General features: G+C 40.8%; 2 protein-coding genes across 6 annotated transcripts; one reads left to right on the forward strand and one right to left on the reverse strand.

Annotated features, from left to right (window-relative positions):
- The first annotated feature begins 6,901 nt into the window (after positions 1 to 6,901).
- Tnpo3 (transportin 3) lies at positions 6,902 to 98,894 on the forward strand. Of its 2 annotated transcripts, XM_004856368.3 has the most exons (24): positions 6,915 to 7,375; positions 18,661 to 18,821; positions 31,878 to 32,078; positions 33,588 to 33,661; positions 35,803 to 35,959; positions 49,687 to 49,830; positions 52,986 to 53,161; positions 53,908 to 54,046; positions 55,886 to 56,032; positions 61,477 to 61,584; positions 62,638 to 62,729; positions 64,885 to 65,024; positions 67,276 to 67,467; positions 69,174 to 69,265; positions 70,951 to 71,027; positions 72,555 to 72,615; positions 73,556 to 73,696; positions 75,815 to 75,931; positions 76,825 to 76,919; positions 78,882 to 79,038; positions 80,281 to 80,448; positions 84,299 to 84,411; positions 95,935 to 96,026; positions 97,760 to 98,894. In XM_004856368.3, exons 3-23 carry the CDS (start codon positions 31,956 to 31,958, stop codon positions 95,993 to 95,995), a joined length of 2,574 nt encoding a protein of 857 aa, XP_004856425.1. In that variant the 5' UTR covers positions 6,915 to 7,375; positions 18,661 to 18,821; positions 31,878 to 31,955; the 3' UTR covers positions 95,996 to 96,026; positions 97,760 to 98,894. The 2 variants fall into 2 exon arrangements, with proteins under 2 accessions (XP_004856424.1, XP_004856425.1); XM_004856367.3 differs by lacking the exon at positions 18,661 to 18,821 and having other exon boundaries at positions 6,902 to 7,375.
- A 6,702-nt stretch (positions 98,895 to 105,596) lies between these two features.
- On the reverse strand, positions 105,597 to 113,663 carry Irf5 (interferon regulatory factor 5). 4 transcript variants are annotated; one of them, XM_021237537.2, is made up of 9 exons: positions 113,520 to 113,663; positions 109,942 to 110,147; positions 108,629 to 108,818; positions 108,269 to 108,336; positions 107,858 to 107,891; positions 107,441 to 107,695; positions 106,814 to 107,206; positions 106,609 to 106,727; positions 105,597 to 106,405 (listed from the first exon to the last, which is right to left on the reverse strand). In XM_021237537.2, the coding sequence occupies exons 2-9, from the start codon at positions 110,134 to 110,136 to the stop codon at positions 106,160 to 106,162; spliced, it is 1,500 nt and encodes a 499-aa protein (XP_021093196.1). In that variant the 5' UTR covers positions 110,137 to 110,147; positions 113,520 to 113,663; the 3' UTR covers positions 105,597 to 106,159. The 4 variants fall into 4 exon arrangements, with proteins under 4 accessions (XP_021093196.1, XP_004856426.1, XP_087060683.1 ...); XM_004856369.3 differs by having other exon boundaries at positions 111,464 to 113,553; XM_087204557.1 differs by lacking the exon at positions 113,520 to 113,663 and adding an exon at positions 111,464 to 111,652 and having other exon boundaries at positions 107,441 to 107,647.
- Positions 113,664 to 123,954: the final 10,291 nt, after the last annotated feature.

Raw genomic sequence — 123,954 nt, forward strand, 5'->3', positions numbered from 1 at the left:
GTGCTTCCTGTCACCTCTAGTCATGTATACTTTCTCAACGGGAGACCTAATCCGTTTAGGAAGCCCTGTGACAGGACCTGAGGGGACTGGCAGGAGGAGCCTGCCACCTTTGGGTCAGCTCACTGCTAGTGAGTGAAAGAAATACTCATCCTCCTTTTCATTCAGAAAATTCACCTTCTATTTTAAAGAAGCATATTCATTTGCTTAGAAGAGCAAGGAGCTGGAGTCTTTTTTGTTGGGATGGAGCAGAGCCCATTCAGCTTTGCCTCAGAGCCATTTTTTTCTAGGGTGACTGTTGTGCCTAAGGACAAAAGTTACAAGATTTTGATATTTCAAATATGTCATATATTTCTAGTATTTTATTTCATATTTGTTTTTCTAACAATATTTGGTTTCTTTGGTGCATTTACTGGATGGTGCTTAAAGATAAATTGTCCTGGTTCTCTTCCCCAGCCTCACTTATTCTGCTGATACCTTCAGCAGCCTTTGTCTGCAGATGCCTGGCTGGGGACATCACCCACCTGGCTCATCTCAATCACTCCTTTGTCTTCAGCAACCAACTAGACATGATGGCTCTCAAATCTCTACTTTCATCCCCAGGGGCTTCAGTCCCACACATGCTACCATCTGCTGGCTTCAGCTGTCTAGTGTGTGCCTTAATACTCCTTGTGGCAAGATGAAACTCATCATCTTCACCTCCCACCCCGCCCCACTACCATAAAAACCATTTCCTCTTCCTGGTTCTGTGTCTCAGAAGCCTGGGTTTTCTTCCTTCCCCCCATACCCTGCAACCCAAACAACTCCCCTATCAAACTTTTTCCTCCTTAACTCATCTTAAATCTCTCTCTCCATCCTTACTGTGAACACCTTCCATTAGGCCATCTTCACTTTTCCCCCAGACTATTACAACAATAATTTCCTAATTTTGTTCTTTTTTTAAAAAAAAAATTAAATTCTTTTATTGGTACATTGTAGGTATACAACACAATTACATTTCTCATTGGGAATTGTACCTTTACATAATCCATCTTGGTTCTTATTTTTCCCCATTCCTAGCCCTCCCTTCACCCCGCCCCCCAATTTTGTTCTTAACACCTTCCCTGCCTGAGACAGTGTGTTGGAGTTAGAATTATTTCTTTAAGGAGAAATCTCTAAGAGATAAGTCACTGAAAACATTGGCTTTGTGCTTAATGAATATTAGGCAATGGCTTGAGAACACAAAGATGTGTGAGACACTGGTTGGTCTCATTTCTTGCTCCCATCTAGTGATCGGCCATCTAGTTCAGACTTCTTTATGACTCTGGATCTACCTATCTTTCTTTCTTTTCTTCCTTCATTTTCTTTTTTCTTTGTTTATTTGTTTTGTTTTGATTTTTGAGATAGGGTCTCACTATATAGTTTAGGCTGGCCTTGAACTCACTATATAGCTCAGGCTGGCCTCAAACTTGGGCCAATCTTCCTGTCTCAGCCTCTCGAGTGCTAGATTACAGGCATGTGTCACCACACCCGGCTCTCTTTCTTCTTTCTCTCTTTCTTTTTCTCTTTCTTTCTCTCTCTCCCCCCTTCCCCCATTCCCCCCCTCCCTCTCTCCCTCCTTTCCTTCTTTTCTGTTTTTGAGACAATCTTGCTATGTAGTTCTCGCTATGTAGTTCTCCCTGCAGTGCGGGAAAGTTTGAGCTCAGGCTGGCCTCCAACTTGCAGTGATCTTCTTACTTCAGCCTCCCAAGTCCTGGGGTTACAGACATGTGCCACCATGTCCGGCTGGAACATTGAGAAATTTTTTTTTTTAAGACTCCAGCAGGCAACAGCTGTCTGCCACTTTAGCTAAGGAAAGAATTAGTGAGCCTTTCTTTCATAGAATTCCATTTCCTGGCTGTGAATTTGACCTGTGTGCAAATTTTCCAGAAGGACTGCACATAATGATGCTATAAACCAATTTGGATGTTTGACAGGTGGCCCTAGAGAAATGGTAGACCTGAGGGTATGGCCAAAAGGTTATCTGGCCACCTGTTTATAGCAGCTCACCACTCTGGCCAAGCCCTGAAGGTAGCTGGGACTTGTCTACAGCGCAGAGGCCTACGGGGATACCTATAGCTGTGTGTGGAAGACCAAAGGTGAATGTCATTTTTTTGGTACTGGGGATCAAACTGAGGATCTTGTGCTTTCCAGGCAGGCATGGCACCACTGAGCTACATCCCTGACCCTTAGGTGAGTGTCATTTATGCTATGGGGTAGGGCTTGCTACATGCCCAAGTAACCTACATAGTCCAGTCTTTTTTGTTTGAGGTACTGGGAATTCAACCCAAGACTTCCACACTGAGTTACAGCCCCAGGCCTTAAAAAAATTTTTTTTGAGACAAATTTTCATTAAATCACTAAGTTACCCATACAGGGCTCAAACTTGCAGGAATCCTCCTGCCTCAGCCTTTGAGATGGCTGGGATTACAGGGATGTGTCAACATAGCTGGCTTTTTGTTCATTGTTTGTTTCCCCTGGGGACATGGTTTAGTTTAGTGGTTGAGTACTTGCCTAGCATACACAAGGCCCTGGGTTCAATACAGTACTAAAAACAACAACAACAACAACAAAGCAATTTTTTGATTGCTGGGTAGAACATACATTCTTCTCCTGCTCACAGGGTTTCATGTTTGTTGCCTCCGCCTGAAATACTTGATCTTTGTTTATTGCTTCTTTTTCATCCATCAGTCCAGTCTCAGTTTAGAAGTAATTTCTCCTGTGGTTTCTCCACTCTAGGTTAGGTATCTCTTCCATTTTTTCCACAATTGTTAGTCAAATATATTTTTTTCAGTATTGGAGAGTGAACTCAGAACCTCATAAATGCTAGACAAGCACTCTTCCACTGAGCTACACCCCGGCCCTCCACGTGGTTTAAATAATTTTTGGGGGGGAGGGTACCGGGAATCAAACTTGGGTCCTTGTGCTTGCACAGCAGGCAGCGAAACCACTGGGCTAAATCCTGGGTCCCAGTTGAAATAATTTTTAATCAGAGAAGTGTGTGTGTGTGTGTGTGTGTGTGTGTGTGTGTGTGTGTGTGTGTAATGCTGGGAATTAGTTTAGGGCCTCAAGCACCTGCTGTACTAATAAGGTATACCCTTGACTCTCCTATTTTTCTACAAGAGAGTCTCATTAAGTTGTCCAGGCTGGCCTCAAACTCCTTGCCTCAAGCAATTCTCCCACCTCAGCCCTCCACATAGCTAGGACTACACAGGCCTGGCTCACTGTAGTCTTGATTTCACGTCCTTAATGACTAATGATTTTAACTAACATTTATGTGCATTTACATGTCTTTTTTAGAGAAATCCCTATTCAAATATTTTGCCCATTTAAAAAATTGTGTCATTTGTCTTTTTATTGTTGAAATGCAAGAGGTTGCTTTTTTTCTTTTTTTGAGACTGGGTCTCACTATGTAGTCCTGGCTGGCCTCCAATTTGAGGTAATCTTCCTGCCTCAGCCTCTTGATTTCTGGGGTACAGCCTTTACCACTATATCAGTTGCAAGAGTTCTTTATATATTATGGATACTAATCCCTTATCAGATTAAGATTGCAAATATTTTCTCATTTCCCTTTGTGTGTTTGTGCATGTGTGTGTGTGTGGTAGTGGGGATACAATCCAAGGCCTTTGCACTGAGTTATATGCCCAGTCCTATTTATTTATACATTTATTTGTTTGTTTTGAGACAGGGTCTTGGTAAGTTGCCCAGGCTGGGCTTGAATTTATGATACTTCTGTTTCAGCTTCTGGAATAGTTGGGTTACTTTTTTGGGGGGCACCGGGGATTGAACTCGGGTCCTTGCACTCTACGGGACAGGTGGCAGAACCGCTAAGCTAAATCCCCAGCCCGACATTTGGATTCCTTATTTTTTTGGAATAGTTGGTATTACAGGTATGTGCCATCATTTTTATTTTTTATATTTATTTTGTGAGATAGGATCTCACTTCAGCCTGACCTTGAATTCACCATGCAGCTCAGGCTGGCCTTCAACTCACAGCAGTCTTCTTGCCTCAGCCTCCCAAACACTGGGATTACAGGTATGCACTACCACACCCAGATTTCACTTTCTTTCTTTCTTTTTTTGGTACCAGGGATTGAACTCGGCAACTTATGCTTGTGAAGCAGGTGGCGGAACCACTGAGCTAAATCCCCGGCCCTCTTTTTTTTGTTGTTGTTTTGTTTTGTTTTGTTGGTACTGGGATTGAACTCAGGACCTTGCTTGTGAGACAGGAGTGGTGCCGCTGAGCTAAATCCCTGGCCCACTTTCTTGATAGTATCCTGTTATCTTATTTTTTTTTAATTTTTATTTATTTATTTATTTTTTGGTACTGGGGATCGAACTCGGGACCTTGTGCTTGCAAGGCAAGCACTGGATCCACTGAGCTAAATCCCCGGCCCTCCTGTTATGGTTTTCATCTAGGTGTTCCCCTAAAGCCTCATGTACTCATCCATGGGGCTTTGGGGAGGTGAGTGGGTCATGGGTGTGTGATACTGGATTAGTCCACTGATGGGTTTATAGCTGGGTGTGATGTTGGGAGGTGAAGGCAGGTGGGAAGGCAATGATCACTGTGGGAGTGGCCTGGAAGAGTATATACACCCCTCCTGCCTTCTTGATCCTTTCTGCTTCCTGCTGCCATGTCATAAATTGCTTCTCTCCCTCCATGCCACCTTGTTTTGGAGGCAGTCTAATAGGGACTGAAACCTGCACAAACTGCGACTCAAAATAAATCTCTCTTCCTTTAAATTGTGGGCGTTGGGTATTGTATCTCAGCAACAAGCAGAGTAACTAAAACATGTCTTTTGACACACAAAAATTTTTCATTTTGGAGAAATTATTTTTTGTTTTGTGGGTTGTATTTTTGGTGTCATAACTAAGAAAACATTGTTTAACACCAGGTCATGAATATATACTCATTTTCTTCTAGGAGTTTTATAATTTTAACCCTTATATTTGGGTTCTATAATCTTTTGATAGGAGTAGAAATTCCAACACCATTCCTTTGCGGATAGTTATAGAACTTTTTCATTATATCGAATTGCTTGTTTTTCTTTGCAACTAGACTGCAAGCTCCACAAAGGCAGAGAAAGGTGGTCTTTTTTTTTTATAGCAAAAACATTTATTGGTACATTTTAGGCATACATAATGATAAAATTCATAATAGGGAATTTGCACCTGTGATACATCCCACCTCTTTTTTCCATTTCCTCACTCCCTGCAAGTCCTTTCCCCTCCTTATGTACAAAAGCTTTGTTTCCATTTTTCCCTTCTATTTTCTCTTTTTTTCTTGCCCCTCCCTTCCTTTCTCCCTTCTTTCTTGTTCCCCTTCCCATTTGAACATTTACTTCCCATTTCCTAATGTCTATTATACATTTTAGTCCTTATTTCCCTTTTTGGTTTCTCACATGAGAGAAGCAATGCAGTATTTAAATATGTATGTCTGATTTATTTAACTTAAGAATATGATCTCAAGGTGCATCCATTTAGCTATAAATGTCTGAAGCTTAACCTTCTTTATGGCTGAGTAGTAAAGGTGGTCATAATAATTTCTTTATGAAAGAATGAACTAGGTAGCTTAAATATCACTTTTTTTCTTTGCTGAAAATTATACCAAATCTACAGTAAGTTTTATTTTAATCATGGTGTTGCCATTTAAAATTCCTGACAATAACAATTCATAAGCAAACTACCACACTGGATAATAGAAATTGTACTAACTGACAGGCATTGGAACAAAACTGATCTGGAGTCAAACTATAACTTTAAAAATTGTGTAACCCTGGGCAAATTACATGCCCCCATTCTTTTGTTCTACACGTTCTTTTTTTTTGGTACCGGGGATTGAACTCAGGACCTTGCACTTTCGAGGCAGGCGCGGTGCCACTGAGCTAAATCCTCCACCCTGTTCTACACATTCTTATTCTCTAAAATGAGAGATTTGCTACGGCGATTGATATCTTGTAACTACAATATTTTATGCGTGATGCAATGCTGGAAAACCCCTTAACATGGTGCTATCTTTAGTGGCAAATTTGTTCAATAACATGTACTCTAAGATTCCTATTTTGTGAATTGAGAATACTGTTTGCTTTTTCAATATACAGGTTTGAACCCAGGACTTCGGACCGAGCTACTTCCGCAGCCTTGTTAAATTTTGAAACAGGGTGGCACTAAATCACCAAATTGCCAGTCTGGGTTGGAATTTGTGATCCTCCGGTTTCAGGCTCTCAGTGCTGGGGTTATAGGTATGCGCCACCTTGCCCACCTTAAGACTAGTTTTTGATTCGGAAAGGGCATACACAGAAATATAATCCAATATGAGAATGATCCGAGATATATGCATATATTCTGGAGCTCAAAGCATCATAACGGAAAGCCTTCTTTTGGGTATAAGGATTTAGAAAAAGGAATCTGAACAGAGATTCAAGTCGTTCTGGATTGATTCAATGAGACACATATTTCAGATTTGTAAATAGTTAGTTGTTAACACGTCTGTCTCTTCCCAAAAAGTGAGAGTAGGAACCACGTCTTAAGTGATCTTCGGATCTCCAGTAAAGTGTACATTACAGATGGTTGAATTGACGGTGCCTTAACCATCCACTGGAGCCAGAAGAGATTCTCCAGAGAGGGATGGAGAAGGCAGAAGGGGAGAAAAGACCTCGGACCTATTGTCAAGAAAAGAAGAGCTGCTCAGGTGCGTGACACAAGCTGGTTCTAAACTCAAGGTGGACGCAAAAACCTACAAAACTAGGTCGTCCCTCTTCCGCTCCTAGCCCGGCAGGGTCACTTCCGGGAAGGGGCGGGAAGATAAGAGGAGGCGTGGCTGGAAGGAGGCCGTTTGTAGTGCACCAGGCGGAAGTGTGCCAAAGGGATTACAGCTACCGCTTCCGGTCCGTTAAAACGCGGCTTAGGTACGCGGCGTGGTCTGTGTCATGTGGCGATAGGCTTCTGAGCTCAAGTCAGAAAGTGAGGAAGTCACAACCAGCGTCCAGGCTCAAAAGGCTGGATTCTAGTGGAAAGATTAGTAAAAAAGAGCCAGGAACCTGAATACGACCTATCCGCTGTTTCCGAGGGGGCAAATTCCACGGGGAACCCCTCTGCCCTGGTAACGGCCAAAAAGGAGGAGATGGCGCCAGCCAGGGAGCGGCTGTGGCCAAGACAGTGAAGAAGCGCGAAGGCGGAGCAACCAAGAAGCCTGAGGAGAAGAATCAGAGTCGTCGCTGTCACCACTGCCGCCACCACCATGGAAGGAGCAAAGCCGACATTGCAGCTCGTGTACCAGGCAGTGCAGGCGCTTTATCACGACCCAGACCCCAGCGGAAAGGAGCGCGCCTCGTTTTGGCTTGGGGAGCTGCAGCGTTCGGTGAGGGGTCCCAAAAGGCCATTCTTGGCCGCGGGGCCAGGGCGGAGTGGGACCCTAGCCTCAAGGGGAGCGCCTGAGCCGGGCAATTGGCCTCGCGAGGTCCTCCTGGGGAGGAGCTGCTGCGGTGGGGTGGGGCTGCGAAGCTACCTCACAGCCGCTTTTTGGAAGCTAGTTTCAGCTGATCGGTCGCGAACTGGCCCTTTCCCCACCCCGTAGAATCTGATTTGTAGGTCCTGTACTTCTCTCCTGTGAGCTTCGATACCTCTTTTAAGTTCCACCCTCGCTGTTCCTTCTTAGGCCGTGCTTTTCTGTTTTGTCTTCCTTCAGCCAAATCCAACCCTAGTGTCTCCCCACCTTCACTTAAGGATGTCTTATGCGTCTCTTCTTCGTGTCCAGGTATTAGATCTGGCAGTTCCTTCCCAGTTGTACCCTTACTCACACCTCGCTGTTCTTGACGGTTTTTACTCCTCTTTGGACCTTTATTCTCGAAACTTCTCAGGTTTCTTTTCTTTTCTTTTTTCTTTTTTTTGGTACCGGGGATCGAACTCTGGTCCTTGCGCTTGTGAGGCAGGCTCAGGTTTCTAGATTCATAGACGTGTGAATTGCCCCCTTGCTTTGTAGTACAACATAACAAAAAAAAAAATCTACTTGGGTTTCAGCAAATCACGGGAGTTGCTCATTTTTGCTTCATTTTATTTCCCCGAGTTTTTATTTGGGTATCATAGTTGCCTTGATTATTCCATATAACTGAACGTTCGGTGAAATGCTTATCTATTACATCGTATTTTTTCATTCTTTGATTCATATGTTGTATGCTTTCTGCCCTAATTTTTTACACTCACCTTTTCTGTGCTTTATTTCTGCGTGTATGATAGGTGATCTTGCTGACGTGGGTCCTAAATGTAGGGTTTACTTTATGAATTGTGAAGTATTTTGGAAACTGGAGAGGCTGATACAGATTGACAGAACACTCACCTTTACCTTTACTTTTTTTTTTTTTTTTTTTTAGCGATGCTGGAGCTCAAGTCTGGGGTCTCAGGAAAGGCTGACCAAATGGTCCACTACTGAGCCCTTGCATTTTCCGTCATTTTTGTGTTTTATACTCACAGTATATTTTTCTGTTTGCCCCCTTCCCTTTTATCTGTTTAACTCATAACTGATATTTAAAGGTGCTCTGCCCTATTAAATGAGCTGTAGGTGCATAATAACTATTTTAAAATTTGCAACTTTAGCTTTGAATATTACACTTAAAAAATTGGGGCCCAATTCTTTGTTTACCTTGTGGGAAGGCAAAGGAATGACTTTACTGAAGGCTGCCTAAGGAAGTCATTCACATATGGTTTCATTCAGTGTTTGGCTTCTGTGATCTTGGAGTCAACATTCCCTGATCTTCATGTTGGATGGGAGGGTGGGGTAGAGTCTTGCTATGCGTTCCAGGCTGGCCTTGAACTCACATTGCCATCCTCCTGCCTCAGCCTCCCAAGTGCTGGAATTACTGGAGTGCATCACCATGCCCAGCTTCATGTTGTTTTCTAAAATATAAATAGGAGAACTGTCGCACATGGTTGTAATCCCAGCACTGAGAGGCTGAGGCAAGAGGATTTTGAACTTGAGTCCCAACTGGGCAACTCAGGAACTTAGCAAGACCTCGTCTCAAGACAAAAAAAATAAAAGGAAGGCTGGGGATGTAGCTCAGTGTGGAGGGCCTGGGTCCAATCTCCAGTACTGAAAACAAAAAGTGCGAGCATGCGCGCTGTGTGTGCGTTTGTGTGTGTGTGTGTGTGTGTGTGTGTGTGTGTGTGTGTGTGTAATGCTAAACAGTATAGTATTAAAAAGTGAGCTCTTCCCTACTAAATCTGCTTATTAGATTTTTAAATCAGTAGTACCAGCTACTGGGCTGGGTGTTGGTATTTGGGAATAAACTAGACAAATATATGTTTGGTTTTTTTTTTTTGTTGGTACTACGGATCGAACTCGGGTCCTTCCGCTTTCGAGGCAGGTGGTGAAGACAAATATATGTTATAGGTAATTGTGACGATTACATGTGTTAATATCTACAAAAAGCTTAGAAAATTCTTCAACATAGAGCTTGAAGTATGTTAGCAGTTGTTAGTCACTTTTACCTCTTTACTATTTTTATTATTTTATCTCTTTATTATTCTGTTATAACCTACATCATCATCATCACTATTAATAGGGCTTCAACAAGAACAAATGACACATTGGAAGGATAATTCAAGAAGAGTCTGTTTTATAAAGGTACTATTTATAAAGTTGTTGGTATAATGGTACCACAAGAAGTAGTATAGTAACTTGTAGCCAAACTATTAATATTCGTAGGCTGGAGAGGAATATTAGAAGGAGTGGTTACCTGGCTGCTTCTAGAGGAATGGGGTCTTTTGGGTGAAGGGACTCAGCTAGCTTTGAGGTACCTTGGAGGAAGGATTCTGGAAGAATGGATTTTTTGGCCTTATTTTCATAATTTCTGGATTCCTTATTGGTCAGACCCAACCAGAAGCCAAGGGACACACAGTTTGTTGATAACTTTTATATAGCCTAGCCTGCTGAAGCAGAAAAGATGGTGGAGAGGAGTAGAAAAGTGAACCTGGAAAATATCCAGGACAGTCACACATTATATTTGGACAACTTCATCTAAGTCGATAATTCAGCTAACACTTTGGCCTCTTGACACCGCCCAGCGTCTCATGTGTACCAGGCTGACCTTGACTCACTGTGTAGTTCAGGCTGGCCTTGAACTCTTTTTTTTTTTTTTTTTTGGTACTGAGGATGGAACTCAGGACCTCAGGACCGTGTACTTATGAAGCAGGTGGGGCACCACTGAGCTGAATCCCTTGGCCTTGAACTCTTGACCATCCTCCTGCCTCATCCTCTCACCTCATCCTCCCAAGTAGTGGTATTACAGGCATGCATCACCACACCTACCTGGCCTCAATTTTTTTACCTCTTCATTTTCTTTTTTGGTACCAGGGATCGAACTCAGGACCTTGTGCTTTTGAGGCAGGCAACAGAACCAGAGCTAAATGCCCAGCACCATCACCTCTTTTACTGCCTTTCTGTTGGTCTTTTTTGTTGGACCACTTTTACTTTGAGCAGAGTACTCAAGTCTTCTGCTTTGGTTTATAAAACAGGCTGCAACCAGGTGAGCAGAAGAGGCCAGAGAATGGATCTCACCACGAAGTGTGTAGGCTTTAGTAAAATCTTGTTTTCAGGTGATAATACATCTGCTTTTTTGTTTTTTTGAGACAAGGTCTCACATTGTAGTTCAGGTTGGCCTTAAACTCTAGCTGATCCTCCTGCCTCAGCTTCCCAAGTGCTGGGATTACAGGCATGTACCACTATGCCTGGTGCCATCTGCATTAGTTCTTGAATTTCATATTGAACTCAGTGGACTATCTCTTCTCTTTTGTTTGTTTTGTTTGTCACTTAATTAAGTATACCACCAAGCCTTCCCCCCTGATTTGGTAAAACACCAGCATGGATAAGTCCAGCTGCCTCTCTTCCTGTCAGATCTAGGTGCTCTGTGTCTCATCTGCTGAATTCCCTGGGACTTTGATCTTTTGGTTTCTATGTGTGTGGAGATGATGGTGATAGTGAGGTAATGTGGATTGAACCCAGGCTTTTGTATGTATTTTGAGATAAGGTCTTTCTATGTTGCCTGGGCCCGGTTTGAACTTAAAATCTGCCAGGCTTAGCTTTGCAGGGGGTTAGGATTATAGGTATGCACCACTTCACTTGATTTTTTTTTTTTGGTACCAGGGATGAACTTGGGTCCTTGCGCTTGCATAGCAGGTGGCAAAACCACTGAGCTAAATCCTCGGCAACTCACTTGATTTTTTTTTTGGTACTAGGGATCAAATTTAGGACCTTGCACTTTCGAGGCAGGCGTGGTGCCACTGAGCTAAATCCCTGGGCCTCACTTGATTTTTTTCTGTGTGTGTTTTTGTTTTTAGGAACCAGGGTCTCACTGTCTGGCCCAGACTGCCCTCCAACTCAATTCTCTGCCTCAATTTTATTTTTTGAGATAAGGTCTTACAAAGTTCTGAGTAGCTGGGATTATAGGCATGTGCCGCTGCTCCTGGGTAAGCATAGTGTTTTAATGCTTCCTTTGAAATTGGTAAGGAACAGAATTTATCTGGTTTACTACAAAACTACTTTTTTAAGAATACACATTTTGGGACTAGGGGTGTGTGTAGCTCAGAGGTAGAATGTGCTTGGCATGTGCCAGGCCCTGGGTTTGATTCTCAGTACACACATGCACACCCCCCCACCCCCCCCACACAAACACATGCTGAAAACTATTGTCTTTATTTTCTTTTATCCTCTGCCATAGTAATCTTAGAGTCATTTAGTGTAATTTTTTTTGGTACCGGGATCGAACTCAGGACCTTGCAAGGCAGGCGGCGGCATATTTAGTATAATCTTGTTTTGTTTTGTTTTGTTTTGTTTTGGTACCGGGGATCGAACTCGGGACCTTGCGCTTTCGAGGCAGGTGCCGGAACCACTGAGCTAAATCCCTGGCCCTAGTGTAATCTTAATGATCTGGTGACAATAGACTTGGCCTGGAGATGTGGTTTGTATATGGTTTAGCTCAAGCTATGACTTAGTATCTTTTCTAATTCTCTAATATTTCTGTAAAGCAGCTGTTTTCTGAAGAATTTGTATTCATTACTCTACACTTTTTTTCACCAAATTTCTTGGAAACCTATAATTGTGGTTGTGTTCTGTGTTTCATGTTCTAAAAGAAAGTATTTTGAGGCAGATCCTAAAGGATCTTTATCAGTAGTTTGTCTGTTCTGAAAACTTAGTAGTTTCCTTTTTCCGCTTCCAGGAACCAAAATCTATAGACAATATAGAAAGCTATGGGAGGGCTGGCATGCCTGTAATCCTGAGGCAGGAGGATCATGAATTTGAGACTGCCTGGCTGACATAGTGAGACCTTGTCTTAAAAAAAAAAAAGCTATGGGGAGGAAAGATTGTTTTTTCATAGGGCTAGTGGCTAGTGATTATGCTGCTGCTCAGTAGTTCAAAATTTGTGCCTTTAGAGATAATCTGTGGATTAGAGAAGGTCTTATAGTCCAGTCTAAAAAAGGAAAAGGTGTGATGAACAAAAGGAATAAATCAGATGAAATGAAATCATGCTTTGATGGACTCATTTGGCATTGTCACTTGTGGCTTTTTGTATGTCCATGGAAATTTTCTTCCTCCTCTTCCACCACCACCACTACTACTACTTTTTCTTCTTCCCCTTCCTCTGCAGTGCTTAGGATTGAACCTAGAGTCTCCATACACTATACCACTGAGGTACACCCTTGGCCCCAAATTGTTGATATTAGCTTTGATCATTTGGTTATGGTGATGGCTTTCAAGTTTCTCCACTGCAAATTTATTTCCCCTTTGTACCTACTAAGTATCTTATAGGGAGATTCTTCTTTTTCCCTCCACCCCTCCCTTCCCCTCTCCTCCATTCCCTCCCTTCCCCTCCCTCTTTCTATTTTTGCTTTGAGGCAGGGTCTCTTTGCCCAAGTGGGCCTCAAAACTCACAGGGGCATAGCACTGAGTTGGTCCTCTTAAACATCATATCAAAAAGGTCGTGGGTTGAAGATACCAGCTTCTAACTTCTTTCCCAGTTCTTTCCCTTTTGGAATTTGTTGATTCTTTAGTTCTAATACCTAGGCTTTTGGTTTTTCTCTGGCAATTGTAGTTACTGATGTTTTTTTTTCTTTTGAAATAGGGTTTTACTATGTAGGCTGGCCTTGAACTCACTAGGTAGCCCAGGCTGGCCTTGAACTCATGGCAATCTTCCTAGTCAGTCTTCCAAGTGCTGGGATTATAGGCCTGTGCCACCATGCCTGCCTAAAACATAACTTACTTTTGAACAGAAAATTTTCTAGAAAATAAGAATTATTTCTGTACAACTTCACTGTTGTTGTTTAAAACACCTCTGTAGCCCAGGCTGGCCTCGGATTTGAGATCTTCCTGCCTCAGCCTCCCAAGTATTGGGATTACAGGCATGTGCCACCACACCCAGCTTCTGTACAACTTCTATTGACCAGATAGCTCATTGGTTATAGGAATACTATAATGTCTTACATAGGTAGAAACTGGGTTTATATAAATAAATAATAAAAACAAAAGGCCTTTTACCCAGAGTTTACTAACCTAGTTGTGTCATTCAGTATGGTAGCTAAGTGTGGCTATTTAAATATCATTAGTTAAATGAAATAAAAATTAAAGTTAATGTCAGACCCTTATCCATATTATCTATAGTCCAGGTATTGGACAGTGGAAATATTTTTGGTCTTTAGAGTGTGAAACCTGTGAATTCATGATGGTATTTCTGTTGGCATGGCAGACTTTTTAACTGGTGGCATTCCTCCTTATTTGGATTGCTTTATTTCTTAACAGATATTGGGCCAGTTGATGGTTTGTTTTAGAATATAAAATTATCAGGGCATTGCTGCATTTCCTAATTATAACGCAGTTTTTTCCAAAGCCTTCCAAATATTTCTTCAACTTTGTTTTGGTGTATTTTTGAGACAGCGTCTTGCTATGTAGTTCAGGCTGGTCTTGAACTCACTACGTAGCCTAAGCTGGCCTTGAGCTTGAAGTGATCTTCCTGTCTCAGCTTTCCTAGTGCTGGGATTACAGGCATGTGCCACCATGCGGGGCTCAACTTTCTTTAATTGCATTTATGATTGCTTTGATGTATGGGGGAAAGTTTGTTTGTTTATTTATTTATTTATTTTGGAAATCTCCTTTTTTTTTTTTGTACCGGGGATCGAACTCAGGACCTTGCGCTTGCCAGACATGTGCCTGAACCACTGAGCTAAATCTCCGGTATTTATTTATTTTGAGACAGGATCTCTATGTAGTCCATGCTGGCCTCAAACTTGTGGTCTTCCTGCTTCAGCCTCTCAAGTATACTATTAAGTACACTACTCTAGATCCTCTTGTAAGAGGAATCATGTGGTATTTGTCCATTTGTGACAGGCTTTCCTCACCATAATATTCTCAGGTTTCAACCATGTTGTAGTATGTGTTAGAAACGGGATCTTGCTATGTACCAGGCTGGCTTCCAACTTGTGGCAGTCCTCCTCCCTCATCCTGACAAATGCTGGGATTACAGATATGCCCCACCACACCCCATTAGAATTTCCTTCCTTTTCAAAGCTGACTAATACTCTATTGTATATACAGATCATATTTGGTTTATCCATTTAGCCATTGATGAATGCTCACTTCTTTCTACCTTTATTGTGAATAATGCTACTGTGAGTAGGTATACAAATATCTGTGGAGCCCTTGTTTTCTTTCTTTTTTCCAGTAACAGGAATCAAACTCAGGACCATGTGCTTGCCAGGCAAGTGTGGTGCTGCTGAGCTACATCCTTGGGCCCCCCTTGTTTTGAGACAGGTTCTCCGTCATACAGTTCAGACTGGCCTTGAAGACGCTATGTAGCCCAGGCTGGCCTGGAACTCAATGGCAGTCCTCCTGCCTCAGCCTCTAAGTACTGGAATTACAGGCATGCTCCATCATGCCTAGAACAATTGCATTTCTTTAAGAAGTTCAGATTTACTCTGGCTACCTGTCTGTATTTCCATAGTTTGTATATGGTATTAAAATATTACTAGAGTGTGGTTTTTTTTTTCTTTCCTGTGGTACTGGGGATTGGACCTACGGCCTTTGCACTTAGCAACATCTCCAGCTCATTTGTACTTTTGATTTTTGAGACAGGGTCTCCCTAAGTGACTAAGTTGTGCAGGCCGGGCCTGCACTCACCATCCTCCTGGCTCCCAGAGCACTGTTAACTGGTGTGCACCTCCACACCCTGCACAGAGTGTGCCATCATGGTACATGTGCAGCCCTGGAAAGAAGCCTTGTTTCCCTTCCTTGAAAATTCATACTCTAAAATGTAGTGTTTGGCATGCAGAATCTCTTTAAAGTACTGACTTAATTTTTCTCCTTTGGTAGAGTTTCCAAAATGAAAATATTAGGAAACAGGTATTTTCCCCCTTTCTTGTAAGTTTTCTTTTAACAAACTTTTCATTATAGTTTAACATGTATTTTTGTTGTGTTTTTTTTGGTACCGGGGATTGAACTCGGGACCTTGTGCTTTCAAAGCAGGTGGCGGAACCACTGAGCTAAATTCCTGGCCCTACATTATAGTTTTTACTTACTTTTTCCTGAACCTATTACACAGCTGTTTTCAGTTTTTCTCTGTAGTCGTTGTTTCCTTGTATTTTCTGTTTCAGCCTTAATGTAATATTTAAACGGTTATCCCTGAAGCCAGAGAATATATTTAGAACTGTACTTGAAAATAAATATACATTATATAAATATTCAGTTTTGGGGTTTTTTTTGGAGACCCTGTCTCCAAAAAAACCCCCAAAACACTTTACTATATTTTACAATATTTTCATCTCACATCTCACATTTTTATAAGTTTGAAAATTTAAGATATGATTAGGTAGGGAGAAATAGAGACCAGAAATGGAGGAAATAAATTTTCTGTATTTTTGACTTTCAGGAAGCCATTCACCTAGTGACCCATTGGCTTCAAATGGAATGGTTTCCAGCTTGGCATTTTCTTCTTTTCTTTCTTTTTTTGGGGGGTGGGGTTTGAGACAAGGTCTCCATGTGTACTCCAGGTTGGCCTTGAACTCACTGTGTAGACTAAGCTGGACCCAAACTCATGGTGATCCTCCTGCGTCAGCCTCCCAAGTGCTGGGATTACAGGTATGCACCACCATGTACAGCCAGTTTAGCATCTCCTTCCTTCCTCTTCCCTTTTTCTTCCCTCCTTCTCCCTGTCTTCCTTTTCCTGTGCTAGGGCTCCTACCCAAGCCCTCATGTACTCTATGTAAGTGTTGTACCAATGAGCTACATTCCCAACCTCAGTTTGGGATTTTCTACTTTGCAAGGCTGCCTTGTGTAATTAATAAAATTGACAGTGAAGTGATTATCAAGCAATGCATGCTTTGAGTCACTTCACCTGAAGCTAATTTTATGAATTTTTTTTTTTTTTGAGATGGGGATCTTGCTGTGGTGCGCAGGCCAGCCTCAAATGTGATCCTCCTGCTTCAGCCTTCCAAGTGGCCACAGTTATAGGCCTGTGCTACCATGCCTAGCTGAAGTTGATTTTTCCAATATCAGGAATCAAGCTCAGGACCTTGCACTTGCCATACAGGTGTGGCGCTGCTGAGCTACATCCTTGTCCCTAGCTGAAGTTGATTTTATGGATCCAAATTTATTTACCTTTTTTAAGGATTATTCTTGAAGTTAATACAGTATTCACCTAAACAGGTGATTGTAGACTTTTAACTGGATAGGGATTCTTTATACTTGTCATGAAAAATTTGGGCACAATATTTCAATACCATTTTTTGTGTGACTAACATACAAAGTTGAGCCAAATTCATTTGACAAGTGGTCATTGTGATACATAATTGAAAACACCAGTCCCAGAAGCACTGGGATTTCATCAGAATGTGGGGAGGCCAGTGTATAGTGCTGTCATTTGGTCTTAGTGATTCCTTTTTTTTTTTTTGGTCTTAGTGATTCTTTCTTTTGAGGTCGAAATAGTACATTGTGCATAAACTCCTAGCCTTTGACAGATATGTAGTGTTTGAGAGTGTTTATTTCTTTTGGAATCTGAATGGCTATGATTTAAATAATTGTTTTTAGCTAAAGATCTCTTCCCTCTCATAAAATAAGTAAATTTTTTCCTGTTGATTTTTCCGCTATTAGGGAAGTGGCTGTGAAAATGTAAGCTGAATTTACCACTATCAATGGGAAATTAACGTCTAGATAAGTTATTTGCATACAAGGGATTTTTATGGGTCTCAGAGCTCGCTGAGGGTTTTATGATTATTTTTCTTTTACAGCTGCTTTTGGAGGTATAAATCTTTTACCTATCTGCTGTGATGAAGATATTAGCCAAATTTCAGTTCACCATGGTTTCTGTATTTCAGGATATCTTGTAAAATGAGTTAATTTGAAAAGTATTTTTAGATAGTGATAGTTATCTTTTGCCCCTCTGCTTATAGGTATTTTTGTTAAATAATATCCCTTCAAACCATTTTCTCTTTCACTGTGCAAGAAACCATCAGAAAGTAATTCATGACAAATCTAGCAGTTTGTCTCAAATTTATACAATTCTTATAAAGCATGACATATAGAAACTTAATATAGTTGATCTGGGCTGGGGATATAGCTCAGTGCTCAAGGCTGCCCTAGGTTTGAACTCTAGTACTGGAGAAAAAGAAAAGAAAAGGCTAATTTTCTAAATTAGACTCTCTTCCTTTTTTTCTTTCTTTCACAGGAACACCAAAGTGGGTCATTATTTTGACAGAGCCTATCCTGCAGCACAGTGGGGTCAGTACAGGAGGGAGTCCTCCTTATATGGCAGCAGCGGGCTTATTTCAGTGAGGGGCAGGGCTGAAAGCTTGCTGTGAATGGTGGGTGTGCAAATAAGGGGCCACATCCCAACTTTCTTTATCTGTTTCATGAAAATGACCTTTTTCTTTGGAAAAGTCAGATTTTTCTGGCTCTGTACCATACTGTTGCCAGGAATGTATCTAAAAGGTTTTGTTTTGATGTACAGTTTTCTTTTCTTCTGTGCTCTGATGTAGTTCTCTCCTTTTCATAAGCTCCCCTCAATATGCTGTGAATCTGTGAGGAAATCTTCCTTTAATAAATATGTCACTGACTGATTGACTTGCTTTAAAAAGTGCAGCAACCTGACACTTATGTTACTTTTCAGGTCTCACTGAATAATCTGTATTTCCAGAACCTCATTTTCTGTTTGTCAGAGCTCTTGCTATGAAGTCTTTTAAGTAATTCTGCTTAATTTAAATTTTTCTGTGTAGGATTAACTAACTGGTAGCCCTAATCTGCTTCTAATTCTTGGCAGCTAATGACTCTTTTAGGTCCTGTCTGGGTGTGTGCTTGAATTGTTGAGGCCTGTTCAGTGATTTGGGCTGATTTGGCGGTTTTAGAAATGTTGGTGGAGCAGTGAGTTTTGGAGCAACAGTTCACCATTAAAGAAGAAAAGGGGCAAGTACTTTTCAGATCTGCTGTGAAGTACAATGAAGGACTTAGAGCATGTTAGTGAAAGGATTGCTGGGCCATAGTTTGCTCCATATTCATCACATAGTCATGGAAATATCTTTAGAAAAGACCGATATAAAGGCCTGTTCTGCTACTGCTTGTGAAATGGAAGATTGGAATTAGATGCTTAAATGGAAAATGTTCTCTTGTTGCAGTCTCTTTGAAATATGCTGCTAGTGGGAGCTGCAGCTTCCTCCTGCTGACTCTGAGCCCCAGGCTTCGGTTGAGATGGTCCTTTCAGAAATGTGGAGCTTAGTCCAAGCCTGGATTTCAGTGGGTAGCACCTGGCATCTGTGGCTAGAAAGTCCTAAGAAGTGTAAGTGCTTTATTCTCTCCTTGTAAAGAATCTCTTTTCCTCCCTTTTTATCTCTTCTCTTCCTTTCTGTAGCATAGCAGAGTAGAGGAAAGAACCTTGAGCAATGTACTGTTATATCAAGGGTTGCAAGGTTTGGTTGCATTTTCTTTGACTCAGTGACCAAAACAAGATTATTTGTTTCTTTTTGGATGTCAACAACTCTTAAACCCTCCTAGAATTCAAAATAAAAAATAAAATGATAAATTATGACCTCTTGACATTTAGTATTTCAGAATCATCATGAGTAATTTATTTTACTGACAGTTTACTTAGTAGCTTTTGATACGAATTTGCCTGGTTTCTGTAGAGGTCACTCTTATAGTTAGTTCTTATTCCAAAGGACAAATAGTTGATGGGAGAGTCACGTTTAACCAGTGGATGAGGCAGCTTTAGGATTAAAAAGGGTGCTTGAAACTAGAAAATAGTTTTTTCCTCTTTTATCTCTACTTGGTACTTTTTCATAGGAATAATATGGGAGTTTTTCTAAGACCAACTCCCTGCAGAATTGTCCTAAGAAATACTGTACATACAGCTGACCTCTATATTTTAGTTTAGTTAAACACCCCCCAACTGGAAAATAAGATAATCAACATTAGAAGATGCAGATTTTATATTTTATATATTTTATATTTATAGTTGCGTGGGTCTAAACACTATTCTCCTTTTTTCCTATTTCAGAAATATTAGAAATACATAGCTTATTCCAGATGAGACTTCCCTCCCCCCCAATTTTCCATCACTGAAATTTTTAAGTCTTCTAGTTTTAGCTAGGAAAAACATTGAGCTTCTCATCACTAAAACAAAACAAAATCAAAGTTCCGTCTTGGGAAGGCCAGTGCAGTTCTGTAATGGAGAACGCAAAAATTCTCATCTTTGCAGAGCTTTTGTGTTCTTTATGTGTAAAGACTTGACTTGGTTATTCTTTGTAACCTTTTTCTTTCTAAACATTATGTACATCTTGTTTTGTTTTGTTTTTTTTTTTTGGTACTGGGGATTGAACTTGGGTCCTTGTGCTTGCACAGCAGGCAGTTTTCTAAACATTTTGGATTCTGTTTGATAGGTATTATGTTCTCTGTTTGATAGTATAGTAACTTATATACCTAGTAAAAGGATGGACTTCATGTTTGGGAGAACAAAGAAGTGTTACAGGTGTAAAAGATGATGGTACCTTATTTTGCTTCATATTTAACAATTTAGTATGTACTTTATAAAGTGCCTGTTTTGGCCAAAGGATTTATCTATGCACTTTGGGAGATCCAGAGATAATTACGGTATTTTTTGTTTTGTTGTTGTTTAATTTTTGAAGAGACCTTACAGTGTCTTGGAAAATAAGTTACTGCAGTACAGAGTATTCCAGTTGAGCTGTGAGAGTCAAGGGTACCATAGTAGTAAGGTTAAAAGGATTCATGTATTCCTAGTAGAGATGTTCATTTATTCCTGCATAACCATAAGTTAATTATATTAGATTATGTAGTTATAGAACAATTAAAACTAAAATTTTGATTTGTACTGTAAAATCAGAATAATTGTGATTCTGTGTTTGCTAACTGTTTAAAAAATTGCATGTGGTATTAGAGATTGAACACTGAGCATGTTAGGCAGGTGGTCTACCACTGAGCTATATTCCCAAAGCCACCCCCCCCCCATGTTAGCATTTTAAGTTAGACCAGAGAATTCTGAGGCTTCTATAGTTTGTAGACATCAACATGAGAACTGGTAGACCATACAGAAGTTGTGACCCAAGTCTCAATGTTCTGCTTATAGAAAAAAATATTTTTTAACTTCTTCATCAAAAGATAATTTATATATACTGTGACAAAGTGCACAGCCTTAAGTGTGTAGCTCAGTTTTCTTTACTTATGTATACATTTGACTTACCACTAATAATCTCCAGGCAGAGAACATCACATTACTCTTAACAGGTTTCTATATGCCTCTTCCTAGTAAATTATTCCATACCTCCCTGACAACCTCCCCTAACATATCAACATAGATAGATTACGTTTGCCTATTTTAAAAAAAAAGTTTTATTAAAAATTTACACAACTACAGTTAACCTATTTTTTGTTTTTTGAGACGGGGTCTCATTATGTATTCTAGGTTGGCCTTGAACTCATGGAGATCTTCCTGCCTCAACCTTCCAAGTGCTGGGATTCAGGCATATGCCACCATGCCTGGCTTCTCTATTTTTAAATTGGATTATTTTATTGAATGCCTTTATGTTAGAAAAGCAATCTCATTGGGTATAGAATTCTTTGACTTTTTATTTTCCTCCTCAGTGCTGGGGATTGAACCTAGAGCCTTGTGCTTTACCACTGAGATATATCCCAGCCCCTGGCATCCTGATTTCTGGCAGGAAGTGTGCTGTTTAATGTGTCCTTTTTCTGTTTGCCTTTATTTTCTCCTTATTTTTGGCTTTTAGGAGTTTGAACATGATGTATTTAGTCCGATATTTTGATTTAGTATGGTATTTTGTCAGTTTGGTGGTGAGCAGGAACAGTTTCTGTTACTCTAAATTTTTTTTTTTAAGACAAGGTTTGGCTAAGGTCAGACAAGGTCAGACTGGCCTTGAACTCACTATGTAGTCCAAGCCAGACTTGAATTTGTGGTGATCCTCCTGCCTCAGCCTCCCAGGTGTTGTGATTACAGACATGTGCCAGCATGCCTGGCTTTTGGTCTAAATCTTTATTTTTGGTCTAAGTCTTTATTTCTAAATCTATTTTCTTGGTTGTTCTTTTTTTAGTTCCTTAAAGTGTAAAGTTAGGTTGTTAATTTGAGGTATTTCTTTCTTTTTAATATGTGTGTACAGCTATAAATTTCTTTGTTAGCACTTTTGATGCATCCTATAGGTTTTATTAGATTGTATTTTCTTTGCGTCAAAATATTTATTGATTTTCTTTCTTTGACTTGTTGGTTGTTGAAAAATTATTATTTCATTTCTACATATTTATGAATTTTCTATTTTTTCTTCTGTTGTTGATTTCTAGTTTTCATTTAATTGTAATTTAAAAAGATGGTTGGTGTGATTTCAGTCTTTTTAAATTTATTGAGACTTATTTTGTGACCTAACATAGCGTGTCCTGGAGAAGTTTCAGTGTTTTTGAGGACTGGTTATGTAGATGGTCTTTGACTTATTATGGTTTGTTTGATCTCTAATTTGTTGACCTTGCTTTGGTGTGAAAGTATGCCATGCAAACTTTTATTTTTCACTTTCAGTGGAATATTCAGTCAATTATCTGAGATACTGAGCTCTTTGTTATAAATTGGCTTTGTGGAGCTTGGTCTGATGATAACTCTGGGGGGCCGAGGCAGGAGGATTGGAAGTTTGTTTTGCACAGACTGGGCAACTTAGTGATTTAGTAAGACCTTGTCTCAAAATAGAAAATAAAAAGGTCTGGGTGGACTGGGGATTTAGCTCAGTGGTTCTGCCACCTGCCTGCCTTGCAAGCACAAGGACCCAAGTTCGATCCCCTGTACAAAAAAAAAAAAGGTCTAGGGGATGTAGCACAGTGTGAAGGCCCTGGGTTCAATCCCCTGCATGAAATAAATAAGCTTTGTGTTAGGTGATTCTGCCCAACTGCAGCCTAATGTAAGTATTCTGAGCATGATTATGGTAGACAAGGCTAAGATAGGATATATGTGTCTTAGGTGTACTAAATGTGTTTTCAGGGCTAGGGATTTAGCCCAATGGTGCTGACGCCTGCCTCACAAGCACAAGGTTCTGAGTTCTATCCCTGGTACAAAAAAAAAATCCTTGAGGCCTACATGTATTTTCATCTTGTGATATGTTCAACTTAACAGTGGGTTTATCTGGATGTAGCTCCATTGTAAGTCAAAAAGCATCTGTATTTCTGGTTTGCCTCAGTGCATCCAAACTGAAAGTCTGGAGTATTTGAAGAGTTGTTGGCCATCTGAATTCCTTTTTTTTTTTTTTTTTTGTATTAAATTCTTTTATTGGTACATTGTAGGTATACAACACAATTACATTTCTCATTGGGAATTGTACCTTTATATAATGCATCTTGGTTCTTATTTTCTCCCCATTCCTAGCCCTCCCTTCATGCCCTCCACCCTTCCCTATTTACAAAGACTTTATTTCCATTTTTTCCATTTCTCATCATTTTTTCCTTTCCCTTCTTTCCTTTCCCCTGTGCCTCCCACTACCCCTACCCCTTTGGACCTTTTATTACTATTTTACATTATCGATTAGAATTCCATTTTTTTTCTTTCTCTCCCTCTTCCTCTCCCTCTCCCTTTTCAACTCCCTTTCTCTCATTTCTTTCTTATTGTTCCCTCCCTCCCTTCTTTTTTGGATGGCACCTCACATATGTTGCCTTATCTTGCTTGCTAGGGCTGGCTTGAATTTTTGACTCTCCAGCCTCAGCATTCTGAGCAGCTGTGATTATAGGTGTGTGCTACTGCATTTAGCTGAATTCGTTTTCAACTTAAGATTCCAGTTTTCTGAAAACAGTCCCTAGTCTGTTGAGATGTCCCAAAGTTCTTCAGCTTCTCAGCCTCTTGTTTTGTATTTTCAAATTGGCAGATACCTTGGGAGGAAGAGTGGAGTCCATTATGGGGCTGAACTAGTTTTTCTGGTCCCTTCTCTGTTGGGAATGTGTTTGATCTATTTTGGTGTCTTGAAAAGGCTCTTTTTTGGTACTTAATCTTCTTGGCCACTTTTGGCTGGAGAACTGGTGTAATACCAGATAGTCTGTTGTAGCAAATTGAAACACTATGAAAGAGATAACTTCAAATTGTTTAAGGAGCATACAGGGGACAGAGCTAACTGCTGTGTGTTGTTAACAGCTTCATTACCTTTTCTAAAAAATCTTACCAAAAAGACCTTCCAACAAAATTTGCCTTATTTTCAAATTTTTATTTTGCTGGCTGTTTGGAATTTATTTTCTATATGGTGTAAGACATAGTTATGGGGTGTCAGAAAAATTGATGTGTCTTGGATAGGAAAGAGTGGGACTCATGACTTTTTTTTTTTTTAAGTATTGGAAATTGAACTCAGGGATACTCTATATACTACTGAGCTACATCCCTGGCCCTTTTGAATTTTTATTTATTTATTTATTTTTGAGATAGGGTCTTGGCAAGTTGCTCAGGCTGACCCTGAACTTGAGATCCTTCAGCTTCAGTCTCCCCAGTGCTGGGATTGCAGGAGTGTGGCCACCATGCCTGGATTGGACTTCTCTTTTGGTACTGGGGATCGAACTCAGGACCTTGTTGGGACTTCTCTTTTGGTGCCTACTGCTTTGATATAAAAGAAGTCAGTTGCTCTTCTGTTTGCTGCACCCTGTCTAGTCTACTTGTTGGGGAAGGAACAGGGAAGGGTACTCTGTTGGCTTGTGCCTCCAGAAGCCTGGAACTGATGGTGGCTGCTCAGGTCAGGATGGGATGTGGCATTGGCTTTGCTGGACTTGGTGCTAGGCTGCTTTCTCCTGGCTTCTCAAGCCAAGCTATGGGTAGAGGCCTAGAGGGATTACCAGTGCCCCGGGAACTTGAGTACCAGGGCCACAAACGAGCAAGTGGGCTACCCAAAAGGAAGCTTGCCCCACCTGTGCCCCAGGTTGGTGAGTGATGGCTTCCCCACAGCACTTACTTGGGAGCTACTGTTGGAAGCAGAACCTGGGTAGAAGCAGTAATGGTTGGAGGTGATGGCTGCTGTGCTCTCCTGGCCAGTAGAAACCTCTGTAGACTCCTGAAAGTCTATGATATAGTCTTTGGGGGTAGGCCACGCAGCCTACTACCAAAAGATGTGCAAGTTGCATTTTTTTATTAAAATTGTGTATCATGGAGATCTTTCCATATTAAAAAATTATTTTTCTTTTAAAGCATTTCAAAAGGTCATTTTTTGTTTGTTTGTTTGTTTTTTGTTTTTGGTACCGGGAATCGAACACGGTTCCTTGTGCTTGCAAAGCAGGCAGCGGAACCACTGAGCTAAATCCCCGGCCTGAAAAGGTCATTTTTTAAAAATTCAAGCTAGGTATGACGGTACACATCTGTAATCCCAGCGCAGGAGGTTCACCATGAGTTCAAGGCCGCCCTGAACTACATAGTGAGACTCTTGTCTCAAAATAAAAAAAATTTTTTAAAGGCTTTCTCAGTAGTAGAAAGAGACCTTGCCTGGCATGCCTGATTCCCTGGGTTTGATCCCCAGCACCACAGAAAAAATAAAAATAATAAAATAAATTTCCTTTGCATCTGTAATCCCCCATGTTTACTGACTTGCATTCCTGACCTACAAATTTACTGGTTTGCTCAAGATAGTTTTTGTTTTGTTTTGTTATTTGGTTCTGCCTTTATATTTGAAATCTCTACTTTTAAGGAAAGAGTTGTTTTTTAAAGTAAAAAATGTAGATAACTAAGAAAGATACAGTTGATATTTTTGGCCAGTTTCTGCCATAAAATTCAACATAGCACTGCATAGTGAACTTTTTTTCCAGTACTGGAGATTATACCTAGGGCTTCTCACATCTTAGGCAAGTATTCTACCACTGAACTATATCCCCAGTCCTTTAAAAAATTTTTATTTTGAGACAGTCTTGCTAAATTGCCCAGGCTGGGGATGAACTCATGATCCTTCTGCCTTGCACTGCTGAGTAGCTAGAACTACAGACATGCACCACCCTGCCTGGCATTTAATATGCTTTTTGAATGTCTTTCATGGAAATTATCTGTTGAGGAATCTGGGCCATTTAATCTCCACAGTTACCCAATCTAGATTTTTCTGATTGCATAGTAATGATGTAGTTCTACGCTGTTTATAGTTTGCCTTTTGTATCTATGAGTTTAATAATTTAACCAACTGTAGATCAAAAATATTTGGAAAAAATATGCTCTCTGTGCTGAACATGTACAGACTTTCTTTTCTTATCATTATTCCCTAAGTAATACAGCATAGCAACTACTTACAAGCATTTGGAGGGCCGGGGATTTAGCTCAGTGGTTCCGGCGCCTGCCTCACAAGCACAAGGTCATGAGTTTGATCCCCGGTACCAAAAAACAAAACAAAACAAAACAGTACAAGCATTTGGACTGTATTAAGCATTATAAATAGTCTAGTGATGATTTAAAGTATGTGAGAGGATGTGTGTAGTTTATATGCAAATATTATCCTATTTTATATAAGGGACTTGAGTGTCTGCAGATTTTGGTATTCCAAGGTGATTTTGGATCCAGTCCCCCAAGGACACTGACGGACCTCTATTTCTTGCAAATTGGCAGCTGGATCCAAAGGCTTGATGAGATACAGAATTGATCTCTTTGTCGTTTTGATATTGCTTTCTTTCATTAGGTACATAATATCTGACTATCTGTCTGGTTGTTCTGATTACCTAGTATAGTACTATACTATGAAACAAATTACCTCAAAACTTAGTGACTTAAAACAAAAACCAGGCCTGGGATTTAGCTCAGTGGTTCCGCCACCTGCCTCGCAAGTGCAAGGTCCCAAGTTCGATCGCCGGTACCAAAAAAAACCAACCAAAAACCATTTTATTGTGTCTCATAACTTTGTAGGTCAAGAATTCAAGCAGGGTTCAGTGGATTATGATTATGCTCTCTGAGGCATCCATTTGGTAGTTGGGCTGGCCTGGAGATTCTAAGACAGCTTCATACAAGTTCTTGACATTCTGTGGTAGCAGTAGCTAGAAGGGTGACTCAGCTGTGCCTCTCTTGATTTCCCTGTAGTCTCAGGCCTTTCCACATCTCTCTAGTCTTGACTAGTCTAGTCTTGAGTTTTCACTTGGTAGTTGGCTCTCCTCCAAGTTCAGTAATGCTGAGAATACCAAGGCAGAAATTCCAAAGATTCTATGGATCTAACCTTGGACATCCCAGGAGATCACTTCTGTCTTCTCTGTCAATTATACAAGTTACCTAAGGCCAACCTAGATTAAAGGGGAGGTGAAATAGATTTTATCCTTCAGTGTAGAAATAGCATTGAATTTGCAATTTTCTTTATTCCATTTTTTTTGTTTTGTTTTTGGTGATAAGATCAATTATTGGTCAATGCTTCAATCCATTGTTTGTGGGTTACAGAATAATGGTACTATGTCATTTCACTTTTACCTATTTGCTAGCATACATTTTTATTATAAAGAGACCCTTTTCCTCATCGACTATTGAATTACCTAGTGGTACAATTTACATAGGAAAGCCAAAATAAATGTTTGGTTCTTCCCTTGTAAGATACTGAGTTTATGTCTACTCATAGTGGTCACCATGTCTCCATGTAATAATTTAAATTCCTTGCTGAAGACTTATTTGTCTTGTCTTTCACAAATAAGCCTCAGTAAATTGGTTTCTCAGTACTTTAAAATGACTCTAGTAGTCTTACATTTTCCATGCTGTCTAGTATGACAAGATGGATCCTAGGCTCGTCTTTGTATTATGTTGCCTTCTTTAGACCTTGACTCTGCTGTTTCTTTTTTTTTGGTACACAGATCGAACTCAGACCACAAGATAGATGCTAGGAATGCAAATTCTTATTGGGTAGGAGAGTGTAGGACTTTTAGTAGGTAATAGAACTAGGAAGTTATATGTTATATACATATGTATGTGTACATCATGTATAGATTATATATATCATTGTGTACATGTGCATGTATTTGTGTGTACGTATATATTGTGTGGATAAGTAGGCATATAAATAATAGGTATACAGAGAATATTTAAAGATAAAGTACCTCATGAATTTATATATGCCTGCTCACCTGCCCTCTCTCTCCCCTCCCTGTTGGAAGTGAACCCAGGGCCTCATGCATGGTAAGAACATACTGTACCATTAAACCACAACCCTGGCCCCATACAGATATTTTTAGTTCAAATTTAGCACTATAAGGTTTTCATCTGTAGCCTTTCTATATTTTGTCTAAGTTTTTCTTTCATTGTAAGACCCAGAATCTCAAAGATACAGAAGTTGGTAGAGTTAGAGTATCCCATAACTATTAAGTTGCTTTATCCCATATTAGTATGCAGTAGCCACAGACTAATAGTACTACTGTTACCAACACCAATATACATTCTGAAAACTGTTAAGTTTATCTTTCTATATACTCTTGTCTTTCTCCCTCATTCTTTAATAGTTGTGTTGTAAACTCTGAGAACGTGCAAGCATTAATACTTATTTCTTCAGTTTAAGTTGTCCTTGTAAACTACATGTTTAATGTTCACCACCAGTCTTTATGTTGGTGTCTCATCTCTAGTCATTTTGCTTGTCTGAAACTTTTTTTTTTTTTTTGGTACCGGGGATCAAACTCGGGTCCTTGCACTTGCGAGGCAGGCGGCAGAACCACGGAGCTAAATCCCTGGCCCTTGTCTGAAACCTTTTATTTTGTTTTGTTCTAAGATTTTTTTAGGAAGGGATCTTGGGAGTGATAATCTGGATCCTTTTTTGGCTTTTTTGAGACAGATTCTCACTGTGTAGTCCAGACTGTCCTTCAACTCATGATCCTCCTCCCTCAGCCCTCTTGAATGCTGGTATTACAGGGTGTGCTACCATGCCGGCCTTGAATTCTTACATGTAAAAATTTGTGGCTTTTTCAACTGAAAATTAGTTTGACTGGATAAAATTCTTATCACATATTTTTTCTTAGTATCTTCATTATGTTATTTCATTTTCTTCTGCCATGAAATGTTACAGTCATTTGTTCTCTTTAGATATATCAGATTATTTTATTATTCTTTTTAAAAATTATTTTCTTGAAGTGTAATAATTTTACTGAATTGCATCTTAATATTGGTTATTTGAGTTAAATATTCTGAGTACATGATACAGTTTTTCAATGAATAGTTTTGTCTTTTTACCCCCCAAATTTCAGAAATATTTTCTTGAATTATGGTTTTTGCTAATTTTCTTTTTTAAATTTTATTTAGGGATTCTTTTTATTTATATATTAGATTTAGATCTTCTTTGCCTATCTTCAAGATTTGTCACTGTCTTGATCTGTTTTCTGTTACTATAATGGAGATACCTGAGGCTGAATACTTTACAAGGAAAAAGAGACTATTTACTTTACACCCCTGATGGTTAAAGGGCACAATGCTAGCTAGCACTCATTCGGGCTGGGCCCTGGTAAAGACCTCATGGGGGATTGTATGTGAGAGGGAGAGAGCACATGGTGAGATAGGCAGCCAGAGACAGGTGCAGGGCTTGTAACAACCTCTCATTAGGCTCCCCATTTCCTGAAAGTCTGACCAGCCTTTTTACTCCCACCTTGTGGTGGGATTGAACCCACGGCCTCAGTCATGCTAGGCACAGACACAACCATTGAGCTACACCATTTTCCATAGCCATTCAAGCTTCCAACACATGAACCCTTGGGGGATAGACTACATCCAAACCGTAGTGGTCACTTACACTTGAATCTTACAGTCTTTTTAAACATTTTTATTTGTTAAAAGCAGCTTTTCAAGTGAAATAAATAGGACGCACATGTGTAAATACCGAATAGTTTCTCTGGTGTGAGAAACTGAAAGTGTAAATAAGGATGAAAATGATTAAAACGAATAATTGGTAATTTGAAATAGGAAAAGGTCCAAAGGGGTAGGGGTGGCGGGAGGGGAAGGGGAAAGGGAAGAAGGGAAAGGGAAAATTATGAGAAAGAAAAAAAAAATGGAAACAAAGTCTTATGTAAATAGGGAAGGGTGGAGGGGGTGAAGGTCGCATAGGTAATGGGGGAAAAAATAAGAACTAAGATACATCATGTTCAGGTACAAACACCCAATGATAAATGTAAATGTATTGTATACCTAAAATGTACCAATTAATATATATATTAAAAAGCAGCTTTTCACTTTTTCTTAAGATATTATTAGATATGTTTAGCCACATATCATTTTCTCAGTGTCTTCTAGCTCATTTTAAAGTAGTAGGCTATGAGGCAGGAGGATTGCCATGAGTTCAAGGCCAGCCTGAACTACACAGCAAGACCTTGTCTCAAAACACCAACAGCAAACAAACAAAAAATAGTAGGTTTTTCAATTTATTTTTCTGATCTACTTGTTTATTTTTCATGAACTTAGCTTTTCTGAACTTTCATTCTGTGTTTTGCTCTTTAAAAATTTTTTTGAGACAGAGTTTTGCTAGGTAGTTCAGGCTGGCCTTGAATTATGTAGGCCAGGCAATCCTCCTGCCTCACCCTCCTGAGTGCTGGGATTACAGGCATGCACTTTCTGAACTTTTAGAAGTCTTGGTTTATAGTAGTATTTCCAACTTCATAGGTCTTTTGTGGTTATTTCAGGTAATAGTTACAAATACAGTGGTTTGATTTCTAAGATTTCCTAGCTTTGTTACCTTCTCCTTTTCTTCTTTCATCTCTATTATACTTGTATAATTTTGATACTGCTCAGAATTATACTTGTATAATTTTGTTTCTGTTCATTCATGGCAGTGTCCTCAGTTTGGGGTATTTCCCTGACTCTTTAGTTTCAAGGTTTTTTAGAGGCTAAATTTTTCAATCCCCTTCACACCTTACAGTACATAGGATCTGGTGCTGAATTTGGTGAAACCTCACATTTTCACCTGCAGTCCTCACATTGGATCCTTGTACTTTCCATTGAATCACCTATTGGCTTTTCGGTCCAAAGCCACAACAGTCTGGTTGCTTCTCACCCACTTACATTTTGGGGTTCTTGGAAATATCCATGAAGATAAATGGATATGACTTAGTTTTGTTATAAATGTCCATTAGTGTTTTGGCTTTGCTAATTGCTCTGTGTGTTTCTGAGGGTATTTGTAGAAATTCTAAAGCTTCATAGATCTTTTTGCTATTAAAAAGATCATTTTGAACAAAATAAAGATATTTTGATGGCATATTAAATCATAGATATGCTTGGGTTACTGGTTAATAATAGCCAAAAATTTTGTGGCTCAAAAAAAAATATCCAAGGGAGGACATTGGTGTTATTAGTTATACATCAATTCATTTGTTGAGTATTTTTGAGACACAATCCTAGAGGTAAGAAGTACCAAAAAAATTAATAAGATATACCATCTCTTGAAGGAAGTGAATGCTTCATGTTTATTTTCCACCAATTTATTACTTGAAAGCTAAGTTTCATGTTAGGAAACCTGTAATTGTAAAATTCAGGGGTTTTGTTTTCAGTTAGCTTTAGGAATTTGTGCAAGCTACCATTTATTGTTTCTGTATCTTTACATTTACCTCTCTTTGGAAAGATCTTGAAGAATAAATATTACTTGCAAAATGCTCTATCTTTATAAGAAATTGACTAGGAAAAGTGGTATGATCTTCATAGTCAGCTCTATTCCTGAATTGAGATTGAAAAAAATTTTAGTCTATTTTAGGATTCTCCTGTGAAGAGACAGTTTGGTGTAGAATTGGATTCAAATTTATTAGTCATTTATTAGTTAACTTATTGTGAACCTCATGATTTTTCCCAAAGTTATTTTCAAAATAGGACTCCCTTTTATAATTGTGAGTAGCTGTTAGAGACCAAATTCTTTGTTTTTGTTATCTTTAGTCTACAGATACATATTTTGTGAAAAGGACTGTAATAGTATGTATAGCATTTTACCAAATACAAACACATCAGAAAATAATTGAACTATGAGAATTATTCATTTAGGCTAAGATTTTTCTGCTATTAGGTGCTAAAAATTGAAATGTAGGCCTACCAAGACCAATATGAAATATATTTACCATTTATAGGTATATTAAAACAACTTCCAGACTCTGTTCTCAGAGTAAACCAAATTTAGGTGGGAGAAAAAGGAAACATCCAATCTATAGATAGGATTATATCTCTTGATTCAATTGATAGCTCTCATGACTTCTAAATCTGGATCAGATTTTAGGCAGTACTTTTGTTGAATAATGCCTACAATATTGTAATTTGAAATGTTGGCTGAATTAGGTAATTTAGCTGATCAGGTTTTCTTTTGTTATGATTTAATTTGTATAAATTTATATATGTATTGAAGTTATGTGGCATTAAAATTATTTAGAAAAATAATCTTTTTAAAGATATCTTTGTCTGATTTTCTTTTAGGTTCATGCATGGGAAATTTCTGACCAATTGTTACAGATCCGGCAGGATGTGGAATCATGCTATTTTGCTGCACAAACCATGAAGATGAAGATTCAGACCTCATTTTATGAGCTCCCTACAGACTCTCATGCCTCTTTAAGGGACTCATTGCTAACCCATATACAGAACTTGAAAGATTTGTCACCTGTCATTGTAACACAGGTAAATCCTGTGCTTCTCGTTATAGAAGTTTATAAAAAGTCATTTGGATTTATCGTTTGTTTTGATTAGTGTTGTTAGGCCACGTGAATACTATTAACTTTATTATAGAGGATTTGCTGCAAGTGGATAAAAAGTGACAGTTTCATCATTTACATTAATCTTAGAGTTCATTAGGTTTTAAACTAACTTAAATGCTAGAAGTTGGGAAGTTAATTGTGCATGTGCCCCCTGCTGTTAAAACTGGAGATGACAAAAAAAAAATTCTGTACTATGCTGGGTCAGAGGTTTTTGCTTTGTTTTGTTTTTCTCCTGGTACTGGGGATCAAACTCAGGACCTTGGGCTTGCCAGGCAGGCGCAACGCCACTGAGCTACATCCTTAGCCCTCAGAGTTGCCTTTTAAAGAAATTCTTTCTGAGCGGATAAAATCTTTCCTGGACTAATAATTTAAATTTTTTCTGATTGGCTAATAAAAGTTACATGAGTAAAACTGAACCAGTACATCTGGCTTTGCCTATTTAGATGAAATATAGAAATATATTAGGAAAACTGGCTGGGTGTGATGGTGCACTCCTATAGTCCCAACACTTGGGAGGATGAGGCAGGAGAATCACCATGAGTTCTAGGCCAGCTTGGACTACACTGAGTTCAAGGCCAGCCTGAGCTACATAGCGAGACCCTGTCTCAAAAAAAAAAAAGAAAGAAAGAAAAGAAAGAAAACTGGGAGCTTCGGTGAATACATACTCCCATGTGTTGTCTGCCTGGCATAGAAGTGTCCTTCAAGTGTCCTTGAAGAAGTGTCCTTTTGTATAAGGCTTCAAGATGAGAAATGGAGAAAGGAAATGGCAGTACATCACTTGAGGACTGAGACAAAAGGTCTGATTTTGTCATTAGCTTTGGCCTTTTGGCAAAATAATATTTTTATGTCCATATACTCCTATAGTATTGCCAGATAAAAGTAAGTATGGGTATATTCTTTTTTGTTTTGTTTTTCTCTCAGTACTGGGAATTGAAACTTATTTTGAGACAGGGTCTGGCTAAGTTGCCCAGGCTGGCCTCAATCTCCTGCTCCTGTTGCCTCAGCCTCTGGAGTAGCAGGTGTGCAGGGATATACTACCACAGCTGGGTATACTGATACATTCTAAGGAAGATCTGTAATATGATTTTTCTGACCTCTTTTGTTGTTATTTTTAATTTTCTTTTTAAAAGTTAATATTTAAATCCCAGAAATTTGTAACTTTTTTTTTTGTACTGGGGATCGAACTCTGATCCTTGCGCTTTCGAGACAGGTGGCATAACCACTGAGCTAAATCCCCGGCCCTATAACTATTCTTAAGGCATTTACATGAGATGTATGTATACAGGATATAGTTCTGAGGATAGAGGGAAGGTGATGTCAATCTTGATATACTGTTTTGGAGAAATTTAGTTTCTTTGCTTTCTAGTTAACATCGATGGCAGCCCTATTCTGTTCATCCTTCCTATTTATTTGTTTAATTTCTCTTATTCAGCTGGCTTTAGCAATAGCAGACCTTGCCCTACAAATGCCTTCCTGGAAGGGATGTGTACAGACATTGGTGGAAAAGTAAGTAATTTGTATTGACAGTATACTAACATTTAGAATTAAAAATAAGCTACATTTGTTAACAGTAGCTAGGCATTGACTGTTTCCCCAAACTGTTATCAGTGAATTATATATTAACCTTTGATGAGTTAAAGAAAATTTAAATGCTATAGAAACATATCATGTGAGATATAAAAGACGCTGAATTCACCGTCCCCTAACTTGAGTTAACTGCTGCAAAATCTTTTCACTGCCTTGTAGATTATTCCCACTAACTGATATATCAGTAAATTTAGTAAAAATATTATATAGTATTTAAGATTTAAGATGCTATTATCATAGTATTTAAGATATGTTCTTACTAGTTGAGGTTTGTTTTGTGCCTGTCAGAGGGGCCATCTTCCTTTTAGATACATGAAACCTACTACTTTGAGTAAAACATTTATTTCCTCATGGGTCCAGTCCAAAAAAAACCTTTTCCCCTTAAAATAATAAAATATTTGTATAAGGACTTTCATGGTATTCTCTATTTGTCAGTAAAAAAGGATATCTGTCTGTCTGTCTATCTTTATCTATCTCAAATTTAGGACCTCCCACCTTGCTAGGCAAGCATTCTGCCCCTGAGCTATATCCCCAGTTTCAAATAACCTTGCTATTTGTTTGTATTTAGTTGGGAAATTAGTTTGTTTGTTTTTTTTGTACCAGGGATCGAACTCGGGACCTTTCGCTTGCGAGGCAGGCGGCAGAACCACTGAGCTAAATCCTTGGCCCCTGGAAATTAGTTTTGAACAAAATGGATATCCTTTTTTTTTTAACTGCAAAATAGAGTATACCATGAAAAAGCCCTTACATGGATAGTTTGTTATTTTAAAGGAAAAAGATTGTTTTGTTTTGTTTTTGCATTACTGAGAATTAGGACTAGGACCTTTGTATTCTCCATCCTGTTTTATTTTTAATTTTGAGTCAGGGTCTTGGTAAGTCACTAGGTTGCCCAGGCTGGGTTCAGATTTGCAGTCTTCCTGGCTCAGCATCCCAGAGTGCTGGTATTATAGGAATGGGTCACCATGTCCAGTGTAAGAAAATTTTATAAAGAAAATTAACATATGTTCCTTGAAAAAATTCAAACAGTATAGTAACTCAAAATATAAACACCATCTGCTTTCCTAACTTCTATATTTTATAATAACTGTTGTTAGTGATGGGCTGTATAGCTCCCTAGAATTTAAGCATTTTAAATAAATGAGTACATATATACCTTAACATGCATATACCTATGTATTTGTCAGCCATACTGAATATATTTCATATGCTTTTTTCACTTAATACATCATAGTTATCTATTCATTATGACATGTAGATATCATTTCTTTTTTTTTTGGTACCGGGGATCGAACTCGGATCCTTGCACTTGCAAGGCAGGTGCTGGAACCACTGAGCTAAATTCCTGGCCCGATATCATTTCATTGTTTGTTTTGTTTTGGTGTTTTGCAGTTCGGGGATCAAACTTAGGACCTTGCCCTTGCGGGGCAGGCGCAGTGCCACTGAGCTAAATCCCCAGCCCTATCATTTCATTATTAATGGCTATGTGTGTATCATTACATGAATGTCTGAAACCTTTTTTTATTCTACTTAGAGAGGACATGTTTTCTTGTTTTTCCTTTTTAAAATATATTGCAGTATATATTTTTACATACTTTATATTTGCCTACATATATATAATTTTTAAAAATATACATAATTTTTTTGTTTGTTGGTTTGGTTTGGTTTTTTGAGACAAGGTCTCACTATATAGTTTAGACTAGCCTTGTACTCACTGTGTAGCCCAGGCTGGCCTCAAACTTGTGACAATGCTCCTGCCTCAGCCTCTCCATTCCTGGGTCACAGATGTGTGCCACCACACCTGGCAGTAGATAAATTTTTTATGAAAGGTAAATTGCCAAAAGTGGAAATATTGGTCAAAAATTATACAACTGGAAACTTTGGTTGGTGGATCTTTCTACCTTTCTAAAAGATTATATTTCTATATAAGATATTATATCTTTGCTCTTTCCCTTAACCGTAGTGGAAATGTTCCTTTTGTTGTTGTGGGCTGTCCTGATAACTGCTCTTTTTTGATTGACTCTCAGTAACTCATGATATATCTTCCCCTTTTTGTTTTCCAGATATAGCAATGATGTAACTTCTCTGCCTTTTTTGCTGGAGATTCTTACAGTGTTGCCTGAAGAAGTACATAGTCGTTCCTTAAGAATTGGAGCTAATCGGCGCACAGAAATTATAGAAGATTTGGCCTTTTACTCTAGTACAGTAGTGTCTCTATTGGTGAATAAGTTTTTTGTTGTTTTTGAGTTTTGTTTTGGTTTTTTTGCCTAGGGGCAGAATAATCGTGGTTATTTTGTAATTCAGTTACATTATTGTGAAAAAGCTTTCTTTGTAAAATTTGGCAGTGATGGTACTTTGGTGTTTATGTAAAACTTTACAGTTACAAAAATGCTTTTAGAAACTACTTAAGCTTCTACATAATACTCTGAGGGTAATGATGTCCATTCTGTGAATGAAAAATGAGCTTTAGAGTTACACAACTTTAATTCAGAGTTTGAACTCAGGCTTTCAGATTACATACCCCATTCTCTACTATTTTATGCTATGGCTGTAAGCTGTTAGCTCATGATGAAGGATCATGCTAAGAAGTATGTATAAACTTACGTTAGTGAGGAAGCGATTCTTTCATAGAGACAAATTGAAAATTTGATAGGAAGGTGATAGAAGACCTTAATTGACCTTTGAGTCATATCAGTTATGCATTAGCTAATACTACATTTTTTAGAAATAGAATTAAAATAATTAGGTCTTTTTAGATCAGCTAGAATTTCTTTTTTGACTGTTTTGTTTTGAGTCTTGCTATGTACATTAGTTCTGGCTGGCCTTGAATTCACTATGTAGCCCAGGCTTGCCTTGAACTCTGATCCTCCTGCTTCAGCTTCCCAAGTGCTGGGATTACAGGCATGTACCACCACACCAAGCTAGTTGGAATTTTTAATAATATAAACTAGAGGTGGGTAAACTTATGGTCCATGAGCTGGCTGGTTTTTTTCAAATTAAGTTTTATTGGAACACAGTTGGACCTGTTTTGTTACATATTATATATGTCCATTATTTTGGACTATATCAATAGAATTGAGTAGTTTTCACAGAAACCACATGGCCTGCAAAGCCTAAGATATTTACTGTTTGGTCCTTTACTGAGAATGGATACTGGTTCCTAAACCAAATGGTCTTAAGTTGATTAGCCCCTATCTTAGGTCTTTATGGTCTAGCCTAATTTTCTCAATAATGTGGTTATAGGAGGTTATTTTTCAGGGATTTGTTTCAGTGCTTTTGTTGATATCATAAAGCTTTTTGTTTGAAAAAATGATTGCATTAAAAATTGTGTCCAGGGCCAGGGATTTAGCTCAGTGGTTCCGCCACCTGCCCTGTAAGCACAAGGACCGGAGTTTGATCCCTGGTACCAAAAAAGAAAAAAATTGTGTCCAGCTTGATATTAGAAATTCATTGGAAAATATTAAATATGTTTAGTTTTCCAATTAGTCATTTATTTTAAAGAAATAGTGTTATAGAGAATTAGAAAAGATAGATAGTTGGACTCACATTATTTGGAATCAGATCCTTTATTTTTATTTGTTTTGTGGTGTTGGGGATTAGACCTGCAGCCTCACCCATGCTGGACTAGTGTTTTATTATTGTATTATATCCCTAGCCTCCTTCCCCCAACCTTTTTTCTGGAGGTGAATCTCACTGTTGTCTGGGCTGGCTTCAAACTTCTGGGCTCAAGCAATGCTCCTGCTTCGATCTTCCGAGGCTTGTCACTGTGCTGACTGCAGTTAACCCTTTAATAGTTATTCTCTATGAACATAGTATTTTTTTTTTGATACCGGGGATTGAACTTGGGACCTTGCACTTGCGAGCCAGGCAGCAGAACCACTGAGCTAAACCCCTTGCCCCCATAGTATCTCTTTATGAACATGTATACCAATATTTTAAAAATCCAAATGAGATTATATTCTACCTAACCTTATGCATCCCACCTTTTTATTTATCTAGTTTCATCTTTACGTTTAGTAAGTTTTCGTATCCAGTGATATCTTTCAGGTCATGTTCACATTTCTCCAGTTGGTTCTAAAATGTCCTTTACATAGGTTTTGCAAATGAATGTCCATTGTAGAACCATGCTTTATTTCAGGTTCTTAATCATAATCTTCCTCGTTTTTTCAAAATGACATGATATTAAAAAGAATGAACCAGCTTTTTTATAATATACAGTATCTTACTTTCTGGATTTTCTGATTGTTCTTTCTTTGTTTCAGTTAGCTTATTTTTTCTAGCCTCTGTGTTTTCTCTTAACTGGAAGTTAATCTGAAGCACCCCTTCTCAATAGGGGTTCCTCAAGAGAAGTAGTGCCCTAAGTCACCTGTTATCTGTAATGAATTCTCTAGTCTTCTTTAATAATGATACTAACTGTATACCATCTTTAGGATAATTGAGAAAATAGTTACTCAGGTTCTTTCCTCTAGGATTTAATTCTTTCCCAGCATCCTCGTTGAGAAAAACTGAGAGGCCTGATGGGTTAGTTAAAAAAAGTTAAGCAGGGCCGGGGATTTAGCTCAGTGGTTCCGCCGCCTGCCTTGCAAGCACAAGGACCCAAGTTCGATCCCTGGTGCCAAAAAAAAAAAAAAAGTTAAGCAGTTTTGGCTAGAACACAATCATCGATAATTATGCAGCAAATTATTAGACGATCCCAGTAGTGATACTAGGGTTAGCCAGTGAATCAGGACAGTGACAGTTTGCTTCTTCTCTATGAAGTTTGCTTTTTCCCTCTTATAATATAATGTATATGATGATAGCTTGTTATTTTATGTTTTTGTTTTCTGGTACTGGGGATTGAACTCGGGACCTTGCACTTGCGAGGCAGGCAGTGGAACCACTGAGCTAAATCCTTGGTCCATAGCTTGTTATTTTATGAATGTCCAATTTTTTTATCAAACTTTTGTCTGATTTTTTTTTTTTTTTTGAGACAGGGTCTCACTATTAGTTCAGGCTGGCCTAAAAGGGCAATACTCCTGTTTCAGCTTCCCAGGTACTGGGATTACAGGTGTGTGCCACTCACCTGTCTGCCTGATTGTTGTTAAATTCCAGTTGATAATCTTTACCATAACCAATAATTTCATTATGGTTTGCTAAGTGATGTTTTACTAATTCTGTCATTTCTTCTACGTGTGCATTAGTTGACATTCTTCTATTAGAAAGATAGGCTAAATCTTTTTTTTTTTTCTCTTTGGGACTGGGGATCAAACTCCGGACCTTGCACTTGTGAGGTGGGCAGCTGCACCATTGAGCTAAATCCCCGGCCTGGCTAAATCTTTAAAAAAAAAATTTTTTTTTTATTCTTCAGTTCTTTTATTGGTACATTTTAGGTATACAATACGTTTACATTTATCATTGGGTGTTTGTACCTGTACATGATGTATCTTGATTCTTATTTTTTCCCCATTACCTGTGTGCCCTTCACCCCCTCCACCCTTCCCTATTTACATAGACATCATTTCCATTTTTTTTTCTTTTCTCGTAATTTTTCCTTTCTCTTCTTTCCTTTCCCCTTCCCCTCCCTTCACCCCTGCCTCTTTGGACCTTTTCCTATTTCAAATTATCAATTATTCATTTTAATCGTTTTCATCCTTATTTACACTTTCAGTTTCTCACACTAGAGGAACTATTCGGTATTTACACATGTGTGTCCTATTTATTTCACTTAAGAGTATGACCAGGCTAAATCTTAATCTAAGAGAATTTCCTACTTACAAAATAAGGATTTACTTTGAAGTGGCTTTTTTAAAAAATCATTCTTTTTTGAAAAATTACGGGCTTAACAGATTTTTATTGATTTCAGTAGGCATGCTTTAATATAAAGAATTGCTAACAGGAGATTTACAGTAATGAGGGATTGCCTGGTAAATAAAGAGAACTCTAAAGAAAATAGAAATAAAATAAATACAAGGAACAACCATTGGCCCTAGGGCTGAGATAAAGCTTCCAGAGAAGGAGGAGTCCTGACTCTCTTGGAGAAGGCATATGACTCATTAGGCTGCAGAGAAGTTGTTAGCAGAATCTCCTGGCTATGCCAAAATGTTATCAGGTAGTTCCTTCCGAAAGTGTCTTGACAATTAAATGTTACTAGGTTCTGGGTTGTTCAACTTTTATTTGAAAAAGTAAAAGTAGGGCCGGGGATTTGGCTCAGTGGTGCCTCTGCCTGCCTGGAAAGCACAAGGTCCTGAGTTTGATCCCCAGTACCAAAAAGCAAAAGTAAAAGTGAAGAATGAAGGAGAAACTGGCTCTGCAAAGTTAGCTTGGGCTGAGTAAAAGGAGTAAAGGCATTAAAAGGACACCCTGAAGAAAGCAGGACGGACTACCTTGAGGAAAGCACTAGCAAGCTCTTCTTAGCCTCTGTGTTCTTTTATACTGTCCAAATCTTGAGGAAACCCATGAGAACTTCTGCATCGGAGTTCTGAGAGGTGGTGCTAGGATTCCATGCTTCAGGCTAATATTAAAGACCATGTTCAAGGCTTTGGGAAGGCTTTGTGGGTGTGTTCAGGATTTTGGAATTAACAGGTCATGCATAGTTCTCCAGCCAGTTTTGCCACACCCTAATCTATTTCAAAGTCACTGGTTCTCCACGTTGCTATAAGTCTATCTCTTGAATTTTCTGGAAAGCTGCTTTCCATGAAAGCTGTTCAGGATTCTTTCTCTGGCCCCCACCCTGTGCCATGGACATGTACATTCTAGGCAAGCACTGTTCACTAATCCAGGCCCCCATCTTAGTTCAGACAGTTCTGATGTCTCACCAGAAGCACTCTGCTACAGAACTGTGTAGCTGTGGGTACCAGGGAAGGTGCTGGGCATTGTGCACTGGAAAAATTGAGAACTATAAGAGTCTGGTATTGGGCTGGGGATTTAGCTCAATGGTTCCGCCACCTGCCTCGCAAACACAAGGTCCCGAGTTTGATCCCCGGTACCAAAAAAAAAAAAAAGAGTCTGGTGTTGGAAAAGTTTTTCATTCTTCAGGAGCCAGAGACACTTTACTATAAAACCATTGGTAAGACTGGAGGAAGTTGCTGGCCAGAGCACTGAAAGAGCTAGGCCCCAGAGAAGCTAGGAGTCTGGTGCTAAAGAAATTTTCACATTTTGCAAAAGGCTGTGGAGTGGGCACATTAAAGCCAGTAGTAAACTTTTCCTTCTGTGGTGTTTCTCCAATGTCCTCAACTGGCAAAACTTTTGTACTAACACAGGAAAAAAATCCAGATGTGTTTTCGTAGAGCAGTCTAATAGGGTGAACTTGGAGTTGGGAGGCAATAAGTTTGTAACTGGCCAGAGTCCTAATGCATTTAAATTCTGTACAGTGGCTTAACTAGCAGGAAAGGTACAGACCTACTACATTACTCATTTACATAAATAATCCACAGGTTATAATTAGTTACAGTTAAAGATACATCACCATTAATCCCCTTCAGAATACTCTCTGCTTCAAACACAGTTATCCCATCATTATTGGTTTTTTGTTTTTTTTTTTTCTTTTCATTACCGGGGATCAAACTCAGGACCTTGCATTTGCCAGGCAGGCATGGTGTCGTGGAGCTACATCCCCGCCCCATGTTTTTTGTTTTTTGTTTTTTGAGATAGGTTCTGGCTTTGTTGTACAGGCTGGCCTTGAACTCATTATGTAAGCATAGACTAGGTTGGCCTTGATTGTGTGGCCATCTCCCTGCCTCAGCCTCCCAAATGCTGGAATTCCAGGTGTGCGACACCACACCCAGTTTCATGGTCATTTTGACTTTGGGGAAGACCCAGAAATTTTACAGTGCCAGATACAACTAATGTTTTTGGGAGCTGGCCGGCACACAGCAGTGACATTGACCATATTTCTGATTATACCCCATAAAGATACTTTGGAAAGAGAACTCCCAGAATTGCTTCAGAAAGTAGCAAGAATGAAGGAATAAGTATGTTCAAAGTGAGAGGAAGTATTTTCAGGAAATTAATGGCAGTGTATCTTTGTAATAATATTTTTAAAATTAAGCATACACCCTATATTTTGATCCTCACTTATATCCTGAGTGGGTCTCCAGTGCTGTTGCTTTCTACCCTCCTGTATGAGTATACTGTGCCCATCCACCTTAAACCAGGCATGAGTGGTTTTCTTTTTCAGGTATCTGGTCATAGGCATGGATCAAGAGGCAAGAATCAATGTGCAAAGAGCTGGTTTCTTAGGAATCTGAGCCACTTGCTCATGCAACTTTTACCTTCCAGACCTTTCTGATCCCGATCTCATACTATTTCCATTTGATGACAGATTATTGCTCCTCATCTTTGGATGGTAACCTTCAGGTAACAGTTCATAGTAAGAGGCTTAGGCTTTACTGCTACCTGGTGTCTCATGGTTAGATGTTTAGTCTTTACCAAAGCCCATTAGTAAGCCAGAGGCTGCTTCTCAGAAGAATTGTTATCTACAGAATAGGGCATAGATTTGCTTCAAAATCCTAGATGTTTGTACTGAGTTATCCATTGGTACTACCCAGAAGCTCCATACACATTAAATCCAGAATTTTCTGGAATTACACTAATATCAAGGAGTTTGGCTCCTCCTAGTGTTATATTTCATCCTTGTTCTAACACTGTCACACCCACACGTTACCCCAGGTTTCTTTAGTTACACATTAGCAAAGTTTTGCAGTTCTCTTTGTAAGTTGTTTCTTTCTATAGGTACTTGCAACATGCTGAGATTTAACCCTAATTGTGAGTCTAGTGGCAACAGGGAATATTTGTGACGGTCATGAAAAGAATGGGTATCCTCTTTCAAGGCACTGTCTCAGGTAGAGCCTTATCAGAGGGCTTTTAAGGTGAGGAAGGTAGAGACGAGGGCAGGTGATTTCTGCTGGCAGGGAGACCCAGAATGATTTGGGAGTTTTGATCAATTATATTTGAATCTGGCCACATGTCTCCATTTCAAGTATCAGAATCACATTCTTTACCACTTTCCTAACTTAGATATGAGAAATTAGGTGAGACCAAATTCAACCGTTGCTTGTAATTCAGCAGGCTATACAACTAAGTTTGATATATGAATTTCAGCAATATTAGCCTTGTAGCTGCAAAAAATTATAACTACTTTTAGGACTGTCATAGAAGCTGTCTGATTCTGTGTACTGAGTTGAGCTAAAAGTTAATGGCTCTAAGCTTGTTATTTTCATTCTTAAACATGGTATTGAACTTTTTCTGGCTCAAAAGATCTTCCTGCCTTAGGATCCTGGGTTCCCAGAATGCATCACAGTGCTTGACATTGAACTTTTATTATTCTTCTTGGTCTAATAGAGGAACTGATCCTGGCCTCTACTATTTTTCTCTCTCCATTCTGTATTTTGTTAATCTAGGATCTCAGTTCTTATTTATTCCTGCCATATTTTTATTTGTGAGCTCTGGACTCTGTGTGGCATTTATTTTATAGCTTTGAGGCTGTACTTTAAAAACAGAATTTTAATAATATACTACTCAAAATGGAACTGAGGATACCTTTTCTTTGGAAGCTTTATGGTGTGTATTTTTTATTTAATTAGCAGAATTTCTTTTTTTAAAAGAAACTTGTTTTAGATGTAGAGTTTTTTTTATTGAGTCAATAGTCAGAATGTACAAGCAGGTCCTTTCATTTGTAAATAGCATGTCTTATTAAAACTGAAATGTCATTCGAGAAGCATAAAGGCCAAACAATTCTGTTATGAGTTTATATCAAGGGATTAAGAAGATTCAGAAGGAAGAGATTGTCAGTGCTAAAAAGAAAACTCTCAGTGACTCTAATTCATGGTAAGGGAACTGAGTTACTCTGTATTCTTTTGCTACCGTCAGCTTTGAACCTTCCTTATTAAAATAAGAGCCTTGGGCTAGGGATTTAGCTCAGGGTGCTGCCGCATGCCTCGAAAGTGGAAGGTCCAGAGTTTGATCCCCGGCCTACTATAAAATAAAATTTAAAAAAATAGCCTACTATTGGCATTCTTCTCAGGTACATTCATTAGTTTACTGAAATAGTGTCATAGCTCTTTCTAAAAATGCTTTTATAGATTCCAGGAAACCACTGACATCTGAATATTTTGTCTCTGAGTACCATGGGGAAAAAAAGGCTTCAGAAAGTTTTATGGTAAATAACAACTGACTAGAACTACTTAATCTGAGGGGTAACCAAGAGTTATTGAACTATATTTGTGACCTTTTCTCTCTTTTGTGGTCCTGGGGATTGAACCTAGGGTGTTTCCACATACAAGGCAAGTACTTTACTACTGAGATATATCCTAGCCACCTACTTAGCTAGCTAGCTTGCTTTCTCCCTCTCTCTCTCTCTGCATATTATACAGAGTAGTGGATTTTATTTTGGCATATTTGTACATGCATGTGATATACGTTGGTCATTCCCTCTCCCTTCATTCCTTTTCCTTCTCCCCTAATCCCCATTCTCCTCCTCTTTTTTTTTTGGTAGGCGGCAGAACCATTGAGCTAAATCCCCGGCCCCCCCATCCTCCTCTTTAATAGGTCTGCCTTCTACTTTTTTGTTGTTTTGGTTTTTTGAGACAGGGGTCTTACTATGTAGTTCAGGCTGACCTCAAGTTCACTGTGTAATCCAGGGTGGCCTTGAACTTGCAGCGATCATTCTGCCTCAGCCTCCTCAGTGCTGGGATTACAGGTATGCATCACCATTCCTGGCTCCCATCTACTTTCATCTCAAACCCCTCCCCCCTAACAAACACCTTTTCCTAGTTTTTTCATATAGGAGAAAATGTGTGACATTTGACTTTCAGGATCTGGCTATTTTATATAATAGGATGGTCTCTAGTTTGATCCGTTTTCCTGCAAATGACATAATTCTGTTCTTTATGACTGGATATTCCATTGTGTATGTACAACACATTTTCTTTATCCGTTCATCTATTGATGGACACCTAGGCTGTTTCCATAGCTACTGTGAATTGTGCTACAATAAACATGGGTGTGCAATTATCTCTGTAGTATGCTGACTTTAATTCTTTGGAGACTACACCAGGGAGTGGTATAGCTGGAGCAAATGGTAGTTCTACTTTTAGTTTTTTGAAGAACTTTCATACTGACTCCCATACTAACTCCTGTACTGGCTGTACTACTTTATATTCCTAGTAACAGTGTAGAAGATTCCTTTTTCCCCACATCCTCACCAGCATTTATTGGGGTGTTTGTTTTAGACAGGGTGTCACTTTGTGGTTAAGGCTGGCCTTAAACTTATTAGGTGCCCAGGATGGCCTCCAACTGGCAGCAATCCTTCTGCCTCCGCTTCCCAAGTGCTGGGATTACAGGCATGGGCCATCATACCTGGCCAAGTTTTTTGGTACTGGGGATCGAACTCTGGTCCTTGTGCTTGCTCAGCAGGTGGCAAAACCACTGAGCTAAATCTCCGGCCCTGGTTAAGTTTTTTGTATACTTGATGATAGCCATTCTGACTGGAGTGAGATGGAATCTCAGTGTAGTTTTTCTTTTGTATTGTTGTTTTTGGGGTTTTTTTTTTTAGCAAAACATTTATTGGGTACATTTTAGATGTACACAATGTAACACTCATCATAGAGAATTTGCACATGTACATAATATATCCTGCCTCTTCTTTTTTTCCCTTTCCCCCTCTGAACCCCCCTCCACTCCTTATATGCATTTTTGGATTTTTTGAGACAAGGTCTCACTGTGTAGTCCAGGCTGGCCTTGAACCTACAGTAATCCTTTTGCTTCAACCTCCTGAGTGCTGGGATTTTAGGTGTGCGCCACCGTGGCCAGCTTGAATCTCAGTATAGTTTTGACCTGCATTTCTTTGATGGCAAAAGATTTTTTCATATACTTATTGGGTATTTGTAGTTCTTTTGAAAAATATGTCCAGTTTGTCTGTTTAGTTATTGGACTATTTTGTTGGTTGTTTGGGGGGGTGATTTGTGTGTGTGTGTGTGATTGTGTTTTAGTATTTTCTGAGTTCTTTGTTCTAGATATTAATCACCTGTGGGAAGAGTAGCTAGAAAGATTTTCTGTGGGGTGTCTCTTGACTACTGATCTGTTGATTCTTTGCTGCACAGAAGCTTTTTAATTTAATGTAATCCCATTTGTTGATTCTCCTGTGGTATTAGAGACCTATCCAGGAAGTCTTTGTCTGTGCTTGTGGCTGTAATTGTTTCCCATGTGTATTTTTCTAGGAGTTTCCAAAGTTTTAGATCTTATACCTAGGTTTTTGATCTATTTTGAATTGATTTTTATATAGTTTAAGAGATAAGGATCTAGTTTCTAGTTTTTTTCTTTTCTTCTTTCTTTTTTTTTTTTTTTTGTAACAAGGTCTCACTATATAGTTCAGGCCAGCCTTGGACTCACTATGTAGCCTAGGCTGGCCTTGAACTCGAGGAGATCCTCCTGCCTCAGCCTCCTGAGGGCTAGGATTACAGGCTTGCTACCACACCTGGCAAATTCAGTCTTATACATGTAGATATCTCCCTCCTGTACGTAGTTTCTTCAGGGTTTTTGGCATGATGGGTATTGAATTTTGTTAAAGGACTTTTCTGCATCTCTTGAGATGACCATGTGATTTTTATCCTGATTCTATTTATGTGGTGTATTACACTTGTTAATTTACATATTTTTTTTGTTTTTTGAGATTTTTTGGTACTGGGGATCGAACCCGGGACCTTGTGCTTGCCAGGCAGGCGTGGCGCCACTGAGCTACATCCCTGGATGATTTACATATGTTGAGGCATCCTTGTGTTCCTGGGATGAAATGAACTTGATCATGATGTATGATCTTTTTAATGTATTGTTGAATTCTGTTTGCAAAAATCTAATTGAGTTTAGTATCTATACTCATCTAGGATATTGGTCCATAGTTTTCTTTTTTTTATTGAGTCATTGTCCAGTTTTGGTATCAGATTGTTACTGGCTTCATGGAATAAATATGAAAGTGTTCATTCCCATCCTATTTCATGGGATAGTTTGAGGAACATTGGTGTTAGTTTTTCTTTAAAGGCCTGGTAAAATTCTGTGGTAAATCCATCTGCCCCTGGACATTTCTTTGTCAGTCTCATTGTTCGTTATTGATCCATTTAGGTTTTTTATATCCTCTTAGTGCAGTTTTAGTCATGTGTGTCAGATATTTATCCATTTTTTCTAGATTTTCTAATTTATTAGAATATATGTTTTCAAAATAGTTCCTATTAATCCTCTGGATTTCTATGGTATCTGTTACAATATTGCCTTTTTGTCTCTAATTTTTTAATATAGGTCTTATTCTTTTGGTCAGTTTGGCTAAGGTTTTATCCATCTTTTTTATCTTTTCAAAGAACTACTCTTGTTTCATTGATCTTTTGTATCGTTCTTGTAGACTTCATTAATTTCAGCTCTGATCTTTATTATTTCTTGGCTTCTATTGGTTGGTTCTTTTTCTAAGATCATGGGATACATCATTATTTTAGGCCTCTCAGCCTTTTTTAATATAGGCACTTATAGCTATAAACCTCCCTCTTAGAACTGCCTTCACTGTATCTCACAGATTCTGCTGTTGTATTTCCATTATCATTTGATTATAGGAATTTTAAATTCCCTCCCTGGTTTCTTCAGTAACAGTCACCAGAAGTGTGTTTGTTTAATTTCTATGGTTTCACTTGTTGATTTCTAGTTTTATTCTATTGTAATCTTGTAGGATGCATAAAATTATTATATATATACTTTTTTGTGTTTTTAAAGATAGCTTTGTCACCTAAGATATGATTTGTTTTGGAGAAAGTTCTGTGAGCTGCTGGAAAGAATGTGCTGTTTTTGGGTGCAATACTCCATAGATGTCTGTTAAGTCCATTTGATCAATAGTGTATTTAATTTGATCCTTCTTTGTTGATTGGGGGGGTGGTCTGGATGACCTGTTCATTTCTGAAAGTAAGTCATCCACTTTAATTATTGGGATCTACCAGTTTCTTTATGTTGGATAAAGTTTGAGTGCGCCAATGTTTGGCACATATCTCTTGTTGTTGTTTTTCAGACAGGGTCTCATGCAGTTCAGGCTGACCTTGTGATCCTCCTAAGCCTGAGTGCTGGGATTATAGGCACATGTCACCATGCCCAGTTTGTATTTGCTTTTAAAGCAGGATCTTACTGAGTTGCCTAGGCTGTCTTGAATGCAATTGAGATTGTAGGCATGCACCACTGCTGCCAGCTTTTAGGTTTTTTTTTTAGTATAGGAAGTCCTGATACTAGTAATGTATTTGTTCTGTATATACAAGCAGATGTGAAATTTCAGAGGTAGCTGTAGTATTGTAGCTAAGATCATAGACTTTGTTTTTTGGGTTTTTTTTTTTTTTTTTTTTTGGTAATGGGGATCAAACTTGGGTCCTTGCACTTAGGAGGCAGGCAGCGGAACCAGTGAGCTAAATCCCAAGATCATAGACTTTGAAGCCTTACTTCTAATTTTGAGTCCTGGCTGTGCTCTTTATTAGCTCTGCCATATTGGGCGAGTTACTTACCCTCTCTGTCTCAGTTTCCTCGGTATCTGTTCCATTTTGTGGGGATTAAGTTTAATTAATACATGTAAAGCTTTTAAAACAGTGTCTGACACATACTTGAGGGCTCAGTAAATGTTAGTTATAATGAATGGTCAGCATATTTGTTATTTATGTGTTCCTTTCCCCTTCTAAAATGTAATGGCCAGGAAGAGAAAAAAAGTAAAAGAACCAAGTATGTTCATATTACTTATACTTACTTTCTTTTTCCATTTTTTCTGACTTCTTAGAAGAAAAGCTTAGTTTGCCAGGTGTGATGGCCCACACCTGTAATCCCAGCACTCTAGGAGGCTGAAACAGGAAGATCAGAAGTTTGAGCCCAGACTGGACAATTTAGTGGCTTAGCAAGACCTTGTCTCAAAAAGGCAAGCGGGAGTGAGGGTGGGGGGGTCCCTGGGTATGTAGTTTAATGCAAAGGCCCTGGATTGAACCTTCAGTACCATACATACATAATAAAAAGAAACAAGAAGAAAAAGAGGGGTTGATTTAAAAAAAAAAATTGGTAGTTTTCCAGACCTTAGTATCTTCAATATTGTGTCCTGTGAGAATGATGCAGTCACATATTAACCCCTCACTTCATCTTTGTAAGCAGCCTGAAAATCCTTGGAGGACAGTAATGAAACAGTCACCTTGAATCTAGAGGAAGTTTTCAATCTGGAGGATTTTCCTGTATTGCTTATATTAGCAATATAAACATGAATACCAAAAATGTATTTTTTTTAACCAAAAATGTATTCTTTATACTGTGCTTGATATAAACTTATTTGAATCATTTCTTTTCTCTTTTATTTCAATCCAGTTAAATATAATTCAAACTAATTAAGAATCATGTGTCATTCTTGCCTGATAATGCAAACATAGGGCTACCTAGAATTACAAGCACCAGCCTTTAGATCTGGTTTGATGGTATTCCACCCTTTCCCTGCTACCCCTTGTCTTAGTTACCTGTCTGATTGCTGAGACAAAATACCTTGACACTCAAAGTTAAAGGAGGAAAGGTTGATTTGGCTCACAGTTTGTAGAGTATTCAGATACTGAAGCTTTTTATGTGGGAGAATACAGTGATGTTTATTTTTACTCTATGAAAACCAGGTACATAGGTGAATAAATTTTACTTTTAAAACAATTGTATTGATAATGGAAAAGTGGGAACTAACTAGCCTAGTAAGTTATTTGTGAAAGAGAGTTTCTGAAACGTGTTTATTACCTCTCTGTCTCACTTTCCCTGTTGAGAAAGAAGAGATAGTAGTATTGTACCTACCTATAGAATTTTATTGGGGAATAAATGGATTAATGATGTTTAGAATGATGTCATGTACAAAGCACTGTCAATTTTAGCTGTGATTATTGTTGTCCTCATTATTATACTTGTAAGGTGATTGACATTGTTTTAATTTTTTTCTTTCTATTCAGATGACCTGTGTAGAAAAGGCGGGAACAGATGAGAAAATGCTTATGAAGGTCTTTCGCTGTTTGGGAAGTTGGTTTAACTTAGGTGTTTTGGATAGTAACTTCATGGCTAATAATAAGTTGCTAGCACTCCTTTTTGAGGTTTTGGTAAGTAATGGTTTTGCTTATCAAAGTATTCCTGCTGTAACCACTTTTAGTAATTAGCCTTCTGGGTTGTGTGTTTTCATATTTCTGGATAGAGCCTGGAAAGTGAATTGTAAGAAGAAGCAAGGTCTTTTCCTTGCTATTAAGTACCAAATGGTATTAGTTTTGTTTTGTTTTGTTTGTTTGTTTATTTTGAGACAGGGTCTCACTATGTAGTTCAGGCTAGTCTTGAACTCACTGTGTAGCCCAGGGTGGCCTTGAACTCATGATGATCCTTCTGCCTCAGCATCCAAAGTCCTGGGATTTCAGGTGTGTGCCACCACACCCAGCTTGAAATAGTATTAGTTTTAATTCTCAGAATGTAAGGGAGAATAGAATAAGAGCTGTGTTCTATTCAGATAAATAATTTCCATATTAAAATTCAAGTAACAGTAAAACCATTGATCTCTTTTTCCTTTTATAAAAGTCGTAATAGTGGTCATTGTGTCTTTGACATTACCATGACATAATTACCTGTACCTCAGAAATTTAGAAAATAAAAGATAGAATTTTAAAAATCATCAGTGCATCTAGAGACAATTATAGATCAGAAAATTATCTTTGTAGTTTGGAATAGTTTAGTTAAATATCAGAATACCTGTGTGTGGTGGCTCACCCCTGTAATCCCAGCAGCACTGGAGAGGCTGAGGCAGGAGGATAGCTGTGAGCTTGTGGCCAGCCTAGACTACATAGTGAGTTCAAGTCCAGCCTGAATTACACGAGACTCTGTCTCAAAAAATAAGCAAACATACACACATACATCAGTATATGTGTAAATGGATTTTGGGTTTTTGAGATTAGTAGAGTGGTAATACCTTGTTATATACTTGAACATTTCTTCTCTATACTTTGATAGTAGAGCCTAGTTTTGCATTCCTGTCTTAATAGGTAGGAGTCAATGAATACTGAGAATAAAACTGTATTTTAGAATGAGAAACATTGTATTATCTCAAGCATTGATATTAAGATGTAAATTACTTCCTCTCTTTTTCTTTTTTTTTCTTTTTCTTTTTTGGTACCGGGGATCAAATTTGGGACCTTGCACTTGCAAGGCAGGTGCCTAAACCACTGAGCTAAATCCCCAGCCCTCTTTTTCTTTTTTTTTCAGTACCGGGGATCGAACTTAGGACCTTGCTCTTGTGAGCCAGGTGCCGGAGCCACTGAGCTAAATCCCTGGCCCAACTTCCTCTCTTTTTCTTAAAGGGTTTCATTCAGTGAAAATGTATTAATATGGAAGTTTTGTATATACTGGATATATGTTGATATACTACTTTTTAGAAGATAGTAGCATGATACTGAGTTGATAATATTGTGAGTTAAAGAAAAGGAAAGCAGGGCCGGGGATTTAGCTCATTGGTTCCGGCGCCTGCCTCAAAAGCACAAGGTCCCGAGTTCGATCCCCGGTACCAAAAGCAAAAAACAAAAACAAAACAAGAAAAGGAAAGCACATTCTTCAAGGATGCATTTGGCATTTCATTGTTTTTTTCTTGTTTTTTGAGACAAGGTTCTCAGTTTTGCCCAGACTAGTCTCAAACTCTTGAGCTCAAGAAGATCTTCCTGTCTTAACCGCCCAAGTATTGGCTTGCTTGTGGCTCTTGTTAGTTTACTTTTGCTGTCATTCTTGCATCAGAAGCAATTCAGCAGCTTCAAGAACTCAGAAAACTTAGTATGCTTATGATTGTTTTGCTAGGCATTACCTTTGTCCCTATACCCTACCTACCTCAGTAATGGCAATTTTTATTCTTATCTCACCAGATTGTATAAAGAGTAGTCATTATGAGTAGAGTCAAATCCTGCTTTATGGGCTGGGAATTTAGCTCAGTGGTTTCGCCGCCTGCTGCGCAAGCGCAAGGACCCGAGTTCAATCCCTGGTACCAAAAAAAAATCCTGCTTTAGTTTCCATAAATCCTATTTACACATGAATGGAGGAAACCCTAGAATACACTTCACATTTAACATTAGTGACTTCTGGGAATTGGAAGTTGAATAAGGAAGATGCTAAGTAGTGTGCCAGTATTATCCTATCTACTCTGCTGATCCCATGTCAAGACCCCACTACCACTTATAATAAGAGTGTTTCCAGAGTCAAAATAAAATATTTGTTTTTTACATCCTTTGGTTGAAAATCATGCCATATTTTAGTTTGTTTTATGTTTTAGTCACAACTTTCTTGTATAACTTATTTTCTCTATATTATTTTTTAAAACTTCAAATAATTTGCTCTATAAAAAGAATAAATTTGAACATTTACCTTTTTTTAACCTAATTTTAAAAATACAGTAATATAAATTATATATTTGAGCCACCACTCAGCCTTAAAAATAATTTAATGTGCCAGGTGTGATGGCACATGCCTTAATCCCAGTACTCAGGAGTCTGAGGCAGGAGGATTGGTCCAAGTTGGAGGCCAGCCTGTGCTCTGTAATGAGTTCAAAGCCAGCTTGAACTACATAGAGAGACCCTGTCTCAAACCAAGAAAAAAAATTTTTTTTTTTCAATTTTTGAGTAATGGTTTGGCTAGATACAGAGTTCTAGATTCAGTATTATTTTCCTTCAAAGTTTTTATTTTAAATTTTTTTCCCTTCAATATTTTTTAAGGCCTTGCTGTCGTTCACAAGTCTATGTCATTGTTAATGAGAACTGTTTGATTTTTGCTTCTAAATTACCCCCTCCTCTCTTCCTCAGAAACTTTAAGAACTTCTGTTTAACTTTAATATTCTGACATTTCACAGTGATGTCTTTAGGTGTGGGCCTTTGGTAGCTGTTGAGCCCTTTCATTTTAGGCAGTACTTGCATATCAGAAAGAAGATGGAAAATATTTCCACAGACAAAAACAGGGCGGAGAACAAACAGGCACTCTGTTTGAAGGGGCTGGTATGAAGAAAAACATTGGAGATTAGAAATCACATGACTGTGATTGAGGTTCAAAAAGGCTGATTTGTTTGGCATGCAGGAAAATAGAAGTAGCATTGGGAAGATTGATGGATGTGTGTATGGAAAGCCATGACTTCCAGGCTGTTACATGTTTAAATTTTATGTTTAGAAAAGGCTAGAATTGTTTTCCTTCTGTTGGATTAAAATGATCATACTTCTTGCCTCCCTGTGTTTGCTCCCTTCAGCAACAGGATAAGACCTCATCCAACCTACATGAAGCTGCTTCAGACTGTGTGTGCTCAGCTCTCTATGCCATAGAGAATGTGGAGACTAATTTGCCATTAGCCATGCAACTTTTTCAGGGAGTCTTGACATTGGAGACTGCTTATCATATGGCCGTGGCACGTGAAGATTTAGACAAGTGAGTGACTAAGGCTGGACCTCTGAGTTTATCTATGGTCTTGTATTCTTTTAAGTTACTTTTAAGATTTTTCATTTTTTGCAGTGCTGGGTATTGAATCCAGGGCCTCATACATACCGGACAAATAAGCACTCTGTCATTTAGCTACATGCCTAGGCTGTTAAATCACTTTATTGTATAGCTCTCATTTGTGGTTCTCAGTGATTCTGTTTAAATATAAGAACAGTGCATCCAGGGCTGGGGATTTAGCTCAGTGGTTCTGCCGCCTGCCTTGCAACCGCAAGGACCCGAGTTCAATCCCCGGTACCAAAAACAACCCAAAAAAACAGTGCATCCTAAAGATACTCTATTATTCTCACCGAAACCTAGAGTGGGAAATTGGATGCAGAAGAGGTTGGTGAATTACCAATTATGGAAAGTATTAATTGTTTGCACTTACAGAGGAAACAATGTATGAATTTGGGATAAACTTTAAAACACCAGTTGTAATTTGATAGGAATTTGTTGTTTTTTTTTTTTATAGGAATTTGTATTCAACTCTTTTAATAATGGAGAATTTGAATTGACTTACCAGTCACTTGCTTATCTATGTAGAAGTAGATGTTCTATGTAAAGGTATCTGCTGTGGATACCATGATATAGCATAGTAGATATAGTAGATATAGCATTTGATTCATGCTGTTTGTGAGTATTTATATATGATATCCAGATTTCTGACTGCTCCTCTTGTTCCTTTTCTTCTACAGAGTTCTGAATTACTGCCGTATTTTCACTGAACTATGTGAAACTTTTCTTGAAAAAATTGTTTGTACTCCAGGCCAAGGTCTTGGAGATCTGCGAACTCTGGAATTGCTTCTGATCTGTGCAGGGCATCCTCAGTATGAGGTAGTGTCAATACTGTGCTAAGGCCATCAGTTCTCTTAAGTTGTGTGTTTCATGTCATCTGTATTTCATTTCTTCATGCCCTACTTGTATTCTCAAGAAATTAGTCTTGTTTGCAACTAGTGTAATACAGGAATTATGTCTTTATTGGAATTTTCTATATTTTTACTTGGTTAGCTGGGTTGACTTGTAAGCACCTCAAAGAGTCTATTAGAAAGAAAGCCTTTCTGCTGAGCCCCTTTGCTAACTGTTCTCTAGAGCTTAGCAGCTAAAAATTGCACTGTATTTGTTAGCAATCCAATGCTGTTACACAATAGCTGAGATAACTAAAAAGGGAAATCGTTTATTTGGTTCATAATCACAGGTTTCAATGCATGGTTCTCCAGCTTCATTGCTTTTGGGCCTGTGGCAAGGCAATAAATCATAGAGGTGAGGAGTACATGAAAGAGGAAGCCCAGCGAGGTATAAGAGAGGAAGAGGAATAGGAGGGGGGACTAGGGTCCCAGTATCTGCTCTTAGGTTCTGTTCCAGTGACCTAGCTTCCACTAAGCTCCACCTCCTAAAGGTTCTGCTACCTCCTAATACCAGCACAGGCTGGCTACAGCCTTCAAAATGTGGGTCTTTTGGGAATTATTCAAGGTTTAAACGTAGCACACACCAAATCCTAACTGTGCCTTTACAAGCCTTTGCACCTCATTTTTCTCTCCAAATGAGGGATGTAAATGAGAAAGGGATTGAAAAAAATGAAGAATTTTCTTTATTTAAAAATCTTTAAGATACCTGCCCTTTTAAGTTAATAGATTTTTTTTTTAGTTAATAGATTTTTAAATTTTTCTTCATTTATTTGAGAAGTGTTTACCTTATTTTTACAGTACAGTTGAGAGAGTAGTGCCTCTGAGTTGGACATTGTTTTGAGTATCTGTCTTAACTCCTTGATAGGAAGGGAACTATAGGGTCCTCTTACTCTGCTTCCTCTTAGACACATAGTTCTGTGATTCTCAACCCTTTTACTGTTATCACATGAAAGACAGTGTTTATTTTACATAATGTCATGAAAATATGTAGGTTTGATTGAAACTCAAAACATTTTTAGAAGTGTAGTACTATGTAGTAATGATTGATTTTTTTTTTTTGGTACTAGGGAATTGAACTCGGGTCCTTGCGCTTGCGCAGCAGGCGGCAAAAGCACTGAGCTAAATCCCCGGCCAAAGATTGCTTTTTTAAATAATGTCATATGGAAGATTGGCTATAAAATCACAGACTTTTTCCTCCCTTTGTCTTCTACTCAAGGAAGCAGGCAAATAAAAATGACATGAGGCTCATTAAGTTATATTCACAGATTTATAGAGAGCTTGCCTAGTAAGAAGTATTCTGATCTCAAGTATATAATGAAACATCTTTTTTTTTTTTTTTTGTTACTGGGGATTGAACTCGGGTCCTTGGCGCTTGTGCAGCAGGTGGCGAAACCACTGAGCTAAATCCCCGGCCTCTCAAGTATATAATGAAATGATTGTAGAATTTGAGAAAAATACTTTTAAAAAGACTTCTGTTTCTATATCAATTTCTCTAAATTCAGAATCCAGTATACTTTGGAGGAACTTATCCCAGGAATAAATAGGAAATGTAAAGCCATTCATCCTAACTGGAGTTTGTGGACTAACATGATTAGATATTTGAGGGTATAGTATAATCAATCTTACTAGAGAAAAAATGGCTTCTTAACTGGTTCTACTTACGTATAAAAATGCGTCTTCTTTCCTATATGGCCTTAGTAATAATAAAACTATCTTCTCAGTCCTTCTTTCTTATTGAAATAAACCATGTTTTCTCTTAATCTGACAGGTAGTAGAAATTTCCTTTAATTTTTGGTACCGACTAGGGGAGCATTTGTACAAAACTAATGATGAGGTCATACATGGCATCTTCAAAGCTTACATTCAGAGGCTTCTTCATGCTTTGGCTCGACACTGCCAGCTGGAACCAGACCATGTAAGTTCACTTCTCTTCTTCAAATCTTATTTTCCTCCTCTTTTCAGTACTAATTTGAGAAGATTAGAGCTAGTAGAATCTTCATATTTTGCTACTTAAGCTTACAGTGAAGAAATCAATACTATGTGAAGATTAGGCCGATGTAGAAAAAATATTGCTCCTGCTGAGCAATTCTTCTTCTAGGAATTTTATCTTAATAGTTCTGTAGAAGAAAAAATAGCTAGTTTAGGGCCGGGGATTTAGCTCAATGGTTCCACTGCCTGCCTTGCAAGCTAAGGACCTGAGTTCAATCCCTGGTACCAAAAAAAAAATAGCTATTTTGCATTATCTATAAAAGTAAAAAATGGTAAGCCATGTATTAATAGTATAAGCAGAGTGGAAGGAAGCTCCCTCCTCCATCCCTGGGTCCTAGGGCAGAGAAGCTCAGCTGGTCCCAGCACCCAGAAGGAAGCTCCCCGCCTCCATCCCAGGCTCCTAGGGCAGTGAAGCTCAGCCGGTCCCAGCACCCAGAAGGAAGCTCCCCGCTTCCATCCCAGGCTCCTAGGGCAGTGAAGCTCAGCTGGTCCCAGCACCCGGAATGAAGCTCCCTGCCTCCATCCCAGGCTCCTAGGGCAGTGAAGCTCAGCTGGTCCCAGCACCCGGAAGGAAGCTCCCCGCCTCCATCCCAGGCTCCTAGGGCAGAGACACTGAGCCGGTCCCAGCACCCAGAAGGAAGCTCCCCCACTGCCATCCCAAGCTCCTAGGGCAGAGAAGGTGAGCTGCGTGGGTGTCAGAAGCACTCCCCCCCACGCTGTGGAAATGAGAAGACACATAAACAAGCCTCAAAAACAGACTTCTGGATCACCTACAGCAACCCCAAAGGGAAACGAGATGGAACACTGATACTCAACCACCTGGACTCTCTGAACTGGCAACAAAAGAGGATCTGGAAAAAATGAAATCAGAAATAATTACTCAGATAACAGCAAAGATTTGCTCATGGTGCAAGACATGATTAATAAATCTAGAGAGGACACAGATTAAAAAAATAGAGGATCTGAGGAATATGATGGAATCCCAACATAGGAAACAAATGGAATCCATAAAACAGATAACAACAGATTTCCAAGAGATTAAAAACTCCATCGAAAGTCTGCACAGCAGAATGAACCAAGGTGAGGATAGAATTTCAGATATAGAAGATAAGATTGCAATTAGTGAGGAGGAAAAAAAAAATTGCTTTAAAATTGTAAGGGAATACAAGAACTCAATCCAGCAGCTGCTAGATGATGCAAAGAAGAATAACATAAGACTGATTGGAGTCAATGAAGAAAGAGGAGAGAGTGCAGATGACATAAAAAATCTGTTCACAGAAGTGATGGCAGAAAACTTCCCAAGGAGGGGAAAAGAACTTGACATACAGATAAGTGAGGCATATAGGACTCCAGCTAGCCTTAATCAAAAAAAATCTACACATAAGCATATAATAGTTAGGATTCCAGAAATCCCACAGAAGAATAAAATTCTACAAGCAGTGAGAGAAAAGAAACAAATCACATACAAAGGAAAGCCCATCAGAATCACAGCAGACTTCTCAATGCAAACCCTCAAGGCAAGAAGAGCTTGGAGTGATGTATTTCAAGCCCTAAAGGAAAACAGCCTCCAACCCAGATTGATGTACCCTGCAAAACTATCTTTCAAAATTGATGGAGAAATAAGATACTTTCATGATAAAGAGCACCTTAGGAACTTCATGAATACCAAATCGGCACTCCAAAAAATTTTAGACAATACCCTAGGAAAAGACAAAGAGGATCACAACCCCAGGAAACCCAGCAGAATGAAGCCATTAGGCATGACAAACCCAAAGGGGGAAAATCCAACAAAAAGAAAAAGTCATGACAAGGCTTTTAAAACTTTTGACTTCATCTCCCTAATGAGTGTATAATTCAATCTTATTATTGTACTGATTAGTATTTTTCTGATTCTAGAGTTACACACCATTCCTTGTGCTGTACTGGCTATTTATCATCTTCTTATGTCTACATTTTAATTGGGTTGTCTATTAATGAGCTCTAAGAATTCTTTATATATTCTGGTCATAGGTTATATGCATTGTAAATATGGTCTGTTTAAGGACTACTTTTCATTTTAATGATGTCATTTAAAGTTCTAAATTTTGATGGAATCTCATCAATTTTTTTCTTTTATACATCATGTTTTTTGTATCCTAGGTAGTTCTTGCCTACCCTGAATTCATAAATATTTTCCCTTATAATTTCTTCTTAATGTTTTATACTTTTAGGCTTTCTTATTTAAGTTCATAGATCCCTTCAAGTTATTTTCATGTATGGAAAAAAAAGGGTTGAGGTTAATTTTTTATATACGGATACCAGGTGTTCTAGTGCCATTTGCTGAAGACACTATCTCTTCCTCGGCTCTTGAATCAAGTTTATATTCTATGCTGTTAAATAATCTTTCAAAACTCAGTGGACCATATATGTGTGGTTCTATTTCTAGATTCTCTGTTTTATTCAAATGATGTATATGTCTTTCCTTACACCAACACTGCCTTGATTACTGTAGCTTTAGAAGAAGTCTTAAAATTGGGTGCTAAACGTCTTCCAACACTGTTTTTGTTTTTGGCTTTTCTGGGTCCTTTGTACTCCTACATAACTTTTAAATTTCAATATCCAGTTCTTGATTTATAGCAAGTATACACAGACCTGAATTTTTATATATACCTTGTGTTTTCTAATCCTGCTAAATTCAAGCACAAGTCCTAGGGGCTCCTAGAGATTTCTTAGTATTTTCTCTGTAGATGATCATTTCATCTACATATAAAGATTTTGCTTCTGCCGTGCCAGTCCTATCCTAGTTGTGTCATTTTATTGCCAGACTATTTTGGTAGGGACTAGGTTTCAAAGTTTAATGGACAGATAAAGAGTAAGCATATCTGCCCTTGTTCCCCACCTTAAGGAGAAAGCATTGTATCTTCTCCATTCATACAAGGCATTCTCGCTGGAAGTATGGAGTACATGCCTTTAATTTGTTGAGAAGTTTCTGTTCTACTTCTAGTCTCCTGATAGCTTTTACCATGAACAGCTGTAGAATTTGGTCCAATACTTTTTCTCCAACTAGTGACAGATTCATATGGCTTTTTCCTTTCCTCTGTTAAAATGATGACTTTTGGGGGTGGATCTTCCAATGCTGAACCAACACTGCCATCCCTATAACAAAACCACTTTCTACATCCTGCCAGATCTGATTTCTAATAGTTTGTTTTGTTAAACAAATTTCTATCTATGTTCATACTTTTTTCTTCTATTATCTTTATCCAATTTTAGGATTAGCACAATGTTGAGTTCCTAAAATGAGGGGAGAAGTGTTCCTTCTTTTTTCTGCTTTGTTTGATGTAATTTATCAATTAAAATGTTTATGAGCCTGCTGTTGTCATATAGGTAGATTTTCAAGCTAGGAATATACTTTCTTTAATAGGTGCTATTCAAATTTTATATTTCCTCCAGAGTTAGTTTCATTAATTTGTCTTCTAAGTTACTTCTTAGAAGTTATCAAATTTATTTCAAAAAAGATTTTTGTAATATGCTTTCTATATCCTTTTAAATTCTGTAAGATCTGTGGTAATGTCTCCTAGATCTTAATATTGTAATTTAAAAAGTGTATAACTGATATTGTGTAACAGGAAGAAAAGGTCTAAAAGAGCAGGGGAATTGGGAGGGGTAGGGGAAGGGAAAAAAGGGAAAGGAAAAAATATGAGAAGAGGAACAAGGTCTTTGCAAATAGGGAAGGGTGGAGGGGGTGAAGGGAGGGCAAGGGAAGGGGGAAAAAAAATAAGAACCAAGAGACTCATGTAATGGTACAAGATCCCAATGATGAATGTAACTGTATTGTATACCTAAAATGTACCAATAAAGTTAATGGGGAAAAAAAAATAGTATAAGCAGAATGACATAAATTATGATCTAGCACCTTGGTGAACCATTATCAATTAAAAATAATGACTACCGACATAGTAATAGTTGAGTTAGAAAAATCAGAATAGAATTTTTTTAATAGTGTAATATATATGTTTAAATTAAAACTAATACAAAAGTGAAATACTTATGTGAAGATGTTGAAAATTACATATGGTTCCCCCCTCTACTTATATATCTTTCTTTATATTTATACTGATTTCATAATTTTAAAAAATGTAGAAATAATCCATTTGCTTTGAAGAAAAGCAATTTCTAGAAATTTTATTTTAGAAGTCCATTGCAAAACCTTCAACCTTCATTCTTGGTTTCTTCAAATTTTGCCTCATTTATTTCATCCTTTGGTTAAATCTAGGACCTGGAGCAAATTTAATTGCTTACAAATAAATCTGACATGCTATCGTCTTAATTTGAATGTTAGTATTATGTTTCAGTCATGGCATTTTGTATCTCTTTGGAATCTTAGTGATGACCTAGTCAAGTGGTTTTCAAACCGCCTTTTTTTTAAACTAAAGAATCCTATCTTGCCTATAATCCCAGCACTCAGGAGGCTGAGGGAGGAGGATTGACATGAGTTTGAGGCCAGCCTGGGCTACATAGTGAGTTCAAGGCCAGGCTGAGCTACAGGTTTTTGAGACCCTGTCTCAAAACAGAACAAAACAAATCCTATTTTTCCATTTTACTTTTAACATGTAAGTAAAAGTAGAGCTGCTCTGGTTTAAATGATTCTATCTATCTATTTGATCCTCTTTATCTTTTGCTAGTTCAGTGATACCATTTCCCTGGCAGGTATTTTTTTATACTTGTTAGTGCTTTATAATTTTATCCATGATTTCATCTGATACAGCCGTCATTCCCTCAATATACCCTGACCTTAACTTTTTTCATATTAAAGTAAGAAGGTTGAAGCAGATCAGTTCTTAAGAGTACTAAGGGCTTTTTCCATAGCCTAAGATTCTCATATAGGTCCTTAACTATCTGAAAATTAATTGCCAACTCTTTACTTACATTAAGTATGTTGTGATAGGAAAGATTTAAAGTTTATAATTCTGTTTTATATTGGAAATTATTGTGATAATGGTTGATTTGGAAGATTTTGAACAATAAAGCTTCAGAGACTTGTTCATTACTAAAGAGTGGACCCTCCCTAGATAGGCTTGTAATTCTTAATTTACCACTTTTTCCAGGCTGCTTCTCACTTCTACCACCGCACATTTTTCCACACATAAAAGAGGTATAGCTTGGAAAGATAAACCATGCACACATATAAACTGAAAAATTTCTCATAGTAAAGGTAGAGAACTATTTAGGAGACCCATTCCCCTATCTATAGTAAAATATCCTGTGATTTAGGCAACTTTGGTTCATTGGGATATAACTGCTTAATGACATTTTCTTCTGTTGATTTTATAGTAGTCATTGAAAGCTTCAGTGAGTTTAAAATAAATATTACCTGATTCTGAATTTCAGGAGGGGGTTCCTGAGGAAACAGATGACTTTGGGGAGTTTCGAATGAGGGTATCAGACTTGGTAAAGGACTTGATTTTCTTGATTGGGTCTATGGAATGTTTTGCTCAGGTAAGCTCATATGGAGATTCTCCAGCCAGTTGTACTGATCACCTTAAATTGTGTTCACCTCTATGCCTTCTGTAAATGTTCCATTTCTTTTCTTCAAGTTCAGTGGCTAAATGGGTTATAGATATACAGGTTCCTACCACATTGCCTGGCATATAGTAGCTATGTTTACTTAGAGTCTAACAACCCAATTACAGTCCATGGATAATTCAGTTATGGTTTAGTCTGTTGCACTTGCTAGTGACAGCTTTTCCACTTGTGCAGCTGGAGTGGAAGATGATAGTTAGGCACTGAACCCTCCAGGATGCTTATAGGGAATTCCTAGCCAGGAAAAATAGGCAAATTTCCTTGCTTTAATAATTTTATACTAACTCTTGTCAACTCTTCTGGTTATTTAGCATTTCCTTTTTCTACCCTGTATAGTTTTATCCCAGAAATAATGATACCAGATTTATAGTTCTGTGGTTTTCCTGACAGACAGTTGCAGTCATCATTATTCAGCATCACTTGGCATTAGCATAACTTCAGGTGATTTTCGTGTTGGTGGATGTACTCTAACAAGACTAGGTGTCTCTTTTGTTTAAAATAAATTCTGCTTGTATATGCTTCTAAGTAGATGCTTTTAATGGAATTTATCCTGTACTACTCATATTGATGCAGACAAATAGTTAAAACAATAGAAAAATAAAGATACAGAGGATTTACATTTTGTCCCCATTTTAAGTGTGTTTCTGTATTTATCAGCTGTTAGGACCGGGAAAAAGACTTGTATAATACGTTTTGTTTTTCCCATAATATTCATTTTTCTGGGGGCATATGATAATCTTGATAAATTCTACAGGATCTAAATGGATTTATTTCAAACATTAAAATAATTGTTACTTCTAGTTAATGAGGATGTGAAAAATGAAAATAATATTCTTGCGTGGCTCTAAGAGATAATGAGATTTAGAAACAAGGAGCTGGATTTCTTCTAACTGCCAGGATTTTTTATTTTTGTTTGCTTTGGAATTATTTTCCTTTTAATGGATCCATAATCCACCTCTTCTTCTCTAGTTATATTCTACTCTGAAAGAAGGCAACCCACCCTGGGAGGTGACAGAAGCGGTTCTCTTTATCATGGCTGCTATAGCAAAGAGTGTTGATCCGTGAGTGTCTAAGTCTTTTGCTGAGAACTCTAAATATCTAAAGGAAGGAATATTACACCATTTTTCTCTTATATGCAGTATGATCGGAAACTCTTAGAATGTGTTACTTCTATAGTGCTCTGTAGTCTTCTGACTTCTAGAGTCTTGTTGTGGTTGGCCTGTATTGCTTATGCCATGTTTTATCCATATTTCCTAGAGTTAAAATTACTTTTATGCTAGGAATAGAATGCTGATCTATTTTTCCAACCGAGGCTCCCATTTCAAAGTAGGTATGATCAAGAATTTGTTAGAGTATTAAATTGTTGGTACTTGTTTAAAAGTAATTGAACAGATACTAATTTGAGTCTCCTGATTTTGTGACCTTAGTTATCAGTATTAAACAATATTTAATTATATTGTTTCCATTTTTTTCTTAGAGAATCATTTGTGAATTTCAGAGAAGCAAGGCATAGACCCATTTCACCTGAAAGAGGCAAAATCTAAAGGGCAGTTATTTTTATTGCCATTGAAAAATTTCATATTAAATTTTATTTTTAATTGCTTACCATAGAAATTCTGTTTGTGATATGAATCCTTAAAGGCAGAATTTTCTTTGTGTCATGAATTTATACATTGATATTAATATCATTAGCTTGTATTTTGATCACATAATCTTTAATCAAGCTCTTTATTCAAGGCCTTAATTGGAAAGATGGTTAAGACAGATATTTATTAAAAGCACAGTGCTTCTTTCTCAGTTGCTTTTCTGGGTTTAGTCAATAAGATTTTCTGTTGTTTCTAATCCAATAAATATTCAAAGAGTTGAGGTTTATTTTCCTCTATTAAGAAATTCTGGTCCTAAATTACATAGTATACACTGTTTGCTTTTGAACCTATTTTGGTGTCTTGGGAACCTTCTGTGACAGTCTGAAGGTTATTAAAATTAGTAATGCCAGGTGTGGTGGTCCACAACTGTAACTTCAGTACTCGGGAGGCTGAGGCAGGAGGTTTGAGGTCAGCCTGGTCTCCATAGTGAGTTCAAGACCAGCCTGAACTGTATAACAAGACCCTATCTCAAAACAAAACAAAAAAATCTGAAAAGTATTAGTTTAAAAAAGAATGGGTAGGAGGCCGGGGATTTAGCTCAGTGGTTCTGCCGCCTGTTTTGCAAGCACAAGGTCCTGAGTTCAATCCCCGGTCCCCCAAAAAAAAGGATGGGTAAATAGTCTTCAGTAATTGGCTTAGTGTCCAGAGGAAACAAAAGGCATTAATAAGACAAGATTTTCTATCTTTTTTTTTGTTTTTTTGTTTTTTTTTTGCATGTCAAGCCAATTGCATGATTACAATTTTTTTTAGTACGTTGAAAGGACTCAATAGACCTAGTTATTGGCAGGGGGTGCTCTTGTGCTAATCCAGGATATTATTTACATTTTAAACATCTTCATTTCTGGATTAAGTTCTGTCTCTTTGGAGGCATCCTCCACTCTGTTTAAAAGAACTTCAATTATAATTTGATAGTGGGATAAATTCATAGAGCTGTGGAAAGTGCTTGTTTAATTTTATTTTTCCCTCGTGTCCCAATCAGGACACCTTAGTCTATTCCTACAGCTAGTTTCCTTGTTCTTTCAGTTAGTGAGCTGGTCTACCCATACTTTTCTGGTCTTAAAGTTTACAGTATCCAGCTATAAGAAATCTTTTGGAGAATAACAACTAATAGAAAAATGGACTATGAAAGTTATTCATTGATTTAGCCATTCAGCAATATTTATTGAGTGCCCACTATGTGCCAGGCACTGTTCTAGGTGCCATAGATTTTGGAATAAATGGAATAGACTTTTTTTACAAGAAGACATTTATTCCCAGTAAATTTCTGCCTCTTCTAATGGAAGAACGTCTCTTTGACAACCTGATGAGTCCTTAGACAATTTCCTGGCATTCAGAAGATGAGGGAGCAATATACTTCTCCCAAAACAATGACATCTTTCATTTCTGTCTTTTCTCCTTCCTTAAGGATTTGAAAAACATTCACACCTGGTATTAAAAAATTTTTTTTATTTGAATGGTTTTTATTTGGAAAGGAGTCTTTTAGCAATGTGATGTTTCACTACAGCCTGTTATTTAGCCAAAACATAACCTCTGAAGTCAGTAATTGTAAATACTTGCTTTCTGTACTCAGGGAGAACAACCCAACACTTGTGGAAGTTCTAGAAGGAGTTGTCCGTCTCCCAGAGACTGTACATACAGCTGTGCGATATACTAGCATTGAGTTGGTTGGAGAAATGAGTGAAGTGGTTGATCGAAATCCTCAGTTCCTTGGTATGTGTGTATTCTCCCCTCTGTTGCTGCTGCTTCTGGTTTTTCTGATTTTCTTCTCTTTTACTTTTGCTTTTTCCACCCTTTGTTTTGGTTTTTTGATAGGTAGAATGTTTGTAGGCACTTAACAGTAAGTATGTTTTAAGTTGCTTAGTTGAGGGGACCTTTCTAATTGATCTGGGAGAAGAACCTTTGAAAGATTATATACAGATGGGGAAATCATTTGATTCTCGTATTAAGAATTATTCAAAACAAGATAAATGCAAATTAAGATTAAGAGTGTTGAGTTAACATTAACTCTGGTTGCCCCTTTTGACTTGAAAAAATAAGGGTCATATAAAACAACTTTAGAATTGAAGGTAAAATTAGTAATTAGTTATCCTAACTAATTTTACAGATATGGGCTCTGAGACCCAAAGAAAATTAATTACTTAACCAGAGTGACTGATACAAATATAGACATATATAGATACAGATATAGAGGGATCACATCAAGCACCTAACAGGGAGAGATGCATTCTGAGAATTTAAGAATCCTAAAATTTGTGAATAATATTACATCCTCAAGTTTGATTATTTTTTTTTTTCATTTCTAGATAGAGAGCATATGGTAGACCTGCTCACATCAAAATTGAGCCACTTTTCAAGTTGAATGTGCTATTTCAAAATGTTTTCAAAATGCCTGTTTTCTAGTTCTTGGATCTTTTCACTTCCATTATTTGCTCCAACTTCTTTTTTATTTTTTTTGGTGGTGGTGCTAGGGATTAAACCCCAGGGCCTTGCACATGTGAGGCAAGTACCTCTACTACCTTGGCATTGATTTTGAATCACTTTTTCACAGGGAAATAAAAGTGAATTTGTTTGTTTATTGTTTGATATGGGGAAGGATTCTCACTGTTTGCCCAGGCTGATCTCAAGCTCCTGGGCTCAAATGATCCTCTCATCCCAGCCTCCCAAGTAGCTATGTTTATAGGCAATACCACTGCACTCAGCCTGTTTGTTTTGGCTTAATGTCTTCTGTTCATGTCTAGTAAACAGCAAAGGTAGGTTGAACTGCAAAATTCCCATTCAGTACCCTTGCATTGTCTCATTCAGATTTATACCTCAGCAGTGAATTGCTGTTCATACTCTAAAATAGCCAAAACCACAAATACTCAGTTTGAGAACCAGCAGAGTCTTCAGTGTTCGTTGTTGAGCTATGTTCCAGATTCTAGGTCTCCTGAGAGTTTTACGCTAAAGAGGCTTGGGATGTTTAAGAATGGAAAAAGCTGTGCTGGGTTGGTGCACTGTATTGATTGTTAGACCAAAAATGAAGATAAATGGTTTGAAGTGGGCCTTAAGACTGTATTCTTTTACTTTCTTCAGTTTTCTTCATGTTTATTACACGGTTATTCTAAAATACAGTCATGGTATTCTTATAGCTTTTTCTATCAAAAAATTGTGATTTTTCTGAAGGAAGGTAAAAGGATTGGAACTTTATAGAATTTTACCTTTTCAAAAAAAATTCACCTTTTCAATCAACTTTCTTGGAACATTTATATTTGGTAAAATTAAAACTGAATTAATTCATCTAGATGTGATAAAGATTTGTCTGCATGTTTTTAAGGCCTTTTGTAACTAGAAAGAAGCAAATATAAAATGTCAGATTTAGATAACTATCATTGTCCTCATTAGTGTATTTTTTTTTTACTTTTGAACCGGGTATCAAACTCTGGTCCTTGCACTTGCAAGGCAGGCGGCGGAACCACTGAGCTAGATCTCCGGCCCTATTCTCATTAGTGTAGGCCAGTGATGGCAAACCTTTTAGAGCTTTCAATGATAGGAACAGTCCACCGTGACACACATGCCGGAGGTTTGCCACCACTGGTATAGGCTATTTTACCTAGTGATTGATCTCTGGGTATAATGGTCACTCTCTGAGTTTTGTATTCTTACAGTACTACATTTTTAATAATTAGATGGCCATCTAAATACTTAAGTCAGTGGTTTTCAAACTGTGTCCATGAATCAGTAGGTTAGAAGGGACAGTGGACCACCATGAGGGAAGAAATGTGAGGTAAAATAGACAGGGGTCAAGGGTACCTGGCACTATGTCAGCAAGATCAGCTCTATTTTTACGTTTTATATTGGAGATTCTGTAAATATTTTTTAAAGGGTTCTTTTACCTTAAAAAAAAAAGTACAAACCTCTATTCTAACAAACTAGTTTTTCTTGAGTTCCATATATGTAATCTGTATTTGGCTTTACTCCTTAGACCCTGTGTTGGGCTATTTGATGAAAGGCCTGTGTGAAAAGCCCCTGGCTTCTGCTGCAGCTAAAGCCATTCATAACATTTGCTCTGTCTGCCGAGATCACATGGCTCAGCACTTTAATGGACTCCTAGAGATTGCCCGATCCCTTGACTCCTTCATGTTATCTCCAGAAGCTGCTGTGGGCTTGTTAAAAGGTATTTAATTAAGATGTTGACTAATAACAGTCTCCTGTATTCCACTGCTTCAGGTTATCTTACATAAACCATGTTGCAGGTTTTCAGTTGTAATTTACATAGTAATGGTGAAGATGCCTTTTCCACTTAGGAGGGTATTAAACTATGTGTGCCTGGGGTGAAGGGAGCACAGAGAATGGGGAAAAAATAAGAACCAATATACTTCATGTACAGGTACAAGCACCCAATGATAAATGTAAACGTATTGTATACCTAAAATGTACCAGTAAAAGAATTTAAGGCAGGGGCTTTAGCTCAGTGGTTCCACTGCCTGCCTTGCAAGTGGAAGGTCCTGAGTTTGATCCCCGGTACCAAAAAAAACACAACAACTATGTCCTGCATTTGTATGCATAGCACAGATTTAGATTTTGTGTGGAGACAATACATTTGAACTAAACATAGTTGCTTTTTAAATTGGAAGAATTACAGCAGAGACTAAAGAAAACATTTAGAAGATTATTTTATAAAAAAGGGATCCTACTTATTTTGTGAGTATTCACTTCTTCGCTCTTTGTAGGGAAGCACATACTGGCTCCTACAAAGAAAATTCTTTCTAGCCAAACTTTCTGAAGACGGATTGGGGTGTCCTTGAGGTAGTGAAATCCTTCTAGCTGGCAAATTAGAGAGGGTTTGAGTATAGCAAGTAAAGGATCAGGTGATATGATCTGTGTTAGTGTTTTCAGTAAAAATGAATTTAAAAGAAAATCATATTTAAGCTAGGAATTCCCCCCGTTTTAAAGTCTAACTCATCTCTAGATTATAGACTGCCAGAAAGAAGTCACTTGGTTTTTTTATTCAATTTTAGGGATCAGTTATTCTGTTGAATGAAATTTAAGATGAAAAAAAATCACAGTTGAGTGTTTTCTTGGTTTTTTTTTTTTTTAACGTGGAAGAACAGTTGGCTGATATGTAATCTTTGGATCTGGGGAGTGGTTGGTGGGGATAGATAGGGGATTACAACCAGGGGAAGGCTGAGTGATAAGGGCCACTTGAACCTAATGTCTTTTTTTTAACCTATTGAGTTCCAAGTTAAGAATTTATTTGGGGAGAAGAGGAGAGAGACTTTTATAAATATTTCTTAAAAAACAGGCAAACTTGATTGTTAACTTTCTACTCAAATTACTTATCTCATAGAGAAGAAACTGAGTCTAAGGAGACTGTACAGTAGATGACAGTGAAATCTTTGACTTTGGTTCATTCTTCCTAAAAGAATAATGTCTGTATTTCTCAGACTTCTCTGATAAGAATTGCCACGGGTGCTTATCAAAACAAAGGCTCTTCCTGATCCACTAAGTCAAAATCTCTGGGAAGGAAGAGAAACATTGCATTGTGGTGTATAAAAATAGCTTTGGCATTAGCTTTGTAAAGATGATTTGTAAAGTCTTTGAATAACTGGAAGAGAGGCATGTTAAAACATCTTTAAACCAATAGACTGCTAAAAAGAAATAATATTTTGTTTGTAAATGCCAGTGTGAAACTCAGACTCTAGTCTTCTAAGCCAAAGAAAAAAACAACCATAAATAACAGAATAATTTTAGAAATAGTGCTAATCCTTTTAAAAATGGAGCCAATCAACTTTTTCTGTTAACCTGTATGGTGTAGCCCAATTAATTGAATTACCTTAATTTAGGTTTTATTTTCTTCATTTTCATCTTCCTTTATTTTAGGGACAGCACTCGTCTTAGCCAGATTACCTTTGGATAAGATTACTGAATGTCTTAGCGAATTATGTTCTGTTCAGGTTATGGCATTGAAAAAGGTAAGTCCAGTTAAGTAAGGAATGAAACAAATTTAAGAAGTTCAGTGCTGAAAGGAAAGAGACAAAATTTCTTATTTACATATTATCTTTCATCTACCTAGAAAAGCCAAGAGAATGAACTGAGAAGTTACTAAAATTAGTCTGTCAAAGTAGGTACATACAAAGAAAAAGTACAATCATGTTTCCCTTTATGACAGGGATACATTCTGAGAAATTAATTGGTAGGCAGTTTTGTAGTTGTGCAAACATTAGAGTGTACTCACACAAACCCAGATGGTATAAGTCAGGCACTTTTATGTGGCCTCTTGATGCAGTCATGAGATGTAGGAGGCTGCTTCCAGCATACTGCAGCATACTGTTTTACAGTAAGCTTCTTCTTTTAAGTAGAAGCACACTTTAAAATAATGATTAAAAAGTAGTGATAAATACATAAACCAGTAAGTCACTTATTATCAGATATTACGTACTGTACATGATTGTAAGTACATGCTCTTATACCGCTAACAACACAGTTGGTTTGTTTACACCAGCATTACAGGCACAACAGTAGAGTACACTCTACTATTAGGACAACTATGAAGTCATTAGGTGAAAGGAATTCTTCAGCTCCATTATAATCTTTTGGGACCACCATTAATTATATGGTCCTTCATTGACCAAAACATTGCTTATACAGCACTTGACTGTATTGCAGAATCAGTAAAATAACCAATCAGAAGGTAAATGAGAAAAGACCATAACCTTGTTGGGTGTGGTAGTACATACATCTAGTGACAGCACTCTGGGAGGCTGAGGCAAGAGGCTCACAAGTTTGAGCCCACCCTGGGCAACTTAGTTTCTTAGCAAGACCCTGTCTCACAATTACAAAATAAAAAGAGTTGGGGATGTAGCTCAGTGTGAATACCCTGATTTCAATCCTCAGTACCACCACCAAAAAAGAAGATTAAAAAATCTACTATATTTCCTTAAAGACAATTTTTTTTTTTTTTTTTTGGTACCGGGAATCGAACTTGGGTCCTTGCGCTTGTGAGGCAGGCGGCAGAACCACTGAGCTAAATCCCCGGCCCCTTAAAGACTATTTTAAGATGTCAGTTCATCCCAATTATATTTTTAGTGCAATAATAGTAGACATACCAATGGGATTTTTAGAACATTATATGATGATTCTAAAGTTCATCTTTAATGATAAACTGATAAGAGTATCTAAGAAATTGTAGCAAAAAAAAATTAGAGGCATCTTGTTTAAAGATGTAATAAATTTAAAGCCTTATATATAATGCTAATATCTTAATCGTTATTTATTTATTTATTTATTTATTTTTTGGTACCGGGGATCAAACTCGGGTCTTTGTGGTTTGCATAGCAGGCAGCGAAACTACTGAGCTAAATCCCCGGCTTAATCATAATTTAAATAAATGGGAAAAAATCAAATGATACTATTTTCTACTCTTGTAATCAGATAGTAAAATGTATAATATGCACTCTTGGCCAGGATACAATAAGATGGAGAAAAGTAATTTGACAATACAGATTAAAATTTGTACCACTTAAGTAATTTGTAGAATCTTATTATAAGGAAATGGCAGAGATAGAGACAAAGATTGATGTATGAAGATGGATGTTGTGGTTGTTGTGTTTGCTAACTTGCACATGTGACCACTGGGAGTCATTGTTTGTTTCTTTAGCTGTTGTCTCAGGAGCCCAGCAATGGCATATCTTCAGATCCTACTGTGTTCTTAGATCGCCTGGCAGTGATATTTAGGTAAGAAGAGAGACTCTGGATTCCTCGGTTGGATTGAAACTCAGATGAAACTTACCTAAAGTTGTGGAGCAAAGGCAAATTCTAAGAATTCATTCTTGGTAGATACTTGTAAAGAACTTTTAAAAATATAATTGATTCTTTCAATCTCTATTTCAGTGATTCTCACACTTTAGCATGTATTAGAATCACCTGTAGAGTTTATTAAAACACAGGTTGCTAGAGACCAGCTCTTAAGATTCTGATTCTTTGGATCTTGGGTAAGACCTGAAAAGTTGTATTTCCAGTAAGTTCCAAAGTGATGCTACATGATGTTCCAGACACTACACTTTCAGAGCCATTGATATATCTATCTATCTATCATCTATATCTAGGAGAGAGAGAGAGAATATTAATGAATTGTCCTCAATGATCAGGTGAAATTACTCTTTGAAGTCAAGAGGAGCCAATGATTAAAAAGGCACTTGAGTGACAGTGTCAAAATATGTACCTGACTATATTATATATTTATAAATTTGTGAGACCCATAAGTGTAACCAGAGCTGAGTAAATAGAGTAATGGTTGCATAGAACCCTGTGAGGGTTAAGTTAAAACATTGTTTTCATTTATTAGATATTGTCAACAAATCTGGGTTGGTGCAATGCTTTCCTTAATTTATATAATTAGGAGGACCCTGTCACATGCTATTCTGAGAGCCTGTTAACAATAACTCTTACCTCACAGTAAATAAAAAGAAATTTGCAGTAGATATAAATGCTTAAAGAGAATTAGATTTTTTTTTTTTTTTTTTTTTGGTACTGGGGGTCAAACTCGACCTTGCACTTGGTGAGGCAGGCATGATGCTACTGAGCTAAATCCCTGGCCCAAGAAAATTAGATTTTTATTAAGTTACTGTTGAGCTTTTTAAAATTGAAGAGTAGCTTGAGGTTAGTAGTTAATCATGTAGTTTTCTGGCTGCTTTTCCTCAAGTTAGTGGGCTCTAGAACTAGACAGAGGAGTTGGATTTGACATAACTACAGGTGGGTCTATATTGTGTATCATTGAATTCAGAATAGAACTATGATAAACAGCAGTGGTAGACTACAGTTCCTAAAGCTTTATGTTTCTTAATAGTAGGAATGGAACAGTACTTGGTTTCTCATGATGGAGTCATAGAGCTTGTTTATAGTTTTTTATTAACTTGGAAGAAACTACATATTTAGGTTTACAAAGAGGGGAAATGGAAAAAAGTAGGAAGAGTGGAAAAGTAGTTCCTTATAGTTCATGTAACCAGAGTTGGATAGAAGTTGCATGTTCTAGTGAAAGTGACTTAATGGTGGCAAAAAGTGATAGGATAATTCAAAGTATGTGCTTGTTTTTGTGTAATTGGAATAAGAGGAAAAGATGTTGATGTAAAGTAAATGATTCTATCATCTGGTTTTCATTCTATGTTAACAGTTAATATTAAGTAAGCAAGCAGGGATCAGCATTCTGGGTCCTCAATGAAACTGCTCTTTTTTTTACTACTGTGACTCCTTGTCTTTTCCCAGACACACCAATCCCATTGTGGAAAATGGACAGACTCATCCATGCCAAAAAGTCATACAGGAAGTAAGTGCTAGTGGATGCCTGTGGAATCAAGGCTTTCTTCTTTTCCTTACAAGGCTTTGGGTAACTGGGTTTCGAAGGTACTGTCTTCCAGGTTGATGGGGAGTTTCTAATTGTTGATACAGTTTCAATTTCAATGAAATGAAGGACAGACATCCAAATGTTTTTGATTTTAGATTTGATAACAAAACAGGCTGTAGGGAAATGGCACTGAAAGGCCAAAGAAGTATAGATTAACTGTGTGTGACCCAGACGGCATGATAAATCCTAGCAAAAATTTTTTTTTGCCTTTTTGTGGTGATAGAGATCAAAACCAAGGCCTCATGTGTGGTAGGGAAGACTAGCAGAATGTTTTTGACAAAGCTAGTCACTTCTTTCCCCACTAATAACATACTTCCCTTACGCTTTTTTCACTAAGAATAATCTGAGGAACAAGGGTAATGGTTTTGAGAAGTACTTTTTTAGACTTCAGGTGGTAAGTTATATAAATACTAAAGTGTTCCATTTCCTTAACCCGAGTCCTTCTGTCCAAGTCTTCCACCTTCCCAGAACTATTTTTAAGTATCTCTTCCCCTATAATTCATTATATTCATCCTCCTTCATGGACTCTGAAGTTTAAGAAGATGTGTATCTGCCTTTTATTTAGACATGTTTTGCTGGACCGGGGATTTAGCTCGATCCCCAGTACCAAAAACAAAAACAAATGCAGACACGTTTTGCCTCTTTTAGAGAGTTGTGTAGTTTCTTTTAAGCAGTGATTGGGTTTTAGTGATGAGTAGTATATTTTACACAAACTGGCCAGAATCAGAGCATGCATATTCCTGTAGAGAAAGTTTTATCCAAATTATTTAAAGCTAAATCAAGTGTCACCAACTTAGAAACATCTTTTCAGCTCTTAGTTGTTGATTATTTTCTTTCTTGTGCTTTTTCACTTTTGACTCAGATATGGCCAGTTTTATCTGAGACCCTAAATAAGCACCGAGCTGATAATCGGATTGTAGAGCGTTGTTGCAGGTGCCTGCGCTTTGCTGTTCGCTGTGTGGGCAAAGGATCTGCAGCCTTGCTGCAGCCACTGGTCACACAGGTAAGTTCTCCACAAGAGGAATTCACACAGAATTTCAAATAGGAGCCTTTGGATCAAAAACTTTGCTGATGGAATGCTTTTTGTTTAATGCTTTTGACTTATTAAATACAAACTAAAAAAATATTTGAAAGAGATAAGTGCCTGTGGTTGATGTGTTGTCTATAAGGGAAAACAGCTTATAATGTCTTCTGTATAGTGGTAGTGTGAATAGCAACACATTCCAGTGTGAAATTATGTGAAGAGAATGACTCATGCTCAGCCCTTATATACCAATGGGAAGCATTTTTATATTAATTTCCTTAGGGAAAAAAATGTGCTAAGTCAAACTTTATTCTGTCTTGATTATAATTTGTTTTTTACATGAATCTTTTATTTGTCAAACTATAAATTTGACTTTTAATTATTAAGATCTATGTGATACAGTAATACATACCAATAATTCCAGCTACTTGGGAGGTACAGGCAGGAAGATCACAAGTTCAAGACCAGCCTGAGCAACTTAGTGAGACCCCATCTCAAAAATAAGGACTAGGGATGTAGCTCAGTGGTAGAGTGCCTGCCCATCATGCGTGAGGCCCTCAGTTCAATCCCTAGTATTGTATCCCCCCAAAAATTGCACATTGATGGTGTGACTTGCTGTATGAAGTATTCACATCTAGAATTATTCCACATGAGATACCTATGCTTAGACCACTAAGCAGTTTGTTTCAGTATTAACCTCAGCAAGGCCATAAACTTTGCCATGTAGCACATTGAAGTATTACCTCCCAGCCATTTTTGTGCTGCACTGGCAAAGCTGAGTTAGTCAGAAGACTGAAAAACCAAGTAAGGTGTCCTTTTTTACTATGTGCCCTTTTATAAAAGGTTGGCCAACCCCTGATTTAAATTATTCATTTGTAGAGCTCTCGTCTTCTGCTCATTCTGTGCCATATGCTGATGAAAGAGCAGTTACTCTGTCATCCTGCACCAAGGTCATAGTGTTGAATTTATATAAGATCAATACACAAGGTATTAAACTCAGAATTTAAACTGTCCTTTCAATGTTCTCCAAGATGAATACATTTGATTTTTTTGTTTCCACTGGCTATATATGCTGTTAAAAATAAGATATGTCATGTACAGGTACAAATTCCGTATGATGAGTGTTATCATTATATATCTCTAAAATGTACCAATAAATGTTTTGCTTCCAAAAAAATAAGACTTATCTATAATACAAATAAGTACAACCTTTAGAGGTTGGGAATTTTTTTTTTAATGTTTTTTTTTTGGTACCGGGAATCAAACTCAGGACCTTGCGCTTGCGAGGCAGGTGCCAGAACCACTGAGCTAAATCCCCGGCCCATTTTAATGTTTTTTGAGACAGGATCTCACGCTAATTCAGGCTGGCATTGAACTTGAAGGAATCCTCCTGTCTCAGCCTCCTCTAAGTGCTGGAATTACAGGCATGCACCACCACGCCCGGTTAGAGGTTGGGAAATTTAACTATATTATGCTAGAGTTTTGGGAAGAGTACATGAGCTCCCTAATAGGTTCCAGTTTCTAGGCAGCTCTCTCATAGTAGTATTATCTTAAGAAGGTAAAAGATGTAAAGGCTTCCTAAAATCACAGCAGTCTGGGAGACTGAGGTAGGAAGATCACAAGTTGAAGGCCAGCCTGGGCAATTTAGTGATTTAGTGAGTCCCAGTCTCAAAATAAAAGGGGATATAACTCAGTGTGAAGATCCTGGGTTGAGTACCCCCCCTCCCTCCCCCCGAGAGAAAAAGAGGGTGGGAGAAGAGAATGAAAGAAAGGAGCAAAAAGGGAAGGAAGAGGAAAGGTTAAAAGCTTAAAAGAACTCTAAATACAAAACTTGACAATTATTGAGAAATGTTGTGTTTCAAAACGTATTACCAACAAGCTTACCATCATATTACTTTAAAGATAAGAGACCGATTGGGCCTGGGATTTAGCTCAATGGCGCTACGCCTGCTCCCCAAGTGCAAGGTCCTGAGTTCGATCCCCGGTACCAAAGGGACCGATCTATCTCTGAATTTCTTCCTGGAAACAACTTTCTAAGTTGACACTACCTGAAGGATGAAAGATTGAAATGATTTTTGTTTTGTTTTCCCTTGGGAGATGGTAAATGTGTACCATGTACATCAGCATTCCTGTTTCCTGTACCTCGGCAGCATCCTTGTGGATGAGTATGGCATGGAAGAAGGCTGTCGGCAGGGACTACTAGACATGCTCCAGGTATGTTTGTCTTGAGGAAAATAGATGTATCAGGCCTGGAGAATTAGAGTCTAAAGGCCTAGCAGTGTGTTCTTCACCATGTCTTTATTTCTGTTGCTCTTTTATATTTTATAGTTTATTTCGTAGTAACAGGGAGGTAGAAACTTGCTAGTTGTTTTCTGGACAGAACTGCTTGGGAGAAAAGAGAGATTGAGTGCATGGGTATAATAATTATTCTAGGTGTTACTGCCTGCTTTATGTCCTCTGGTGGTAGGGTGGTTTTGTCAGGGAGGAAAAGCAAATGAATTTAAAATATAGGATCTCCAAGCTCAAGCATGATTTTTTTTTTCCAAGCATGATTTTATTTTTAATTTCTTGCCTGAAAGAGCCAGTGAACTAATTTACTTAGCAGGGAAGGCTTTAGGATAAATCACAATTGGATTTGGAGAAGACTACTGATAATACTGCTTTTCTCCCTCCTGGTCACCTGGAGGAGAGAATAGATAAGGGAATTAAAATACTCTCCTTCCCCTCAAGATATTTTTTCATTTAAAATTGACAGTTCATTTTTATGGAAACTTCATCTACTCCATTAATGGACTAGATCCATCTTTTGCTTGTGAAATTTTGAAAACTTTGCTTTCAGAAGTTTCTAAAACTTTGATGAAACATCTATCAACTTTCATCAACTGAAATATATGCCTTCAACCTTTTCTGAAATGTAGATTTCATATGTAAAAACTTTATTTCAACTGGGAAAAATTTCTTCTTACTGATCTGCCTCTTGTCACAATCTTTTTCTTTTTTTATATGCTTTCCTTTATTCTTTTTGTATTTGTTGTAGTGTTTGGCACATCTGGATGCTGGGACTTTTATGTATAAACATTTCATTTAAAATCACTGTTCTGCTCTAGGCACTGTGCCTCCCCACCTTTCAGCTCCTGGAACAGCAGAATGGCCTCCAGAATCACCCTGACACTGTAGATGACCTGTTCAGGTTGGCTACCCGGTAAGTCCTTCTGAAGAGCAAACTTTTTTTCAGCTGCTTATCCCTATCACTGCTTAATCTTGCCATCTGACACTTAGCTGTTTCCTTCTCTGTAAAATGAGGTCATCGGATAAGGTAGATTAATGATTCATATCCCAAAGTTAAATTGTGAACTGGTGTATCAACAGAGGTAAGGTGTTGAGTGGGAGTAGGGGCAAAGTAGCTGAGTTGCTTCTATGAAGGAAAGAACACACACAAGGCAAAAATATGCTTGGTATGGGCTGGGGGTATAGCTTGGAAGAGGCCCTGGCCTCAATTCCCCAGCACCCAACAAAACAGGTACTTGGTACAAATACTTGACTAAATAATCTCTACCACCTCCACAGTGTTAACTTTTCATCTTGCTGCAACTGGTTCATGTTTTTTCCCAACTTTTTCCCTTGGGAAGCCTAGCATCTTTCAAATATTTCAGAACAAAGGATTCCTAGGATTTTAAGGTGACTTGGAAGTTCCCTGGATACACACTACCCAGTAATATCCCTATCTGTCTGCCACCCAGTAACACAGACAATATGGTAGCATGGACAATAAATCTTTGCTTGAATTTTTTCTTTTTTCAAATTCCTTAGCTAAGGAATTTGAACCAAGTCAGTGAACATAAGAGCCTTTTTTAAAAAAAAGAAACATTTTTTTCTATTCAGGAGGTTGAACCCAGGGCCTCACAACTGCTTGGCAAGTACTCTATCACTGAGCTATGGCCCTGACTTTTTTTTTTAAATTATTATATCACTTACAAATGTGAACGACTGTTGAATATTTCATCGCAAGATTGAATATGGAACACGGATTTTGTTTTGGACAGTTTTTAAAACCTTGTGAATTGATAAGATTATTGTCAGACTGTCAACTTCTGTTTTCTCAAGGTGTCTTCCTTGGAAAACCAATCCCTGCAGGTGCTCTTTGCACAAATGGGTAAAAAATTTGGAAGATGCTGTATGTTTTCTTAAAATTTCTATATCCAGTAAATAATCTGAAAGGACTAGGGATGTAGCTCAGTGCTTGAGCTTAACATGTGCAAGGCCCTGGGTTCAGTCCACAGCACCAGGGGGAAAAAAAAGACATGGTTCTTTTTGAGAGAGATCACTCTTCTTAAACCAGGCACATCTATAATCCCCATCTATAATCCAGTGGTGCACATCTATAATCCCAGCTAAAATCAAGCATTTGCCACACTTACTTTTTTCTTTTAATTAATTTTATTTTATCCCATTTCCCTTCCCTTAATCCCCCTCCTTTGTCTTTCTTTCCATTTCCATTTGTTGCCACACTTATTTTAACACAAAACTTTCTTTGAGGAATTCCTAGACATCCTAGGAACTGGCATTTATGGAATATAGTTTTAGAAATGCTGGTCTAAATGCTGGGATCTATCTTTTTGAAACTACCTACTTGATTTATAAGGTTGAAATTGAGTTTGGGGACGTCTTTTCATTATATTCATCTAAAATAATATCTCTTCTTTTGCCCTGGCCTTTTTTTTTTAAAGAATACAATTTCTTAAAGAGCAGCTTTTGGTTCACAGCAAAATTGAATGAAAAGTGTAGTTTCCATATTCCCCTTGCATCTCACAAACACAGCCTAACCCATGGTCAGCACTCCCTTCTAGACTGGTACATTGTTATAATCAGTGAACTTATGTTTACTCATTATCACCCAATATCCATAGTTCACCTTAGGGTTCAATTTTGGTGTTACATATTCTGTGAGTTTTGACAAATGTGTGATATCTATTCACCATTATGGAATCATATAGAATATTTTTACTACCTTAAGAATCCTCTGCTCTGTTTATTCATCCCTTCCTCCCTACCCTCCCTAGCAACCACTGAACTTACTGTTTCCCTGATTTTGTCTTTAACCCTGACTGCTTTTGTAGCCTAATCTTGTTATTTATACTTAACCTAACCTTTCTTTCAACATTAGGTTTATTCAGCGAAGCCCTGTCACCTTACTGAGGAGCCAAGTAGTTATCCCAATCTTACAGTGGGCCATTGCCTCTACTACCTTGGACCACCGGGATGCCAATTGTAGTGTTATGAGGTTCCTACGAGACCTCATCCATACAGGGGTAGCCAATGATGTAAGTATAAACAGTGTACCTTTTCTACTTTAGTTTACTCTATCTCTTCCTTATGGGGGGGCGGGGCTATATTAGTTATATCCTTAATAGTAGACGGATACCATAGTGGATCATTCACTAAGATATCTATTTCTAGATCTGAGACAGCTAAGGCCTGTAGGCTATACAAAGTGGTCTAAAACTATCCCTGCTGACGAAATGGTGTCTAGTTGAATAGATAAATAGAAATAGGTATAAAGAGTTAAAGAACAGCAAAAGGCAGTATTTATTAAGATGAGTGATAAAAGTCATGGTTGCTTTGAATTCAGTAGAGGAAAAGCTCTGGACATAAATGGATTGAGATAACTTTCTGAAAGAGGAGGGACTTAAATGGAGCCATAAGACAGAGTTAGATAGAACTTGAGTGAATTGGAAAGAAAAGGATAGTCTAAATGGCATAGAAAGCATAGTTCTAAGTGTGTAGTAATTAAGAGACCTGTCTGGCTGCTGTGGTGAAGTAGTCACAAGATTTTCAAAGGTAGATTTGGTTAGATGTGGAATAGAATTGAAGGTAAGGTATAGCAGTGAAGACATATGTGAACGGGCTGGTTTTAAGGAAAATAATCAAATGCTTTGATAGAAAAGATTAAATAACAAAAGTCTTCAATTCTTTGTTTTTTTTAACAAAAGGAAATAGTTAAAGATTGGGACAAGGAGGCAAGGAGGGGGAATTTTTTTTTAAAGGAAGTATGGACATGTTTTTTCCCCCCACAAGAAAAAAAATTAGAAAATGCTCAGTCCTTAACCATTGGTTTTTTTCTGCCTTTTTTTTTTGGTACTGAGGATTGAACTGAGGACCTTTCAGTTGTGAGGCAGGTGTGGCACCAGTGAGCTAAATCCCCAGCCTGCCTTCTAATCCTAAAAAAAAATCTGTTAACATTGATCTCACCTGACACCTGTGCCTATTTTCTTTTCTTTTCTTTTTTTTTTGGTACTGGGGATTGAACTCGGGTCCTTGCGCTTGCACAGCAGACGGCAAGGCCACTGAGCTAAATCCCCAGCCTATGTGCCCATTTTCTTGATAATAAACCCATGTTTTCTTCCTAATGACAAAACATTTAGTGGACTTTATGAATCTAGCTGTTACATAATACATATATTTTATTCCCTAGGAAAGAGAAATTACTATACTAAATGAGAAAGTACTTGTTCTTTGGATAGTAGAAACTAGAACTACAAGTCATATAATCTGCTTTCTTATAGCATGAAGATGACTTTGAGTTACGTAAAGAACTGATTGGACAGGTGATGAACCAGCTTGGACAGCAGCTTGTAAGCCAACTGCTCCACACATGCTGCTTTTGTCTCCCCCCCTATACCTTACCAGATGTGGCTGAAGTGCTCTGGGAGATCATGCAGGTTGATAGACCGGTAAGATTGTTTCATAAGGAATATATACTCATAATTTGTAGATATAATAGACTTTAGTTCCTTGAACTATACTTTGAAACTAGACCTGCTGTATATCTCCTTGGAACCAGATTTAGGCACACTGCTAAAGTTTGTTTGTTTGTAATTTTTTTTTTTTTTTTTTTTTTTTAGGCAGAGTCTCCCTTTGTAGTTCAGGCTGGGCCTGAACTCAGTATGTAGGTAGCCCAGGCTGGTCTCAAGCTCGAAGCTATCTTCCTGCTTCTGCCTCCTGCTGGGATTACAGGTGTATACCACCATGCCTGACTGTTTTGTTTTGCTTTTTTGAGACAAGGTCTTGCTATGTAGTCCAGGCTGGCTTCCAGCAATCCTACCTCCCCCTGTTGAGTGCTGGGATTACAGACATGCACCACAATGCCTTCCTGTTTTTTGTTTTGTTTTGTTTTTAGCCTGTGAATTTTTTTGGGTTTTTTTAGGTACCAGGGATCAAACTCAGGACCTTGCATTTGTGAGGCAGGTGCAGTGCCACTGAGCTAAATCCCTGGCCCAAGAATTATTTTTTAAAATAGTACTTATAATTTTTAATGAGAAAGAAAGCAGATCAGGAAAGTACACAGTTGAACCATGGTCTTCCAGGACCATGGAATTGTAATGGATAATAGTATATAAAGGTACCTACAGTTCTCATTGCCATTTGTTTAATATATATATTCCATTTCAGTCTAACATAGTAGTATTTCTGTGGAGTTTAGGTCACTTTTGTTATCTCAAAACAAAGTACTCTCCCTACTAGCTATCATCTCCCAATCTACCCACCCACCCTACCCCCCTTTTTGATACAAGGTCTCCCTATATATTCTGGGCTGACCTTGAAACCTCACTATGTGTACCTAGGCTGACCTGGAACTCCCAGCGATCCTTCCTCAGCTTTCCAAGTGCTGGGATTATAGATGTGTACCACCACACCTGGCTATTTCTGTGTTTTCTTTTTAAAAAGTTTTTTTTCCACAAGGACAAACAAATTTAATTTCAAAAGCCCTTGAGAAATAAAATCTCTATAATCTGAATAAACATTTTTACAAATACACTTGGTTCCTAGGAAGCAGAAGATGCACTATGTAAATCAAACTTCACAAAAACAGCCTTTTTTTTTTTTTGGTACCAGGGATCGAACTTGGGACCTTGTGCTTGTGAGGCAGGTGACAGAACCACTGAGCTAAATCCCCGGCCTACAGAAACATTCTTGATTCTTAAACATATTGTTAAATACTAAAGAAAAGAATGATCTAAGTGTGTAGCTCAGTGGTAGAGTACATGTTTAGCATGTGTGAAATTCTAGGTTTGATTCTCAGTACCACACATAAAAGAAAAAAATGGGAATGGCAGGTTTGGAGAAAAACAGAAATCAAGTAGCTGTGTGCCTGTAGGAGTTTACTATGTAGATACATACTTGATTGTCCATTTTAAAGTGATTTTCTTCTATGAGCACCAGTCTACAACTGAGTTTTTATAAAAACTCTTATATAAGTTTAGATTGCCTGTATCCTATACAAATTAATATTATAAGTAAGACATGCATCAAAAGAAAATTCATAGCCAGACATGGTATCGCATGCTGCCAGTAATGCCAGCACTCAAAGGAGGCTGATGCAGGAGGATTGGCATGAATTTAGGCCAGCCTGAACTACATAGTGAGACTGACTCAAAAATATTTTTTTTCACATTCTTAAGTATTTTCTTGTAACAAAATTGAATATCCTCTGTTCCTCATTTTCTTGTTGGATACCTATTTATGGCAAATTTATTCAGTGTTTTCAACCAGATTTTTAGAATTCTTTACAGGAAGATGTTAAAAAACCATTATGTGCTATTTAATTAATTTTTGCCTTTTAGTTTAATACTTGGTTGTTTTCATTTGGTGGGATACCGTAGTTAACTCTTGGCCTGTCTTTGGATGCCAAAATGTCGATTTGATGGTTCTGTTTTGAAACTTTTGCCCCGAAAGTTTTTTTCCTCCCTGAGTGAAGTATTCTTTTCTGGGAACACTTGGAGAATTATGTTCGTTAAGCATTTATATTATAATACTTACTTTTGCATTGGTCTATTATGATTATAAATGAACATGATAGGGAAATACATAATATAAAATAGTAGGTATAAAAAGGTAACTTTTTGCTAAAAACTCTGATCAAAGTATACATCATACTTAAGAAGGAAAGAAAAATTAGAGCTGACTCAAAAGGAGAAGAGTTCAGCTGAAAATAACCCAGAGGAAGTCTCTAGAATTTTGATTTTTAGTTTGAAGAGGAAGGAAATAAGGGGGTGGGACAATTTTTGTACCTGTGAAAGTTTCAAAGAAATTCTGCTCAGATATAAATAAATGGTCTTAAATAACAACAGGCACGAGATTTTCTAACCTAGAGCATAGACAAATACCACAAGGAACTGAATGGATATAACTTAAACTGACCAAGATGACCTTCAAATCCTTAAGTCTCTGGGTTCATGTTATATATGTGCTTTCTGACATGCTTATTTGTTTATTTTTATTTTATTTACTTTTTGAAACAGGGTCTTGGCATGTAGTCCAGGCTTGCCTTGAAATCCCTGTGGAGCCCAGGCTGGCCTCCAACTTGTGCAGTCCTCCTGCCTCAAGCCTGCTGAGTGCTGGGATTATGGGCATGTGCCACTACACCTGGCTATGACATGCTTATTTAGTATACTTATTTTTTAATAGAGTTTTTATTAGTAACACTAACTCACTGTAGAAGAACAATAAAGAACTCATATGCAAGTAAATTTAACTGTGTAGTTTTAGCATATTCCTAAGTATTGCAGCTCGTGCTAATATCAAAAATATATCTGATATTTAAGAGTCCATTTCTTCTTGATATGTTAAGCCCTGATACCATTATGAAGGCTACAAAAACAAAAATTTCTCATCTGCCAAAATCTATTTATTTAATTTTTATTTTCAGTAGTACATTTGCAGTACATAATGGTTACCATTCATCGTCATCTGCCAAATTTTAAATTCCATATTTTTCTGTCAGTTCTTTTGCTTTATAACTATAGATATTCATGACATCTTCCTTCTATGACCCTGTTTTGAAATGCACTGTTTCTTACTTGGCCTTGCCTTTTAAATTGCGCATGGCTGGATACTCAATATCAACATTTTCAATTAATAGCTTGTTTGTAAAGCTTGTAGAAGTTCTTTCAGTTTTTCATCTTCTGGTCTTATTTTCAGCTTCCTCCTGTCCTCTATGACAAAGTCAAAGTCAACCTGCTCTGCCTTACTTAATATTCATTTAGTGTCTGCTGTTTCTGATATTTGAAAATTTACTTTGGATAGCTTTTGATCTTCAAGTGTAAGTTTTTTCTGGCATCTGTTTAGTTTTTTAAAGTATTATTTAAGGGCAGGATGGGGCATGGTGGCGAATGCCTATACTCCCAGCACTTCAGAGGCAAAGGCAGGAGAATCCCCATGAATGCAAGCCCAGCCTGGGCTCCATAGTGAGTTCAAAGCTACCCTAAACTACATAGTGAGACCCTGTCTCAAAAAAAAAAAAGTTTCAAAGACAGGAATAGAACAATAGTTTGTTCTAGAAGGTATCAAAAGCCTTCGTCTGAATTGATGCCTGCTGCCCCTCTGAAGGGAACTGTAGACTTGCATTTGCAGACTACGTCAAACCAGAGGATTTAAAGGCTAAGGTCAGTACTTTTGTTAATTCCTTTACTTGTTCCAAGTCTAGAGGAGCAAATGCTGCGGGGTTTTCTTAGCACCCATAGGGCTTCCAGTGAATAAACTCTGCCTCCTTTTAAAACTCTTATCCCTCTTCTTCCTATACAGACCTTTTGTCGATGGTTAGAGAATTCCTTGAAAGGTTTGCCAAAGGAGACAACCGTGGGAGCTGTCACAGTGACACACAAACAACTTACAGACTTTCACAAACAAGTCACTAGGTGAGTGGTGGTGTGGGGGAACTCACAAAAAAGGAGCATATAACTAGGGCAGTGGTGGCGAACCTATGGCATTCATGCTGCAGCACGCACGAAGAGCCCTCTCAGTCGGCACACAAGCCAAGTCACCCCAGCATCACTTCAGCAGCCAAGCCTCAGATAACAAGACACATAGGAGCCATGCATGTGCATGGAAAGGAGTAGTGGCGCCTTCTTAGCCACAACTCTTCCACCCTTTTGCATGGCCGGTCAGTATTCAGGTTTGATTGCAGTGTTGGCACTTTTCGATACATAAGCGGGTTTTAGGTTGTAGTTTGGCCACTTAGTCTCTAAAAGGTTTACCATCACCAAACTAGGGTGTTTAGAAAAAATGAACATGTTTCTTATGTGCCTTTGTAGCTTACAATTTAGTATCTGTTTTTTGTTTGTTTGTTTTTGGTACTGGGGATCGAATTTGGGACCTTGCACTTATGAGACGGGCAGTGGAACCACTGAGCTAAATCCCCGCCCAAGTATCTGTTTAGCAGTGAATTGCACAAATTGGCATAAAAATGCCAATGTAAGGAGAGAGATATCACCATGCTCTTTATATGTACATCACTTACACATATCAACTAAACTGGTTTAAGGGTAAATGGAGGCACTACCTCTCCCTTCATGAGATCTGTCTTTTCTTCCAAGTCCTTCTTAGGCCTCATCCATGTTCTGAGGTCAGGAAGCTGATGCCTGAATAGGTGATACATTGGTTATAAAGCATTGCAGAGTCATGTAGGCTGCAGTGAGTCAGAGAATTTTCCCCATGATTACTAGATTTCCTTTTAATGCCTCTTTTTTTTTTTTTTTGGTACTGGGGATCGAACTTGGGTCCCTGCTTGCAAGGCAGAACCACTGAGCTAAATCCCCAGCCCTTCTTTTAATGCCTCTATTAAGAAATTATTTCTATTACAGATAATATTAAATTTTACCCTTTGCTTTCTTTGAAAATTTCCTTAGAATATAATCACTGAATCAAAATCTGTGAGATCCCCATGTTTTGTTTTGTTTTTAACTTTTTTGCGGTATTAGAGATTGAACCCAGTGCCTACCACTGAGCCACATCCTGGGCCCTTTTGAAATTTTATTTTGAGACAGGGTATGACTGAGTTGCCCTAGCTGGCCTCCCAACGTATAATCCTGCTGCTTCAGCCTCTTGAGTGTCTGGGTTTTCCAGCATGTGCACCATACCAGCTGGTCCTTTATGTTAATGGCAGCGACTTAAATTGGATTTTTTAACTGTATGTTACCTTCTATGATACTCTTTTTTAATCTAGAGTCTTTAGAATTTCTACTAAATTTTAGGCTGTGGCTTATGTTCATAGAGTTATAGAAAGATGTATAGGCAAAAAATATTGCAGCGAGGTTGATAGTTGTGAAAAATATGGAAATATTCTAATTATCCATCAATAGAAAATGATTAAATAATTAATGGCATACCTGTATGTAACTAGTCACTAAAAAAAAATAAAGAATAAATACATGTGATGATTCATTAAGATATACAAGATACATTGTAAAGGGAAAAATAATCGTATCACATAACCCAACTTGAACTTTTTTTTTTGATACTAAGGATTGAAATTAGAGCCTTCACACTAAGCTACAGCATCAGCCCTTTTAAAATTTGTTTTGTTTTGTTTTTTGAGACAGGGTCTCGATGTGTAGTTCAGGCTGGCCTTGAATTCACTACATATCCCAGGCTGGTCTTGAACTCATGGCAATCCCCCTGCCTCAGCATCCCAAGTGCTGGGATTACAGACATGCACCACCATGTCTAGCCCTTTTTAAATTTTGAGACAGGGTCTCACTAAGTTATTCAAGCTGGATTTGACCTTGGAATCCTCCTGTTTTAACTTCTCAGAGTGCTGGGATTACAGGTGTGTACCATCACACCCAGATACAACTTGAACTTTTAAAACAATTTTTATAATAAAATACACAAAACAAAATTTGCCATCTTAATAATTTTTTACATGTACAGTTCAGTAGTATTAAGTATGCTCATGTTATGCAACCACTTCCTAGAATTTTTATCTTACAAAATTGAAACTATACCCATTAGGCAACAATTTTCTATCTTCCCCTCCCCAGCCCCTAGCAACCACTGTCTTACTTGATATTTTTTGGGTTCAATTTCCCTAGATACCTTGTACAGCTAATTTTCACTCAGCCCGTCCTTCGAGTGTGTGCCAGAATTTCTGTCCTTTTTAAAGCTAACTAATATTCATATATCTTGCTTCCACCTGTTGGCTCTTGTGAATATCCAGCTATTAATTTAATTGTAGAAACATCTCTTTGAGACCCTATTTTCCTTTCTTTTGGATTTATACCCAAGTGGAATAGTGGATCATATGGTAACGCTATTTTTACTGTTTTCCATAGCAGCTGAACCATTATTTATCCCTACCAGCAGTGCACAAGGTTTCAGTTTCTCCACATCCTTTTCCACACTTGCTATTTTGTTCTCACAAATGGGAGGTAATAGCCCATTGTAGGTTTTGGTTTTTTGGTTTTTTTCTTTGGTACTGGGATGGAACTCAGGACTTTCCACTTGCAAGGCAGACGTGGTGCCACTGAGCTAAATCCCCGACCCAGCCCATTGTAGTTTTGATTTGCACTTCTGTGATGATTAGTGATGTTGAGCGTCTTTTCATATGCTTATTGGCTACCTGTATATCTTTGAAAACATGTCTCACGTCCCTTCACCACTTAAAATTGGATCTCTTTTGTCAAGTTGTGATAGTTGTTTATATATTTGGGATATTAATTCCTTATAATATATGTGATTTACAAATATTTCCTTCCATTCTTTAGATTGCCATTTCATTCTGTCGTGTCCCTTGATGCACAGTTTTGGGTGTTGTTTTTTTGTTTTGTTTTGTTTTTGCAATACTAGAGATTGAACCCAGGGCCTCATACATTCCCAGCACATTTAATTTTTTATTTTGAGAGAAGGTCTCGCCTTGTTGCCCAGACTGGGGCCAGACTTGTGATCCTACCTCCGTTTGCATTAGATATCCAATTTTCCTCCCATCATATATTGAAAAGACTGACTTTTCCTTCTTGAATGGTCTTGATACCCTTGTTAGAAATCATTGACCATATCAAGGTTTATTTCTAGGCCCTTTATTCCATTGTTCTGTGTATTTTTTTTATGTCAGTACCATACTGTTTTGATTAGTGTGACTTTGTGATAAATTTTGAAAGCAGGAACTGTGAGACCTCCGATTTTGGTCTCCCTTTTCAAAATTGTTGTGGCCATTTAGGGTCTTTTGAGGTTCCATATGAATTTTAAGTTGGATTTTTCTGTTTCTGCAAAAATGCTGTTAGAATTTTCATGGAGATTGTACTGAATCTGTAGTCTTCTTGGGATAGTAATAACATTTTAACAATATCAAGTCTTCCAATCCATGAACACAGATTATCTTTGATGTTTTATAGTTTTCAGTGTACAAGTCTTTTGCTTCCTTGGTTAAATTTTTTCTTAAGGTTTTGTTTTATTCATGTTCTTATAAATGGACCAGAGTACACTTTTAAAGGAGATATATAGAGAGACTTTGTGCATGGTATAATAAGTTTCTGGAAAAATACGTAAGTAGGACCAGGATGAAAGGGGAATGAGACTTTTTTTACTTCATAACTTTCTGTACTATTTGCATTTCTTTTCATAAGCATATGTTATACTTTCAAAGTTAAATCAGACCTAGGTTTTAATTATCTTTTTAGAACTAAATGGGGTTTTTGTTTTGGTTTTATGAGACAGGGTCTTACTTATGCAGTCCAGGTGGTATTTGAGCTCACTGTGTAGCCCAAATTGGCCCTGGACCTCACAGTGCTCCTGCTTCAGCCTCCTGAGTGCTGGGATTATAGCCGAGCACCACCATGGCCTGCTAGGACTAAGTGTTTAGAAGTGAGGGAAAGTCAAACAAATTTTAGTCAGTGGTTCAACAGCTCTTTTTTTGTTTTGCTTTGTTTTGTTTTTTAAGTGGTAGTGCTAGGGATCAAATTCAAGGCTTTAACACATTAGCAAGTTCTTCACCACATACCCTTTGCCAACGAATTGATTTCTTTTTCCAAAATGGCTTACTTTCTCATTTTTGGGGGGGTATCGCTAACAATTTTGTTAATGTTAAAAATCTCAAGCCATGGAGTACTAAGTAGCTTAACTTCATGACCCAGAAATAAATGATACTTAACTATAAACCAAGTAACATATATGATTGAAAAATAGCATGTAACTTTGTGACACATTTTGCCAGAGTGAATATTTCTCTTCTACCAGGTAGACCAAATATATTGCCTGGGATGACCTTATAAAAGTATTTACCTTTCACTATGAATGTTTCCTTCTGCAAGCTGTTGCAAGTGAAAGTAGCATAATAGTTGATTCTCTGTGTTTTTGTTTTATTCCATGTAATGCTGGTCATGGGAAGGGCACAATCATATTGGCTCTGATTGTCCTAGAGCAAGTGGGAGCTTAGGGGAAAGCCTCACAGGACTGGGGTTAGAGTAAGTAATATTAGTTTGGTCTTGTCATTTAACAAATTACTTTGAACTTCAGTTAATTTATCTGTAAAATAAGAGTAGTACTACTTATTTCATAAGGTGGTTTATATAATACCAAATGGAAATCTAAAGAAAATCTTGCACATAGTAGGTGATCAGTGAATTTAACTTAATTCTTCTTGGAAAAGCAATTACCAGAATGTCTTTATGAGTACTTAGAAGACTAGCTGGGGCATGTCTGCTGCCAGCTTTTAAGGAGCTGCCCACACATCTTGGAGTAAGTCTCCACCATGCCCCTGTTGGCCTGACAGAACTAATAGATGACAGGTAGATTAAGTCTGAAATCAAGGTTAGGAACTTCATTCCCTTGTATAAGGAAAAGGGCCTAAGTAAAACAATACTTTGAACAAAAATATCTGGGATCTTTGGCCTGTGATATGGGACAATAAAATACCACCAAACCTACTTGATCTTCCTTTGCTAAACAAGTTTTGCAGCCCTTCCTGTAGTGGGTTGTGACCTGATGTTGGGAAATGAACAAAAGTAAGAGGGAATGGTGAGATGCTAGAAAGAGTTTGAGATGGCCCACTTCTTCAGTAATTCTCTTTCTCCTGTGTGCTTGTTGCTCTTGAACCTATGTATGACTCAGTCTCCCTTTTGGTCTTAAGGTCTCAAAAGTCCTGCCTCAACATGCTGCTTTGTTTGCCATCCTCACAGGGAGGATAAACTGGTTCAGTTTCATTTCAGCAAGTCCAAGCGTGTTTTTCAAATGGTGCTGGTAATTAATTCTGTGGCTTTTTTAGTTGGTCAAGTTGAAGAAAGCTGGGACTTTTTTATTCTAGAATATCATTCTTCCTTTCCAAACACCAGGTGAGCCTATCACTGTCTAAGACTAATTAGGACTAGAAGAACTCTTGCCATCGTTTCTCTATCTTGATCTGACTACTTACCTTACTTTCATGAGGATCTTCAAAGATGTTGAACATGGAAAGCAATGACACTGGAATTAGAGGCCAGTATGAGCGTGTCTCCCTGGTCAAGTCATCAGTTAGGAGCTTGATTGTTCCTCATTATCTACCAGGACATCAGATCACAAGGGCTGCTTATCTCAACACAGCCCTAGGATTTTGAGGCTTGAGAAATAGTGATTACAAGGCATTCAGAAGAATGATAGAATTGGAATTGTGGGACTAGATGCCAGAAAAGAGAACCTGAAAAATGGTGAGAGTTGACAAAAATAAAATTAGAATCCAGGAACCTAGTAAACATCAGTAGGACTGAGGCAGAAAAGAGGAAGCTAGCACTAGCATTCAGAGAGCTTTTTGATCTGTTTTTGTGGGGTTGCCCATCAAAGACACTTAAGTTTAACAGTTAGCTGAAGCTCTTGACACCACAGCAGTCACTAGGAATAGAGGCAGAAGTGGAGCTTATTGGAGACATGGTGGCCTGTCACTTATTTTCCCTGTTTTACCACAGTTTTTGTGTAGTCGTAGTTTGATTTCAATACTCTTTTTCTTGTACTACAGAAGAATTAGATAATGATGGAGATATTTCTCTTCCAGATTAAATCAAGATCTTGGGTTGAAGAAGGATAAAATTCAAAACATGCAGGATATAAGGGTAGTAAAAGAATCTTGAGTCTTTAACACCTTTTTTTTTTCCTTCAGTACCAGGGATTAAACTCAGGACCTTGTGCTTGTGAAGCAGGCACAGCACCACTGAACTAAATCCCCAGCCCTCTTCAACACTTTTCTAAGTGTCAGGGTTTCTTGTTGTCTTGGTTCCTTGTAATGACACACCACACCGCAGCTTCTCTTATTATTCTTTCTCCATCTTGACATTGGACATATGAATGACATGTATATAGCTTGCATACCCCGACTGCCTCCATAGCAGTCTGTGTTGATTTCGAAATAGACTGAGAAATATAAGGTTTTTATTGAAGCTTGTTAAATTCACAAAGCAGGGGTTACAGAATTCCAAGAAACTCGGAAGATCCTTGTGTTCATTCCATTCTTAGGGTGGGAAGAGACTAGAAGAAAGATTTTACAATCAAATTCTGGGATCTAAGTCATTAGGTGTGTTTTGTTTTGTTTTGGATATAGGGTCTCACTGTATAGTCCAGGCTGGCCTCAAACTCATAGCCTCCCGAGTGCTGGGATTATAGGGATGTGCTACCACACCCAGCTCTAAATAGAGGTTCTTAATGATGCTTCAGATCTTATATTAGGTGGCGAAACCTAAATGTAGACACTTCAGGGGATCTTCCTTGAGGAGATAGGTAGAATTTTACCTACTCTGTTAGACTATTAGCAGTTCCCTCCTGATGTTTAATCATTATGCGATAGAAAGTGAATCATCTAACATTGAGTCCTACCTATAGGCCCTGGTGTCTTGAGTTTTCTGACCTAGAGAGCTGGCTCAAAATGGTGATCATGATAATGGTAGGTGCCTTTATATCTAGATGTCCCCCAAGAGCCTCATATGTTCATATATGGGGCTTTTGGAAAGTGATTGGATTATGGGGGCTTATAGCTAGCTTGCTGTTAGAAATGGGGAGGGGGCCTCTGGTCAGAAGAGGAAGGTTACCAACAGTGTGACCTGGAAGGGTTTATCTCCCTTCCTGGCTCTTGTTTCATGCTCTGCTTCCTATCCTCCATGCCATCAGCAGCTATTCCTTCACCATGCTGCTGTGTTGTGCCATCCTGTCTTGGTGCCAGCCAAATATAACTGAAACATAAGCCAAAATAAACCTCTCCTTTACTTTATGGGTGTCAGGTATTGTGTCTCAAGGATGAAGAAAGTAGCTAAGACAGATTTACATACTGATAAAGTGGGGTAATTTCTGTGACACTGTGTGACCGTGTGGTTTAGAAGTTTTTGGAACTGGTTTGCAGGAGGAAAGATTTGTAGATGCCAGCTAGAAAAGAAGCCCTAGAATGCTGTAAGCAAAGTTTGATGGAAGATTTTGGCTAGAGCTCAGAAGATCAGAATGCAGGATTAAAAAGCAGTTGTAAAGACCAGGCCCAAGAGGTTTCAGTTGGGAAGGACTTTACTGGCACTTGGACTCAACCATGTGTGTTCACTCAGGTCATGAGACTGCAGAAAACTGAGATTAAGGGTGTCAGACTAATTAATCTGGTGGAGGAAATTTTAAGGCAGTCCCAAAATTCAGGCTGTGGCTGAATTGGGTGCTTTCAGCCCAGCTCTACATTGAGAATCAAAAACAAATGGCACAGCTGAATGATTTTTTTAAAAGTTTTGAGTTTCACCAGAAAGGAAACTCCTGTAAAATTCAGACCTATACAGTTTGAACAGAGGAGAGCTTGGTTGCTGAAAAGATTAAGCCAGGCATGTTGGTGCACGTCTGTAATCCCAGCACTCAGGAGGCTGAGGCAGGAGGATTGCCAAGAGTTCAAGGCCAGCCTGAACTACATATATACATAGCAAGAATATCTAAAAAAAAAAAAAAAAAAAGTCAGGGCTGGGGATTTAGCTCAGTGGTTCTGGCTCCTGCCTTGCAAGCGCAAGGTCCTAAGTTCTATCCCTGGTACCAAAAAGAAAAAAAAAAAGTCAAGTACTTCATAAATTTTTTTTCAGGTACCCAGGTCAAGTACTTTATGACAGGACAATAGAAAAGATGGCCTGAGGGCATCCCCAAAACCAACAATACCCTATCCTTCACAGGCTCAGAATTGCAAAAGTAAAAGGCTTTGCTCTGAGCAGAAAGCCCCAGGGCACTCTGTTGGAGAATGGCCACCTAGGGAATTTTTTTCTGGATCTGTTCACAGTGCTTAGCCTTCCTAGAACTCAGAGGCCTCTTTGGCCATGATTCTAGGAGATCAGGCCACTGCTTGAGCTGACTGCAGACCTTGGTGCCATCCACATGGTACTGGTCTTACAGGCATGTAGAATACAAGAGGGGTGGGATCAGCAAGGCCTCCACGCAGATTTCAAAATGACCATTATTAAGAAATCAAATAAGAACAGCCCGAGATTTAGCTCAGTGGTTCCGCTGCCTGCCTCGCAAGTGCAAGGTCCCAAGTTCGATCTCTGATTCCCCCCCTAAAAAAAATCAAATAATAACAAATGCTGGTGAGGCTCTGGGGGGTGAGGGGTGGGGAGGACTAGTACAACCATCATGGAAATCAGCAGTGAGATTCCTCAAAAAACTAAAACTAGAAATTCCATTTGACTCAGTTATTCCCCTTCTAGGTATCTTCCTGAAAGTGTTAAAGATATCATAGTACAGCTGGGCAGGGTGAGGCATGCCTATAATCCCCAGTACTGAGGAGGCTGAGGCAGAAGGATCACCTTGAGTTCAAGGCCATCCTGGGCTACATGGTAGTTCAGAGACAGCCTGAACTACATAGTGAGACTCTGTCTCCAAAAAGACATTATATTGGAGTGGTACATACATAACAGCCTATGTGTCCATCAAGAGATAAATGGATAAGGGAAATGTAGTATTTACACACACTAGAGTACTACTCTGCCATAAAGAAGGATCAACTTGAGTCATTTGTAGGAAAAATGAATGTTAAGTGAAATAAATCCGACACACAAGCTTAAATATTGCATATAATTTGGTTTCTTATATAAGAAACCCAAGTTATAAATACAGAATAAAATAAAAGATAATAGGAAGTAGGGAAATAAATGTTTTTCACATGGAAAAGGGGGTTCAAGAGGTGGAAGGAAGGAGAGAAAGGGGTTGTAAAAAGGAATTAAGGTGGGCCGGGGATTTAGCTCAGTGGTACACACGCCTGCCTCGAAAGCCCAAGGTCCTGATTTCGATCCCCAGTACTGGGGGAACAAAAGGAATTAAGGTGTGTTATGTGCATGCACCAACTCCACACAAGGAATGTGAACATTGTGTGCTACGTATACATACTAATAAAAAAATTTTTTTTAAAAGAGGAGGTCTGGGAGACCAGACAGCGTGCCCCTCAGAGGGCAGTGTGTGAAGCTGTGAGTGTGAAGTCAAAAGTGCAGTAGAGACCCCAGGAAGCTGGAGAATCCTAGAACGTGAAACATCTGAGGAAAGCTGCAAGACTTGAGCAAAGCTGGCCCAAGAAAGAAGCCATGAGGGGTATTACTTGCAGCAGTGCCGTAGGGGCAGCACTGCCCAAGCCCTTTCATGTTCACATCTCGCTACAACTTGCCCTGGTTGCTGGACATAGAACTGCAGGATATAATGTTTTCCCTGCTAGGTTTCGGTCTTGCTTTGGTCCCACTGGTTTCTGTCCCTCATTTCTCCCTTTTGGAATGGGAATGTTTACCCTTTGCCATCGTATGTTAGAAGTGTTTAGCTTTCTTTTTAACCTCATTGAAGACTTGGTCCTTGGACCTTTCAGCAGTGCTGGAACTGTTAGGACTTTGGCAGGTCTTAGAGATAGGCTAAATGCAGTTTGCATAAAGTGATGTGGATGAGTCATTTGGGGGCCAGGGGTGGAATGTTACATCTAGAGGTCCCCAAGAGCCTCGTGTGCTCATAGGTGGGATTTGGGGGGGTTAATGGATGATGAGGGCTTATAGGTGACTTGCTGTTTGTTAGGCAAGGTATGGTCAGAAGAGGGGGTCACTGAGATGTGACCTGAAAGGGTTTATCTCTCTCCCCAGCTCCTTGCTTCATTCTCTGCTTTTTTTTTTTTTTTTTTTGAGATAGGGTCTCACCTTTAACAAGCTGGCCTTAAACTCTCAGCAATCCTCCTGCCTCAGCCTCCTGAGTAGGGGGATTACAGGCATATACCCAGCATGCTCTGCTTCCTATCAGCCATGCCATGAGCGGCTGTTCCTCCACCATTCCTCTATGTCTTACCATTCTATCTTTGGTGCCAGACAACTACAGACTGAAGTGTGATCTAAAGTAAATCTCTCCTCCTTTAGTTTGAGATTGTCAGGTATTGTGTCTTAGCAACGAAGAAACTAAGGGAGTGCCTTTCTACTGCTTCAGCTTAGCCTCAGGTTCACTTAACAAAAACCGTTATGAAGACAGATATAAAAGGTAGTGAAGTTGGGGGAGGCGGTTAGCTCAGTGGTTTTGCCGCCTGCTTCGCAAGCGCAAGGACCCGAGTTCGATCCCCCGGTACCAAAAAAAAAAGTAATGAAGTTGGCATCAATTGGTTTCTTGATGACCTTTTGAAATGCAGAGCCAGATGACAGTTGAGCTCTTCATGCTGCCTGGGTATCTCAGTGTTTGTGAGGACTGAGTCCTGCTTCCTCCTCCCTTTCTGCGTGCCTTAACCCTTTCCTTTGTCCTCTTCCTCCTAGAGGAGGAGACCCTGAGTGGCCTGTTGAACTAGAAAATCCATGACTGATAGAGACTTAGTTGCTGGGCTGAGCTTTGTAAACAGAATCTGCCTTTGGAAGAGAATGAGGAAACTAGGGTACTTAAATTTGCCAAGTTGAGAGTTAAAGTGATCAGTCTTAGGTGAATATGTTTGCATTCTACTCTGGGGTTTTAGCTTCCCTGTATTTGTGTGAGGAACTTCAAGTGTCATAACGGCCCACATATTGAATCCTATTTTTCTCACTGCTCTATCATCATAAGTGCTTTACGTATGTGAACAAATTTAATTCTCCAAACAAGATGAGGAAACTGAGGCAGTGATTGGTGATTTGCCCAGGGACACAGTAGAGCTCAGATTCAAACCTAGGGAGTTTGAGCCAGGGAGTTAGCTCAGTGGTTCCACCGCCTGCTGCGCAAGTGCAAGGAGCCGAGTTCGATCCCCGGTACCAGAAAAAACCCTAGAGTTTGTCTCCAAAGCCCACACTCTTCACGACCAGCAAGTTTCTAACTGTTCTCATTTATAATAGCTAATTTTTACCAAGTTACAGAAAGACCTGAAGCAGGGTCCAGAGAAGGTAGGGAGTGCTCCGTGCAGAGTTGGGACCATCCTCAGCGTGTGTCAGTGTTGTGGATATTTCTCAGCAGTTTGTGTCTCTCTCCTCAGTCAAGGACGCATGCCTTTTCTCTTGTAGTGCTGAGGAATGTAAGCAAGTTTGCTGGGCCTTGAGAGACTTCACCAGGCTGTTTCGATAGCTCATACTCCTACACTGTGCCTGTCACCCAGGTGAGTGATACATATTTCCAGCTTTCTATAGCTAGCGTCAGAGAAGGACTCAGAGTGAACCGTGCTAAGAGCTGAGAAATGCAGGATCAGGGCAGCCAGATAATTGTCAGTGTGTTTGGATGCCATTTTCTCCTCCATAAGAAAGTTAATTTTGGGGCGGGGATTTAGCTCAGTGGTTCCACCGTCTGCCTTGCAAGCTCAAGGTCCTGAGTTCGATCCCTGGTACCAAAAAAAAAAAAAAAAGAAAAGAAAGTTAATATTGCAGAATGTATCAAAAACTTCCTTCCCTCTTCCCCTTTAAGACACTTCTAGGATGATAAGTGTGTGGGGCAACAAATAAGTACTTTTAACCTGGCTACTTTGGTGAAAAGAATGCTGAGCATCTGATCTAAAGTTGACTGTGATGCATGGCATCAGTCTCCTAAGACTAAGACTGAACACATTTAACAGGCCAGGAGCTTGTTCTTCCGCTTCTTTTGAGTGCTGAAATGCGAGGTTTTTACCAGGGCAGGAGTTTCGGGAGAGGAGTAGTCTCTTTGGCTAGCTCCTGCTGGTTGGTTTTCTCATTGCGCTTCCTGTCTGTTGATTCTGCTGCAAAACAAGTTTAGCTGAGGAATGGTCTGGATAGTGGAGTTTGGGTGCTGGTTTCTTGGCTTGAGAGGGAAAAAAGCAACCTCTTCTAAGCCCATCCTTTAATGTCTAAGGAGAGTTTACTCTCTCAGGCCACAGTTCTCTCTGAATTTGTGGTACTCACTGAGGGTTTCTATGATAAACATGTTAATAGGTCAAAATGACATTCAGCAGTGCCTTGCCACACCATTACTAAAGTTTAGTTCTTTAATGAGTATCATTTGTTATCATCAGGGTTTGCATGTGTGTACCTCAGAGGGCTGTTTGTGGACAGCTGCAAGATGTTCATAGCTAACATTTATTGAACCCTTACTAGGTGTCAGGCGCTACTTTGTGTACTTTGTATGTACCTCATACAGTCCTCTGGGTTAGTTATTATTACAGTTCTCATTTTGCAAGTGAGGAAATTGAAGTTGAAAGAAGTTTAACAATTGTCTGATGTCAACAGGTAATAATTGGGGGAACCAGAATTCAAATGTAGACATTTCAGTACCAAAGTCCTTACTTTTTTGGTGGGGGAGGGTGAAACAGGGTCTCACTATTGTAACCCAGGCTGGCCTTGAACTCACAATGATCCTTCTTCCGTGGCCTCCCATACATTGGGCTTACAGACTTGTGCCACCACGTCCAGCCAAAGTCCTTACTTTTAGCCATTCCATTTAATTTAATACCTCTCCACACTAGTATTTCCCTAGAGTCCTAAGTCAGTGGTTTTCCAACACTTGTTGGTAGGCAAAGCCTCCTTTCAAAATAAAATCTTACACGAAACCTCAATAATTAATGGGCTAAAGTGGAGCTTTTCTGGGTAGTTTGGAATGGGAGATATGAACCTTGCTGGCTCACTCTTGACCCGCCCCCCCGCCACAGCATCCCTGCTTTCTGCAGTCCTCTCAGCATTGGAGATGCACTGAGGACAGTGTTTCATGAAAGAAATTGCATCTTTGAAATTACAAGCTTGAAAAATCCAAGTTTTTTTAAACTGAGTTTTTGTGGCAGTCCAGAATGACAGTACCTGAGCAAGTGTAGAAAGCTACCTCGAAGTTGCTTTCATGCAGTACTATCTTCTGGAGCACAGTTATTGACTGTCTTTTCTCTTTTGTCAGGAATGTCTTTTTAAATTAGAAGACAGGAAGAAAACAAAACCCAGACTGTGTCCCACAATCAGAAACCTCCGTTGTGGCAGAGGGGCCTTCACTGCCCCCAGGGCATCCCGCCAGACAGGGAGAGACTCCAGCCTTCCAGGCATCCTGAGGAGTTCCTGTTTGGGGATGTGAGGGGAAATCAGCCCGGTTTTCAAAAGATGGCTGCAGCCTGTCCAGCATGGTGGGAGGGGAGCTGTTTTCCTGGTGAACTTGTTTCTAAAAGGAAAAATAATTTTAGGGAAATAAAAAAAGGAAAAAAAAAAAAAGGAAAGAAAACTAAACGGAAACATTCACCTGGTAGCAAATGATGGATGTACACACCCTCACCCACTAATGTGCAGTACACACACAGAAAACCAAAAGTGAGGATTTTCTGTGAGACAAAAACTTTCGCTTAGGAAAATTGTGGAATGTGTATTAAATAGCTGCAAACGAAAGTAAAGGATCAGGGTCATCTCTGAAGGTTTTCTATTGTTTTGTCTTCTTTCCCTCTCCTACCCTCCCTTCTTCCCCTTCCCTTTCCTTTTAACACAAATGAATTTTTAAAAAATCCCTCCTTCCTGTTTCTTCCCCCTCTTAGAGTTGTTCCAATGAGCCTGTTCTGCTTTATATCATGGTCACATTGCTACTCAGGACCAGCCAAGGTCAAAATTCATATTCATGTAGAACCCAGCCTTGGCCCTGTTCATCTCTAAATCTCCTTCCAATCCACATGAGGTTGCTTTCAGCCTTGGAGAAAAGAGCCAAATTGGGGTGGGTAGGGTAGGATATAAATGTGTATTGTTTTAGTTTTTTTAAGGTTTTTTTAAAAGTGAAATCTTTACCCACATACATGAAAGAAAAGGAGGGTGGGAGTATGAAGAAAAAATGTTTACAAAGCTAATTGTACTTCACTAAAAAGTGTGGACATGAATTGACTTCTGGGGGGTAAGGCTGAAGAGGGAACCCCAAAACAGATCCTAATGTTCTGAAGGAGTGCGGCCCTACACAGCCATTAGATGTGAGGGCACTGTTCTGTCTGGTGTTGTAGCCATCTCAAGAACAAATCAACAGCAACAACAACAAAAAAGGAAAAACAATAAATTTTTAAAATTTACTAAGTGTTTCCTTGTTTTACTTTATTTACTGCCTTGTAGCTCTGAAATGATTCACCTAGAGCAGCTGAGCAAGCATCCTTAGTTGGTACTTAGTAGATGTCTGGGCATGCCACAGACCCTCCAGGGAAGTAGCTCATTCTGCATCCTTTAGTCTTCTAGTTCATCGCAAAGCTCCTCATGCTGCGTTCTCCCCTTCCATGCCATCTCTGGGAAAAGTGGTTCTCTCTACCACAGCTACCTGAGTAGATTATTTGATTGATCGCGTGTGTGTGTGTGTGTGTGTGTGTGTGTGTGTGTGTACGTTTATTAAAATATAATTGACAATACATTGCACATACTTAAGGTGTACAATTTGATAAGCTTTGACATATAATAAATATATCCATGAAACAAGACTGAATATACTCTTCACCCCCAAAATTTCCTTGAGCCGCTGGGTAATCCCTCATTTCTGCCTTTTCCCATCCCCTACCATCAGGTAAACACTGGCCTGTTTCCTGGCTCTATAGATTAGTTTGTTCCTTTTACTTTGTATTCTAGAATGGGATCAAACAGTATATTATAGTAATTGGGTTTTCAGCTAATAATCTTGATGCTAAGCTGCATCTGTTTTGATACATCTGACAGTGTTGTTGGTTGTGACATTTCTCTGCTTTTCCTTTACCATGTAGGTCACTTTTAACTTGCTCACTGCTGGGCTTAAATCTTGAAGTTGCAGAACAATATTTGGAGTCAGTGAAACAAGCCTTCCAGCATAAAATCAGTGGTACTCAGGTTTTACTCTAAAGAGACATTGTTAGACGGAGAGCAAAACACTTGAGTGTATGAGATAAAATTATCAGATCCTGGTCATCCCAGCCATCTGTTAAACCATATTAAACCTAATCTAACCCTGAAACAACCATTTGACTTTGTTTAAGGAATTTTACTTTTCTTTTTTGGTACTGGGAATCGAACTCAGGACCTTGTGCATACGAAGCAGGCTTCAGGCTGCAGAACCACTGAGCTAAATCCCCAGCTCCAGGAATTTTACTTTTCTCACAGGAAGTTGTATCTAGGATTGAAAAACAAAGCCTTAATAACAACTCTGTCTAGCCACTGAAAAATAGCATGTAGGGTGCATGTCTGAGTTAATGTCAGGAATGTCTTTGGGGCCAGGGATTTAGCTCAGTGGCACCATGTTGGCCTCACAAGTGCAAGGTCATAAGTTTGATCCCCGGTACCAAAAAAAAAAAAAAAAAGAATGTCCTGTCTACAGATGTAGCTATAGAAAGGTGACCCCTGTGTTGTTAATGCTTTGGAACTCACTGCTTTCTTTGAACCTTACAGATTTGAATAGGCTGTTAGAGCTGGGTGTGGTGGCACATGCTTGTAATTCCAGCACTTGAGAGGCTGAGGCAGGAGGATCACTGTGAGTTCGAGGCCACCCTGAACTACATAGTGAGACCTTGTTTCAAAAAACCAAAAACAAAAAAAAGAAAGGGCTGTTTTAAAGCAGTCTTTTCTTTGTGTTCTTGCATGGCATTATATAGTGGAAGTAAAACAAGCATCTTTCTTGCATGTGTGCAGGTTAGCTGATCACACCTGAATTTACCTAAATCATCTCCCCACAGAACTATCTGTTTCATAATTGGATTAGCCAAGAAATTGTAGTCCTGCTTATGCGGAACACAAATCCCCCACTGGGAAAATTCCCATCAAGATTACTGAAAGGTGACTTCTAATTTTTATGTTCCTATTTAAAAGGAATGATTATAAAGATCAAAAACTGATAGGGCTGGGGATAATAGCTCAGTGGCACCGTGCCTGCCTGGCAAGTGCAAGGTCCTGAGTTCAATCCCTGGTACCAAAAAAAAACCTGATAAAGAAGTATACCTAAGACATAAAGGAACTTGGGCTTTTGAACCACATCACACCTCACAAATATAACGTACATGTCCTTTTTGTGTAGCTCTAGTTTAAGTGAATTCTCTTACAAAGATAAAAGCCAAGATCCAGAGAAGTTAAAAGTCTAAGAAAATGCAACAGGGTGTGCCCTTTTGGGATATATTACCAGCAAATCTGAAGTTGCTCCTTCAGTAAAATGGAAAGGCCATCAGTAGCTTTCTCTGCTCTACAAAGACTGAAAAGAAAAAAAAAAGACTGAAAAGGGGTATGTTCTTGTGTTGTCAATGAAAAGCTGAGTGAGAGGAAGGAGTCTTGAATAAAAGGGAATACTTCATTGGATGAAAAGATGAAATTGGTGGAGAGGTGGAACTTGGAAGAAAAGAGACTCTTGGGTGCTGAAGAGATGGAGTCTAAGTAAACACCAGTAGAGGTCACTATCAAGAGCAGTGAATTGCAATGTACATAGTCCTGCTGGCTACTACAACACAAATAAAAAGTAACAGATTTGTTGTTTCATTTCTGTTTTATTTTTAGTCAAAAAGTTAAGTACAAACCCAAGAGAGATTTTTTTTTTCTTTCCCAAGGAAGATTTTTGGCAGCTACTGGACCACCAGTGGTACTGGAGAATCAATTCACCAGTGGTCACGTGGTGCTTCCATAATCCTTCTACCCTCAGCCTCTCACTTCCACCAGGCATCCAGGGCTGCAAACTCAACTGCCTTCAGGAACAAAGCAAGTAATGAAAGGAGGGCAGCAGGCTGGGAGAGGATTGTATTGAGTTGGGGGAACTGTCTCAAGTTCTAGCTGATTATTGCCTTCAGGAAATATGAGAGAATGTTTCCATACTCACCAGTTTGAGAGAAGCGGGCAAAGATGTAAGACCTCAAATTTGAAAACATTGACAACTAATTTCATGTCAAGAGGAAATAGAATTGTACAGGCCAGTGTGAGGAAAAGATGCTAGCCTTTGTAAATGAAAGGTGAGACTAAAGATAAAAGGAGCTGTATAGAAAAGTACTTCATTCTAGTTAGTAATTTCTTAAGGGGGGCACAGGTTAACCATTCTGAAGCCACTATATGTATAGAAAAGCAGGGGAGGGTAACTTTACAGTGGAAGAACTGTGTCTAAATCATGCTGACCGTGTGTGTGTGTGTGTGTGTGTGTGTGTGTGTGTGTGTGTGTGTGTGTGTGTGTGTGTGTGTGTGTGTGTGTGTGTGTGGTGCTGGCTTGCACCACTGAGCCACATCCCAAATTTAGTGATGTTCTGATTAATGCCAACTGTATTCAAAGCCATCAATACCAATAAAAACGAGAAAGTCAAACTTATCACAGACCAAAGGAGGTGAAGATTGATGACAAATGTAATATCTCAGATAGGATCCTGGAACCAAAAAAGGAGGAAAACTGATGAAACTGGGATAAAAAATAGTTTAATAACTATGTATCCATATAGTTTTATTAGTTGTGATACATAGTAACATGTTAGCAACTGGGGGTATGGTGTGGGACATACAAGAACTCCTAGCAACTTTTCCATAAATCCAAAAGTATTTTTTTGTTGTTTGTTTTTGAGACAAGGTTTTGCCTCAGCCTCCCAAGTGTTGGGATTACAGGTATGCACCACCATGCCTGGCTAAACTATTTTTTTTCTTCAATTCTTTATTGGTACAATTTTGGTATACAATACATTTAGATTTATCATTGGGATCTTGTGCCTTTACATAATGTGTCTTGGTTCTAATTTTTTCCCCGTTCCCCTGCCCTACCTTCAACTCCTCTCCCCTCCCTATTTACAAAGACTTTGTTTCCATTTTTTCCTTTTCTCATATTTTTCCCTTTCTTTTCTCTCCTTTCCCCTGCCCCTCCCTCTTCCCCTTCCCCTTTGGACCTTTTCTTCCTATTTCACGTTATCAATTATTCATTTTAATCCTTATTTACACTTTCGGTTTCTCACACCAGAGAAACTATTCGATATACAAGTGTGTCCTATTTATTTCACTTAACACTGTGGCTTCAGTGTGCATCCATTTAGCTATAAATGTCTCTAGTTTTTCATTCTTTATGGCTGAATAGTACTTCATTTCATAAAAAAAAAAAAATCACATCTTTTTTTTTTTTTTTTGGTTCTGGGTATTGAACTCGGGACCTTGTGCCTTCGAGGCAGGTGGTGGAACCACTGAGCTAAATCCCCAGCCCCTGAGACATCTTCTTTGTCCAGTCACCAGTTAATGGGCACTTGGGCTGTTTCCAAGCTTTAGCTATTACAAACTGTGCCACTATAAACATGGGTGCACATATATCACTATGGTGTGATTAATTCTTTTGGGAAGATACCCAGCAGGGGAATAGCTGGGTCAAATGGGACCTCTAATCCTAGTTTTTTGAGGTGTCTCCATACTGATTTCCACAGTGGTTGCACCAGTCTGCACTCCCACCAACAATGGAGCAGGGTTCCTTTCTCCTCACACCCCCACCAGCATTTGTTATTGGCTGATTTCTTGATAGCAGCCATTGTTTCTGGGGTGAGGTGGAATCTCAGTGTTGTTTTCATCTGCATCTCTCGAATGACCAGTGATGTTGAACATTTTTTCATATGTTTATTTGCTGTTTCTACTTCTTTGAGAAATGTCTGTTCATTTCAGGTGCCCATTTTTGAATTGGGTCTTTAAATTTGGGAGGTCTGGGCCGAGGATTTAATTCAGTGGCACCGCCCTTACCTCGAAAGCACAACGTCCTAAGTTGGATGGATCCTTGGTACCATAAATAAATAAATAAGTAAATAAATAATAAATTTGGGAGGTCTGATTTTTTTTTTAAGTTCTTTATATATTCAAGATAGTAGTCCTTTGTCTGAGGTACAGCTGGTAAGAATTTTTTCCCACATTGTAAGTTGTCTCTTAGCTCCGTTGGAAATATTTTTAAATTTTACTCACTTATTTAGCCTGCTGGCCATGCAAAGTATGCGCTTTACCATAGAGCTATACTCCCAACCCTGTTTTGTTTTTTTAAATCTACACTGGCCAAATATGAAAAGGTTCCTACCCTGGCTCATAGTGAGAAATGCACTGAAATACTATCTCTCACCTGTCAAACTACAGAAGTCCGAACAGTTGACAGTATAGTCTGCTTTTTTTTTGGTACTGGAGATAGAACTTGGGTCCTTGCGCTTGCGAGGCAGGCGGTGCAACCACTGAGCTAAATCCCCGGCCCTGAGGCTGTAGGAAAACAAGACACTCCTCCATATGTGTGGAATTTTTCCCACTACCTCACAAAATGACATTTATTTTTTGGCTCAGAATCTGAATTTTAGGTCCAATAGATATTTAGGGCTAATAGATACCTGAAACAGAATCCAGGGTCCAGATCTAAGTAATAATTTATAGGAAATACAAGAGACAAAATGAGATGCAATCTAAAACTGTACTGTTTTACCAAATTGAAAGGGTGTAAAATTCAAATCATCTTAAAATTTAAACTAGATTTTTGATAAAAATTAATTTCTTCAGGGGCTAGAGGTATAACTCAGTGCTAGAGAGCACTCTCAAGTCAGTCCCTATTTTCTCACACGTTTGTTTTTGTTTTTAGAGACAGGGTCTTGCTATGTATTCCAGGCTGGCCTCGAACTCTCAGCAATCCTCCTGCCTCAACCTCCCTCACACAAAAAAAAAAAAAAAATTTTTTTTTTTGGTACCAGGGATCAAACTAGAAAAAACTTTTTTATACATATAATTTTATTATGATCATGGTTATAATTAATTTTCCTACCTCCTAAATGCTGTTCAGAGGAAGCCTCACACAAAAAATTAATCTCTTCTCAGGAGGTACGATAATGACAAGTTTTATTTTTTAGAATATTGTCTTGCCTTGAGCAGAGTGCTCACCTGGCATGTGTGAAGCCCTTGGTTTGATCCCCAGCACCACAAAATTTTTTTTCCCCCAGTACCAGGGATCAAGCTCAGGGCCTTGTGCTTGCGAGGCAGGCGTGGTGCCACTGAACTAAATCCCTGGCCCTAGCACCACAAAAAATTTTTTAAAAGGAAAGTCTTTGTCTTTTAGAGATATATGCTTAATATTTACACATAAAATGTTATTTCTAGGACTTGCTTCAAAATAATCTCAAGGAGGCTATGGTATAGATAGGTGTTTAGATGAGAAAGATGAACTATGAATTGCTAATTGTTAGAACTGCTACATGGAGATTTCATACCATTCTTCCTATTTTTGCAAATGTTTAAAATTTTATATAATAAAAAGACCCGAGTGTCATGGTACATGCTTGTAATCCCAGCACTTGGGAGGCTGAGGAAGGATTGCCTTGAGTTCAAGGCCAGCCTGGGCTACACAGTGAGTTCTAGGCCAGCCAGAGCTATGTAGCAACACCCTGTCATAAAAACAAACGAGCAAATAAATAAGATAAAATAACAATAGATTGTTCAAGCCAGAAAATTACACCTGTGAGCTAGATTCAGATGATAGGCTACCAATTTACATGTAGTTTCCTAACATAATAGCATATAAAAATGAGGATAACAGATTGTAATGATCCCAAACAATGGGAAATCTGGACAGCTTTTCAGACTGCACATTTAAAATTCCACACCATTGCCTCAGCCATCTTCCTCCTGGAAGCAAAGCCAGCCAGGTGAGTGTTGGTGAAGGCCCAGCTTACTTAATGACTGGAAGGCAGGCAGTCCCCATGCTAGTGGCCCAAGCCAGAGAACAGGTGTTGGAGAGGGGCCAGCTGGTACCTGAGAGGCTGAAAGAACAGCATGGAGATTACAGGCACTGGAGAAAGTAAAGAACCAGCCAAGTGTGTTTTTTAACTTTTTAATCCAAAAATATATCTACTCTTTACTGCCAGATTCTTAAACTCTGAAGAAGGCAGCAGGTAGCTGCCAGCCTTAAGTGATGTCTAAAGGCTTATATTCATCTCAGGAGGGAGAAAGATGGGGAAGTGAGGCTCAAACTAGGGGACCTCCAAATCAGGCCCATGCCCTACAGAGGCCCTGCAGTGGGACCTGCCCCACAGTACTTCTCAGGCTTTTTTGCCAGAGGAAATGGGGCAACCACAAGAGTGGGCCACCCTGGGGCAATCCACCCTGTATATGTAGGCCCTACAGTGGGGGCATTCCTCCCCTGCTCAGGGAGACTGCTGGCTGGGTTTCTCCAGAGCCAGCGGAAGGAGCACAGGAGAGGCAGGCCAAAGGAGCCAGCCCTGCAAGCAAAGCTCTGCAGGGGGAACAGGCACATAGCCCTCTTCTTTTTCCTTGGCCTAAACCCACCTCAAGGAGATCCAGAGATTGGACTCTGCAGCCAGCCAGGCCTGCTGGGGCTACCATATTGCCTCATCAGTCTGTACAGCCACTACCCACCCCATTATTGCATGCCAACGGGGTGCATGGGCCAGGGCCCTTGGCCAGCACTCAAGCCTGCCACAGGAGGGCCATGGGCCATAGGCTGCAACTGCTGCTGGGCCTGCCAGATGTGATGGAGCTCCTTAAACTGCTCCACCATGCGATCTTTGAGGTCTGGGTTTGAGATCTGCAGTCGGATGCTGTCAGCTGACCAAGAAAACTCTCCTGAGAACATCTCCAGAAGTAACCGTGCTGCAACAGGCACCACCTGGGGGCAGAGATAGGACAGGGAGAGCTGTGGCTGGGCTACCAGATCCAGCAGTGCATGAGGGCTTCCACCAGGGGCACATAGTAGATGCCTCTGCTCCAGTCCCAAGCCTTGATTATCTCTGGCAGCCAAGTTGGCACTGTCCAGTGAGCCCTGGCCATGTTCCCCAGTATTCAAGCCAAGGTGGGGTAGGGGACACACACCTGTACAGTAATGAGCTTCTTCTCTCGGGGTTTTCGGTCAGGCCATTCCTCCCCAAAGCAGAAGAAGATCTCAATGGGTGGTGGGGTGTCAGTGCGCCCCTTCTGGAACAGGATGAGGTCTGCATCGAGATCAAAGACCCTGGTCAGAGGCTAGAACCATGCTGTGGGTGAGAGGTGGCCAGGAAGAACACAGTGTGGGCCTCACCATTGAGAAACTGCTCCAGGCTGAAGAGCTTGGTCTTGACTTCCCGCTGAATGGGGTTAGGGCTCGAGCCCTGAGTGGAGGCGCAGGGCCCACTCCAGAACACCTTACACTGGCACAGGCGGATGGCATACAGATCCTGGCCCTGCAGCTGGAGGATGAGCCCACGGTCTAGGACATCCAGCAGCTGGTTCGTGTAGAAGCGCTGCTTGTCACTGGGGATGTCTTCAGGGCTGGGGAAGCGAACTTGCTCCAGGCTCACGGGGCCAAAAAGTTCCACCTGCTCCTGGGTGGCCTGCAGTTGGCTGTAGAAGATCCGGCAGCCTTGTGGGTTGCTGATGGTGAGGGCTTGGGGTGGCCGTCCCCGGTACTGGAACTTGATCTCCAGGTCAGTCACTGTGGGGCAGAGGGGTAGGCCACTCCAGCCATGAGTCTCCCATTCTGCAGCCAGGTGGCAGGCCCAGCCTCCTCAGCTCTCCCACTTTCTCCCCCACAGGGCATTAGGGCAGGGAGGGTATCCACATGCTTTTGTTCCATTCTCTGCCAGCCTCTGCTTTCCTTGAAGACCCTGCCCCAACCCCCTGCATTGCTTTACCCTGCCCAGCCTGCCCAGCCCATGGGGGTCCTTACGAGGCAGCATGTGGGGGCTGATGAGCAGGTCAGGCAATAGCTGTTCACTTGCAGGGGGCAGGGTGGGAGCCAGGGGCTCAGAACTAGGCAGGACCTCAGGGAGATGCTGCCCGAAGCTCGCAGGGTTACCAGGTGCAGGGACCAGCAGGTTGGGGTCCAAGGCAGGCCCCACAGGCGGTGGGAGAACAGGTGGCCACTTGACATCTTCTTTAGGTAAAGAATAGGGTGCCATGGAGGGACCAGGCTGCACTGCTTCTATAGAAGGTGTAGTAGACAGCTGGTAATGCCACCCCTAGGAACTGTCTCCCAGACCCTCTGACTCGAAGACCTGCCTCCCTTCAGCCCCAACCTAGTACCTATGGTACCTGTGGCTCCTCCATATACAAGACCCCCAGCCACACCACCTCCCAGCCCTACCTGTGAGTCTCAGTTCTGGTAACATCTTCTGAAGCTAAAGGGAAGATACAGGCAAGCAAGGAGGGAAGAAGGCAGAGACAGAAGGAAGAACAGATTAGTGAACTGATCTATCAAGGGAAAGCTTTGGTGGCCCAGCCTTGGCCAGACCCTGCCTCCTGTCCCAGCTCTGCCATTAGAGCAGGTTAGGAAAGTGCTTTCTCATTTTCCTTCTGCAGGTAGCAACACCCATCAAGCCCAACTGGCCTGCAGGTCAAGACAACACATCCCTGGCGAGGAATAGAGTGGGCACTTTGTCCCTATCCTTCAGAACCAAGGAGGACATTTCAGTGGAAGGGACTGCTCCATCCTAAAGTAGGGCCACCTCAATGGCCACTCTAAACCCCAATCCCAACCCCTGCCCTCCACACACACCTCTTCTTCTTCTTCCTCTTCCTTCTCCTCTTCTGGAACCACATTGTAATCCTCAGTAGGCTGGGACTCTGCATGGCAAGGGAGAGAAGAGGACAGGGAGTCAAGGGTGGACCAGGTGCCCAACTAGCCTGGAGCTCCATGTGGGCGGCCCCCAGACATGGTGAAGTGAAGGCTACTGCCACTGTAAGGACCTCCCAGAAGCCAAGAGCCCAGAACAAGGGCAGTGGTGGGAGAAGCATCGGGGCCTCTGACCCCATTCTAAGCCATTCCTGGGAGCCCTGGGCCACTGCAGGCAGGGGCTGGGGAGGCTTCCTGCCTGCACAGCCTCCCAGATGGCCCATGCAGGACCAGGAAGGATACCTGTGGGAGCAGGGCCATTGGAGCAGACCTCGTAGATCTTGTAGGGCTGAGGTGGCATGTCCCGGGGCCCGTCATAGATGAGGCAGAAGTCTCGGCTCTTGTTGAGGGCACAGCGTAGGTTGGCCTTCCACTTGGCCGGATCAGCCTCGTCCACCCCCTCAGTGTACTTCCCTGTCTCTTTGGCCCAGGCCTGAGTAGGAAGAAAGGACAGCTGACCACAGAGAATCCCTGCCCTAACCAAAGCTCTAGCCTGCCTCCTGTCCTGGAGGAAAGACTTTCAGCCACTGGCTGAGCCCTGCCAAGCTGAGATCCTCATGTACAACAGGAATCTAGGGCCTGGCCCTTCTCCAGCTCCTGGGGTTCCAACAAGCTCAATGAAATCTGCTTTCAGGGGAATCTGCATTCACCGCTCCACAGTGTAGCATGGCAGAGCCAAAGCCTTGCAAACCCAGGGTCTTGTGCTTGCTAAGCACTTGCTCTATCACTGAGCTACACCTCCAGCTGCTATTATTATTTTGGAGTTTCAGTGTTAAAAACCAAATTGTCGGGCCGGGGATTTAGCTCAGCGGCACCAAGCCTGCCTTGCAAGCACAAGGTCCTGAGTTTGATCCCCAGTACCAAAAAAACAACCCACATCGCCATGGATGCTTAACTGCTACCCTTTATTCTTTTTTTTTTTTTTTCTGTACTGGGGATCGAACTCAGGACCTTGTGCTTGCTTGCAAGGCAGGCGCAGTGCTGCTGAGCTAAATCCCCAGCCCTACCCTTTATTTATCTTAAATGATTTATTTGGGGCTAGTTCCTAAGAGCCTCCCATAAGTGAGTAAATGTTTCCATGCTTTAACCTAGCAATATGATTACTATAGAATCATACAGAATCTCAAGATTATTCACTACAGCGCCATCTGTAAAAGCAAAAGATCCATAATACCCAATGTCCATCATGAGAGGTTGTTAAATTATGGCCAACTCACAGGATTGAATATGTAGGGGGGTAGGAAGAAGGAAAATTTTTTAATTTATTTTTTTATTCTATTTATTTATTTATTTTGGTCCCCGGGATCAAACTCAGGACCTTGCGGTTTCAAGGCAGGTGTGGAGCTACTGAGCTAAATCCCTAGCCCCAGGATGAAGGAAACTTTATATACTGACAAGTGCTCTTCAAGAAATATGAAGTACAAAGAGTAAGTGTGCCTCTACCAGTTTTTGAAAGGTAGGGCTGAGCAAAGTGGGCCTTGAGAAGTGTGTGGGGCATGTCCCATTCCTAGGGACGGGGTGCTCGGAGGTCCAAGCAGCACCCATCCAGGGCTTACCTTGAAGATGGTGTTGTCTCCATCCTGGCTGGGGCCATGCCTCGTGGCGTGGCGCCAGGGGATGTAGAATAATTTCCTTTCTCCATTGACCCACTGAAGCCCTGGGTACTGGCAGCTGTTCACCTGGGCCACCAGCCAGGGCTTCAGCCGCACGCGGCGGGGCTGAGAGGGAGCCCCAGGGGGCTGTTGGTTCATGGCAAAGAGGTCTGCAGGGAAAGCCAGAGTAGCAGCTAAACACTCTGCCCCAGGGACAGTGGGCCCACCCAGGTGTTCAAGACCACTTCTCCTTTCCTACCCTCAGCTTCCAAGTCACAGGGTCCCTGAGTCCGTGCTTGGTGTTGGGGGCAGGGGAAGAAAGGGGAAGGAAAGAAGACATCTCAGCACTAGCGGATGCTTGGACAGCCACTCCAGATGCCCTGTACCAGGCTGGGGCATCCTTTTCCCAGATGCCAACAGCACCAGCTGGCCCTGTGCCAAAGAACTTCCTGCAGCTGCCTCCCCTCACAGGTTAGCCCTCACCTCACTCTGGGGGGGGGGGGTCACAACAGTGACTCCAAGGGACCGAAGCCTCCCTCCCTTGCTGCAAGGCGAATTAACAGGTGCAGTGAGCGTGCCTTAGGATCAGACTGACCCATCCCAACCCTGCTCAGCTTTTCCTCTCTCTGTTTTTCTCACCTTCCCCTGAGAATCCCAACAACTCCTCTAAACAAGAATCTCACCACGAGTTTCTAGGAGACAACAGCAGAACATGGGAAAGGAGGAAGGGTGTCCAAATTCAGTTCTGAAAGCTTCTGTTTTTCCTCAGTTTTCCTCAGGGGTGCAGCCCCCCCCACCACCATGCCTTAGATAAATCCCATCAACCCACTTAAACTACCTCCAGAAAGGACAGTTGCCACCAAGCTTAGGCCTTAGCTCCCTGAAGCCATCTTGTCCCTGCCCTTTCTCCTCCTACTGGACACATTCTTTCAGCACTTAAATGTTTTTTTGTTTTTTGTTTTTTTGAGATAGGGTCAAGGTCTTTCTGTGTAGTTTAGGCTCAAACTCAAGGAGATCCTCCTCCCTCAGTGGTAGGATTACAGGTAGGAGCCACCATGCCAGTTTCTTTCAGTACTTAGGAAACCCCTGATGTTTGTGGGCTTGTAACACAGCTGCAGGAGTATAGCTGCCCGTGGAGAGTGACCCCTTCCCCAGGCCACAGTCCCTGCCTCACTCAAGTCAAGACAGCAGGACAAATGAGACACTTCATGCTCCCTTTCACCTGCCCACCATTCTCCAGAACCTGAAACTTCAGTCTGGAGCCCCCCCCCCCCACTCTGCTGCCCCTCTCCATTCCTGGGCAGTTTCCTTCCTCCTCTTGCCCATACCCTTTGCCCTTTATTGTATGAGCCCAGGAAAAGGGAGCAATCAAACTGCCTGGTCCTCAGAAGATTATGTTGGTCAGCGAGTAAGGAAGGGTGGAGCTGGTCTACTTGGCCCTAGTATCACAGAGCCTCAGTTTCCCCTGAAATTTCCCACCCAGTACCTGTTTGGGTTATGGCTGCTATGTGCCACCTCCAAGCTGCCAGAATGTCCCTCTGCAGGCTTCAGAGCAGTGTCCAGCTCAATCCGTGAAGAATAAAGCCGGCAGGGTGGGAAGGCTCCAGCCCCCCGCCCCCAAGGCTGTGGCTCAGTTCCTCTTCCTACATCAGCCTCCACCCAGCCCAGGGGAAATGAAAGTGTACAACTCAGAAACCTGACTCACTGTGCGCTGAGGGAGGGTGGGAGGGGGCGGAGAAAATTCATATATGGGTCCCTAAAGCCAAACTGCCGCCCCCCACACCCCATTCCATCTGCAGAGCCAGGTCCTTCCTCTCAACAAGACCAGGCTCAAAATCCATCCTGTCCGTCCAGAGGTGGGCTTACATTGGCTTCAGACCATCCCAATGCCTGTGAGATCTGGATTTCGACGTCTGAACACACCTGCCTGTCTTCAAATTCAGGGATCCCCCAGACCTAGGTTTGTGGATCTGAGAGCCCTGGAAACCTGCTATGGAAATGTCAGAAGGGGCGTGGGCTGCTGAAGACCCGGAGAAGGCCCCAAGTGGGTCAGGCAGTGAAGCATCCAGAGGGGGAATCCTTGAAGCCCTGCTGGGGTGGCGAGCCTTCCAGTCAATCCAGGGCCCTGCTGAAGTCCCAGGAGAGGCCACTAGAGCAGCCAGGTGGGTCCCACGGGGAGGATAGAGTAAGAAATGGCCAGTGGATTAAGGAGGAGTGGGCAGAGCTGGAGACCCTGCTGCCCCTCTTGAGTCGCCTGGGTCAGCAAACCCCACACCCAGCATAGGGAGAGGCAAGGAGTACCCTGCACCTGGTGTGACCCTAAATCCCGCCCTCTCCAGGTGACCGACTTCGGCACTCCCTGGGCCCTGCCTCCTCGCCCGCACGGACAGGCTGAGCCTCCCGGAGCGGCAGGTGCGGCAGGAAGAAGCCTCTCGGCTTCCTCACAGGGCGAGGGTGGGGAAGGCCAGGGTGCAAGGGAAAACCCCAAAACATGGCATTTGGGTCAAAGGGGGTGATTTCCCACTGTCTCATAGTTTCTAGCCAGGAGCCCCTCAGCCCTCCAGAGCTGCCAGCTGGAGCGCTGAGGGGCGGCCCCCACTGCGGGGCTAGGTCCGGCTTCAGCTTCACGCACCAGCCCAGCCCACGTCCTTTCTGATACCGTTCACGCATCCCCACTCTAGAACCCAGGCCAAGCCCGGCCTCCCCGGGTGCCCCGCAAGGTCAGATCGGACCGGGGCAGACAGCCTGCGCCCCCTGCGCAGCCACCCGGCCAAAACCCGGACCGCTCCTTCGGCTGGGGTCGCCCCCACCCTTTTCCACGCCTGCTGCCTGAGGAGGCCAGGAAAGTCCCCCACTCCCGCCCCCGCCCCGGTGCTGGCTCCGGGTGACAACTGCCTCGCGGCTGGGCGGGGCTCCGCGCCCCCATCTCTTGAGACTTTTCATTGTTTCCTTCTGAAGTCTGGGGGCGGACGGCAAGGAAGCGATAGGGCCCCCGATTCTCCGCTGCCGGGAGGGCCCGCGACGCCTTTTTTGGCCACACGAGTCAAAGCTCAGCGCCTCTGCCTGGCACCATCTAACCCCCTCAAACTCTCCCTGCGCATTCCTGGCACTGGCGTTAAATCCTGAGAAGGAGACTGCTTGAAACCTCAACCTCTCGCCCGAAAGGGTCAGGGTGCGGGGAGCGCGCGACAGGGAGGAGCGTCAGGGCCTTGGTCTTCGATCGCCCCAACTTCGGCCGCTCGGAGCCGCTCGCGGTCCTCGGCCACGGAAGGCGGAAGGCGAGAAGACGCGGTGCCCACGCCGCCGCTCCGGCCTCGGGGCTCCTGTAGGCGACGACGGCCGACGCCCCACGCTGATCCGGCCAAGGAAGGCGCCTTTGGGGCGCTGAGGCCGGCGGGGCGCGCTCCGTGACAGCGCCCACTCGCGGCCGGGGTCCCCAGGGCGTCGGACTAGGTGGAGGAGGCAGAGGAAGCGGGCTGGCTGCGGGGACCCTCGGAGTGCGAGCGAGTGGCCGGGGCGCAGGGAGCGGCTGCCGGACCTACCTGTGCCGGTGCCGGCGGGCGCGGGGCAAACTGCGCGCTCCCGGAGCTGTGCCTCCGCGGTGGCCGAGCCGGCCCTGCACTTCCGCGTCGCGCCGCCCCCGCCCCCGGCCGCCGCTGCCACAGTGCTTCGGTGCACGGGAGCACCCGCCCCGCCCGCCGGGCCACCTGCGCCCCTCACCGACCCGGGCCCCGGGCCTCAGGGGAGACGCCGGGCAGCGTGGAGCCCTGCATGGACCGCGGGCCGAGAAGGCGACCTGGAACCGCAAGAGAATGCGTCGTCGACCACAGGTCCCCACCCCTGCAGCGCTCTGGGCGTCCCAGCCGCGCCTTCCTGGAGCTCTCAGGTCACCAGCGAGCCACACAGCTGGGCGAACCCCCCCCCCCCCCCCGCCTGCCCTTGTCCTCTACAGGGGCGGATCCGGGCCACCACCCATATCCCCACTGTGCACCTGCCCGGCCCCGGCTCTGACACCTGGTCTGTCCACCAGGGTCAGCGCGTGGTCGCCAGCGCCTGCCCTTTCACCACGACCTCCAATCCATCTGTTTGCCACGCTGAATGGTTTTCAGTTCTATAATAGGGGCCTCTCCGCCAGCCTCAAGCTTCACACATAGGTTCCTTCTGGAAAGTTTAGCGCTAGGTGACTCCTGCTCTCTAGTTTCCTGTGGCAGCGGAATGTCTGGGAAGGAGTCTGCTTTGACGGCCTCAGCGATGGGGTCCCTCCCCTCGTTGCAGCTTGTGAGTCTAATGTCTGATGTTTACTCAAATCTGCTTACTCAGGGGCCACTCGTGTTGTTTCGTGACTTTTTTTTTTCTTTTCTTTTCTTTTTTCTGTACCTAGGATTGAACTCAGGACCTTACGCATGCCAGAAAGGCGTGGTGCTGCTGATTATTCATTTTCTATGGTCGTTTTTATTATTACTTTTATTTATTTATTTATTTATTTATTGGTACCGGGGATCGAGCTTGGGACCTTGTGCACTTGAGAGTCAGGCGCTGGAACCACTGAGCTAAATCCCCGGCCCATTACTTTTATTTATTTGATGCTGGAGATAGAACCCAGGACCTTGCACAGGCTAGGCAAGTGCTCCACCACTGAATAAACTCCCGGCCCTATACTAATTTTTAATTAACGGTTTGTTGGGTTTTGTTTTTGTTTTGGGGATGGGGGCTCTGGCTGGTCTTGCACTCCTGGCCTCCAGAGTAGCTGGAACAACAGGGGCGTGCCATCAGCCTAGTTCAGCTGAACATTCTATTAATGAAGAAAAGTCCAAAGTTATAAACCCAAAATAAAATATCTAAATTCTAGATAACACTATAGTCTTTAGAATTTAGAGCTTTGCATTTTTTACAAATACTTTAGTATTAGTTGAATCAGAACTTTGACCCATCTCTCCAGGAATACCTGGGTTGCTCTTTCATGGCAAAAAGATGCCTTTTGTGTTTTAACTTTACTTCTGTATCTCCCCCCTCCAACTGTGTACCGTAATATAAAATGGAAATAAGTATATATATATTATTATTTGTAGCTGCTGAGCACTTCACTATTTCATATTTTAAATTTTTTCAGTGTAGAGCGAGGTGTGGTGAGGAACCTCTGTTATCCTAGCACTTGGGAGACTGAGGCAGGAGGATGGAAAATTGAAGGCCAGTCTGAGCTACACAGTGAGACCCTGTCTCTTTTTTTTTTGGTACCGGGGATCGAACTTGTCCTTGGGCTTGCGCAGCCGGCACCAAAACCACTGAGCTAAATCTCCAGCCCTGAGACCCTGTCTCAAAAGAAACAAAAACAAAACAAAAAAAACCCCAAAACCCAAAAAAACCTTTTTTAAAACATTTCAATCTTTCAAAACAAAACTGCTTTTTTTTTCATAGTTCTAGGGCCTGGCTCATGCTAGGCAAGCACTTTACCACTGAACCACATCCCCACTCTAAACTGCTATTTCATTGAAAATGGTCACCTCCAAAATGGGAATCTTCTTCACTAGGGGTCAGTTATGCTTAATAGAAAAATATCCCATGTTGGTCCAGAAAAGATATCTGGAGCCATAGCCAAGAACAACTTTCCTGGGCTGGGGATGTAGCTCGGTGGCGCCATGCCTGCCTGGAAAGCAAAATGTCCAGAGTTTGATTCTGGGTACCAAAAAAAAAGAAAAACTTTCTTTTCTTGTCACTCTCGCCACACATTCACACTATCTGAGGGACAACAAGATAGCTCCCCCTCCCACTTGAGATGAGGCCACCACCCTTAGAGTCCCTGAACTCCATTAGGAGCCAGCAGGGGATGCAGGGTGAGGGTGGAGGGGCACTCCAGCTTGCCTCCAGCTCTGGACTCAGCTTGCACACTTTAGGCAGACCCTGTGCTTCCCAGCCCCTTGTCTTTGAAAGGGAGGTGACATTGCTGGGCTCCCAGCATTGGCATGAGACTCTGGGCCTACTCAGGGACTGTTCAAGGGACTCTACATTGTTCACTTTCTGCCTTCCTTGGTCAGGGAGATTCTGAACCAACCGCAGGCCAGAGACACAGGAGGAGGAAGGCAGGGCTTGGGAGAGAATAGTACTCTTCCAAGAAGGGTCCCCCAGCGTCCCTGTCCTGTAGGTGGAAGAGCCAGTGGAGGGGAAGTGAGGCTCCACCGGGCCCCTTGTAACCAATCTCACTTCCCCCTGGAGGGGGGAGGCAGGGGCTGTGGGGAACAGAGAGGCTTGGCCTCCACAGCCCCAGGAGCCTGGGCAGTCAGTGTCAGGGAACCTCGCACAGCAGCACAAGTGGTGCCATCAGAGGCCCCTCCCCTGCTTGAGAGAAGCCAGCATGTGCAGGTACAGGCACCAAGGAGCAAAGGAAGCATGTCACCAAAGGGAACTGAAAGGAACCCAGTGTGGAGGGACAGTGAAGGAGGGCAGAATCCCAAGGGTAGTTGCAGAGAGCCCCCCTTCTGGCACCAGCACTGGAGCCTTGGGCAGATGACATCGGTGGCTGCCCTTGCTGACTTCCTTCTAGGAAACTCATTTCCTCAGGCCTGAACTCTTGGGGATCCCCAGGCTGGCCTGTTTCTGGCACCTGAGTTTCTGAAAACTTGTTGACTGGACATCATCCATCCGGCTCTGTGAGATCCTAGCAAAGCTCCGGCTTTCCTGGAACCTCATTTCCCACCTGTAAAGTGACAATGGTAACATCCCTGTCACAGGTGGCGTGAGGTCTGAATTTCACAGACTCGTGCACCTTTTTCCTGCCAGGAAAAAGTGCTGAGCAGACCTACTTTGTCCCAAACCCCCTACCCTCCTTGCTTTTCCATTCAATGGAGTGAGACAGGCAATAAGTCCTTTTTCTTTCTCTTTTCTTCCGTATTGGGATTGAACCTAGTCCCTTCACACTGAGCTAAATCCCCAGATCTGTTGTTTATTTGTTTGCTGGGGGTGGTGGTGTTTATTTTGTTTTTTTGAAATAGGGTCCCACTAAATCACTTAGTTCCCCAGGCTGGGCTAAAACATGGGATCATCCTGCCTCAGGCTCCCAGAGTGCACACCCAGCAACCATAAATTCTCAAGTAACACAGTTGGGTAGGGCCTTGTGGGGCATCACACAGGCCATGGCTTTGTTCAAGCTGGAGTCGCTGGAGGGTTCAGAACAGAGGCAGGACGGAATCTGATGTGGGTTTCACCATGACTCCCCTGGCTCTTTGTGACCACACCCTGTGGTTTCTAGTAGCTTCATCATCAATGCCCAGGACACCAAAGCTGGAGCTTCTCTGTTTCTTGCTGACTGCTGCCTCCTCAGACCTTTGTGGGGCTGTGACCTGGAAGTCCCCCACTTGATCAGCACTGTCACGGACACCTCGACACCTCAGGTTCCCACTTATTTTTGACTACATGAGGGATCAAGCCAGGGCCTCATGCAAGCCAGGCAAGTTCTGTACCCCGGAGCTGAAGCCGCATCCCAGGCCCCCAGCTTTGCCAGCCCACCCGCCCGTCTCTCTTCCCATGGCTTGACATCGAGAACCTTGAGAGCTTGTTTGGAGGTTCTCGAAGGGGAGCACAGCTACTTGTACACCCTTGACCGAGGAAGCCGTCCTCCTCTTTGACCCAGTGCGCAGCTTCAGGAGGGACACACATGGAACGGTGAGGGAGGAAGGGGACACTGGCCTGGGCAGCCAGATCAGCCGAAGCAACCCTGGCGATCAATGGGGTGACAGATGTTGCCGCCAGATCGCCCTCACATCTGGCTTAAGGTCTAGGAAGCTGCCCAGACGCCCCTCCACCAGGCCCTGAGTCCTTCCTCCCTTTGCCCCATTAAGAACCACGCTGCTTCCCTTTTCTTTACTGGTTCCCTCCTCTCCCTGGTGCCCTGTGACCTGCTCCACCCCTGCCCCTGCACTTGCTTCTGGTTTTACTTCTTCCTCCGGGCCTTGGACCCACAGCTCAAGCTGGCCCCAAACCCTGAGGAACCCCCCGAAGGCCAGTCCTTTTGTACTAGCCCCCACTCCTTCATTTAAAGGCCTAGATCCCAGCTGTTCACTATTGCCTGGACCTCTCCTATCTCCTGTAAACGCTGCGGTGAAGACCCCTCGCCTTCCAGCTGGGTGTTCCCCCCCACAAAGCTGGGCGCCCTGAGTCTTCCTTGGGCCCCCATCCCCACCCTTGATGTCCACCCAGACCCCACCCCCCACTCCATTGGATTCAAGCCTCCTACCATCTGCTGAGCTCAGCATTCCCTGCACCACTTCCCTCCCTGCCGCTGGGCTTCGTCACAGAAGGGCCAGGGCGTCCCTCTTGCCTGTAGAAAGCACATGCTGAGTGTGTGGTGCTGGGTTGAGGAGGAAAAGCAGGGGAGGAAAGCTCACTGCAAACCTCAGCTTCCCGGGGCCCCTGCAGCAGGATTAGCTGGGCCTTGTGTTGCCAACACAGGAGCGGGCTGGCAACCTTCAGTGCCTTCCTTTGTCCCAAGAGGAACCTAGGTGAAGCTCAGAGTCTGCAGCTGTCCCCATCAGGTAGACATGTCTCAGCCAGATGCAGGACAGTCACCCATCTTCAGTGTGGGGAGCAGAGAGGACCCTAGGCCTCAGGCTCCTGAGCTCTTAAGAGCCATACTCATTCCAAGCCCGTGTGCCTCAGGACCAAGGCTGGGGATCTCTTGAGGTAGAAAAAGAGAGACTCAATCCTAGCCAGGATGGCAGGATGGGCCCTAGATCTTGGGGAGCACTGGGAGATGAGAGCCACCTTCCCCTCTCTTGGCCCCTCCCAGGCAAGAGGCGGGTGCCACACCTCACTAGAGGGGACCTGGGGTTGTGTTCTTACTGGCCAATGTCCTGGGACCTCAGGTTTTGTTATTGTTTGTTGTGGCACTGAGGATTGAACTCAGGGCCTTCATACTAAGCTATCTCTCTTTTGTTTTGTCTTGTTTTGTTTTGTTTCTTTAAAACAGGGTCTTGTTATGTGGTTTAGGCTGGCCTTGAACTCACTATGTGTCCCAGGCTGGCCTCAAACTCACGGTGATTCTCCTGCCTCAGCCTCCCAAGTGCTGGGATTACAGGCATGCACCACCACACCTGGCCTTCAAACCTTTCTTTATTTTATTTTGAGACAAGTTTTCACTAAGTCACTATGTTGCCTAGGCTGGGATCAAACTTGGAATCCTCCTGCCTCAGCCCCCCAGAGTGCTGGATTACAGTTGTGAGTTCAAGGGACCTCCATATTTTGCAGTTCTCCAAGCCAGGAGCCAGCTCCAACCTTGATACCCACCCAGGCCACTGTGCCAGGCAGACTGGGGCCACCAGTCTGGGGGGCATGTGGGGTCGTGTGGGATTCAGGAGAGTCTCTGCCCACCTGGGCCAGTCCAGAGGGCCTGGTCTCCTCTGTCTCTCTGGGGGCAGCATTTCCAAAGCCACAGGGATGCTGAGATCTCCTCACAGCTGGCCAGAGGCCATGGCCGAGGGATGGGTGTGAGGGGCAAATGGGAAGAAGAAAGAGGCACTTGCTCAGGCAGGAAAGAATTTGCAGGGGCTTCCTCACCAGCCCCCAACTCTAAGGATGGTTGGCTTTGCAGTAGCAGTCATCGGAGCATCTAGAAAGTCCAGGCTCAGAGCCTGGCAGGGTGGCACACGCCTCTAATCCCAGCCTTGGGGAGGCTGAGGCAGGAGGATTATTGTGAGTTCCAGGCCAGCCTGGGCCACAAAGGGACACCCTGTCTCAAGACAAAAAGAAAAACAAAGTTAACTAAACCATGAGTGACACTGTATCACTTTGGAGTCAGGTGGATAACTAGATAATAGAATAAGGAGACCTTGACTCTGTTAACCCCTTTTTATACATTTTTTGCCTTTAATTGCCAGTCAGCCACTAGGAGGTGGGCGTTATTTTCTACTGTTTACAAAGGAGTAAGCAGAGAACCTTGCTAACCTCTCCACTTCTTTGCCTTCTTCGTATTATTTTTAGTGTCCCTTGGCTGGTAGAAGCAGCACCCAGATCTCTGCCTTCCCCTTCCCCGGTGTTCTCTGTGTGCCTCTGTGTCCAAATAGCCCCTCACATAAGGGTCAAAGTGGACCCAGACCCCCTAATTATGCGTGCAGTGACCCTATTTCCAAGCAAGGTCACATTCTGAGGTAGTGGAGGTTAGAACTTTGACACATGAATTTAGGAGACAGGGACACAATTCATCCCTAACAGCCAGGCATGGTGACACATGACTAATCCCAGCACACAGGAGGCTGAGGCAGGAGGATCCCCGAGTCAAAGCCAGCCTGGGCTACATAGTGAGTTCAAGGCCAGCCTGGACTACATAGTGAGACCCTGTCTCAAAAAAACCAAGACCGAAATAGAACAAAACAAGCCAATTCAGCCTGTAACAGTATTTACAACTTAACCTACACTGCACCAAACATGGGGGTCGAATTTGTTCTCATGACAACTATACTAAGCAGGCTTATGCTTTATCTTCATCTTAAACCACAGAAGTTCAGAAAGGTGAGGCAATTTACCCCAGAACACACAGCATACTGTAGAAGTGATAGCAGGAATCTCAACAGTGGCTGCTCAGCAGAGCACAGAGTAAGGCAGAAAAGGCAGAGATGGAGTGAGGAGGAGCCAGAGTCACATGGGAAGCAAAGCCTGAGATCCAAGGTTACCCCAGGCTCCCTCAGGGACAGCCAAACACGACATTTGATCCTCTTCCAGGCTGGGAGTTCTTGAATTAATTAAGGAAAGGTATTTTTAGATAAATGACTGAATGAACTCGGAGGGGCTGTTTCCTACTGGCACTAAGAACCAGGTGGGCTGTTTCCGCAGGATTCCCACTCTTCCAGGCCTTTCAGAGTTATTTTCCAAGTGCACCCTTCTAGATCCTGTGAAGGATCCTGAGCAAGAGCAAAGCCCTGGGGCTGGTGGAATGGGGGGCACCCTGCCCCAAACTCTCTGCGGGGCCCACACAGCCCTCCAGAAAGAGGCTTTGCCCTTCTTTGCTCTCCTTGGACACAAGGAATGGGTCCCAGACCCGGCCTTCTCTACCTGGGCCACTCAGGGACGCACACAGTCAACATTACTCGCCCTGATTAGCATAGGGAGCTCTTCCCCAGGGCGGCTGCTGAGTTGCCCCGCGCACGCCCCCTAGTGGCAAGAACGGACATGACACAAGTCTCAAAGCCCTGGGAGGCGGGGCCGCTGGCAGCGAGAGGGAGGGAGGGGTACTTTTCCCTCTGCCCCTGGCGGGACCAGGAAGCACCCGGAGCAGTGCTGGGCACCTGCTCACCTGTGTGGGTGCATTCTCTGTCCTGCATATGTCACCCAAACATCGGTCCTGGTCTGTTTGTAAATCACCCCTTCTGTACAGGACTCATCTCCCAGGAGACTTTGGGGTTTGGCAGAAGTTGATGGGTCCCCTGGTCTTGCCTGTCCAAGGGTGCAGGACCAACCTTGAAAACATGCTAAGTGAAGGAAGTCAGATCATGATGGACCACATGCGTAAGACTTCACTTATATGCACTATGTAAAATGGGCAACTCCTGTGAGAAAACTGTAGATCCATGGCTTGCCTGGGGCCCAGGATGTGGTGGAAAGTAGGGTACAGGGCTTCTTTTTGGGGTGATGAAATATTCTAAAATTGATTGTAGTGATGGTTGCACGAGTCTGTGAATACAGTCGTCCAACAGTATCTGTGGGAGGAGGAGGAGGACTGGTTCCAGGACCCCAGCAGATACCAAAGTCCATACATAAGTCCTGTGGATGGATATATATATTGGTACCAGGGATCGAACTCAGGTCCTTACACTTGCAGGGCAGGTGGCAGAACCACTGAGCTAAATCCTTGGCATAACTTTTTTTTTTTGGTACCAGGTATTGAACTCAGGACCTTGTGCTTGTGAGGCAGGCAGAGGAACTGCTGAGCTATGTCCCACATACAAATGGTAGAGCATTTGCATAGCACCTAAGCACATCCTCATGTGTGCTTCATATCTAGATTACTCACAGTACTTAATACACTGTAAACAGCCATTATACTTCATTGTTCAGGGAGTAACGGCAAGAAAAAAGTCTGTACCTCTTGGTACAACTGCAAATACAGTATTTTAAAAAATATTTTCAAACCATGGTTGGATGCCAGACGTGGTTGCACACACCTATGATCCCAGCACTTGGGAGGCTGAGGCAGGAGGATCACCAAGAGTTCAAGGCCAGCCTGGGCTACATAGTGAGTTCAAGGCCAGCCTGGCTACATAGTGAGACCCTGTCTCAAAAAAAAAGAAATCAAACCAAAGTTGGATGGATGTGTGGATGTGGAACCATTGGGTATGAAGGGCCAACTGGATAGTAAATTATGGAATTGTACACTAGAAGTGGGTGACTTGTATGTTATGAGAATTATATTTCAAAAAAGCTGTTACCAACAAAGGGGGTACCAGCTGGGTGTGGTGGTACACGCCTGTGATTCCAACATACTACAATGAATGAATAAATAAATAAGGCCTGGGGGTGCAGCTCAGTGTAAAGACCTTTGATTCAAGGCTGGGGATTTGGCTCAGTAGTGCCGCTTCCTGCCTTGCAAGAGCAAGGTCCTGAGTTTGATCCCTGGTACCAAAAACAAAGAAACAAACAAAAAACCCTTGGTTCAACCTCAAGTACCACCGGATTCCCTTGGCCCACTGGGTGCCAGGACATCTGGTGCCTCAAGATGGCCTAGCTGTAGTATTGGTCCACTACCTCTACCCTCTTGCCATTGGATTCTCCCTTGTGTCAGGTGGCAGGAGCAGCTGCCATCCCTCCGGCCCCTCCCTAAGGTCCTGTTAGCCCATAAATTGGAGGTGCGACTTACGGTGCTGGGTGAGACTCTGGATCAGGGAGTCCCTTAACTAGTCTTGGCCCAAACTCCTGAGAGACAGTGTCTCCTCTAGCCACTCGCTGGGAAGATGGACGCTGGCAGCTCAGAGCTAAGGGCTCAAGAGGGTGGCCGAGAGGTTCTGAGCTAAGCCAAAGCAGAGAGGCCTGGGAAGGCAGGCAGTGCCCCTATTCAGCCAGCCCCCATCTAGCCGCCTGTTCAGTGCCCACAGATGTGGTCTGTGGGGCAAAGATGACAAAGACCTGGCCCCAGGGCGCTGGGGCAGAGTCAGCATGGATCCTCAGCAGAGAGAGGCCCAGGGCTGGGGGACAGCTGGGGAGCACCGGGAGAAGCTGTGGTCCTCAGTGAGCAGAGAAGTCCAGGCAGTGGGAGAGAATCAAGCAGACATCTCTGCAGTGGCTGCAGATCTGGAACAGCCAAGGCTGGGGTGACAGCCGGTTCCTGTCCTCTGGTGAAGCTGCTTCTATTCCCCACCTGTCAGTTCCTGGGGTGGCACAGCACCACCTCCTAGAGCAGCGGGGGCACAGATCCTAGTGACCTGACTGTCCCTGTAGCCCCCAGTGCAGGCCCAGCTCCCACTGAGGATGCCTGGCTCACGTGTTATTATCACTGCCACCAGTAGTGGACAGGGGGATCCCAGGGCCCAGGCTGCCACCCAGGGCTGTGAGCTGCATAACTCTAGGTGTTCTCCTTTACCTCACTCCCTGTGGTCTGTCAGAAACTTGGCTAACCCACAGGAACTGTCTTGAGGAGTGGCAACTTTTACTAATTCACACAAAAGTTGCCTTGGGCCAGGGATTTAGCTCAGTGGTTCTGGCATCTGCCTCCCAAGCGAAAGGTCCCGAGTTCAATCCCAGGAAACCCCCCCCCAAAGTTATTAAATTACAGTGAAAACTCCAGCAGAGCATGGTGGCACAAGCCTGTAATCCCAGGAGGCTGAGACAGGAGGATCACAAGTTCAAGCTCAGCCTGGGAAACTTAGCAAGATCTTGTCTCAAAAAGAAACATAAAAAGAGACTGGGGATATAGCTCAGTGGTAGAGTGCTTGTCTTGCATGTGTGAGGCCCTGTGTTCAATGCCCAGTACTGAAACAAAAGAAAGAGAAAGAAGAGGAA

Source organism: Heterocephalus glaber, unplaced genomic scaffold (assembly GCF_053883595.1).
Source record: "Heterocephalus glaber isolate CG9 unplaced genomic scaffold, H.glaber_assembly_v1.0 deba00000546, whole genome shotgun sequence".
Classification (NCBI taxonomy): domain Eukaryota; kingdom Metazoa; phylum Chordata; class Mammalia; order Rodentia; family Bathyergidae; genus Heterocephalus; species Heterocephalus glaber.

Bases quoted from the DNA above. Each gene is read 5' to 3' on its own strand.
- Tnpo3 (XM_004856367.3), top strand. From the start codon at position 7,256: ATGGAAGGAGCAAAGCCGACATTGCAGCTCGTGTACCAGGCAGTGCAG. The intron at 35,960-49,686 runs GTGAATAAGTTT...CTTTCTATTCAG, and splicing joins GTACAGTAGTGTCTCTATTG to ATGACCTGTGTAGAAAAGGC. The intron at 73,697-75,814 runs GTAAGTTCTCCA...TTCCCTTGGGAG, and splicing joins TGCAGCCACTGGTCACACAG to ATGGTAAATGTGTACCATGT.
- Irf5 (XM_021237537.2), bottom strand. From the start codon at position 110,136: ATGAACCAACAGCCCCCTGGGGCTCCCTCTCAGCCCCGCCGCGTGCGG. The intron at 108,337-108,628 runs GTATCCTTCCTG...CTTGCCATGCAG, and splicing joins CAATGGCCCTGCTCCCACAG to AGTCCCAGCCTACTGAGGAT. The intron at 106,728-106,813 runs GTGAGGCCCACA...ATCTCGATGCAG, and splicing joins CCTGGAGCAGTTTCTCAATG to ACCTCATCCTGTTCCAGAAG.